The sequence below is a fragment of the Mytilus trossulus genome, chromosome 5 (assembly GCF_036588685.1).
Source record: "Mytilus trossulus isolate FHL-02 chromosome 5, PNRI_Mtr1.1.1.hap1, whole genome shotgun sequence".
NCBI classification, from domain to species: Eukaryota; Metazoa; Mollusca; class Bivalvia; order Mytilida; family Mytilidae; genus Mytilus; species Mytilus trossulus.
Window position 1 is genome coordinate 12,675,117 of NC_086377.1, and position 144,179 is coordinate 12,819,295.

Below are 144,179 nucleotides of genomic sequence, written 5' to 3' on the forward strand. Positions count from 1 at the left end.
TTCAAGTTGATTGGACTTCAACTTCATCAAAAACTACCTTGACCAAAAACTTTAACGTGAAGCGGGACAGACGGACGAACGGATGCACAGCCCAGAAAACATAATGCCCCTCTACTGCCGTAGGTGGGGCATAAAAAAGAAATTGGATAAATGGTATCCAGATGGTTTCGTCTGTTTCCTTACTTGATTGAGATAACACTTTGACAGATAGAACAAATATGGAACGAGGAAACTAAATGATTTTGAGTTCAAAGGTCAGGGTCATTGTTATTAAAATTGGTTTTCTAAATGATGTGCCAATTTATTAATTTTAGACCGTACAACTGATACAATTCATGAATAAGTTCATGCTTAATTACGACAAATACAATAATTTCAACATTGCAATTGTGAACTTTCGATTTGTGAAATGGTATTTTTCAACCTATGAACTGTTACTGTCACGTTAGTATCTTCTGGCATTTTTTCTATCAGATATGCTCAGGCATTGTCCTATCAGAGCCTTTTATAGCTGACTATGCTGTATGGGCTTTGCTCATTGTTGAAGGCCGTACGGTGACCTATAGTTGTTAATTTTTGTCATTTTGGTCTTTTGTGGATAGTTGTCTCATTGGCAATCATACCACATCTTCTTGTTTATATCAATACAAACAACATCATGATATCAAAAATGTAGATTGAATGAGAGCGAGTGCGTAAAAACATTCGATTTTACACGGTACAACCATTACACCAACATCCTAAATCATCATAGAGCATCCTAGAGCATCCTAGAGCATCATAGAGCATCATAGAGCATCATAGAGCATCCTAGAGCATCCTAGAGCATCATAGAGCATCCTAGAGCATCCTAGAGCATCCTAGAGCATCATAGAGCATCCTAGAGCATCCTAGAGCATCATAGAGCATCCTAGAGCATCATAGAGCATCCGTATCCTTAGTTTTACTGAAATAACTTAATGATTAGGTTATTTTACTCAAAAAGTTTCTTGCTATAGCCACTGTCTTATATATATATCTTACCTCCATGTACATCCACTTTAATTTCTTTTATGATTTTATTACTCGTAGAACTGCAAGTATAAAAACATTTTGATTTTATATTTAAAAAACAATTAATACTAAAATGTCTACGTCAAATAATACCAAGAGCAACAGACAATATTCGGATCGTCCATGAATATATCCAACCAATCATATTCATATACAAAATTAATTATTAAGGATGTTCGCTGCTCAGTTTCAAAATAAATAACTTTTAATAAAACTAGTATGTATTGATAGGGAACAAATTGAGGAATCAAAAAAGAAAAAAAAATGTAAAGGAGTCATGTATAAAAAAGAAGATGTGGTATGATTGTCAATGAGACAACTATCCATGTGCTTGTTTTCAAGATATCAGCCATTGGAATTTTGGCGGGAAAATGTTCTCTCTGATTTTTCATAGCTTTATCATTGGCCAGTTAAAGTTCCCATATACTATTAAAAATGACTATTAATTATACATGTGAAGATTTATAAAAAGAAAAATAGGGGTATTTCTTGTGCGAGGTTAGCAGCCGGTTCGCTACTGACACATGCAAATATGTATTTCTTGTGTGAGGTTAGCAGCCGGTTCGCTACTGATACATGTAACCAGGTATTAATTGTGTAAGGTTAGCAGCCTTCTCGTTACTGAAACATGTAACCATGTATTGCTAGTGAGAAGTCAGCAACCGGTGTGTATTTGAAACATGTAACCATGTATTAATTGTGTGATGTTAGCAGCCTTCTCGTTACTGAAACATGTAACCATGTATTGCTAGTGAGAAGTCAGCAACCGGTGTGTATTTGAAACATGTAACCATGTATTAATTGTGTGATGTTAGCAGCCGGTTCATTACTGACACTTGTAACAATGTATTGATTGTATGAGATAAGCAGCCAGTTTGTTACTGAAACATGTAACTATGTATTGCTTGTGTGATGTTAGCAGCCGGTTTGTTACTGACACTTATAACCATGAATTGCTTGTGTGAGGTTAGCAGTCGGTTCGTTACTGACACTTGTAACCATGCATTACTTGTGTGAGGTAAGCAGTCGCTTTATTACTGAAACATGTAACCATGTATTGATTGTGTGAGGTTAGCAGCCGGATTGTTACTGAAACATTTAACCATGTATTGCTTGTGTGAGGTTAGCAGCCGGTTTGTTTCTAAAACATGTACCATGTATTGCTTGTGTGAGGTTAGTAGCCGGTTTCTTTCTAAAACATGTAACCATGTATTGCTTGTGTGAGGTTAGCAGCCGGATTGTTACTGACACATGTAACTAGGTATTGCTTGTGTGGTTAGCAGCCGGTTCATTACTGAAATATGTAACCATGCATTGCTTGCGTGAGGTTAGCAGCCAGTTCGTTACTGACACATGTAACCAGGCATTGCTTGTGTGAGGTTAACAGCCGGATTGTTACTGAAACATGTAACTATGTATTGCTTGTGTGAGGTAAGCAGCCGGTTTTTTACTGAAACATGTAACCATTAATGGCTTGTTTTAGGTAAGCAGCCGGTTTGTTACTGACACATGTAACTAGGTATTGCTTGTGTGGTTAGCAGCCGATTGGCTACTGAATCATGTAACCATGTATTGCTTGTTAGAGATTAGCAGCCGGTTCGTTACTGAAACATGTAACCATGTTTTAATTGTGTGAGGTTAGCAGACGGTTTGTTACTGAAACATGGAACCATGTATTGCTTGTGTGAGGTCAGCAGCCGGTTCGTTTCTGACACATGTAACCAGGTATTGCTTGTGTGAGGTCAGCAGCTGGTTTATTACTTACATATGTAACCATGTATTGCTTGTGTGGGGTTAGCAGCCGGTTCGTTACTGACACTTGTAACCAGGTATTGCTTTTATGAGGTTAGCAGCCGGATCGTTACTGACAATTGTTACCACGTATTGCTTGTATGAGGTTAGCAGCCGGGTTGTTACTGAAACATGTAACCCTGTATTGCTGGTGTGAGGTTAGCAGCTGGTTCTTTACTGAAACATGTAAGCATAAATGGCTTGTTTTAGGTTAGCAGCCGGTTTGTTACTGAAACATGTTACCATGTATTGCTTGTGTGAGGTTAGCAACCGGTTAGTTACTGACACATGTTAATTTGTATTTCTTGTTTGAGGTTAGCAGCCGGTTCGCTTCTGAATCATGTAACCATGTATTATTGCTTGTTAGAGATTAGCAGCCGGTTCGTTACTGAAACAGGTAACCATGTATTGCTTGTGTGAGGTAAGAGGCCTGTTCTTTATTCGTTATTCAATATCTTACTGGCTTAAAGCAGTCGGTTCGATATTCACATTTTCGTAGCTGATTATAATATAAAATAAAATAAAATTTGTAAGGGTTCCGCGGAACCCAGTGTCTCGCCTTTTTTTGCTGTAAATCGCAGGCTCAACAACAATGAGGAAAAAAATCAATAAAAATATTCCTCTTGTTACTATTTTATGATTGTAAGAAAATCTAAGTCCATTTATAAGTAAATTACAGAAAAAACAGAGTAATCTTTTTTCAAACTTTACTTCTGGATACAATCTTATGATCATAAATAAGCTTCTGTCCAAGTTTGGTACAAACCTAGGATAGTTTAAGAAAGTTATTAAAATTTTAAAAACTTTAACCACAGAGTGAATGTAATGGTTCCCCGCAGAAAATCTAAGTCCATTTAAAAGTAAAATATTGAAAAAAATGGATTTATTTATTTACAAAATTTACTTCTGGATACTATCTTATGATCATAAACAAGCTTCTGTCCAAGTTTGGTACAAACCTAGGATAGTTTAAGAAAGTTATTAAAATTCTGAAAACTTTAACCACAGAGTGAATGTTTTGTTTCTCCGCAGAAAAAACTAAGTCCATTTATAAGTAAAATATGAGAAAAATGGAATTTTATTTTTACAAATATTACTTCTGGATATTATCTTATGATCATAAACAAGCTTCTGTCCAAGTTTGGTACAAACCCAGGATAGTTTGAGAAAGTTATTAAAATTCTAAAAACTTTAACCACAGAGTGAATGTTTTGTTTCCCCGCAGAAAAAACTAAGTCCATTTATAGTAAAATACGGAAAAAATGGAATTTTATTTTTACAAAATTTACTTCTGGATATTATCTTATGATCATAAACAAGCTTCTGTCAAAGTTTGGTAGAAATCCAGTGTAGTTTAAGAAAGTTATTAAAATTTCAAAAACTTTAACCACAGAGTGAATATTTGTTGACGCCGCCGACGACGGAATGTAGGATCGCTTAGTCTCGCTTTTTCGACTAAAGTCGAAGGCTCGACAAAAATCGATAACATTAGAAGCCTGATTGTTGTAGTTATTTATCGAATTCCGAATAACGAACCGAATGCTAACTTTACATTTGTTATTGACACAAGCAATACAAAAAATAATAATGGTATATGAGATATATTTAGAAACAAGTACTTAATTATTTTTATTATGATTGGGTTGCTGTCTGCTTGACTAATATCCATATCTCTATTAGTGCATAGAAATTTTTAGACGCACTTAAATTAACACTAGTCATGACTTGACTTGTAAGTTCATGTCATTTGAACTGAAATTAAAATGAAAAATAAAACGTGTTTTCCACAACAACCAGCCTTAATAATCATATTATTAGTAATACAATATATCTGCGTAATTAAAAGAAGATAAATCATGTATCGAACATGTTCTTAAGGTGGTACCTAACACTACAGGGAGATAACTCTGACAAATCGGCTAAATGTTTTAATTACGTTGCGTTGTTAGGGGAATATTAAGATTCGCAAAGATCAAAAAAAGTATTTGTCAAACTGCTATCTATCCAACCAATGTTTCCCGAGATAGTAATTGGTTCAGGTTTGCGGAAATTTTTATATTTTTTTAAAAGGGTCAAATTAAATATTTTGTCAAAATTTTATGATAATTAAACGAGCCAAATTAAGTTTAGTCAAGCTGTTGGGTACCACCTTAATATATAAAAATAAAATGTAATTACCTTATGAAGTGCTTTTGTGTCTTTGTAAATGTCGGTACGGTCATATCTCCAACGTGGGCATACCAGTCTGAACAATTGAACCCGGGTTCATCTGGTAATGAACAGAAAAACCGCATTCCATAATTTAAAGATGTAAAGTCACAGATGTCATGGTTTGTCCGTGTGTGAATTCCACAGATACCTTTAGCAGTTTCTCCCCGAGCATTCTTAAAAATTCCTTTTAAAGTCCGCAACATTCCATTCTTGTATATGTAGTTAACAAAAAGTCCAATTGATTCTTTCGGAAATGACAATGACATTTTGATGTTCGGAGATCCGCTCCATAATGCCTTTATCACTCCAATGTACGTCCCATTACTATGATCCACAACATATCCCGCTGAACCTGCGCCTCTCCGTTTCTCGGACATCCAAATCTTTATAAATTCACCACCATCAGTTACTACGTCACCGTGTTTATTATGGAGGATTATTCTAAGTGTTATAATATCACCAGTAGTGAACGTAGCTGATTTATTGTTTATAATTTCTACAGTAGATTTTGGCAAATAAACAAGAGATTTATTGAAATCTGAGTTTGTATACTTCATATATCGTTTATAACACTTGAAGTCAGTGGCCATGAATGTTCCAACTTCTTTTTTGTATACAGATCTTGCAATCTGTTTGTGTACACTACTTGCATTCTTTTTGTTTACAGAACTTGCAGACGGACAGCTGAAATTATCACCATAATATATTATATAGCATACATGTTAAATTAAATGAGAACGTTATGACAGGGAGCAAAGTTATAGAAAGATAAATGCAGAATTATGTTTGCACGCAGAAAGTTAAAAAGAAAGATTTCTCATTTAGATTGCAAAAGGACATACACATACAAAAATGAATGCTTATATGTACATACTAACTATTAAAATCTCTATTTGTTATAATAACTGCACAACTGTAGATTTCAAACCAGACATCACGCGTGGTAAGGACCATCGCACTTCAACGTGAATATCGCACTCCAGAGTGGCCATCGCACTTAAACGTTACTATATCACATAAGCGTGACCATCGCACTTCAGCGTCCTCATCGCAACTCCGAGTTCTACAGAAATATAATGTATCAATTTTTCTTTTTAGGTTTTTAAAGTTATGGCTGTTATATTTCCTTTATTCTAACATTGTCTGTGCCTTACATAAAGATTTTCACTGCGTTCGAATTCCGCATTGAAAATACAATTGCAGTTAATGGATGTTTGATATTCTATTGGTTGCTTTTTTACTAACAATTTCTGTAATTCTACGAGATCTCAATAGGAATTTTACTATCGTCACTTTAGGTGGTACCTAACACTACAGGGAGATAACTCTGTGAAATTAGCTTACGTTTTAATTAAATTGCGTTGTTACATTAATATTAAGCTTCTCAATGATCAAAATTAGTGTTTGTCAAACTTCTATATAACCAGTGTGATTTTTTTTTGATAAATTGGTTGGTTCAAATATTTTGAAATTTTTATATTTTTGTCAAAAGGTCAAAGAAAATACTTTGTAAAAATTTTATTAAAATTAAACGAGCCAAATTAGTGAAGGTGTTGGGTACCACCTTAATAACTTTATTAATCACCGGAAACTGTCCCCAATTACTTTTTCTTTTTACTCTCTGGTGTACAGTTGTCTTATTTACAATCATACCAAATGTTCACATCAAAAGGTGCGCTTGAATTGCATAAGAATTAGTAAATTTTAGAATTCACCAGTTACGGTATTATACGAACCAGAACAACGTTGTCGTTGCAAGATGTAGTACATGTATTATGGCTGTACATATCAAAAACCACAAAACAACCTTCTTAGCTAATTTGATTGTATTGCAAAATCTGAAATATATATTGCATCAACTTGACCTAAGGTGATACGTTTTGGAAAAAAACAGTTTTGATTAAAATAAAAGTTAATTGTACATATATATTAATAAGGCCATTAGTTTTCTCGTTTGAATTGTTGTACATTGTCTTATCGGGGCCTTTTATAGCTTACTATGCGGTATGGGATTTGGGCATTGTTGAAGGCCGTACGGTGACCTATAGTTGTTAATGTCTGTGTCATTTTGGTCATTTGTGGATAGTTGTCTCATTGGCAATAATATCACATCTTCTTGTTTTATGTTATAACATTATTTTTTTTAAACCTGAGATACATATTAACATTCACATATACACGACTGGATGGTTCGTCAGTGCTGAGAAAACGCGGCAGATCCCAAACTTTATGTACAGAGGGAGGGGCTCCAGTCCAGCTTCAGTGATTCGCTATAAAATTAACCAAATTTGTTCAATAAAAAAGGGGAGACTGGACCCGCCTATGGAAATGCTGTTTTTCTTTGTTTGGTCAGGACAACGATACGCACCATTGAGATATATTCTTTATTGTATTGTTGAAGTCCTTTTTATATCAAGTTAACTAAATCTAATTTTGATATGATGTCCTCAGTTCGCTTTATAAACAGATGTTTGTTCTAATTAGCACAACATCTGTTTGACACATGCGTACAAACATACTGTGTACATTCTTGTTATTTTCCTTCTTTTCCTAGTTATATAAGTAATATAAATTTTAACTGCTTACATTAAAGAATATTAAAAATTGTTATTAAAACATTATATATATTTCCCTGTTATTTGTTTTTAAACGTATCAGATATGAAATGTACATAGTTCATGAGGCGAAAACGGGAACAGACAAAAGTTTGTACGTTTGTCTTTTTTGTATGCTTCAATCTATATAGCATGTGTAAACATATTTTATTAATTAGACTCACGTAAAAATAGGCATTTACATAATAATACAAATGAATAATTTATATGATCCAGAAACAAGCTGTTAGCTTAAATTAATCTTTAATTTCTTGAATAAAGTATATAAACTAGTAAGGAAATATTTAACTTACATCGCGTTGTTGTTTTGGATCTGCATTTTAAACTGAAAAATATAAAAATGCAAAAAATAAAAATAAATGATATACATAATATGGCACGTCAAACGTTTCAATGTTCAAATATTTTTTTATTAAAAGAAACAACATTCAAATTAATATGTTCAAAACTTGTTCAAATATATGCAGGACTCGGAGGTGCGTTGGGGACGATGAAGTGCGATGTTCTGCGCCAAGGTACGATGGTCAGATTCGCTGGAGTGTAAACAAAGTCCACAGTATATACTATGAATACTGATTTGAGTGTCTGGTTACAACTAAAGTGTTAAAACTAAATAACCATGTGGCATAAAAAATGTTTATAAATCATCAATCTTCTCACAAAAGAAATCAAAGTTACTCAACAAAGTTGTATGCACACAAAGTGGGTTTAGAAAAAGCAGAAGCACATACTAACAGTGTATTAGATTAGAGATTGACATCCAACAGAGCTTTTTGAAAAAGTTAGTCACTATAGGTATATTTATTGATCTCCAGAAAGCATTTGAGGTGGTCTGGAAACATGGTTTGTTATAAAAAAAAAATTAAACTAGGAATTAAACTGAGGAAACATGCATGCTTGCTTATGTAAGTGATTATCTTACTAATCGAACCATACGATTCAAAATTAATGACACATTTTCAGAAATATATATACTTCAAATGGAACGCCCCAAGGTAGCGGCATAAGTCCTACTCTTTTTAATATTATGATAAACGACCTTACAGACTGTATTAAAAATTGTGAAATGTCACAGTTTGCGGATGACGGAAATGTCACATTTTGCAGATGACTTATCCAAAGAACCAGATAGTGGAAAAAGTAGCTGTGCTTGTGTAATACTGGAATTCAAAATAAAAAAGGGTATAGACTTCAAAACATTTTGTCAGTATCTACATGTGAACTTATAGCAATATTCCATGCACTCAACTTACTGGATACACGATGTCATACCATTAAACGTTGTAATATTCGTTGATTGACTATCAGCTTTACAGGCAATACAGGGACCTCTATCAAAAGTCAAAAACCTAATTATTTATGGTATATACTACTGTATAACCACGCTACTAATACATAGATATAGGAAGATGTCATGTGGGGTGAGTGCCAATGAGACAACTCTCCTTCCAAATAACAATTTAAAAATTAAACCATTATAGGTTAAAGTACGGCCTTCAAAACGGAGCCTTGGCCCACACCGAACAACAAGCTATAAAGGGCCCCAAAATTACTAGTGTAAAACCATTCAAACGGGAAAACCAACGGTCTAATCTATATAAACAAAACGAGAAACGAGATATTCATTTAAAGGATCATAACCGTATTAAATTTACAAATTGGAATAAGGAATAAGAACAAAAAATAGATTAGAAAGTGCACAAAACTTACCCTAACTTCTTTAATAACATTAATAGCACACCACAAACACACCACAAACACGTGTTACAACAATAGTACATCCACACTCAGGTACAAAAACGTGATTTACGAACCAATCACCCAATCAAACACACGTGATTTACGAACCAATCACCCAATCAAACACACCAACATTTTCCTTGTTTGATTACATATGTAAACAACAACACTACAAGGTCAATTAAATAGTTCAACTGAGAGAAAAAAAAAAACACAGAAAGGGTAGATGATGCATGCAGATACTGTTGTTGTTTTTTCTTTACACATACTGTATATACCTGCCTTCCATCTTAAGGTTCATCATAACAAATGGACAAATATGGCCGTATTTTTACCTCAAAAACTACTCTGTGTACAGACTTACCTGTGCTGTTTGAAAAGCTTTAATGTCTAGCATCCACTAGATATATAAAAGTTAAATGCATTTTGTGTTTAAGAAAGATACAATCTTTCTTGGTTTTTGCTGGGCATTTTTTTTCCTTTCTTCTGAAGGTGCAAAAATAAACAAACACCTGCATTACTTTGATACTGTCCACTCACTGACTCAGATAAACTCTTTATCTCACCTATAGTTGTGAAGATACCTGCTGTCTATGGTCAATTAAGGACAATGAAAACAATACAAACCGGTTTTTTACCTGAGGGAGCATCTCATAGTTGTTCCACAATTAGTAAATTTTCATACCTTTTGGATGAAGGAAAAAAATGCCCATCAAAATGCAAAAGAGATTTTATCTTTCTGAAACACAAAATGGATTTAACTTTTTCATATCTAGTGGATGCTAGGCATTAAAACTTTCCCAACTTTACAGGTAAGTCTGTACTCAGAGTAATTTTTGGCATGTAAATACAGCCATACTTGTTCGTTTGTTATGATGAACCTTAAGAAATTACTACAACAAAAATTAATCAAGCACAAATAACATATTCCAAAGCTAGAAGTACTGATAGTCAGGGTGAAAATCTCAACAGATACCATCCAGCATATAGTTAGAAAAATAAGTGCCTTTACGACCTTATAAAATAGCAAACTTTTAAGCATATCGGTATTACTAGAATAGTCCCTTTAGCATTTAAGTTTAAAAATCCAACAAACGAAGTTTCTATACACAGTTTTCAATTTAGAGGCTAAAGCTACAACTTCCATTTAAAAAAAACAAAAAAAAACTTCTAAAACTTAACTTACATACAAATTCATTAAAAGTCGTATGCATTACTTGTAGACATGTAGACTATCGGTGTAAACCAGTGGCCGCCCCCAGTCGGACATGTTAGTCGTGACATACAGGGCATGAACTTATGTAGAAGTTTAACCCAGCTTGAAATATACGAAGCTTGAAGAACAGTGGAGTCAGCGAAAAGTCTACATCGATTGTACTCAAATGACAAAAAAGCCCGTACATTTCAATCTTTAACCCTTGTAATTAATTAAAAAGTAGAATGTCCCGTTTTTTTATAAAAAGGTTTTTTTTTGTATTCTATCTATACAATTTGGATTTTTAGGGGTATTATATCATGAAACAGTTATTGCATTTCGGGAGTTAGACATGGACTTGTTTGCCTTCCTGGTCCTCAGTCAGAGCACACGACGATGCCTTGGTCCAGGTGGCAATTAACCTACACTATCATGGTTTGTATCTTCCGCGGGATAGTGCGTATACACGACTCTCACAGGGCCACTGGCTGGGGGCGACAACTGATCAAACATAGTCTACTTATAGTATTCAAGAAAAACAATACGGGCTACGATCGGGCCAAGGAAGATGAACCGAATTCCATTGGAACAATTGATCGGCCTCTTCGATGCTAATTTCCAACTTTGGCGAGCCCTGCATTACATTAGATACGGAAAACTGTGTGTCTGTTCGTAAGCAAAGGTCTTCGAAATGGTCTTATCCCACTATGACCAGAAGCGATGAGTCGATCTCAAACAGTTTTTGTTAAAAGGCTGATCTATGCCAACCACTTTCTTTTTAGGATTGTATAGTATGCAATGGGTTTCCTTCTGACCAACCTTCATTATGCTTGATTTTCCCTAGCAAATGGTATAGGGGGGTCTTCTTTGTCTCGGAAGGTCTTTCACATCGTTTATTGCCTGATTTTATTTTTTTTTTATCTCAAAACGACTGTTAGTGAAATGGTGATGACAAACAATACGTGCAGTTGTTACAACGACATCTGTGCTTCTCTCAGGCTGATCTGCCATCTTGTTTAGAGGACCTATTACAAGGTGTCAATCACATAACTTTAAAAACATCTGTTTTTCTGTTTACGGGTACAGTAGCTGCAAGTGCAGATAAGAACTTATCGAGTCAATATTTATTGATTAAACTCAGGTGATACTTAAATAATGTTTAACTAGTTCTATTCAACCAAATTATATCACAAAAAAAATAAAGAGTGTTTTTTTTAATTTCAAGTTCAATTTGGTGCTGCAATACTTTTTTCCATGTGTATATAATGGACCTATTTCCAAATTTAGTTACCAGGGCGCAATTACCAGTTGGTAAGCCGTCCGCCAAAATCATATAACTGTCACCGTAACCAACGGTCGTCAATGGAGTGGGAAATCTTGAGAGCAATCGATTAGTCTGATACAGCTGATTGTCAAGAAAGCTATACACATGCGCTTAATTACATAAACAAACCCTAGACTTATGATGTGTAGCAATCACGTGTATTAAATGTTTGTCACCAGTCCTAGATGGATCTCCGTTTCTTTATGGAAGTGCAGTAATAAATATAAGTTTCATAACGGTGACATATAAGAATGACTCCACTTCAGTTCTTATTTGACAGAAATTGCTTGATCAGAATTTGGATAACACGCATTGTATTGTCCAGTGGCAGTCCAAGATCATTGTATATATTGTAAAATTGTTCTTGTCCTGAACATGCATGTAATATTTTGTACTGGACTTTAAACAAATATATAATATTATCCGTACTATTGAATATGTTATTATTATGTTCAGGACTCTCAGGAAGATTAATTTAAAATAATTGGAAAATATTTTTCAATTATTCCGTTTCGGACTATTTGGGTGTCAGACTAATGGGGTGTCAGACTATTGAGAGTCAGACCAATGGGGTGTCAGACTAATGGGGTGTCAGACTATTGAGAGTCAGACTAATGGGGTGTCAGACTATTGAGAGTCAGACCAATGGGGTGTCAGACTATTGAGAGTCAGACCAATGGGGTGTCAGACTATTGAGAGTCAGACTAATGGGTTGTCAGACTATTGAGAGTCAGACCAAGAGGGTGTCAGACTATTGAGAGTCAGACCAATGGGGTGTCAGACTATTGAGAGTCAGACAAATGGGGTGTCAGACTATTGAGAGTCAGACCAATGGGGTGTCAGACTATTGAGAGTCAGACCAATGGGGTGACAGACTATTGAGAGTCAGACCAATGGGGTGTCAGACTATTGGGGTGTCGGACTAATGGGGTGTCAGACTATTGAGAGTCAGACCAATGGTGTGTCAGACTATTGAGAGTCAGACCAATGGGGTGTCAGACTATTGAGAGTCAGACCAATGGGGTGTCATACCAATGGGGTGTCAGACTATTGAGAGTCAGACCAATGGGGTGTCAGACTATTGAGAGTCAGACCAATGGGGTGTCAGACTATTGAGAGTCAGACCAATGGGGTGTCAGATTATTGAGAGTCAGACCAATGGGGTGTCAGACTATTGAGAGTCAGACCAATGGGGTGTCGGACTAATAGGATGTCAGACTATTGAGAGTCATACCAATGGGGTGTCAGACTATTGAGAGTCAGACCAATGGGGTGTCGGACTAATGGGGTGTCAGACTATTGAGAGTCATACCAATGGGGTGTCAGACTATTGAGAGTCAGACTATTGGGGTGTCGGACTAATGGGGTGTCAGACTATTGAGAGTCATACCAATGGGGTGTCAGACTATTGGGGTGTCATACTATTGAGAGTCTTACTATTGGGGTGTCGGACTAATGGGGTGTCAGACTATTGAGAGTCATACCAATGGGGTGAAAGACTATTGGGGTGTCGGACTAATGGGGTGTCAGACTATTGAGAGTCATACCAATGGGGTGTCAGACTTTTGGGGTGTCGGACTAATGGGGTGTCAGACTATTGAGAGTCAGACCAATGGGGTGTCAGACTATTGAGAGTCAGACCAATGGGGTGTCAGACTATTGAGAGTCATACCAATGGGGTGTCAGACCAATCGGGTGTCATACCAATGGAGTGTCAGACAATTGAGAGTCAGACCAATGGGGTGTCAGACTATTGAGAGTCAGGCCAATGGGGTGTCAGACTATTGAGAGTCAGACCAATGGGTGTCAGACTAATGGGGTGTCGGACTAATGGGGTGTCAGACTATTGAGAGTCATACCAATGGGGTGTCAGACTATTGAGAGTCATACCAATGGGGTGTCAGACTATTGAGAGTCAGACCAATGGGGTGTCAGACTATTGAGAGTCAGACCAATGGGGTGTCAGACTATTGAGAGTCAGACCAATGGGGTGTCAGACTATTGAGAGTCATACCAATGGGGTGTCATACCAATGGGGTGTCATACCAATGGGGTGTCAGACTATTGGGGTGTCGGACTAATGGGGTGTCAGACTATTGAGAGTCATACCAATGGGGTGTCAGACTATTGAGAGTCAGACCAATGGGGTGTCAGACTAGTGAGAGTCAGACCAATGGGGTGTCAGACTATTGAGAGTCAGACCAATGGGGTGTCAGATTATTGAGAGTCAGACCAATGGGGTGTCAGACTATTGAGAGTCAAACCAATGGGGTGTCGGACTAATGGGGTGTCAGACTATTGAGAGTCATACCAATGGGGTGTCAGACTATTGAGAGTCAGACCAATGGGGTGTCGGACTAATGGGGTGTCAGACTATTGAGAGTCATACCAATGGGGTGTCAGACTATTGAGAGTCAGACTATTGGGGTGTCGGACTAATGGGGTGTCAGACTATTGAGAGTCAAACCAATGGGATGTCAGACTATTGGGGTATCATACTATTGAGAGTCAGACTATTGGGGTGTCGGACTAATGGGGTGTCAGACTATTGAGAGTCATACCAATGGGGTGTCAGACTATTGGGGTGTCGGACTAATGGGGTGTCAGACTATTGAGAGTCAGACCAATGGGGTGTCAGACTATTGGGGTGTCGGACTAATGGGGTGTCAGACTATTGAGAGTCATACCAATGGGGTGAAAGACTATTGGGGTGTCGGACTAATGGGGTGTCCGACTATTGAGTGTCATACCAATGGGGTGTCAGACTATTGGGGTGTCGGACTAATGGGGTGTCAGACTATTGAGAGTCAGACAAATGGGGTGTCAGACTATTGAGAGTCAGACCAATGGGGTGTCAGACTATTGAGAGTCAGACCAATGGGGTGTCAGACTATTGAGAGTCAGACCAATGGGGTGTCAGACTATTGAGAGTCATACCAATGGGGTGTCAGACCAATGGGGTGTCATACCAATGGAGTGTCAGACTATTGAGAGTCAGACCAATGGGGTGTCAGACTATTGAGAGTCAGGCCAATGGGGTGTCAGACTATTGAGAGTCAGACCAATGGGGTGTGAGACTAATGGGGTGTCGGACTAATGGGGTGTCAGACTATTGAGAGTCATACCAATGGGGTGTCAGACTATTGAGAGTCAGACCAATGGGGTGTCGGACTTATGGGGTGTCAGACTATTGCGAGTCATACCAATGGGGTGTCAGACTATTGAGAGTCAGACCAATAGGGTGTCGGACTAATGGGGTGTCAGACTATTGAGAGTCATACCAATGGGGTGTCAGACTATTGAGAGTCAGACTATTGGGGTGTCGGACTAATGGGGTGTCAGACTATTGAGAGTCAAACCAATGGGATGTCAGACTATTGGGGTATCATACTATTGAGAGTCAGACTATTGGGGTGTCGGACTAATGGGGTGTCAGACTATTGAGAGTCAGACCAATGGGGTGTCAGACTATTGAGAGTCAGACCAATGGGGTGTCAGACTATAGAGAGTCATACCAATGGGGTGTCAGATTATTGAGAGTCAGACCAATGGGGTGTCAGACTATTGAGAGTCAGACCAATGGGGTGTCGGACTAATGGGGTGTAAGACTATTGAGAGTCATACCAATGGGGTGTCATACCAATGGAGTGTCAGACTATTGAAAGTCAGACCAATGGGGTGTCAGACTATTGAGAGTCAGGCCAATGGGGTGTCAGACTATTGAGAGTCAGACCAATGGGGTGTCAGACTAATGGGGTGTCAGACTATTGAGAGTCATACCAATGGGGTGTCAGACTATTGAGAGTCATACCAATGGGGTGTCAGACTATTGGGGTGTCGGACTAATGGGGTGTCAGACTATTGAGAGTCATACCAATGGGGTGTCAGACTATTGAGAGTCAGACCAATGGGGTGTCAGACTATTGAGAGTCAGACCAATGGGGTGTCAGACTATTGAGAGTCAGACCAATGGGGTGTCAGACTATTGAGAGTTATACCAATGGGGTGTCAGACTATTGAGAGTCATACCAATGGGGTGTCAGACTATTGAGAGTCAGACCAATGGGGTGTCAGACTATTGAGAGTCAGACCAATGGGGTGTCCGACTATTTAGAGTCAGACCAATGGGGTGTCAGACTATTGAGAGTCATACCAATGGGGTGTCATACCAACGGGGTGTCATACCAATGGGGTGTCAGACTATTGGGGTGTCGGACTAATGGGGTGTCAGACTATTGAGAGTCATACCAATGTGGTGTCAGACTATTGAGAGTCAGACCAATGGGGTGTCAGACTATTGGGGTGTTGGACCAATGGGGTGTCATACCAATGGGGTGTCAGACTATTGAGAGTCAGACCAATGGGGTGTCGGACTAATGGGGTGTCAGACTATTGAGAGTCATACCAATGGGGTGTCAGACTATTGAGAGTCAGACTATTGGGGTGTCGGACTAATGGGGTGTCAGACTATTGAGAGTCATACCAATGGGGTGTCAGACTATTGGGTGTCAGACTATTGAGAGTCAGACCAATGGGGTGTCAGACTATTGAGAGTCAGACCAATGGGGAGTCGGACTAATGGGGTGTCAGACTATTGAGAGTCATACCAATGGGGTGTCAGACTATTGGGGGTGTCAGACTAATGGGGTGTCAGACTATTGAGAGTCATACCAATGGGGTGAAAGACTATTGGGGTGTCAGACTATTGAGAGTCAGACTATTGGGGTGTCGGACTAATGGGGTGTCAGACTATTGAGAGTCATACCAATGGGGTGTCAGACTATTGGGGTGTCATACTATTGAGAGTCAGACTGTTGTGGTGTCGGACTAATGGGGTGTCAGACTATTGAGAGTCATACCAATGGATGTCAGACTATTGGGGTGTCGGACTAATGGAGTGTCAGACTATTGAGAGTCAGACCAATGAGGTGTCAGACTATTGGGGTGTCGGACTAATGGGGTGTCAGACTATTGAGAGTCATACCAATGGGGTGTCAGACTATTGGGGTGTCATACCAATGGAGTGTCAGACTATTGAGAGTCAGACCAATGGGGTGTCAGACTATTGAGAGTTAGGCCAATGGGGTGTCAGACTATTGAGAGTCAGACCAATGGGGTGTCAGACTATTGGGGTGTCGGACTAATGGGGTGTCAGACTATTGAGAGTCATACCAATGGGGTGTCAGACTATTGAGAGTCATACCAATGGGGTGTCAGACTATTGAGAGTCATACCAATGGGGTGTCAGACTATTGAGAGTCAGACCAATGGGGTGTCAGACTATTGAGAGTCAGACCAATGGGGTGTCAGACTATTTAGAGTCAGACCAATGGGGTGTCAGACTATTGAGAGTCATACCAATGGGGTGTCATACCAACGGGGTGTCATACCAATGGGGTGTCAGACTATTGGGGTGTCGGACTAATGGGGTGTCAGACTATTGAGAGTCATACCAATGTGGTGTCAGTCTATTGAGAGTCAGACCAATGGGGTGTCAGACTATTGGGGTGTCGGACCAATGGGGTGTCAGACTATTGAGAGTCAGACCAATGGGGTGTCATACCAATGGGGTGTCAGACTATTGAGAGTCAGACCAATGGGGTGTCAGACTATTGAGAGTCAGACCAATGGGGTGTCGGACTAATGGGGTGTCAGACTATTGAGAGTCATACCAATGGGGTGTCAGACTATTGAGAGTCAGACCAATGGGGTGTCGGACTAATGGGGTGTCAGACTATTGAGAGTCATACCAATGGGTTGTCAGACTATTGAGAGTCAGACTATTGGGGTGTCGGACTAATGGGGTGTCAGACTATTGAGAGTCATACCAATGGGGTGTCAGACTATTGGGGTGTCATACTATTGAGAGTCAGACTATTGGGGTGTCGGACTAATGGGGTGTCAGACTATTGAGAGTCATACCAATGGGGTGTCAGACTATTGGGGTGTCGGACTAATGGGGTGTCAGACTATTGAGAGTCATACCAATGGGGTGTCAGACTATTGGGGTGTCGGACTAATGGGGTGTCAGACTATTGAGAGTCATACCAATGGGGTGAAAGACTATTGGGGTGTCGGACTAATGGGGTGTCAGACTATTGAGAGTCATACCAATGGGGTGTCAGACTATTGGGGTGTCGGACTAATGAGGTGTCAGACTATTGCGAGTCAGACCAATGGGGTGTCAGACTATAAGGGTGTCGGACTAATGGGGTGTCAGACTATTGAGAGTCATACCAATGGGGTGAAAGACTATTGGGGTGTCGGACTAATGGGGTGTCAGACTATTGAGAGTCATACCAATGGGGTGTCAGACTATTGGGGTGTCGGACTAATGGGGTGTCAGACTATTGAGAGTCAGACCAATGGGGTGTCAGACTATTGAGAGTCAGACCAATGGGGTGTCAGACTATTGAGAGTCATACCAATGGGGTGTCAGATTATTGAGAGTCAGACCAATGGGGTGTCAGACTATTGAGAGTCAGACCAATGGGGTGTCGGACTAATGGGGTGTCAGACTATTGAGAGTCATACCAATGGGGTGTCATACCAATGGAGTGTCAGACTATTGAAAGTCAGACCAATGGGGTGTCAGACTATTGAGAGTCAGGCCAATGGGGTGTCAGACTATTGAGAGTCAGACCAATGGGGTGTCAGACTAATGGGGTGTCAGACTATTGAGAGTCATACCAATGGGGTGTCAGACTATTGAGAGTCATACCAATGGGGTGTCAGACTATTGAGAGTCATACCAATGGGGTGTCAGACTATTGAGAGTCAGACCAATGGGGTGTCAGACTAATGGGGTGTCAGACTATTGAGAGTCATACCAATGGGTTGTCAGACTATTGAGAGTCAGACTATTAGGGTGTCGGACTAATGGGGTGTCAGACTATTGAGAGTCATACCAATGGGGTGTCAGACTATTGGGGTGTCATACTATTGAGAGTCAGACTATTGGGGTGTCGGACTAATGGGGTGTCAGACTATTGAGAGTCATACCAATGGGGTGTCAGACTATTGGGGTGTCGGACTAATGGGGTGTCAGACTATTGAGAGTCATACCAATGGGGTGTCAGACTATTGGGGTGTCATACTATTGAGAGTCAGACTATTGGGGTGTCGGACTAATGGGGTGTCAGACTATTGAGAGTCATACCAATGGGGTGTCAGACTATTGGGGTGTCGGACTAATGGGGTGTCAGACTATTGAGAGTCATACCAATGGGGTGAAAGACTATTGGGGTGTCGGACTAATGGGGTGTCAGACTATTGAGAGTCATACCAATGGGGTGTCAGACTATTGGGGTGTCGGACTAATGAGGTGTCAGACTATTGCGAGTCAGACCAATGGGGTGTCAGACTATAAGGGTGTCGGACTAATGGGGTGTCAGACTATTGAGAGTCATACCAATGGGGTGAAAGACTATTGGGGTGTCAGACTATTGAGAGTCATACCAATGGGGTGTCAGACTATTGGGGTGTCGGACTAATGGGGTGTCAGACTATTGAGAGTCAGACCAATGGGGTGTCAGACTATTGAGAGTCAGACCAATGGGGTGTCAGACTATTGAGAGTCATACCAATGGGGTGTCAGATTATTGAGAGTCAGACCAATGGGGTGTCAGACTATTGAGAGTCAGACCAATGGGGTGTCGGACTAATGGGGTGTCAGACTATTGAGAGTCATACCAATGGGGTGTCATACCAATGGAGTGTCAGACTATTGAAAGTCAGACCAATGGGGTGTCAGACTATTGAGAGTCAGGCCAATGGGGTGTCAGACTATTGAGAGTCAGACCAATGGGGTGTCAGACTAATGGGGTGTCAGACTATTGAGAGTCATACCAATGGGGTGTCAGACTATTGAGAGTCATACCAATGGGGTGTCAGACTATTGAGAGTCATACCAATGGGGTGTCAGACTATTGAGAGTCAGACCAATGGGGTGTCAGACTATTGAGAGTCAGACCAATGGGGTGTCAGACTATTGAGAGTCAGACCAATGGGGTGTCAGACTATTGAGAGTTATACCAATGGGGTGTCATACCAATGGGGTGTCAGACTATTGGGGTGTCGGACTAATGGGGTGTCAGACTATTGAGAGTCATACCAATGGGGTGTCAGACTATTGAGAGTCAGACCAATGGGGTGTCAGACTATTGAGAGTCAGACCAATGGGGTGTCAGACTATTGAGAGTCAGACCAATGGGGTGTCAGATTATTGAGAGTCAGACCAATGGGGTGTCAGACTATTGAGAGTCAGACCAATGGGGTGTCGGACTAATGGGGTGTCAGACTATTGAGAGTCAGACCAATGGGGTGTCAGACTATTGAGAGTCAGACCAATGGGGAGTCGGACTAATGGGGTGTCAGACTATTGAGAGTCATACCAATGGGGTGTCAGACTATTGGGGGTGTCAGACTAATGGGGTGTCAGACTATTGAGAGTCATACCAATGGGGTGAAAGACTATTGGGGTGTCAGACTATTGAGAGTCAGACTATTGGGGTGTCGGACTAATGGGGTGTCAGACTATTGAGAGTCATACCAATGGGGTGTCAGACTATTGGGGTGTCATACTATTGAGAGTCAGACTGTTGGGGTGTCGGACTAATGGGGTGTCAGACTATTGAGAGTCATACCAATGGGGTGTCAGACTATTGAGAGTCATACCAATGGATGTCAGACTATTGGGGTGTCGGACTAATGGGGTGTCAGACTATTGAGAGTCAGACCAATGAGGTGTCAGACTATTGGGGTGTCGGACTAATGGGGTGTCAGACTATTGAGAGTCATACCAATCGGGTGTCAGACTATTGGGGTGTCATACCAATGGAGTGTCAGACTATTGAGAGTCAGACCAATGGGGTGTCAGACTATTGAGAGTCAGGCCAATGGGGTGTCAGACTATTGAGAGTCAGACCAATGGGGTGTCAGACTATTGGGGTGTCGGACTAATGGGGTGTCAGACTATTGAGAGTCATACCAATGGGGTGTCAGACTATTGAGAGTTATACCAATGGGGTGTCAGACTATTGAGAGTCATACCAATGGGCTGTCAGACTATTGAGAGTCAGACCAATGGGGTGTCAGACTATTGAGAGTCAGACCAATGGGGTGTCAGACTATTTAGAGTCAGACCAATGGGGTGTCAGACTATTGAGAGTCATACCAATGGGGTGTCATACCAACGGGGTGTCATACCAATGGGGTGTCAGACTATTGGGGTGTCGGACTAATGGGGTGTCAGACTATTGAGAGTCATATCAATGTGGTGTCAGACTATTGAGAGTCAGACCAATGGGTGTCAGACTATTGGGGTGTCGGACCAATGGGGTGTCAGACTATTGAGAGTCAGACCAATGGGGTGTCATACCAATGGGGTGTCAGACTATTGAGAGTCAGACCAATGGGGTGTCAGACTATTGAGAGTCAGACCAATGGGGTGTCGGACTAATGGGGTGTCAGACTATTGAGAGTCATACCAATGGGGTGTCAGACTATTGAGAGTCAGACCAATGGGGTGTCGGACTAATGGGGTGTCAGACTATTGAGAGTCATACCAATGGGGTGTCAGACTATTGAGAGTCAGACTATTGGGGTGTCGGACTAATGGGGTGTCAGACTATTGAGAGTCATACCAATGGGGTGTCAGACTATTGGGTGTCAGACTATTGAGAGTCAGACCAATGGGGTGTCAGACTATTGAGAGTCAGACCAATGGGGAGTCGGACTAATGGGGTGTCAGACTATTGAGAGTCATACCAATGGGGTGTCAGACTATTGGGGGTGTCAGACTAATGGGGTGTTAGACTATTGAGAGTCATACCAATGGGGTGAAAGACTATTGGGGTGTCAGACTATTGAGAGTCAGACTATTGGGGTGTCGGACTAATGGGGTGTCAGACTATTGAGAGTCATACCAATGGGGTGTCAGACTATTGGGGTGTCATACTATTGAGAGTCAGACTGTTGGGGTGTCGGACGAATGGGGTGTCAGACTATTGAGAGTCATACCAATGGATGTCAGACTATTGGGGTGTCGGACTAATGGGGTGTCAGACTATTGAGAGTCAGACCAATGAGGTGTCAGACTATTGGGGTGTCGGACTAATGGGGTGTCAGACTATTGAGAGTCATACCTATGGGGTGTCAGACTATTGGGGTGTCATACCAATGGAGTGTCAGACTATTGAGAGTCAGACCAATGGGGTGTCAGACTATTGAGAGTCAGGCCAATGGGGTGTCAGACTATTGAGAGTCAGACCAATGGGGTGTCAGACTATTGGGGTGTCGGACTAATGGGGTGTCAGACTATTGAGAGTCATACCAATGGGGTGTCAGACTATTGAGAGTCATACCAATGGGGTGTCAGACTATTGAGAGTCATACCAATGGGGTGTCAGACTATTGAGAGTCAGACCAATGGGGTGTCAGACTATTGAGAGTCAGACCAATGGGGTGTCAGACTATTTAGAGTCAGACCAATGGGGTGTCAGCCTATTGAGAGTCATACCAATGGGGTGTCATACCAACGGGGTGTCATACCAATGGGGTGTCAGACTATTGGGGTGTCGGACTAATGGGGTGTCAGACTATTGAGAGTCATACCAATGTGGTGTCAGACTATTGAGAGTCAGACCAATGGGGTGTCAGACTATTGGGGTGTCGGACCAATGGGGTGTCAGACTATTGAGAGTCAGACCAATGGGGTGTCATACCAATGGGGTGTCACACTATTGAGAGTCAGACCAATGGGGTGTCAGACTATTGAGAGTCAGACCAATGGGGTGTCGGACTAATGGGGTGTCAGACTATTGAGAGTCATACCAATGGGGTGTCAGACTATTGAGAGTCAGACCAATGGGGTGTCGGACTAATGGGGTGTCAGACTATTGAGAGTCATACCAATGGGGTGTCAGACTATTGAGAGTCAGACTATTGGGGTGTCGGACTAATGGGGTGTCAGACTATTGAGAGTCATACCAATGGGGTGTCAGACTATTGGGTGTCATACTATTGAGAGTCAGACTATTGGGGTGTCGGACAAATGGGGTGTCAGACTATTGAGAGTCATACCAATGGGGTGTCAGACTATTGGGGTGTCGGACTAATGGGGTGTCAGACTATTGAGAGTCAGACCAATGGGGTGTCAGACTATTGGGGTGTCGGACTAATGGGGTGTCAGACTATTGAGAGTCATACCAATGGGGTGAAAGACTATTGGGGTGTCGGACTAATGGGGTGTCAGACTATTGAGAGTCATACCAATGGGGTGTCAGACTATTGGGGTGTCGGACTAATGGGGTGTTAGACTATTGAGAGTCAGACCAATGGGGTGTCAGGCTATTGAGAGTCAGACCAATGGGGTGTCAGACAATTGAGAGTCATACCAATGGGGTGTCAGACCAATGGGGTGTCATACCAATGGAGTGTCAGACTATTGAGAGTCAGACCAATGGGGTGTCAGACTATTGAGAGTCAGGCCAATGGGGTGTCAGACTATTGAGAGGCAGACCAATGGGGTGTCAGACTATTGGGGTGTCGGACTAATGGGGTGTCAGACTATTGAGATTCATACCAATGGGGTGTCAGACTATTGAGAGTCATACCAATGGGGTGTCAGACTATTGAAAGTCAGACCAATGGGGTTTCAGACTATTGAGAGTCAGACCAATGGGGTGCCAGACTATTGAGAGTTAGACCAATGGGGTGTCAGACTATTGAGAGTCATACCAATGGGGTGTCATACCAATGGGGTGTCATACCAATGGGGTGTCAGACTATTGGGGTGTCGGACTAATGGGGTGTCAGACTATTGAGAGTCATACCAATGGAGTGTCAGACTATTGGGGTGTCATACTATTGAGAGTCAGACTATTGGGGTGTCGGACTAATGGGGTGTCAGACTATTGAGAGTCATACCAATGGGGTGTCAGACTATTGGGGTGTCGGACTAATGGGGTGTCAGACTATTGAGAGTCAGACCAATGGGGTGTCAGACTATTGGGGTGTCGGACTAATGGGGTGTCAGACTATTGAGAGTCAGACCAATGGGGTGTCAAACTATTGGGGTGTCGGACTAATGGGGTGTCAGACTATTGAGAGTCATACCAATGGGGTGAAAGACTATTGGGGTGTCGGACTATTGGGGTGTCAGACTATTGGGGTGTCATACCAATGGGGTGTCAGACTATTGGGGTGTCGGACTAATGGGGTGTCAGACTATTGAGAGTCAGACCAATCGGGTGTCAGACTATTGAGAGTCAGACCAATGGGGTGTCAGACTATTGAGAGTCATACCAATGGGGTGTCAGACCAATGGGGTGTCATACCAATGGAGTGTCAGACTATTGAGAGTCAGACCAATGGGGTGTCAAACTATTGAGAGTCAGGCCAATGGGGTGTCAGACTATTGAGAGTCAGACCAATGGGGTGTCAGACTATTGGGGTGTCGGACTAATGGGGTGTCAGACTATTGAGAGTCATACCAATGGGGTGTCAGACTATTGAGAGTCATACCAATGGGGTGTCAGACTATTGAGAGTCATACCAATGGGGTGTCAGACTATTGAGAGTCAGACCAATGGAGTGTCAGACTATTTAGAGTCAGACCAATGGGGTGTCAGACTATTGAGAGTCATACCAATGGGGTGTCATACCAACGGGGTGTCATACCAATGGGGTGTCAGACTATTGGGGTGTCGGACTAATGGGGTGTCAGACTATTGAGAGTCATACCAATGTGGTGTCAGACTATTGAGAGTCATACCAATGGGGTGTTAGACTATTGGGGTGTCGGACTAATGGGGTGTCAGACTATTGAGAGTCAGACCAATCGGGTGTCAGACTATTGAGAGTCAGACCAATGGGGTGTCAGACTATTGAGAGTCATACCAATGGGGTGTCAGACCAATGGGGTGTCATACCAATGGAGTGTCAGACTATTGAGAGTCAGACCAATGGGGTGTCAGACTATTGAGAGTCAGGCCAATGGGGTGTCAGACTATTGAGAGTCAGACCAATGGGGTGTCAGACTATTGGGGTGTCGGACTAATGGGGTGTCAGACTATTGAGAGTCATACCAATGGGGTGTCAGACTATTGAGAGTCATACCAATGGGGTGTCAGACTATTGAGAGTCATACCAATGGGGTGTCAGACTATTGAGAGTCAGACCAATGGGGTGTCAGACTATTGAGAGTCAGACCAATGGGGTGTCAGACTATTTAGGGTCAGACCAATGGGGTGTCAGACTATTGAGAGTCATACCAATGGGGTGTCATACCAACGGGGTGTCATACCAATGGGGTGTCAGACTATTGGGGTGTCGGACTAATTGGGTGTCAGACTATTGAGAGTCAGACCAATGGGGTGTCAGACTATTGAGAGTCATACCAATGGGGTGTCAGACCAATGGGGTGTCATACCAATGGAGTGTCAGACTATTGAGAGTCAGACCAATGGGGTGTCAGACTATTGAGAGTCAGGCCAATGGGGTGTCAGACTATTGAGAGTCAGACCAATGGGGTGTCAGACTATTGGGGTGTCGGACTAATGGGGTGTCAGACTATTGAGAGTCATACCAATGGGGTGTCAGACTATTGAGAGTCATACCAATGGGGTGTCAGACTATTGAGAGTCATACCAATGGGGTGTCAGACTATTGAGAGTCAGACCAATGGGGTGTCAGACTATTGAGAGTCAGACCAATGGGGTGTCAGACTATTTAGAGTCAGACCAATGGGGTGTCAGACTATTGAGAGTCATACCAATGGGGTGTCATACCAACGGGGTGTCATACCAATGGGGTGTCAGACTATTGGGGTGTCGGACTAATGGGGTGTCAGACTATTGAGAGTCATACCAATGTGGTGTCAGACTATTGAGAGTCATACCAATGGGGTGTTAGACTATTGGGGTGTCGGACTAATGGGGTGTCAGACTATTGAGAGTCAGACCAATCGGGTGTCAGACTATTGAGAGTCAGACCAATGGGGTGTCAGACTATTGAGAGTCATACCAATGGGGTGTCAGACCAATGGGGTGTCATACCAATGGAGTGTCAGACTATTGAGAGTCAGACCAATGGGGTGTCAGACTATTGAGAGTCAGGCCAATGGGGTGTCAGACTATTGAGAGTCAGACCAATGGGGTGTCAGACTATTGGGGTGTCGGACTAATGGGGTGTCAGACTATTGAGAGTCATACCAATGGGGTGTCAGACTATTGATAGTCATACCAATGGGGTGTCAGACTATTGAGAGTCATACCAATGGGGTGTCAGACTATTGAGAGTCAGACCAATGGGGTGTCAGACTATTGAGAGTCAGACCAATGGGGTGTCAGACTATTTAGGGTCAGACCAATGGGGTGTCAGACTATTGAGAGTCATACCAATGGGGTGTCATACCAACGGGGTGTCATACCAATGGGGTGTCAGACTATTGGGGTGTCGGACTAATTGGGTGTCAGACTATTGAGAGTCATACCAATGTGGTGTCAGACTATTGAGAGTCAGACCAATGGGGTGTCAGACTATTGGGGTGTCGGACCAATGGGGTGTCAGACTATTGAGAGTCAGACCAATGGGGTGTCATACCAATGGGGTGTCAGACTATTGAGAGTCAGACCAATGGGGTGTCAGACTATTGAGAGTCAGACCAATGGGGTGTCATACCAATGGGGTTTCAGACTATTGAGAGTCAGACCAATGGGGTGTCAGAATAACAGGGCTATCTCAATAAATTTATCACATAGAATGTTAACAGTGACAGCTTTCAATCAGATATTGACAATTTAGAAGATATCTTTTAACAGCATATGTATTACGGTGGTACCTAACACTACAGGGAGATAACTCTGTAAAGTCAGCTTAACGTTTTAATAACGTTGTGTCGTAATGAGAATATTAAGCTTTTCGCAAATAATACGAAGATCGTTTGAAGCAAATGCAAAACGAAGGAGAACCTGTTTCTTATAACCAGATCAAAAAGAACAACTTCCTATTATGTCGATAAAATAAAACTGTAAACGTTTTCGTCAAAAAAACAAAGCTAGATAACCTTACAAGTGATTGCGATATCTTTTCTAGACTTTTATTTCTTGTCGCAGTGGACAAATTGATTAGGAATATTACTTAATCCATAAAGACAAACTGCTCCTCTGTTTTTGTCTTAGGATGTCATTGTAAACAGTGGTATTAAATTGGTGCAAATGGATAAACTTGAAACATTTTGCAATTTGCAGATCCAAATTCTGACGCATTTACCGTTGATGGGGCAGCAATGGTTAACTCCAGGCTACCTTGTTGGGCAACAATATTGGATGATTTTGCAAAGGTGTCATACCGCCTTAAATATGGGACAACATCCCTAATGCGCCTTGAAATGAGGAACTCAAAAGTCACGTGTAAAGAAAAAAATCTCTGTGTAGTGATATTGGACATATTTCTATTTTTAGCAAATGACTGAACTTAATTATTTGTGGTGATTAGGAAAGTAGAGGAACATAGAATAAATGTGTAAAAACTATGGAGCTATTGAATGTGTTCAAAGTATTAAATTTTCAAAGAACTTATTGTGTTAAAAAGGGGATATTTTACCACGAGGAGCCGCATCACAACAGGATGTTCGGGGTTTGCTAATTTACGGAAAAAGTAATCTCACTTCGTACCCCGAAAATTTAACCACATATGTGAAAATGTCACAGCTTCGAAACAAGCTATCATACATATCCAAGTTAACGATATGGACTGAGCTACAGGAAAAAACGTTACCATTACGGCCTATGTAAAAACAATTAAAGATTTTGACCCAGTTGAATATTCGTCAATTTATCCCTTTCTACACGCATTGTATAAAAATATTTAATCAAAGCGTGGTTCGTTTGATCTCAGATCTTCATTGGTTCCGATTATGACGTCGAATATCTTTTGTTTTCCTCTGAGTTTGTTATTGTGACGGCATGAACAAATGCTACCATGTCTGATGACGTCACATAGAAAGATCACATCTGTTTGCAGATCAGTCGCAGAAAAGAAATACGTGTGTCTGCGTATTGTTTGAAAATCATTAGAGAAACAGATTCCATTACCAAATCTCGTGTAATACGATATTTATCCACTCCCGCGTTTTAAATTTGAAAATTTAACTGCGGATAAATATCGTATTACACTCGATTCAGTGGTAGAATCTATATATAATTAACCAACGGGTTTCTTACATTTTAAAATATATCACCGTATAAATTATAGTATTGTTTAGAGGGTTACTCAATCATTATAACAACTAAAGCGACAAATCATCAGTTTTATAAAAAAAATAAACCATGTTAATTAGCAAAGAAAACAATAAGATATGAATTACATTGGATGTATATTGACAATGACAAGTAATACATCACTAGTTTACAAGCAATACAACATAATGTGTACAAGTTCAAAGTGATTGAAACGCCAATGTTAAATCAGATTAAAAACCATCGTATAATGAAGACAGATCAGTTACATTTATAATACTTCAGATAGTTTAATGTGAATAAGGATTTATTTCTTAATAAGTATTGTTACTATTAATGTTAGATTGTGGAATCTAACACCATTTGACATATTATGATTGATTAGTTAATAGCTAATTCGCATCAATCGAAGCTTCAGGGATAAATTTAAACCGTATTTATATATCGTTAAGTTTGACTGGTGTATCAAAAAGCTTTTTTTTTTTTTTTTTTTTTTTAAATATTTGATTAACTGTTAGTTGTTGTCAGCAATAATAAACTATAACAGCGGTATATCAAATAATGTAAAGTACCAAGTTCGTTTAGATTAATATTCTGTATTAACTTAATAAATAATACAATAGAAAAAAAAAGATGTGGTATGGTTGCCAATGAGATAACTATCCACAAAAGACCAAAATGACACAAACATTAACAATTAGAGGTCAGCGTACGGCCTTCAACAATATGCAAAGCCCATACCGCATGTACATGTAGTCAGCTATAAAAGGCCCCCATAAGATAATGTAAAACAATGCAAACGAGAAAACTAACGGCCTTATTTATGTAAAAAAATGAACGAAAAACAAATATGTAACACATAAACAAACGACAACCACTGAATTACAGGCTCCTGACTTGGGACAGGCACATACATAAATAATGTGGCGGGGTTAAACATGTTAGCGGGATCCCAACCCTCCCCTAACCTGGGACAGTGGTATAACAGTACAACATAAGAACGAACTATAAAAATCAGTTGAAAAAAGGCTTCACTCATCAGGTGGACAAAAATAAAAGTGGACGTGGCCGGGTACTTATACATCCCGACACAAAAAGACACAATGAACAGATCTGAGAGTACTCGCAGTTATCTGACAGCTAGTTCAAAGCCATTATTAACTAATACAAACAATCATGCCTCTAAGACTAAGCAATCAATCCGTACATATCCAACATACAATGGATTTAGTGTAAAGACGTCATAAACAGCCAGAAAAAAAACATGACCTTGTGCAATGCCAAGTTACAGGTATCGACAGATTGTAGATCCATGAAAATGTATTTGTATATAAAATACTAGTAATATTTAGTTAGCTTTTAATCTACTGATAACAAAGTCAATATTTATACCAATAAAAACAATATTCAATGATCTTATTACAGTGTTGAATAGGTAACCTTTAAGAATAAGTTTATTTAAAGGAGCAACAAGTTTACATGGAACATTTATAAATTTCCGGGCACGGTTAACAACATTTCCGTAAAAATGAGGATGTGCTATCCCGTTTGAAATAAGTTTTCTACAGGTACAACCAAACTTCAAAACCAAATTTTTATATCTATGGAAAAAATTAGTAAAGGTTTTAAGTAATTTATGGTAACGATATCCCTGGTTTAATAATTTACCAGTAATACATAGGTTGCGTTTGTTAAAATCAAAAACGTCACAACAGACACGGGCATTAGCGAACAAGTTGTGAAAAATAAACACCGTAAGATAATGCCAAAGGAACATCACCATCTAACAATGGAAAATTAACAATAGGGAACGAAAAATCGTCTATTTTGTCGTAAATTTTAGTATGTAGTTTCCCGTTTAAAACCGAAATATCTAAATCTAGGAAAGGACGGTTATTACCGAATACATTTGATTTATTTAAAGTAAGTTCAAGATTGTTTTAAAGTATATATACTGAGTACTGACGTTGTAGATATCTCAGTAAAGTGTTAAAGTATCATTGTATTTGTTTTATTAATATTACTTTTACTGTTAAGTCTGAATTTGTTTTTTTTATATCCATTGGACGTGACTCTGTACTTATGCATCACGTCATACATTGCACGAAACAATTATTTAATGTCTTCGCACGATTGTATGTCAATGTTAAAGTTATTCTAACCATGTGTCTGTCAGGGTAAGAATTCGGTCCCAGTACTTTTTTTTCAACTTTAAGAGGTCTGCTTTACATATATAGATAAAATCGTATAATAAAAAAGAAACATGAGGTTGTTTAACTTAATGTATGCCTTATTGTGCTTCTATGTTACATTTGTTTATTTTGAAGTTATAACGATGTTAACACCATGCTGTATCCCTATTCTTGACATGTTTACTTATCGCGACTGTTTGTTTTGGTCACGCATCGCGGTCATTATAATATAATGTTGATGCGCCGTCATACAATTGAGAGGTTTAGCTAGCTGTAAAACCAGATTCAATCCACCATTTTCTACATGCATCTACCACGTCAGGAATATGACAGTTGTTATATATTCGTTTGATGTGTTTAAACTTTCGACTTTTTGATTATGGACTTTTCTCTTTTAGTTTTACTCAGTGTTCAATATTTTTTTGATTTGTTTTCATAGTATAATGTGAATCTGCTGTGTTTTGTTGCTTTGCATATCGGTGTTAATTCTACATTCGAAGACTTTTGCTCTGACGTGTCGGATTTTTTTCATTGAATCGAACTCTTAGGAAAAAGGGGAAACACTCCATTTCGACAGGTAAAAGTTATAAGTCGAATCCAGTTATATTTTTGTCAATCTAATGAATTACGCCTTTTTTTTTTACTGATTTTGATAGTTCTTTCTGATGCTGTACTGTTATACAACTGTCCCAGGTTAGAGGATGGTTGGAATCCCCCAAAAATGTTTAACCCCGCCACATTATGTATTTATGTGCCTGTCTTTAGTCAGGAGCCTGTAATTCAGTGGCTGTCGATTGTTTATGTGTTACATATTTGTTTTTGTTCATTTTGTTTGTACATATGTAGGGCCGTTAGTTTTTTCGTTTGAATTGATTTACATTGACATTTTGGGACCTTTAATAGCTAACTATGTGGTATGGGCTTTGTTAATTGTTGAAGCCGATCGATGACATATGGTTATTACTTTCTGTGTCATTTTGGTCTTTTATGGAGAGGTGTCTCAATTGCAATCATACCACATTCTCTTTGTTTTATATTAGCCAATACAGGCGTTTGAAATTACACATTCTAATAATACTGACGTTTCAATTTAAATGATTAATTTATTATTTGTAGATGTTCAAACTTATTTTAGCACTGAGCTTAGTAAACTGCTTATTAATATGTGATTTTTATACTCGTATAAAATCTACCATTCTCTCAGGTTCAATCTACCATTTTCTACATTAGAAAATGCCTGTACCACGTCAGGAATATGACAGTTGTTATCCATTCGTTTGATGTGTTTGGACTTTTGATTTTGCCTTTTGATTTTGGATTTTCCTTTTTGAATTTTCCTCGGAGTTCGGTATTTTTGTGTTTTTACTTTTTATATTTAGAAATATCAAATTCTGCATGGAGACCTTTTTAAAAAATGTTTATGTAGTCTTATTGTGTTATTATTTATTTAGTTATTGGTTTGTATGAACCACATAAAACTACTTTAAAGTCAATTCTGGATCTGTGGTGGTTTTGCTTGCTTGTGTTAGAGTCACATTCGGTGACTTTGACTATATAGTGTCAGGGTTGTTTCGTTGATTCGGAATATAACAACAACAGGTGAAAAACAACCATTTACACAGATAAAATCGCTCATCTAAGTTTTGAGTAAAACATACTTAGCCAGTAAAGGGGTTTAAAATTACTATGTTGACACAAACATGGCCATGTTTACAGACTACGTGTTCATATTCCAGTAAACCTACTATTACATAAATCCTGGATTTTTAGAATAAAAAAGATTGGTTATGGTAGACAATGAGAAAACTTTATGCTTAAATATACCTCTCCGACATTTCGTTAAGTATTTATGATGACGGAAGACGTTATATTGACATCGTTAATGACACCCACATTTGACTTAACGTAAAATTGAATCAGTATCAATCCATTATGTATCGTGCAGGTTTTTATCATTCTGTTTTATTGTTTATAAAGTGTTTCTTTCATATTAATGGATTTCTAACGATGACATATTAGTTGAATGAGTTTTAATTGTACTATTCGTTTTCATTATGTGTAGTAAGAAAATAGTCTAACAGTTTGTCATGTTTGATTTAATTTAGTTAATCACAGTAAGGGAAGTAAACACAAATTATGGTGAACGTTATCAAAGTTATAACACGGGACTTAGCCGTACTTTTCAAAAAGACTGGGAAGAAAACATAAAAATATTGAACGAAACGTACATAGATGATAATGAAATAGAAAAGAAAATAAATGATATTGAAGACGATCTAGACAAAATAAAAGGAATAAAAGATGACAGGAACTCAAGTGAGATCTAGATAAAATGGATAGAGTTTGATGAAATAATAATTCTTATTTCCTTTGGTTAGAAAAAGGGAAACAAGAGACAAATTCGATATGTTAACTAAAAAGATACTAGGTAAATAATTTCAGAGCAAAATACATTATTTAACAAAAATAAAATGAGTATGATAGAAAAGGTTTGAAGAAAGATTTAAACGAAATGATATATCAGTGAAACACAATTAGAATAATATACAATTGATGAAAATGATAAACTAATATGTGATAGGAAGATAACAGTTGAGGAATGCAGACATGTTATCTATAAATTAGAATTAAATAAATTTCAAGGTCTTGAAGGAAATACAGTAAAATTGAATAAAAATATACTTACATTACTTTTGATAAATGTATTAAGTACAGGATACGATATAAACAGTCTTTCGTTTTCACAACGAACTAGTATATTAACTTTAATATTACAAACATGTGATTTTTTACTTTGGAAAATTTATCGTCCAATATATCTTATAAATATAGGCTTTAAAACGTTTTCATATGTTTTCCTCAACGGTTAACCAAGGCTATTCAGAAATTATAAACGATGACCGAACTAGTTATACTAACATACATTTGTTTTGGTTTTAATTTGAGACAATTCCAAAATGTCATAGACTACGCAGAACATACAAAATGAGGAGGCAAATTTTTCTATAGATTTTACGAAAACATTTGACTAATTTGACTGGTATTTGTATGCTTGGAACTTTAATTTGAAGCATTTTGCTATTAATGAAACAATTATTGAGTGGAGTAAAACTATATATACAGTATTCAAACATGTGTCATGACTAATTGTTGGGTTTCATTAAGTTAACAAAAGCAAATGGGATCTGGCAAGGCTGTTCTTTCTCAGCTATGTTGTTTGTTTTGGTGCTTGGAATTTCAGTTTTAGATTGATAAAGAGAGAAGACCATGTAATACAGAAAGTAAACGCATGTTTACGCCGCGTGCAAATTATTCTTTCGACAATTTTTAATTTTCGCGTTGACTAGTAAACACGCATTGACTATATTCATGTAAACGCGGACAAAATGGAAATGTCTTATGTCTATCCAAGTAAACGCGCGTTTAACCTGTCTCATCGACATATAATTCATATCTCCTTTTACTCATGTGCATGATGTGTGCAAAAAACTGTAACTTAGATTTCCAAATGTCAACCTAAAATTCATGTCGATGGGACAGCATTTTAAGTTTTATGTTTGTAGAATTGCAACATTTCTTTTTACAACCTTTAAATGACGATTGAAATAGAGTAGTATGCTAGTATTTGTGTAGTGGTATAATGCGAAGGGTCGGTTTTTTTCATCTATTCACTCTGCCAACATCTTTAACACATGCATTCACAGTTAATAAGATGGTTTAGCTCCGCCAATTCCAACTTTGAATACACTTCCACTGGATCCACTGCCTAATCCAGCACCATTTCGTGATCCACCTCCTGATCCACTGCTAGCTCTACCACCAGTTCCACCAACGGATCCACCGCCAAATCCACTAAAACCACTGTTTGATCCACTACTACCAGATCCACCATTAAAAATTGGACTTCTGAACGATCCACCACCAACACTAGATCCACCACTTAATCCGACATAATTACGATTGGTTACCCACCAGGGGAACCATTGACAGCAGGTTCTCCAATACCATGGGATCACAGGTAGTTTGCAATTTTTATCCACAGTAAGTTCCCATTTACGGCATATCTTGGACCGACAGGTGCACCACCATCGACCAGCTGTAAAAGAGGGACGGAATATACCAGAGGGTATATACATAATACGCAATTGATTGATTGATTATCAAGAATGATATGTTAAACAGTCTTCAATTTTATCAAAACGGTTCACCTTTTCTGTGAAAATATACAGAACAATAACATAAGGATATCAAGACTGCAACTACTTAACTGACACTCTTTTAGTAAAAAAAGTGTTTGTTCCCCATTAATTTTAATTATTTTGAAGAAACTTACGATACTTATTAGTGTACCGATCGAAAGGAATTTTGGCACAATACATAGGATTCCATAACAAAATATAGACGTTGACATCTCGTTTTTCAAGTCTAACATATCCTATTTTCTTCTTACCAACACATACGAATACAAAGTAATCCAACACAATGTCAATATGTGAATGTCAAAACGAGAAGCAGTATCATTTGTTTTAGTTGCATCGAAAACAGTTTTTAATAAACGTTGTACTAAATGTATATAACTAACACAATTTGAATGAAACAATCAACATTGATATTAAGGTAGAGTACAAAATATATTTTTTGAGACAGATTTTTTTTATAATTTGCCAAAATGAAGATTTTGCTATGCTTTTTTCAAAAATTTAATAAAAAGTATGGGTAACTGTGCTATTTTTCAAGCTATGAGCCGTTGAAAATTGCCAAAATTTGGTTAGTTTGTTTATGAAAAAACATATTAGTGTGAATACAAATATTTCTATGAGATAGAATTTTAAAATAAATTGTGAGAAGAAAGGTTTCATAATATGTTTTAAGAAAATAAAAATAAAACATTATGTCATCGACCTTTTTTTCTTGCTACAAGTAAAAATAAAAAAAATCCCTATTAGCCCAGCATAAATTTTGTACTGAATGAGTTATCTCCCCTTAAATTGCTCATTTGAAATAAATGATTTTAAAACCAAAAAAAAATGTATTTGTTAAAGCATTTTGAATAATACGATTAATTAACAAGTTTTCTTTAAATAGAAAAAACAGTCTAACCATTGAATTGCAAATCTGTCTCCAAATTTGCAGATTTAGACAAATAACTAGACCGATTTTGCACTGTGATTGAACAATCCAAGATGGCGGTATACCATGAATCTACCTTAAGGGTATATGACTTTAAAGAAATCAAGATCGATTGTGGCATTGCTCTTTCAAACACAAATTTGGAGAACATACCAACGGGAAATTTTAAACTCAGAATTTGGAAGAAAATATGTCCCCAAACCCCGCGGTGACACAAATTAAAACTAAGTAAAGCAAAAGTTAGCACAACTCAACTTAAAACACCTAATGTTAGGCAACATTCTGATCGTCGATACAACTTTCAATAACTATAGATATGCTTGAGAGGAAATATTATCATCTTTTAAAGAAGACTACAACACATTTTGTAAATGGTACAACTTTAGTACATTTAGTATGGTAGTTTTGGTTTTATGTCAACGGATCTATATTAAAGTGTGCAAAATAATCACTTTTAATGTCATAACATAGAATTTAGAGATTATGAAATTGCAAAAGAGATGATAACAGAGATAAATCCTTTTTATTATGATTTACATTTATATTTTTACAAGCAGACGAGGCAAACATTTTTGTAGCAAAACATGTGACATAGCCCATGTCCTGATTCTCGAAATTAAAGTCATTTATAAAGTAATTACTGTGGATATTTATCGCCTCTCTTTTTAATTTGTGAATCTCCTATATCATTCCATTCCATAAAATATTTACTCTATGAATATAAGACAATTATCAGTAAACAAAAAAATATCAATATTAAAACGTAGGGTTACTTGGTCAAGAACATGACAGATATAACTCAGAAAAAGTGAAGTAAATAAATCGTTAGGAACATGATGTGTCATTATCAATTGGTGAACTACTTAAGGCGGTAGACCATGGTTCAGGGAGATAACACTTTAAATCAGTTAAGCGTTTTTAAAAGTCAAGTTCATCAATACATTTTAAGCATTGACCGGAAACAGATTGAAAATAATCTAGTAACCTAGAAGCTTAGATTATATTTATGAAAATGGTTGGCAGAAACGTACTGACGATTTAAAGAGTTATTTCCCTTAATCTAGGTCTACCTCCTTAAACTATACATATTAGAGAGCGCAATAATACATACCTCTTCCCATCATACTAAGCCCTCCATTCCCTCCGCTCATACCTATACCAGAACTTCTTCTATCTGCAAATGAACCAACTCCTAATCCAGAACCAACCATAGCTATACGTCTACCAAATCCGATGTCTCCACCAGATGAACCTCCACCAAGTCTTCCAGCTAAACTTCCACTAGAACCTCCACCAGATATTCCACCAAAACCTCCCCCTGCACCTCTCCCAGAGCCCTTTAGTCTATCATAGGCCCCAAAACCTCCACCAAAAATGCTTAGCTGTCCGTTCAAGTTTCCAACAATGGATAACAATAGTACAGTCACAACTAACATGGTCTTTTTGAATCGATACGAACTGCAGTAAAGACAAGGATGTGATGAGTGCTATTTATTTCATTAGAACATTTGCAAAAAGGTCCATTACATTGATAGATGATGAATTAATTGATTCATGTTAGCTTTTATGGTAATTTAAAATCGATAATTGATGCAAAATGATGACAAATTGAACATTTAAAACTTGTAACAATGTGTTTCTACTTTTTTTTGTTGATTGAAATTATATACACATGTTTTTAAACGAAAAGTACATGTCATGTATTAACAGTACAGTTAGACAGTTAAAGATAACATATACAGTTAGGCATTCAAAGATAAAATACAGTACAGGCAGGCAGTTACAAATAAAACACAATACAGTTAGACATTCAAAGATAAAATACAGTACAGGCAGGCAGTCAAAGATAAAGTAGACCAGTAGTCAGCACTTTTTGTGCTGACATGAATTGTCATTGATATGGTTATATTTATAAATTTACAGTTAACAACATTTTGTATTTTTTGAAATACTTAGGCTTTTCTACCTCAGGCATAGCTCACCTTAGCTGTATTTGGCAAAACTTTTCGGAATTTTGGTCATCAATGCTTTTAAACTTCGCACTTTTATGTGGCCTTTTTAAAAAAACATTTATTCGAGCGTCACTGATGAGTCTTTTGTAGACAAAACGCGCGTCTGGGGGTATATACTAAATTTAGTCCTGGTATCTATGATGAGTTTATTTATATACAGTACAGTCAAGCAGTCAAAGATAAAATACAGTACCGTCAGGCAGTCAAAGATAGAATACAGTACAGTCAGGCAGTACAAGATAAAATACAGTACAGTAAGGCAGTCAAAGATAAAATACAGCACAGTCAGGCAGTCAAAGATAGAATACAGCACGATCAGGTAGTCAAAGATAACATACAGTACAATCAGGCAGTCAAAGAAAGAATACAGTACAGTAGGCAGTCAAAGATAGAATACAGCACGGTCAGGCAGTCAAAGATAAAATACAGTACAGTTAAGCAGTCAATGATAGAATACAGTACAGTAGGCAGTCAAAGATAGAATACAGCACGGTCAGGCATTCAAAGATAGAATACAGTACGGTCAGGCAGTCAAAGATAGAATACAGCACAATCAGGTAGTCAAAGATAGAATACAGTACAGCTATGCAGTCAAAGATAGAATACAGCACGGTCAGACAGTCAAAGATAGAATACAGTACAGTAGGCAGTCAAAGATAGAATACAGCACAGTCAGGCAGTCAAAGATAGAATACAGTACAGTAGGCAGTCAAAGATCAAATACAGCACGGTCAGGCAGTCAAAGATAGAATACAGCACGATCAGGCAGTCAAAGATAGAATACAGCACGGCCAGGCAGTCAAAGATAGAATACTGTACAGTCAAGCAGTCAAAGATAGAATACAGCACGGTCAGGCAGTCAAAGATAACATACAGTACAGTCATGCAGTCAAAGATAGAATACAGTACGGTCAGGCAGTTCAAGATATAAAACAGTACGGTCAGGCAGTCAAAGATAGAATACAGCACGGTCAGGCAGTCAAAGATAAAATACAGTACAGTCAGACAGTCAAAGATAGAATACATCACGGTCAGGCAGTCAAAGATAGAATACAGTACAGTCATGCAGTCAAAGATAGAATACAGCACGGTCAGGCAGTCAAAGATAGAATACAGCACGGTCAGGCAGTCAAAGATAGAATACAGCACGGTCAGGCAGTCAAAGATAGAATACAGCACGGTCAGGCAGTCAAAGATAGAATACAGTACGGTCAGGCAGTCAAAGATATAAAACAGTACAGTCAGACAGTCAAAGATAGAATACAGCACGGTCAGGCAGTCAAATATAAAATACAGTACAGTCAGACAGTCAAAGATAGAATACAGTACAGTCAGATAGTCAAAGATAGAATACAGCACGGTCAGGCAGTCAAAGATAGAATACAGTACGGTCAGGCAGTCAAAGATATAATACAGCACGGTCAGGCAGTCAAAGATATAAAACAGTACGGTCAGGCAGTCAAAGATAGAATACAGCACGGCCAGGCAGTCAAAGATAGAATACAGTACAGTCATGCAGTCAAAGATAACATACAGTACAGTCAGGCAGCCAAAGATAGAATACAGTACAGTAAGGCAGTCAAAGATATAAAACAGTACGGTCAGGCAGTCAAAGATAGAATACAGCACGGTCAGGCAGTCAAAGATAGAATACAGCACGGTCAGGCAGTCAAAGATAGAATACAGTACAGTCATGCAGTCAAAGATAGAATACAGTACGGTCAGGCAGTCAAAGATAGAATACAGCACGGTCAGGCAGTCAAAGATAGAATACAGCACGGTCAGGCAGTCAACGATAACATACAGTACAGTCATGCAGTCAAAGATAGAATATAGCACAATCAGGCAGTCAAAGATAGAATACAGTACAGTAGGCAGTCAAAGATAGAATACAGCACGGTCAGGCAGTCAAAGATAGAATACAGTACGGCCAGGCAGTCAAAGATATAAAACAGTACGGTCAGGCAGTCAAAGATAGAATACAGCACGGTCATGCAGTCAAAGATAGAATACAGCACGGTCAGGCAGTCAAAGATAGAATACAGTACAGTCATGCAGTCAAAGATAGAATACAGCACGGTCAGGCAGTCAAAGATAGAATACAGCACGGTCAGGCAGTCAAAGATAGAATACAGCACGGTCAGGCAGTCAAAGATAGAATACAGCACGGTCAGGCAGTCAAAGATAGAATACAGCACGGTCAGGCAGTCAAAGATAGAATACTGTACAGTCAGGCAAACAAAGATAAAATACAGTACAGTCTCGCAGTTAAAGATAAAATTCAGTACAGTGAGACAGTCAAAGATAAAATACAGTACAGTCAGGCAGTCAAAGATATATACAGTGCAGTTAGACAGTCAAAGATAGAATACAGTATGGCCAGGCAGTCAAAGATATAAAACAGTACGGTCAGGCAGTCAAAGATAGAATACAGCACGGTCAGGCAGTCAAAGATAGAATACAGTACGGTCAGACAGTCAAAGATATAAAACAGTACGGTCAGGCAGTCAAAGATATAAAACAGTACAGTCAGACAGTCAAAGATAGAATACAGCACGGTCAGGCAGTCAAAGATAGAATACAGTACAGTCAGAGAGTCAAAGATAGAATACAGCACGGTCAGGCAGTCAAAGATAGAATACAGTACGGTCAGGCAGTCAAAGATATAATACAGCACGGTCAGGCAGTCAAAGATATAAAACAGTACGGTCAGGCAGTCAAAGATAGAATACAGCACGGTCAGGCAGTCAAAGATAGAATACAGTACAGTCATGCAGTCAAAGATAACATACAGTACAGTCAGGCAGTCAAAGATAGAATACAGTACGGTAAGGCAGTCAAAGATATAAAACAGTACGGTCAGGCAGTCAAAGATAGAATACAGCACGGTCAGGCAGTCAAAGATAGAATACAGCACGGTCAGGCAGTCAAAGATAGAATACAGTACGGTCAGGCAGTCAAAGATATAATACAGCACGGTCAGGCAGTCAAAGATATAAAACAGTACGGTCAGGCAGTCAAATATAGAATACAGCACGGTCAGGCAGTCAAAGATAGAATACAGTACAGTCATGCAGTCAAAGATAACATTCAGTACAGTCAGGCAGTCAAAGATAGAATACAGTACGGTAAGGCAGTCAAAGATATAAAACAGTACGGTCAGGCAGTCAAAGATAGAATACAGTACAGTCATGCAGTCAAAGATAGAATACAGTACGGTCAGGCAGTCAAAGATAGAATACAGCACGGTCAGGCAGTCAAAGATAGAATACAGCACGGTCAGGCAGTCAACGATAACATACAGTACAGTCATGCAGTCAAAGATAGAATACAGCACGGTCAGGCAGTCAAAGATAGAATACAGTACAGTAGGCAGTCAAAGATAGAATACAGCACGGTCAGGCAGTCAAAGATAGAATACAGTACGGCCAGGCAGTCAAAGATATAAAACAGTACGGTCAGGCAGTCAAAGATAGAATACAGCACGGTCATGCAGTCAAAGATAGAATACAGCACGGTCAGGCAGTCAAAGATAGAATACAGCACGGTCAGGCAGTCAAAGATAGAATACAGCACGGTCAGGCAGTCAAAGATAGAATACAGCACGGTCAGGCAGTCAAAGATAGAATACAGCACGGTCAGGCAGTCAAAGATAGAATACAGCACGGTCAGGCAGTCAAAGATAGAATACTGTACAGTCAGGCAAGCAAAGATAAAATACAGTACAGTCTCGCAGTTAAAGATAAAATACAGTACAGTCAGACAGTCAAAGATAAAATACAGTACAGTCAGGCAGTCACAGATATATACAGTGCAGTTAGGCAGTCAAAGATAGAATACAGTACAGCCAGGCAGTCAAAGATATAAAACATTACGGTCAGGCAGTTAAAGATAGAATACAGCACGGTCAGGCAGTCAAAGATAGAATACAGCACGGTCAGGCAGTCAAAGATAGAATACAGTACAGTCATGCAGTCAAAGATAGAATACAGCACGGTCAGGCAGTCAAAGATAGAATACAGCACGGTCAGGCAGTCAAAGATAGAATACAGCACGGTCAGGCAGTCAAAGATAGAATACAGCACGGTCAGGCAGTCAAAGATAGAATACTGTACAGTCAGGCAAACAAAGATAAAATACAGTACAGTCTCGCAGTTAAAGATAAAATACAGTACAGTCAGACAGTCAAAGATAAAATACAGTACAGTCAGGCAGTCAAAGATATATACAGTGCAGTTAGGCAGTCAAAGATAGAATACAGCACGGTCAGGCAGTCAAAGATAAAATACAGTACAGTCAGACAGTCAAAGATAAAATACAGTACTGTCAGGCAGTCAAAGATATATACAGTGCAGTTGGGCAGTCAAAGATAACATACAGTACAATCAGACAGTCAATGATAAATAATTGCACTCTTGCCTTCCCATGGCTTTAGTCATGAGCACAATACAGATATAGGATACATTGAAATTACATTTTAAATGATTTGTAAATATCAAAGTCAAATTTGAAATGCAAACCTAAAGTATTTATACAATAGTTATGCAGGTATTGGGAAATGTATTTTTATGGATATTGATTTGAACATTCAGGTTTTTTAAATGTACATGTGCAAGGTGACCGTATTTGGCACATTTTTTTTTAAATTTGGTCCTAAATATACTCTTCAACTTTGTATTTGTTTGGCTTTTCAACTGTTTTGATATGAGCGTCACTGATGAGTCTCATGTAGATGAAAAACGCGTCTGGCGTATTAAAATATAATTGTGGTATCTTTGATAACTATTGTACCTGCAATTTAATTTTCAAACTTATATCATTGTATTGTTTTTTGTACATACATTGCTTTCAATTATTTATAATGTGTATTCCTGTTGAAGGAACAAACTCAACCAATTTTTCCAGATGCATGACTATGTATATATGTAGGACTCGGAGGTGCGATGGGGACGCTGAAGTGCGATGGTCATGCTGAAGTGCGATGGGCTACGCCGAAGTACGATGGTCCATTCGCTGAAGTGCGATGGTTTAGCATGCCGTTTGCATATTGTGACGTTTTAATATACAACATGTATAACGTTACATCAAATGCAACATAGATTTGCAGGCAGGATAATAAGTGTTTGTTGATAACATTTTCATGCAAACAAAAGAAATGAATAAATTAACGAAGAATTTAAGTCAGGAACAGGTTTGAGCAGTGCTGGCGGATATTACAAAAATATTTAAAGCTATGTCAAAGCAACGAAAAGATTATCATGGTTTGTGAATGAGCTAGTTTGGTACCCTCCGTAAGACATACAGTATGTCTTCGGAATATACAAATATTGTCAAGAATGTCAATAACGGCCGGGAAACAGACTATAGATGAGCTAACCAGTGTTCGCAAGAATGCGGCAAACATTTTGTACGACAAATAAAATGTATTGATCTTAATATTAATTTGGCTTCTCTTCAACATGTTCAAGAATAATTTACACGATTTAGTGTGTACAATATAATGATGAAATTGCTTACTAGCATTAACAATGTTTTTGCTATATGAAGTTGATTTGTAAGAACACTTATTTTATTGTGGTTACAGCATTTAATCCAACTTCTACAACATGTTAGGCCGACATTAAACTGACTGGTTCCCATACGTGTACTTCCTTATATATATATTGTTTCTCCCCAGCGGCGAATCAGCTAATTTCAGTTTTTGTAACATAAGTATTATTCTCTAGACCTTCACGCCGTGATTATCATATTTTCTGGCACCATACTACTACGTTTCTAATAATTGGCAAATTTAAAAAAAAAAATAAAACAAAATGAAGTTTTTAAAGTCTGGTTTGAATTAACAGAAATTTCAAAATCTTTCAAATGCGAGGCTAGTAGCTAATTGGTCAAATCTGAATAAAGATATACCATTTAATTATTTCATGTAAATTTTGCTTTTAACTCTATATCACAGACAGCTAGATCATCGCACATCAGCGTAACCACCATCGCTCCTCCGTGTAGTTATCAACAAGTTAGCGGCATAATGTCACTATCTCACTTCAACGCGTAAACCAACGCACTTCAGCGTGACCATCGCGGTTAGGAGTATAACATTATAACATTTAATACCTTGAGTGTCTTTATAGAAGTATGAACCGTTTGGTTATTTGTATATTTTGATTGTAGTCTGACTTAATTAGTACATTGTAAAAGAAAAGAGCAAACATCGACCAACATAGTAAGCCTGGGCTGTATTGAAAAGTGTTATCAAGGCAAGACCGTACTTTGACCTTTATAGATATAGGACGATGTGGTGTGAGTGCCAATGAGACAACTCTCCATCCAAAAAATTTAAAAAAAAGTAAACCATTATAGGTCTATGTACGGCCTTCAACACGGAGCCTTGGCTCACACAGAACAATAAGCAATACACGACTCCAAAATTACTAGTGTAAAACCATTCAAACGGGAAAACCAACGGTTTAATCTATATAAAAAAGAGAAACGAGAAACACGTATATATTACATAAACACACGACAACTACTGTACATTAGATTTACTATACTCTTTCACCTTAACAAACTGTGACTAGGAAGATGAGTTGTCTCATTTTCACTTTAACCATATCTTCTTATATCTTTATATAAAATGTGTCTGTTTTCTTTTGTTATTTACACATTAGTTTAAAAGCATTCTATTTCAGAATTAAATTAATTTAACACGTATCGGAAGTGCGAATATGAATGATCCCAGTATTCATTATATGAGGATTTTAAATTATACTTCCGGAGTATTAACTTATAACTGTTGATACATTTAAAAGCAAAAGAATCTGCTAAGCTTATTTCGCAGAGAAGATTAAACTAGAAAATAATTCATTGTTAATTTAATCTGAAAAATACTTAAAGATTATGCTGCCATGATCATGAACTGTATTTTCACGTCTGGAATATTATATTACAACAACATAAGTGTCTACTCATGTTTCAGGTTTAGTCATTGAACCTAGTAAAACGTTCGTCTACTTTATTACATGAGTGATAGTCTTTGATGCTTCGGAGAACAAGTGCACTTTTTTAAATACACAATTATAAAAAGGTTATGTTCATTATTGATGTTCTGTATGTATGTGCCAGTCCCATGTCAGAAACATGTTTTTCAGTGGTTGACGTTTGTTGCTGTGTTACTCATTTGTTTTCCGTTTAGTTCATTTGTACATTTTCTAGTTCGTAATCAAATCATTTGAATTGTTTTACATTTATGGTGTTGGGGACTTTTAGAGCTTACTTTGTGTGATTGACTTTGCTGATTGTTTGAGGTCGTACAGTGACCTATAGCTGTTAATTTCTAGGACGTGTTGGTCTCTTGTTCAGTTTTGTCTCATTGGCAATCATACCACATCTTCTTTTTATGAAAATTAATTGTAAGTTTGACAAATTGACTTTCTGTTAAGGTATTTTTTACAGTCCTTGGATAATAATGTAAGTCCAAAGTAACCTAGTATCATGAACATGTGAATGTGTGTTGTTCGGATAATATTTATCAACATGATTAATGCCATTCTATTCCTCTGTCACACCGGATATTTTAACATTAGTTTTTTTTTGTATGAACAACAGCTTCACAATGTATTAAATAGTTTTCATTAATATGGAAACTCTTTCCAACATTTATATTAATAAGATGTATCTTGGCTAGTACATGTTTTGGAACGTTTGGCCTAACTGCTGTCAAAAATGAGCAAAAAAAAACCCAATTTTAATTTGCATTAGTTGCTACAAAATAATAACACAAAAAGATGCATATCGTGCTTTCCATTGACAATTCGAACATGTCTGTTTTTCTTTCCGGAAATGATTGACATAAGTCCTATGGAGAATTTGTAGTCACCATGTTTACAATCGAAAGAGTTAACAAACCTACATAATATGAACATGTTTAATATAAGGTTAGGCACAACAGAAAGGAAAATATGGAACTTTTAAAAATGTAATCATATAATGAATAATAACCAAGTCGGTATAAAGTAGACATTTTATACCATTACAAAATTGCAGGTGAATACCTGCTCTGTCGGTATAAAGGTGACATATCATACCACTACCAAATTGCAGGTGAATACCTGCTCTGAGAGTATAAAGTACACATATCATGCCATTACAAAATATCAGGTGAATACCTCCTCTGAAGATATAAAGTAGACATACATGTATCATGCCATTACAATATTCGGTGAATACCTGCCCTAAACGTATGCAGTACACATAGCTTACCATTACCAAAATATCAGGTGATGACCTCTTCTGAGGGTATGAAGTACATATGTCATATCATTACCAAATCACAGGTGAATACCTGCCCTGAATGTCTAGACGGTATGATAATGAAATTAATTGACCATTAACTTCTTAACACACGATACTCAGTAGATATAATATATAATGGTTTTAGCTATATCAATATGATGAATTGTGCGATGAAATGCCAAATGCATAACACAATCATGATTAAGTCATAATCTGCACCAGATAGCACAATATTAATGTAAACTCATTAATCATTCAGTGTTGTTTAATTAAGGTTGAAACAATTAGTAATAACAGATATAGGAAGATGTGGTGTGAGTGCCAATGAGACAACTCTCCATCCAAATAACAATTTAAAAAGTAAACCATTATAGGTTAAAGTACGGCCTTAAACACGGAGCCTTGGCTCACACCGAACAACAAGCTATAAAGGGGCCCAAAATTACTAGTGTAAAACCATTCAAACGGGAAAACCAACGGTCTAATCTATATAAACAAAACGAGAAACGAGAAACACGTATATATTACATAAATAAACGACAACTACTGTACATCAGATTCCTGACTTAGGACAGGTGCACACATTTGCAGCGGGATTAAACGTTTTAATGGATCCAAACCTTCTCCCTTTTTCTGAAACAATAGCATAACATCACAACATAGAAAAACATACACTAAAATATCAATTGGCAGACTTAACTCAATCAAAAAACGTATGATTACACAATAAACGAATAAATTTGATCTGCGATATCTGAATACAAATGCACAGTTAATTAAATATTAGAGACAAACATTCATGACCAAAAAGCTAACAATCAAATTCAAACACAGGACATCACTGAGAAATATTTAACCAATCAATGTTCACTTTAAAAGAAAACACGTTTTTTTATAATCTTGAAGTTTATCATGTTTATACTGGTATGCATTTAGATTGAATTAATGAAAATATCTAAATTCATTTATATAAAATATTTTTGTATTCAAATATTTTCAAAATAAGTGGTGCTTTCATTGTTTTTTTCCATATTCGAGTATTAAATTGTATATAAACCAGTATTCATCAATTAACACTTTATTTTCAAAAATTTAAAAAAAAATTGTGTAATTATGTAAACAATGTCAAAAAAAAAATGTAAAAAGACCGATCACGAAAATCAGTAACCCGAACAGTTAAATCAGGAAATTACTAAAAATTTCATACAAATGTAATAAGTGAACGATGGTTAATTATATTTAGACTACTCTGTGTCGTATCTTATTGTATACGAATGTGAAAAGTATATAAATCAAGGACAAGAATGATTATCTAAATGACGCATTATTTTCATACATATTTTATATTTAACTATTTCTATGTTGTCTTATCTATGACGCTGTATACGGGGCTTCGGTGGTCAAGTGGTCTAAGATGACACTACTTTCATCCCTAGCAAGTCAATACTGAGGTTGTGAGTTCGAACCCCGCTCGTACAGTTGCACTTTACTCCAATCTTAATTGACTAGAACTGTTTTCTTGTCGAATGGTGGTTTTCTCCAGGCACTCCGACTTCCTCTACCAATAAAAACTGGCTGCCACGAAATATAACAAAAGAGGGGCGACAAATACCACGTCCAGAGGAACAGTAACATTTATAAATCGAAAATAAACTGACAACATCATGGCTTAAAATGTTGAGTCAAACAGAACAAAAATAATAGCGGTCCTTGAAAGTAGCGTATAAACACACAAACATATCAAATTAAATCCATGAATGTGTAGCATTTTATATCAAGTTTCAAAACAAACTAAAAAAGTGCCTATAATGCACACTGTCATCGGTAAGTCGATATATGACCAATTTGTAGCTTAAACGAATTGCCCAATCAAAATGCAAATATAATCATACCGAGCTAATATAAGGGTATTGAAATTGAGAATGAAAATGGGGCATGTGTCAGAGAGACAGCACCCCGACCATAGAAAAGACAACAGCAGAAGGTCACCATCAGGTTGAACGCAGCGAGATTCCCGCACCCGGAGGCGTCCATCAGCTGACCAACATGAAGTTTTAACGAATTGTCCAATTATTAGTTGTTTTTGTTTTTAATTCAGCGTTAAATTCTCTCAGCATATACACTTCACCTTTAGTGTTTTGGTTTTACGTGAGCTGGTTTAAAGACATGTTAGATTGTCAGCCTAACTATACGTGTCTATCCATCGGTATTTTTCACCTTAATTTCTATAAAGTAGAATTAACATGCATGTCAAAATATATGAGATATAATATTGCAAACGACCTGTCGACGAGGTAAATATCCGAGTCCGTGGAATATAATTAGTAAATACCAGTGGGGCAATAACGGAGAGACACATATGTTACTTTTATTTAAAAAAAGATATAGCAAACATCATAATATAAATCATAGTAATCAGATTTAAACTGTTTCCTGTCTTTAAAAAATTCAACTGGAACCTTATCAATTTAGAAAAAAGAAGCATATGGCATTTGGCATCAATAAAGGTACGATTTTTTTGTGAACACATATCCATCCTAGTTACAAAAATATATCAGTATAAACTGTAGCTGAACTGTACACAATTTAAGATTAATACACTCTTACGGATATTAGGAATATAAAATTATGTAATTTGTCCTTTTGCGAATTTTCTGATAGAAGACATGCAACAGCATCAAACCAGTGTATTTGACATTAATCATGTTAATTGTCTGTAGTTATTCTGTCTTACCTTAACACGTTACAGTTTTGTTAATTTGGATTTGGACAATCTGCCTGCGGGAGGATCTATAACATATACAAACCGAATGAGAAAAATAAAACACAACTATATTCATACTTTTCTGACCATCATGAAAATTGTTTTAAGCGACTGTCGATTGTTTGAAAAAGTGTACCAATTACAGGATGCGGGTATATCTACAGCAGAACTATAATAATGCCCGTTTAGATCTGATGCTCCACACTTGTTGAACCAGAATCCGCCTCGGTGATAAGTAGGATTACAAGGAAGAGGCCATGCGTCATTATCACGATCACGCGTACTGAACTGCTGACCTCCTTGTGGCGTGGTAAAGGACATCATGTGCATCAGACTATCACCTGAAATAATTATAACAAGTTCATGTCTATTGACATATATCTCAAAAAATAACAAACAATACTGACATAAAAGTGACGCGTAAAATTAGATTTGTTCATTCTTGGGGATATTACTTGAATTATGTCAGATACTTTGCTGGAACTTGTGTATGAAAATACTATTTACTACAAATGTGATACTAAATAAGGTCAATATTAATCATTCAGTACTCTGTTGATTTATCATAGTCATATCAACAAAACGTCCAGATTATGGATAGAGGCAGCCCGAAGTTAAAGAACTTTGAAGGGTTGACAATTTTGGATATTCATCGGTTCTGAGGAGCCACAATTGTTTTATCATACTGAACTAACAGTGAAAGGCTTTTTTAAAGACTTATCATATCTTTTACATTACAAATACAAGCTGACGTTTGAAAATACATTTTGTGTTCTTAAATTTGTCGAAGTCGATATTGATGGTCCTGAAAAGGACTGTTTATAAGAGATTTCATCGGCTGATAGCACTCTATTCTATAATTCATGTCCAAAGCCTTATTTTATCATCTTCTAGTGTAACATTAACGCTGTCATTTTATTTTACTTCTGTGATGTCATTTTCATGAGAGATAACTCGATTGCAAATCTAGAAACTCAAAAGGTGATTCACCGGTGATAAAGTTTGTTCACCGCTGCTGTAAATTTTAAGGGTTATTCGTCCTTTCTTGCAATTTAATGAACATTATCTGAATTATTCCATGTCACGTGATACGGTGTTACCCAAAAATAAGTGTGTAATATATAAAAGGTATAATCAAAATAACGGTTGTAAATATACCTGCTGTTCCACTGAAACCTGAAACTGTTAAACGGTATTTATCAAACTCAGAATTGATATAGAACTGAGAATAACTGGCATATTTCCACACTCCATCCCACGCCTCCATTAAAATCAACAGCTCAGTTTTACGAGAAGAAGTGAGACTGTATAAATTTTCATTTCCTACACAAAATAATTTAGATATATAGCATATTTAACTACAATAATAACAAATCGAAGTGTAGAATAAAAAAAAAGTGGAGTCACCTGTGTTAGTAGTGGCAAACATCAATTTGTATATGTATGTGTTTTTCTTTTTATAAACTAATATGATTCATATATAATGGTTTAACGAAAACCTGTAGTTGTGTGTGTGTTCTTGTCAGTCGGTAAATAGTGGATAGTTGTCGTCTGGTTTTTATTCATACACAACATACATGCTAGAGTTTGTAAACAGAACTCAATAAAATATTTGTACCGGAAACATTAACCAGATAAAACGAAAGTTTTACGAGCGATGCTATAAGTCGACATGTATTTCACTATTTCAAGTTTTGTATTTATCTTTTTGAAATTAAATGTTTCTGATCCATTTATTAATAAACAGCAATCTTTTGTATCGTTTTAACCATCCAACTTGTCGATTTTGTTGATAACAAGTAGTCACTGTACATTTTTAATTATCTTTCAAAATACGAAACACTGAACTCTGTAATAGATGTTTTGCAATGCAAGGAAATATATAAGGAAAACAATATTTGTTTGCAATGGTCCTACGCGTAGAACCTGATGTTCAGTTGTGAAGTATTAAAAACCGTAGTTTGAACTATATAGGTTTACTGCTACAAATTTGGACATATAGTTGTTTCAGTGGCACTCATACAGTAACTTGTTATACATATCTATATATAGATATATAAACAAGTTTGAATTGAAAACTACGTTCAAACCTGTGATTACGTTGGATACAAACCGCCTTTTTTTACGTGTGCATGTAAAGCAATTTGCGTTGTAGAATGGTCTAAATACAACAAAAACAACATTTGCCAAAAGACCAAAAAAGTGAAAAAGTATATTTCAACAAAACACATTTGACTAACACATGTAACAGATTGAACAACTGATGTTTTTTTTTTAACCCTGCCGACTGCAATTTGCGATTGCCAAATAAAATTGTTCACGTGTTGTGACAAAATGGATCTTACTATAAATTTGATACTTAATAGAAAACAATAAACTTGTGGCCCAGATTTTATGACACAAACATAGATATACAGTCATGACATTTTTTGAAAAAAATATAACTTGGATTGTAACTAGTATTTAGTGTCAGATATATGATTAAGTCATAATAAAAATACCAGAAATTAACATACCTATCCAACTTTCAGTATACGCATCGCCAAAACCATTTTTATAACGGAACCAATTCATATCAAAATTTACGGAACCGTCTTTTCTGTGCTGGAATATCTTCAAACAAAAAATAAAAAAAAAAGTGCAATGGAAACTAAAAGCATATACAGTACTATTTGTACATGTTTGTTGTCAGGGTGCAACTTGTTGAGTAATCTATAAACTTTGATGATAAATAAAATAGTTACTTATGGTACCAGGATTAAAAATTTAGTACTCCAGACGCGCGTTTCGTCTACATAAGACTCATTAGTGACGCTCATTTCAAAATATTTGTAAATCCAAAAGTAAAGTAAGTAAAGTCCAAAGTTGAAGAGCATTGAGGATCAAAAATTGCAAAAAGTTGTGCCAAAAACTGCTAAGGTTATCTATGCCTGGATAAGAAAATCCTTAGTTTTTTTTTGAAAAATTCAAAGTTTTGTAAACAGGAAATTTATGATGATGACCACATTATAGATACTCATGTGAACCCCGATGAGTTGACTACTGGGCTGGTGATACCCTCGGGGACGAAATGTTTACCAGCAGTTTATATGTTTAAATGATGAGCGTCTCATATAAGTGAAAGAAAATCAATCCTGATTTAGTAAAAGACTGCATAAAATATGTATTCACATGTATATGTAGCTCGTTAAAAAAACATGCTTAGTGATTGTTGATCATTACGGGGAGAACATGTTTGAAAACAGTTTGACCAGTTGATTGGTAGCCAAGTAGTGGACATGGTTAAAACAGTATGATCAGTGGATTGGTAGCCACGCGGAGGACATGTTTAACACAGTATGATCAGTGGATTGGTATTAGTGTGGAGGACATGTTTAAAACAGTATGATCAGTTGATTTATAGCCGCGTGCGGGACATGTGTAAAACAGTATGATCAGTTGATTGGTATAAACGTGGGGGACATGTTTAAAACAGTATTATCAGCGAATTGGTAGCCTCGTGGAAGACATGTTAAAACAGTATGACCAGTGGATTTGTTGCCATGTGGAGGACATGTATAAAACAGTATGATCAGTAGATTGGTTCTAGTTGAAAGACCACCGAAAGTGAACATTGCGTCATAGATAATTCCAAAATGATCTTTAATGAATCAGAAAGATTCGTTTATGTGTTTGAAGTTAACATTTTGTCATTTGATAAACATGATAAAGGTTTGGTTTTAATTTTATATTACATCCTGCTTAACAATGTACTCTTCGTTCTACACTCACAGTTATGAAAAAATAACTAACAATGTAATGCTAAAAAATACATATAACTGCGTTCATGTTTAGACTCTATATATATCAACTAAGCGCAAATATGATGTAAACTAATGTTTGATTGTTACAACGACTAACTTACAGTCCAACGACCACCGGCTGTTTGGAGATCACACAAAACATTAACTGATCGTCCTGGCACAGGTGTGATGGTATACACACCACTACATGTATAGCCTTGGGACTGTACGTCATCACAATCTCTTGCAGTAGGAGGTCTATCTTTGCATGCAGCCCCTGAAAAGGTATCATAGCTTTTTTTCAAATGTATTTAAGGTTTCGATTAGCATTAGTTAAAAGGGACACATTGTAATGACAGGATGTGAAAGGATGAGTAAATCCATCTGTTGGTTACAATCGTGTCTTGGATGATTATAGAAAAATAACAATTTATCAAAAGCTATCGAAGGTAAAATAAAACGACCTACATAAGTTGGTGGTAATATCTACATAAGATAAAAGATAAATTGCCAAAATGATAACAATATCGAATGACTAAATCACTTGGCCTTGATATTTGACATCTCTTGAATATGTATCGAAAAAGTACTAAGTTAACGACGTGTGGACAGTTGTATCATTGGCAGTCATACCAAATCTTCTTTTTTTTATATTTCATAATTGAATATGGTACACATCATTTAGACAAACCATGATTAAGAATAAATGTGACACGCACTTTGATATTATATCTATAGCTCGTTTTAGGCATCCTTTATTTTGACATATTTAGATAATAGTCGTGGAACTTTGGAAAATTATCCTACTTGCAACGACACTTATTAGATTGGATTTTCTTGAGATATATTTAGGATTTCGGGACGCACGATAGGTTAAAATTTGATAACACCAGGTCGGAGGAGATAACACTACAAAATATCCTTAATATAGGGAAGTCAGACGAAAAAAATGCCTCTAAAAGACTAAAACCTGGCCATCCCACACTCTTCAATATTACAATGTTACACTGTTTAACCTAAAATAATGTCAAAGCAAATGCATTGTCTTCTTCGAGTTCCCTTACGAAAAAATAAAAACAAAATGAAAGCAAAACTACTTCCTTCATTCAAAATTTGCAACTCTCGAAATGATAAAATGAAAATGAGGAAAAAAAGATGATCTTCATACTTCTACTTAGTACGCCATATGCTGGTACTCGTTTGATAACTTTTGTATATTCGCCTCTCCCCTGGCAATATTTATTGCCCCCTCCCTTAATGTATATATATGACACACCGGATCAATGGAACGGTTATTTTAGCGTATAATTGCAGTTTGCCTATAGTTCTGAAGATTCATGAAATTATTATAAAACACTGAACGATAAGTGACAACTTCGCGTCTATCTGGGGCAATATGCGCGATTGTTATTCCATAGGCCGTAATGGTAACGTTTTCTTCTGTTGCTCAGCCCATATCGTAAACTTGTATATGTATAATGGCTTGTTTCGAAGCTGAGACATTTTTACATATGTGGTGAAATTTTCGGGGTACGAAGTGTGATTCATTTTTCCGTAATTTAGCAAACCCCGATTATCCTTTTGCGATGTCGCTCCTCATGGTAAAAAATCCCAATTTTAACACAATAAGTTCTTTGAAATTTTAATACTTTGAACACATTTCATAGCTCCATGGTTTTTACACATTTATTCCGTGTTCCCTTATTTTCTGAATTATCACTAATGGTTCAGCTCAGTTTTTTGTTTATCATAGAAATGTGTCAAATATCACTACACAGAGATTTTTTGTTTACACGTGACTTTTGTGTTCCTCATTTCAAGGCGCATTAGGGGTATTGTCCCATCTCCCTAACATGTGTACTGTTAAATCGTCATTATAAAATTCACAAAATATATGGTGCAAAATTGAAGATTTATTTTCTTTATTTACAAAATCTGTTTTTTTAGCTAGATTTATTCAACATTTCTTTTTAAAACACATTGTAGCATCATTGTATAGCAAATCTCGTTATTCCTTGTTGACAATTAGCTGTAAGTGTACTATAAAAAGATACAAATAAATGTGAATCTTGTCGTTAAATTAAGACTACCATACTTTAAACAATGCCATTGAAATTTCAATCGTGAAACTCGTGCTTAAAAAATTCCCGCGGAAATGAATGAACACGGGGTTTACGTAAGTAACGAATCGGACGTAAGTGTATTCATCACTATTTTTCTCTGTTTTATTACATAAAAACCGTGTATTATTTGCGATATTATTATTTTTGAAAAAATAAACTTGATTTAGAAAAAAATACTGTTTTAGTGGATAAAACAAAGACTCCTTTGACTGTTATTATGGAAATGTAATACGTGCCCCCTTTACGTTCGTTCGTACCTTTCGTCAATTTGTAAGAAAGCTCTAATAAGAACATGTTGTTACAAATGTGACAAAGCAGATATTAATGTCATTTTACCATCATTGCAAGAAAAGCTAAAAGACGTGTATAAAGTACATTATGTGTTGACAATCATAACTGTACAAGAGGGACGAACGATACCAAAGGGACAGTCAAACTCATAATTTGAAGATAAAAAATAACAACGCCATGGCTAAAATTATAAAGAACAAACAGACAACATACACACTACTGTAAATTCAGAAACTATAGCGTGCATTTATAATTGTGATTTGATTTTTTATTATTATACGACTTTAAATGTTCCGATATTTTGATAAACCCTGTATTATTCATATAAACATTTCTAAATTCGATTTTTATTTATTGCGATTACAACCCATTATCATTGTTCTCAATAATTTCCATATTTACAATAATCAGAAACACACACACTTAGGATGACAATTTGGAGGAATCATCAAGAAAGAACATGTTAATTGCGATAGTTCTTTGGGTTCCACTTCAATGTCATATTATAATAACTACTGTAAATATTTCAGACTTCCATTTAAAGACAATACAATACAATGAACATGATTTATATTGTTAAAATAATTCGTTACCATTTTAACCTACCTTTTGAAACGTCAAAATGTCTCCATCCGACTTGATGAATTCCTACGAATGGTTGATTCGTAAAATCCCTATTAAACTCATGGCATCTTCCATCATTAAAATTATACGCAACAGATCTACAATCTATGTCTTCTGAACACAAAGCTAAACAACTAAATGCATTGGTATTTGTAAACTGCCTTAATGCGTTGCCTGTCTTATAAATGTTGTCGAACAATTTATTCCTTTTTCCTGCTTTAACTCGTTTGTTTGGATTTGTGACAACAAAATCGGCAAGTAACATGCAAACGAATATCAATCTAGGAACCTTTACCATTGTTTGAATTATGAAGTCCAATAGACAGATTACAGTTATGTTTTAACTAATATTTTACAATTATAATACCTTCAGAAACGAATGATCAAATACGAGAAGATTCCTTCATTTTCTTACTTGATCATTTCTTAAATAAAATTTTCGATCGCTGCATTTGTATGACTCTAAAAACCAATACAACATGGCTTAAAAAACAACCAATGAAATCTATGTGTATGTACGATTATACTTATTGAAAAATCAAACGAAAGGTAAACTTTTTAATACGGATTTTTCAGACTGTCAGGTTATATAATCATAGTGTGGGAACATAACTACACGGTTTTCTTTTTTCAAACGAGACTCCGATTGAATCAAAAATTAGTCCATTGAGATACACAGTTTTACGCACACAAATTTTCTTAATTGAAGCTTGTGTGCTTCAACTGTGTTTTAAACCAATTTGATATATTTAAATCAAATCATTGAAATAATACAAACGATATAAACATCAAAATGTTTTCTTAAAAAATCGGTATTGAATTGATCAATATTTTCACACAGCAACGTTAAAACAAAAAAAGGTTAAAATCATAAAAACAAATCAAAACGTTTTTTTTTTCTTTTTTTTCTTTTTTAATATATATTCTCTGAGTTTTAAAGTCTTTTTTTTGTTATTTTATAGAAATCACACATATTCTGTTTACATATCACTATTGAAGAAAGGTAAAAACCGAAATTCTGCAAGTGAAACTAAATTTAGTTGAATAGGTTTGAAAACCAAACAAAACAAAATGTTTAGCACACAATAAGAAGAGGTAGTTTGATTCCCAAAGACACAAATGCTCATAAGAGACCAAATAACACAGAAACAAATCCTGCTCTACATGTTTATAACAAGAACAACACGATGGGTGTCACTTATTAGGCCGGATCTGCTTACCTTTCCTGAGCCTTTGATGTCACCCCTAGGTTTTGGTGTGGTTTGTGTTGCTAAGTCTTTAGTTTTCTATGTTGTGTTTTGTGAACTACTAGTATTATTTGTCAGTTTTTATTTTTCCTTATTAATTCATGACGTTGTCAGTTTATATTTGATCAATAAGTCTGTGTGTCCCTCTGGTATTTTTGCCCCTCATTTGCACTCGTCGTGTTGCTCATGTACACAATGATGTAGATAACATTCCGGTATTAAGTTTGATTACTGTAGATATAATGCAATTCAAAGAGACCAAAGATAATTGGAACATATCCATGATATCGCTTTTCAACTTTGAAAAAGAAAAAAAAAATCTACGATAGAGAACTAAAAATCGTCCCTTTAGTATTTAATTTTAGGAAGTTGTTTCCCATACACCAATGAAGTATCTGAATAAAGGAAAGGTGATTGTTACTCATGTTACAGTTTAAAGTTGATTTAATATACGTTTTATCCTTTGGGTAAATGTTATATATATATATTTTTACTTTTATACGAGTGGAATTTTCGGATTTATCAAATCGAGATAGTTAAATTAACGATTTTAAAGTCAGCGCCTCGGCGAGGACTTTAAGAATTGATAATTTAACTATCGAGATTAGATAAATCCGATAATTCACGAGTAACTATGCAATGATCTGTTTCTCTAATGATTAAAATAAAATCTTTTTTGTTAACCGGAAATCCCCTTCGAGTGCCGTTCACATTGCACGAAGTTGTCAATTTCATTAACACCTCTAAGCATATTTTTATTCATCCAGTTACATGAGTTAGTTAAAATGTCATGACCCTTAAAATCAGCCAATGATCTTCTGAGATCACCGGCAACCACACGTTGATTAAATTTTTTTTTACAATGGGTTCGGAAAGGGATACATTTCCGTAGAATTAGAGAAAAATGTATATGAATTTTGATAATCTAACAAAAAATATAATCACGATAAAGATGATAAATACATGGTTAATTTTATATAAACAACAAAAAAATTCCAGATATACGGTATGTCAGTTGAAGACAATAAACCATTAACATGTCTGTGGATATCACACTAAAACCATTAGATTTGTTTAAATCTGCTATACAATGTGTTTTATTGTTTTTATATTTGTTGTTATACGTATGCCACCATCAGAGATATCAAGTTTTTTTGAAGAACCTACATGTATATGATTAAAAAATAAAGTGAAAAAAGTCTTTGATAAATTTTAGTTAATTGTCAAGTTGAAAGTAATTTATTCTGACAACTTTTACTGATTTTATTAAAACAAAATTATCGCCTCATTTTTCCAATCAACATAAATTCTTCACATAAACAAGACAATGGATGTCCTTTCTCAACCTAAACATCTTTAGGCTACATTAATATGAACACGAGTTAGGCAGGACAACTTTGCAGCTATTGATGTTTTAATACCTGATTAGGTGTATACGGAAGGATTTAAAGTTATGCACACTGTTAGTTCGACGCCTCGATGAATATATTTATCTTATAATACATAGTTGAATGGTGCGTAACTTTAAGAGTGTTAATCGATACATGCAAGTGAATGCTGTCTATTGATACTTAATATTAAATATGCGAAAATTCACGATGCAATATGCACCATAAGTATATAGGCTTTTCAAAAATGTTAATTTCAAGGAAGTAAAATTAATTACACGGTCGTCTCCCACAGGAAGTTGTATAAAAACAAATTTATGATCTTCCAGCTATCGATTGTCAAATGTCAGGAAAGGTACTAAATATTTTAACTCTTAAACTTTATACTTGTTCGGCTTTATTTAGTAATCAAAGGTACCAGGTCTTGAAGGCATAAAACTTTGCTCAGTACTCTGAGCACAAAAATCATGCTCGAAACATGAAATCCACCAACTTGATTGGTTTATTTTCGAGTCCGAGTACAAAAATCATGCTCGAAAGTTTTATGACCGTAAGGCCAGGACTATAATTTTGTAAGCCAGACGCGCGTTTCGTCTACATAAGACTCATCAGTGACGTTAATATCAAAACATTTATAAAGCCAATTTTATATTTTTTTATCTGAGCGTCTAATGTGGACGGAACTCTCGTCTGCCGTATTAAATACATCTTGTTACTATTTAACAGTTGAAGTTCTGCTGCAGATATCTAGTAATCGGAAATAAAGTTTTAAAAATATCGTCATGTCAGTAAAGATAAAAGTAAAACAATAAGAAACAGGAGGGTAAAATAAATGCAGATATACATTGTTTATAGATTGCATTTGTTCTATGTTGTGAGTTTGTTGTGAGTGTGTTGATAGAAACAAATACGGATCTGATGCATAAGACAGGAAAGATAAATTCCAGACTTGTAAGTCAGAATGAAATAAATAAAAATGTAAAGTAAATACGAAATCCCCACTAAACTCGGGATGACCTCATTTGCATCGGAAGGGTGAAAATAAAATTAACGGTACTAATTTTCATGCACCAGATGCGCATTTCGACAATACATGTCTCTTCAGTGATGCTCGTGGCCAAAATATTTGAAATCCAAAGCTTATATAAAAGATGAAGAGCTATAATCCAAAAGGTTCAAAAAGTATAGCCAAATCCGTGAAAGAAATCAGAGCTTTGCACGAGGGAGATACATTCCTTAATTTATAATAATTTCTATCATTTTGTAACAGCAAATTTTAATAACACAAAAGATCCGTATTTTCATGCCAGTACCGAAGTACTGGCTACTGGGCTGGTGATACCCTCGGGGACTAATAGTCCACCAGCAGAGGCATCGACCCAGTGGTAGTAAATAAAATTAACGGTACTAATTTTCATGCACCAGATGCGCATTTCGACAATACATGTCTCTTCAGTGATGTGTTGATAGAAACAAATACGGATCTGATGCATAAGACAGGAAAGATAAATTCCAGACTTGTAAGTCAGAATGAAATAAATAAAAATGTAAAGTGGTGGAAGTATGACATGCATGATATTTGAAATATCATTTCGGGGCTTCTTATACTTGACTATGTTGTATCAAGGCCGTACAGTTACTTATAGCTGTTAATTTATGTGTCAATTGGTCTCTTGTGGAGAGCTGTTTCATTGGCAATAACACCACCTCTTCTTTTTAATAATATAAGTTTCGAATGTTCCTGTAGTGAAATTGGAATGCAAAGAAGAAGGACGCATACGTTTTTATTTTCCCCTTAGTGACCCTCTCGACTTTGAACAGAACGTATAATGACAACGAATTCTACGAATGCAATCACTGGATACGTAAAAATTCCTTAATATAACTTACGAAGAACAAATGTATAAAGTATAGCGTTTGATTTGCCAGTTTATCTTGAAGTTCCTGTTTTTAATAAACCGTGCATTTCAGTATTGTAGTTATTGATATCTGTATACTTGAGTAGGTTTATAAGGAAGGGTTTTAAGTTATGCACACTGTTGGTTCGACGACTCCACGAATATATGTTTAATTTTGTTTTGATACATATAGGTTAATGGGGCTTTAATTTTTTAGTGTTAATCGTTAATTTGCAAGTGCATGATCTCTATTGATACTTTATATTAAATATGCGAAAATTCATAATGTCTTAAGCACTTTAAATAGAATAGCATTTCAAAAATGTAAATTTCAAGGAGGTACAATCTATTACATCTATATTAATTTTTCTGAAGGTATGTTGTTTGTTTCATATACTCATCATGTACTGATATATGTAAACAACTAGTTTTGAATTATACAATGTACCATTACAAATTTTAGAAAGTTTGAATCAAGGAAAACATGGAAACAAACTTGTAACACTCTCCGCTATGTCGTTTTGGACGGATTTCAATTGTATTGGTCAATTGTATTTATCTAAACCTATCAAACATACATTTAATATATCTGGTTGATAGCTACTGTTTGTTTTGTCGCAACTTAGCAAATAAGACATCCTTTCAAGTTTTTCCATTTTTGTAGGATTTTTACGAGAACAAAATAGAAACAACAGTAAATTATTAAGTTACGTTACCTATGCATATAACATATATGTGTGTGTGTTCTTCGTATCTCTATGTAAGCTCATGTTAATCAACACGTATATAAGGCTATATTATCAATTGTCGTTCAATAGCGAGAGTAACACGATGCAATAAATATAAATACACAACAAAAATAGTTTTAATTACTCTTTAACATGTACTCTCATAGTTGAAAATTGTTATGTATCCTTATTTGCTGCTTGGTTTTGTGATATTTTTATTTTGCACAGCTAGTATGGTCATTGTTTTATAATAATTCAAAAGCTAAACATATGACTTTTCAATTTCATATTGTACACCTGTTGTGAATCGTACGTTGTGTGTTTATATCTTAAAATAATATATATAATCAACTGCAAGGCTTATACCAACATTGATGATAACAGAGATGGTTTTCATTTCCTATTGTTCATTATCTTTTTGCAGATTGCGTTTAAGGCCCATTGAAGGCGAGACAACAATAACTCGCATAGTTCTACCAGTTATTTTGATGTGTTTCCTGTAGAAGCGGAATGAAGCAAATGTTAACGTAAAATTGTTAGTGTTATGAAATAAGCAGGTCTTACAAACTTGAGCACAGAGGATATTGGACTTATTGTGTTTTTCGGTTTTATTTGATTTGTTACTATATGCTATAAAATGTGATTTTGGTTTTTATATTTGTCGTCAAACTTCTAAAACAATCATGACCATATGAAAATTAGTTGACATATCTAGATGTATATGATACAAAAGTAAATCGGACGGAGCCTTTTGTTTATTTTTTTTTTCAACGTAATTTATTCTAACGATTTTGACTGATTCGGTCTTTCGTTCTTAAATTCTCGACTCTTTGTCTTCAAATTCAAAATGAATACTTTTACATTAACAGAACAATGGATGTCCTTTCTCTACCTGAAAATCTTTGGCCTAAATTGTATCAAATACGAGCTAAGCAGGACAAGTGTTCAATAATCGATGTTTTAATACTTGATTAGGTGAATAAGGAATGGTTTATAGTTATGCACACTGTTAGTTAGACGCCTCGACGAATATATTTATCTTATAACATATAGTTTAATGTTGCTTAACTTTTAGAGTTTTAATCGGTATATGCAAGTGAATGATTTCTATTATACTTAATATTAAATATGCAACAATTCACAATGCAATATGCACTAAAAGTATATAAACATTTCAAAAATGTTAATTTCAAGGAAGTACAAATAATTACACGATGGTCTCCCACATGACGTTGTTTTAAAACAAAAGTTATGATCGTAAAGCAATCGATTTCAAAATCGTAAAATAACAAAGTACTGAATATTTTATCTCTTCAACTTTGTACTTGTTTTGATTTGTATTTTTTTTTATCTGAGCGTTTGAACTGTTTTGTTTTTAACTATTATGATTTAAGCGTTTGTACTTGTTTGTCTTTTTAACTATTTTGATCTGAGCGTCTTATGTAGACGAAACGAACAAATTGTTGTGCATTGACAAGATACCATCTTGGCAGAAACGAACACAATTAAAATACATGCATCAGTGTTCGGTTTGAAGGCAAGAAAATACAATAACAAAGCTTTTAGGAGGCACCGATTGCTTTATTATTGTTTTCGTAAAATAGCGATCAACATTTATATATTCCTAGGGTGGAACTAAAAACAATTGTTGTCATGAAAAACTCTTAAGGTGGTACCCAACACTTTAACTAAAATTAATTTGGCTTGTTTAATTTTCATAAACTTTGACAAGATATTTACTTTGGCCCTTTGACAAAAACATAAACTTTCAAAAAATTTGAACCAACCGTTTTATCAAAAAAAGTACACTGGTTAGATAGCAGTTTGACAAACACTTATTTTGATCATTGAGAAACTCAATATTCCCTTAACAACACAATGTAATTAAAACGTTTTACAGAGTTATCTACCTGTATTGTTAGGTACCACCTTTACTAAACTCTGTTGATATCATATGAACTTGTTATTTGACAAAAATATTGTATTTACATATGAATGTGTCTGCTTATAAAATAAACTGTTATTACAGAGATATTTTTGGTAATTTGTATAATGTAATTGTTGAAATTAAAATAGCAACACTATAACATGTTAGTTTTGCAAATATTCAAAGTCAATGAACTATGACTCGGGGTACATGGCTAAACAATCTCCATGGAAATGAGATGTTCCAATGCTAATACAACAACATACCGAATACCATTGACTTATCAGAAGTAGTTCTTAGGCCGTAAATTGATTTACAATGGTTTACTTTTATAAATTGTTATTTGGATAGAGAGTTGTCTCATTGGCACTCACATCGCAACTTCCTATATCTACTAAACACAAATTAATATAAGTAACCTATAAAAAGCTGCAAGTCAACAAATCATAACAGAGGGGAAGGGTCAAATAACCTACATGGTAGTGAGGTGTTTCAATGCTAACACACTCAACATCATAACATATATCGTTGACCTACCACTAGCGGTTCCCCATCAACCAAACCTAATCACAAACTCACACATGAACACTATGCAAAATATGTTTTCCTCTTAACTGACCTAATCACAAAAAACTCATGAAAAATAAGCAAACAATTTAAGGTCAATAGACCATAACTGAGGGAGCAGAGTCAAATAATATCCACGGTAATGCGATGTGCCAATACTACATGATATACTTCATGAATTAGATTTCTCGTTTGAATAGTTTTACATTTTTCATTTCGGGGCTTTAAATTTTTGACTCTGCAGTATGGGCTTTGCTCATTGTAGAGGCCGTATGGTGACCTCGTGACCTATAGTTGTAAATTGTTGTGTCATTTTGTCTCTTGTGTAGAGTTTTCTCATTGAAAATTATACCACATCTCCATATATTAGGATCCAAGCTACAGTTCTTCTTTTTTCAAATATTAAAGTGTTCAGTGTTAAATATTTAACAATCAGTAGTTACTTCGACGTTTTAAACAAGTTTTACTAAAGCTGATTGTTTTATCTCTTTTTTCGAAACACTGACTTTAATAAATACTGACCTCCGGGGATTCAAACCAGAAAGTCTCTAATCAAATTGTAAAATCAACAGCTCAAACACATCAACGATTTGGATAGCAAATTATATTTTCCCTATTTGTACAGGCATCTCTTTATGCAAAACCTGCAAAATTGAACCTGTCGTTAAGGCTAAATAAGCCCCCTAATTGTTAGACAGTCGCATCAAAAATACATTATATTGACAACGATGCGTGAACAAAACAAACCCAAAACAGTCATACTAGTAACTGTTAAAAATGTAAAAGAAATTGGAGTACAGCAGTCAACATTGTGTAATAATCATAATCACTATGAAAACAAACAAATATGTAATAATAAAGCACAGAAAGAATATATAAAATTTAACAAACTCTTCCATATCTTTTTTATAATATGATTTATAAAAGCTTAATCCCCCCACGAAGAATTGAAATATGTTAAGTACTGGGACCAAATCATTACCCTGGCGGGCACCTGGTTATATTAACACATTGTTTGAACCAAACATTCAGATTCACACAACTTATTACTAGATGGAGACAAAAAAAACACTTTATAGTATACACTTCCCTTTATAAACCTTCACCGGGAACGCTTAAATATAAAATATTGGAAGCAAGTGCATATTTAGCCTCTTCGTATATGACAATTAAAATGAACAAAAGGGGAAATGACAAAGAAGAAATACCTTGTCGTGGTGTATATAACATACTACTGATAAAGTAAAATGAAAATATAAATGAGTTTCTCGAAGGACGAAAATCATAATAATATTATGTACCTAAATCAATTCACAGACAAGCCGATCTATATATATATTAAGAAAAAGCTATTAATAAGAACTAAACTCGTGTTTGTGTTTTACTCAATACTGTGGATCGGATATTTCACTTTGGATACCAATTGCAGCAATTTGGCACAGGTTAATCGCAAATCTAATTTTCAACAAATTACAAATGTTCTATTAGTTTTGTATATGTTGCATACAGAGATCGTCTAAATCACGAAATTAACTATAACTATATGAACAACTAAGTTTTTCTCTATCCACAAAACTGGATGAATCCACAAATATAAGAACAAATTGCATTTCATAATGCCTTAAAAAATACACAAAAGAAATATGAAAAAATCCATTTTAACTTTAGACAAAAACATAAAAATATCAATTACACACATTTTTACATATTCAGATAACATACAATTAAAGTCACCGGCGTAGCATTTAAAATCGATTTCTATAAAGTTTTGCATTCGTCTTTTTTATACGACGTTGCTAGAGTATGTTTGTCAACCATTCAAACTTGTCTGTATTTTGTCCTTGCATCTTTTATTGGAAGTCGCACTGACAAAAGAAAATCGTAGAAAAAGATACAGATACGTTATAGAAAATTAATATACCATTACAAAATCGTGAGAGCAAAACATGGCAAATATAGGTACAATGTATACTATATATTGCAATATGTCTTTTGCTGTTGTTTTTATAAGATCAAGTTATGAAAGCACTGATGTAAACGGAATGCTATTTAATACTCATCAAGCTATCTGGAGATTATTGGTGTTAATGTGCAATATATCCGATTGCTTTGTTCAATTACACCTCCCACTCGAAAAGTTCTAAACAAACTATAGAATTGGCAACTATTAATATTTGTTTTTTTTATTATTTTCCTCTTGACGTCAATGACAAAAAATAATAGAACAGTGTGCTGCCAAACAGTGCACTATATCTCAGAAGGTACTGTCGAATTATATATCAGTAGGTACGGCGGTACAGTATAACATGTGTATACAGAGTAATATAAAAAAGAAGATGTGGTATAATTGTCAATGAGACAACTATCCACGAAAGACCAAAATGACACAAACATTAACAAGTATAGGTCACCGTACGGCCTTCAACAATGAGCAAAGCCCATACCGCATGTAGTCAGCTACACAAGGCCCCGATAAGACAATGTTAAACAATTCAAGCGAGAAAACTAATGGCCTTATATATGTAAAAAAAAATAACGAAAAACAAATATGTGACACATAAACAAACGACAACCATTATTATTGCCGAACTTGGTCACGTTTGGTCACACAGTTCTTTAAAGGTTTTTAAGCAATCGACGATTTCAACTTTTATGTTTTAAGTATTCCTTAATCAGGTTTATTGGGGAAAGTACTTCAGGCACATGAAATGCATAACGCGGTTTTTTTTCTTCGTTTTTACAGCATTTAGCTGTCACCAAGTTTATCATTGGCTCAATTGTTAGTACTTCAGTAATGATTTAATATTTCAGTGTAATTTGAACTTCCACTTGTTCAATAATTTTGGAAAATACTGTATATGCATGATATAGGGTCGAAGAAGAGACAGTCGATTCATGCAGTTAGAAAATGGTAGAGAAAAACACAATATCCCCTAAAAAGAATATAGTGAGTCAATCTAGTGGGAAAGGTCGTGTACAAATTAAACTTTTTAAGGGACTTAACGACCATTTTTGAAAACGGATAGCAAAACGTGTTTCCATAAATCGTATGCTATAACTAAGCTCCAAACTATTACCTTTTCTTGTTCTTAATTTCAGCAGTACACTCCGCATCATGCTCATATCATGCTTATGTGGGATTAAGTGTATATGCTCTGGTCATACGTACATACAATAATAAAATAATATCTTGAATTATTTATTTGCATGATTTTCTTTATTAGCATGAGAATAAAACTTTACTTATAAAAAATTGAAATATCAGAGATTCATCAATTGAATGTAATTATTTACTTATATAAAATGCAAAGAATAAGTCAATTTATAAGGTTTAAAATATGTGTATGTTGCTTTAATATAATTTATGAAAAAAATATTTGAAGGAAGAAAGACTATACATATTATCTGAAAAATAAAATGTGTAAGATTTTTTTCCGAAATCATTTTCATGCTGAGATAAAAATACTATAATAAAACAATTTATCAAAAGAGGTAAAAAAAATACTATGTTATGAATTAAAAATATAGTATTGTTTATTCAAGATATTGATGTATTTATGTCCTGCCTTGAAAAAAATAAAATATAAGTATGTCTTTATCATAAAATCGTTGTTTGATAAAAATGAAAGTTTTGATTTAAAATTTCTTTAACAACAATTTGTCATGTGACAATACATACAACATTTATTCATTTCGATTACATTTTTAATTATAAACATTAAAGCTGTTATTCAAACACAATAAGCAGGTACCGTTAGTTTCTCTTTTGATCCATATTTATATATATATATTTACTAAATAGATATACTATTCTTTACATGCATGCTTATACATATAATGTTGTATTACATTGCTATAAATGATAAATGGAGAAGACTTCATAAATCTGTTTGACTTGTGTCTTATCCAATGTGTACTTTAACAAATAAAATATTTTTAAACTAAACTACCGCTAGTATGCATATAGATGTAAAGATTATTGATTGCTGATTAGACTGAAAATATAATATAGACTTCAGAGTACGTGTTAAATGATATTAACATATATATAATACGAAAACAATCGACCAAGGAACATATCTTGTACTGACAACATGCATAATTAACCCATGAAACAGTGCAAGTATGACTATAAACAAATATTGTGTATCGTCATAACATGGATATGGACATTTTATTTGATGTTATATGGAATAATATTTTTAAAGTCATACTAATGCATAACATAAATATGATTGATGTATAATAGCAAATTCAAACAAATGTTTTATTTCAATGTTACATTACTTGTCTTTTAAATGAATTTCAGATGAAAAAAGTCCATATACACTAACAAATTCTAAAACACTTATTTCCGATATTTAATCATCATTTATAATACATTAAAATAACAATCACATACCTGGACAAAAGTTAACATGTCTGTCGTCACACAAACACTGAGCTGTACCATTGACTTGGTCTATATAGCAGTTACCAAATCCACAGTCATGTGAGATACACTGACTTTCTATTGAAATAAAATGAGTTAGTAATAAAATCTTCATCTTATAGAATATATTCCGTACAAGCCAATTACCAACTATAGATTATATAGATGCAATAGAAAAAAGTATAATGCTAATTCTGTAATTCTAGCGGACTGGCACTGATAGGAAGATAGATGTCCCCATAAAATAGCATGATTACAAAACGTTATACATAAGAAATACGTTATTAGAAATGACAATCTTACTGTCATACAGGTATTTTTGTTCAAAAGCAATGTTTTGTTTTGAAATTAATATACACCTTGACAAAATGCACCGGTCCATTGTCCAATGCAGTCGCATGCAAGTTCATTGCCGTTTGTCACACATTTCCCACCATTGAAGCAGTTGCAGATATCAGCTACAATAAAACAAAAGTGTAACCATTAAGTTTTATAGATAAAGACGATAGTAGTATACCGCATTTTAATAGTCATAAACCAATTTATCTGAAACAAATTTGGGTCATAAACGAAAACATCGGTTAACACATCGACAATAAAAATCAAATGAAAGAAGAGATACATCGAACTGCTAAAAACACCATATTATATACACACGGACTATGAGATAACAACTGTCATTTTCCTGACTTGGTATAGAACATTTTAAGATAACTGTGGGTTAAACCTGGTTTTGTTTTTAGCCAAGCTTCCTGTGTATATGGCAATGTTAGAAATACCGCTTAAATAACAACATTATGTGACAGGAATACAATACAAATACACGCAAAAACAGACAGAGAAGTACATAAATATAAAAGTACGTTTCAGCATGTAAGCCATAGAATAACAACGACCATTTCATACCAATCTACGTCTGAACACAAATACAGCACAATAATATTCTAAAATGTCCATCACAAGAATGTATCAACGCCGCAAAACATGACGTCACATGTACATTTACACGAATTTTAATATATAATTGTCTTAGTTATGGTGTAATATTTTGTTCTTGTTAACAGGTTCAGTGTTTCTTCCACTTCAAACTATACAAAAATAAATCCTGCCTATAAAGTTGCTTTTAACTAAAAAGAATCATATTATAGGTGATTATTTATCTTTACTGCTACATACATATAGAAAATAGTAACAGAATTAAACCACAAATGATAAGATATAGAACAATATGCAACCACAGTGTAGATACTATTCTGTACGCTCTCCGGAAGTCGCGATTTTCGAAGCGATGACTACCAACTGGCTAACAGGACGGTTTTGCCTACGGTGACTTTTCTCATCATTTGTTTACACCTATATCTATAAAGTGCTTTGAACATCTTCAAGGTATGTAAATCATCATAAATATGTGTAACTTTAACAAAAACATGCAGTAGAATATAAAATATACGTGTGCATCATACCAACTTCATAGAAAAAAGTGAAATCGATGGACAATTTTGATCTCGTAGTACAAAACAAATAACCTTTTATTGCAAATATTTGCATCAGTTTAAAGTTCAATATATACTGTTTCAATATTCGTTTCGTATTTAAGTAGAACATTCGTATTTCCCATAAAAAAATATGTTTTCCTTGAGGATACCAAAATCAATTACTGTACGATCAGTCCATAACTGACTGTATTCTAGTAGCGATTTCAATTTTTTTTACTGTATGACCAGTCGTGATTTTGAAGAAAAAACAAAGGCAATTTGAAGGTATCTACGTATTTATATGATATTATGAACTGTCCAGGGAACTTTATCGTGTAATATCGTTCATCAGACAATATAAATATAGAGATATGATGATTTTTGTAGACTGCAAAATAATTGTATTTTTGTTCCGTCAGTCTTGTTTAAAATCAAACGCCTAAAAAGCAATACTTGATTTGCTTGTGGACTTTGTAATAGTGTATAGTTGCAGTTATCTTTTTAGCTATAACATTTTGAAAGACTATTTACACCGTCCGCCGAAACATTCAGGTTAAAAGTTGATATTAGTCGACCCTGAGAAAAACTTTGGGATGGGGTGAAAAGGAGGCACATTGTTAATATCTACTGACTTTGTTATTTGAAAATTGTTAATGAAATGAACATGTTAAATTCAAATCAATATAGAATCATATTCAAAACAGTGTGGTCCTGGCCATTGATTGACGACCTAAATTATCCCATTGACTGGGACAGATCAAGTGAACGTTTGTCGGTAACGACCATTGCTCACTTCTTACTTATTATATAATTTAAACTATGGGGTCACCATAGGTTCTTAACGCCTTTAATAATAAAATAATTCGAAAAATTATTCAGGAATAACCTTTATGTTTTGATTTATATTATTGATATTAATCAACACATCGTATTATTCCGGATTAGTTTTTTTTCGAATTACTTTATTTAGGTGTTGAGAACCTTATGTGACCCCACAGATTCAGTGTCTTTAACAAGTACAAAGTGAGCAGTGATTGTTACCAACAAACGTTCAACTAATCTGTCCCAGTCAAGGGGATTAGTTAGGTCGTCAACCAATGGTCTTAAAAAAAAAGGCAGGATGAGTAACTTGGCAAAAAAAAGGCAGGATGACATATGTTGTAAAAAAGTCAGGATAAGCTAAGAAAAAAAGGCAGGACCGAATAGACTGAAAAATAAAAAGGCAGGATAGAGATTACAAATTAAAAAAAAAGCAGGACACAATTTTTCATCCTAGCCCCCCCACCCCCCACCCATAAAAATCAAATGGAAGCTTCCTAAGTTATATCACTGCTTCACTGTGTTGTCGTTTTGAATATTTGTGATTTTGTCCTCATTTTTGTTCGATGTTGTTTGCTTTAAGTTTGGCATTTTATCGGTCTGGCGAGTACAGCTTATTTAAAAGGGATTTAAACGTTGTTTTTTTCATATTTCAATTGTGCAGGGTTAAAAGGGTTGTTGGTGTGTATCGGTGTTTGTGTTGGTGTGTGTGTGTGTGGGTTAGATCTAACAAATACGTATTACCCCGCTGTATATAATTTATGGTCGTCGGTTTGTCTCATGTGAATTATTTTATTCAGGGAACATTTGAGACGCGGAGGGAAAGTTGTATAATTAAATTGGCAATCAATTGGCAATCATATTTCATCTTCTTTTTGAAGTAATATATGTAAATTTAAGTATTTACAACTCAATACAACATGCAGTGATTTGTTTAAAAACTTAAGGTATTGAGAAAAGAATTAACGAAAGTATTCTCCCGCCGCTTCTGAAGTCCATGTTTTGGAAAAAATACCCCCCCCCCCCCCCCCAAAAAAAAAAAACCCCAACTAAGATATAGGTGCAGAGTGGCATCATTTGATAAAGAATCTGAGAAAGTTTTATTAATATACGGTAAGTTTAGGAAAGTTGCGTATAGTGAATGGGTACCACCCAATAAGGTAGTGGAAAAGCCCTTATCACGAAAGGAGAAAACAGTGAGTTTTCTGAAAAAATGAAAATAAGAGGTGCACAATTGAATTGAATGATAAAGAATCTAAAAAAGATTCACAAAGTTAAGTGTCTGAAGGAATTCGTGGATATAAAATAGATACGCCCAATATAAAACTATGGCAAAGTCCGTATTTGAGATATAAAAACATGAAAAATATTTTCACCAAAAAATAGAAATAGAAGGTGCATATTTGCATTAATTGATTAAAAATGGAGCAATTTCAGAACTTTAATAATTGGTTTAGGAGGTGGTGTTGGAAACACCTGATAGGTGCCCCATATAATGCATAGTCCGTATCTTATACAAAGAACCCCCATAAAAGATGTTTACTTTAATTCGAAATAGACGGTGCACAATACAGTCATTATAATTTATGATAAGGAATCCGGGAAAGATTAATTAAGTCATATCAGTGACGGATAAAAAAAAAGGCGATCCGGTGGATTGAAACCCATTTTAACTATCAATGCATTTGTATGGGAACATATATTTGGAATCCCCTTTTCTCCTGGATTGGACCCTCTCTCCATTTAAAAATGGCTGGAAACCCCATTGTATATTAAGTGGTAAATGAGGAGATGTACTTACAAAACCGGCCAAACATAGTATAACTGTCCAACGAACGAACGGAAAGACGGACTTCATTATCATTATAAACCCCCGCAGTGTTGAACAATTGGGTGTCACAGAAATAGCTCTACTCCCAAAACAAAGTGAAGTAACTGTGATCAATTATAGGCTACAGTACGGCCTCGAATGTGTGTAAATACATGCATTTTTGTATTACAATTAAATCTGTGCGTTTGTACAATTTTAAAGTATAACGGAGGACAATTCTGAAACTTATACATACAACAAACCTTCCTCTTGTTTTAACAACATTTAAATATCCTTATACTGAATGTAGTAAGTCGAGTACACCCTATTAAGCTAAACATGTTTCATATAAGTTTTATTTCAGGATGTTAATTTATTGAAATATATTTGTGTTATTTCGAAAAATGACACCTTCTAAATGTATCGTAAATAACTTTGAAATCACTACTAAAATACAGTGAAATATAAAGATTTTAACAACATTTAACATCCTTATACTGAATGTAGTAAGTCGAGTACACCCTATTAAGCTAAACATGTTTCATATAAGTTTTCAGGATGTGAATTTATTGAAATATATTTGTGTTATTTAGAAAAATGACACCTTCTAAATGTATCGTAAATAACTTTGAAATCACTACTAGAATACAGTGAAATAACGACTGATCATACAGTTTTAGAATATACAAGCGAGACTGATTGTACAGTGAGAAATTCAAACAAGTGTTATTTTCTTATTTCTTGCTTCAAAGATCTGGTTGAAACTTTTACCACCACTTGAAATATATTTCATTTAGTTAATTAAGTCTGGTATTAACGTTAATTTGTACACTAAGAGGGTAAAAAGATTGTTTTTAGGTTCACATACTGATTGTCCTTGTGATGCACTTGAAAATCTATTGATTAAGACAGAGATACGAATAATGAATATGCTAAATTTAATTCTAAACCATTTGAGAATATCGATGTCAGCTGAATTAATCATTCAGCAATGTACAGATGATCCACTTACCGTTTTATTCAGTATATCCATCAAATTTCACATACTATCCAAAAAGTTCTCGCTTCGAAAATCGCGACTTCCGGATAGCGTACAGAATAGCATCTGCACTGTGGCAACGATAATTACAAATAAACAATCATAACTTAACATATAAATTGTACATGTACATATACCGCGACAAATATAATACCAATACAAATTTACACTTTACGTTTTTGGCAAAACATGTAGGAGTTTTTAGTAATCAATGCTCTTCAACTTTGAACTCTATTTGACTTTTTAAACATTTTTTATTTAAGCGTCACCAATGAGTGTTTTGTAGACAAAACACGCGACTGGCGTAGATATAAAATGCGTATCCGGTAGCCCTTTTCACAAAAAATCTTACGTGTAAAATTCATCGTAAGTCTGAAATATTCCTTAACTTTTCAACTTAATATTTGTATCGTAAGATTAATTTTATACTTAAGATTTTTTTGTGAAAAGGGCTACTGGTATCTATGATAAATTTATTTAAAAGCATAATATTGTTTTTGGGGAATAAGTAATTATCGGTACTAATAGAAACAGACAATGTTGATGCCACCACACAATATAAGACGTAAGTAAAAATGTTGTTTTTTTTGTAATTATTTTATTTTTGATGATGAAACATGTGAAATAACATACTACAGTATTCGATACACATTTTAAAAATAAAGTAATACTTGATAAATCAATTAAGTCATATGGATATAATAAGATATAGATATGAATATTACAAAAAAATTTTGTTAATTAATCAAATTATTAAATAAAAGCTGCTTCAAACAAACGCCATTTCTGATCCATTTTTACTTGTTGTACAGGGGTTAAGAAACATACAGAGTATTTTTCTATATTAATTCAATATTTTAAATATTCTATCCCGCCACATTTTGTGGGGAATATGTTCTGACATCTACATTTGTATATATAATATTTGAAATACAACAACCTATTGTTAACTATTTTACTGTTGACAAAATCCTCAGACACACCTAAAGTGACTTCTTTTGCACTGAAAGGCAGGAGAATGCCATAATTTTTAATCCAATCTATAACGGATAGCCAGAAGTTTCGTGATACATTACATTCCCAAAAAATGTGAAAAATATTTTTTTTAATTTCTGAACAAAAAGTACAAAGTTCATTTTCTTTTAATTTACATTTCAATAACAATTAATTACATGGTAGAATCCTATGAACAATCTTAAATTGGAAGTTTTGCAAAAAAGAGTTTCTGGTTATGATGAAGGGCATGGAATAAATAGCATTCCAATTCTCAACCTGCATATCTAAATCTCTATCCCATTTTTCACGGGAAGATAAAGATAACACTTTATTATCCTCCAAAAATAATGTATAGAAAAATTTACAAGATTTTGGTTCCTTTTTAACTTTATCTTTTAATTTATTTTCAATAATTTCCAGTTTTAAACTACCTTCTATTATACTTTTCCATCTCTTTGGAATCGCACTTAAAATACTATAAAATTCTACAATGTTAGTATCGATATCATACTTCTTTTTAAATTCATCATATGAGAATAATGTATTATTATCTGACATAAGATCATTAATGAAGAATATACTATTTTCAACATATTTGAACCTCAAAATCATCTTGCCATCTATTTTGATGTTTGGATTCAGCCATATGGACTGGGTCAAAATTTCAGTATTGTTTTCAGCTTTAAGCTTATTTTTTAACTTGGAGAAATTTACCAGGATATCATGCCAAAATGGATTAACTTTTTCTGCTAAATAAAGTAAACCTTCCTGACTTAAGTGTGAAATCTTGTCCCCCCCAAATTTTTGTATATAACTCAGTAGCAAGACTTTCCAAGGAGAGTAGTTGTGGGGATCTAATGATTTATACAGCCAATACATTTTTACACTATAGCAAAAATAATAAATATTGGGCATCTTAAGACCACCATCACAGTGTTCGGACATTATCACTGCCCTTTTCACTTTATCAGGTTTTCCTTTCCATAAAAAGTTAAAAAATATATTCTGAATCTCCCTCAAAAGCCCTTCTGGGGGGTTAGGAAGGACAGTCAGAATTTGGACCAAAATGGGAAGTGCTGAAGTCTTAATAACTACAACCCTCCCAATATATGTCAGTTCTCTATAAGCCCAAGTATTGAGTAATGACTTGATACTGTTTATTTTGGCTGTAAAACTACATAGAGTTTTATCCATTTTTGCAAGTTCAAACCATATACCTAGTAGTTTAAACCTCCCAGAATGGTTCCAAACAAGACTTTTTTCTGGCAAAAGTTTTTCCATACTACCCTTTTTGAACCAATCCATACGGCTTCGGTTTTGTCAACATTACACCTAAGTCCAGCACATTCTAAAAATTTATCAAACAAGTATAAACACTGATTTAGGGATTTTTGGTTACCATCCAGGGCTACGGAAGAATCATCAGCGTATTGACTCAACAGAAATTCAGAGTCATTAATTGTTACACCTGCAACCTCAGTGTCATTTTTAATAGCTGCACTTAGTAATTCTAGCACTAAAATAAATAGGTTAGGAGATAGAGGATCTCCTTGACGGACCCCCCTTTTTAATGAAAAAAAAATCTGAAATATAACCATTATTCAACACAGCACTAGAAGCATCACAGTAGCAAGCCTTAATTCAATTTATAAATGTATGGTCAAATCCATAAAACTGCAAAGCCTCATATATGAAAGACCATTCGACTGTGTCGAAAGCTTTTTCAAAATCGACTAAAAGTAAAAGTCCAGGAATGTCGTCTTCTTCCATCTTTTCCATTAGATCATAAATAAATCTAGTACATTCGCCAATATACATACCTTTAAGAAAACCTTTTTGTGTTTGACTAATTATATTTACCAATACCTTTTTAAATCTATTTGCTCGACTGGCTGTAGCTATCTTATAGTCTACACACAGCAGTAAAAATGTTGTTAGTTAGATTAGACACGTACTCATCAATTCCTGTTGGTGTATTATGTTTCAATATCATAGTTAGGGAACAACACTTACCCAACCAAATGAAGTGGTTGAAAGAGAAGCCCTTTAAAAACTTCATTTATTTTGTATTTTCCACCCGTCCTTTTAAATTGGTCTCACAATATGTCAACGCCGGTGTAAAGATATTTTGCTTTTCTTTGCGACTATTCAAACATATATATTATGAGCTATGCAACATGAATTCAAGAACAATCAACCAACTCGTGATTGCATTTTGAATTTGAATGGACAATGTCAACTTTACCAGAATCAATGCTATATATATATAAGTAACACATCTTTATTCATAATATTATCATATTTAAAAATGCGAGTCCTGGAATGATATTTCATATCGGAGACTTAAAATCTATATTCAGGGGGCACTGCACGGTTGTTCGATAGGAATATTTCAGTCAGACCAATATGCAAGATGTCAGTAATATATAAAGTAGAGTAGGAGTTCATTATAAGATTAGTTTATCATATGTTCGAGTGTATGGACCACTAGACAGAGCAAGCAATACAATTGTAGCTGTAAACACACTTGATATTAATCTAAGTATTTGAATTAAAACTTATTTTCCAGCGTTCTGTGCCTTGATTGTAAATAATATATACATAAATAAAAAACAAATTTTATTAAAACGGACTATATTTGTCTAAAATACCACAGAGGTGCTTTGCGACATTCGAAGATTAACTGTACTATTCAAAAGTATTTAACTTTTCATATGTATGGATCACTCGATATCGATTAGTTCTACTTACGATTGCATTTGTCAAGTGCAGGTGATTGAAGTGATGAAATTAATGTTCCGTTGCTACATTTAGCATTTGTTGCTATGGATGGTCGTTCAATTAACCATGACCAGAGTGGGAAAATGCTGCAGTCACAATTAAGTGGATTTCCTGAGAGCACCCTAAGAATAAAAATTAATCATGGTTATTGATCGAAATATATATTTAACAAATCATCAATCTGCATATCAACTCCAAAATAAATCAAGTATTGTTAATTGCTGTAACGTAATCGGCATACAAAAGAATTAATCGTCACACCTGAAAACAATTGAAAATTTATGGTATGTGTTTAATTATTTTATTACATCGGTTGCCATTAATTACATTGATTTCTCAGTGAAAGAAAAAAAATAATAATTCATAATTCGCAACCATTTGAAATAGTGTCAAAGACATATGACCTTTAAAACCTTTGTATAATATTATTTTGGACAAATTACAAAGTCGGAAGTAACTTCTGCCAACATGAGTCATATTCATATAACAGCTGATAGAACTACCACAGAACTACGACGTAATTAAAAAAGTATTAACTTGTCATGTAATTAGCATAGGGCACTTTAACATATAGACGAAATAAACACAAGCTTAAACTGTATACTTGGGCATACAATATTCATTTTGCAAAATATAAGTATTTTCGAACTGCGCGTAGCCAAAATCTGAACGACCTGACATAATAGTAATTATTGTGTATCAGATAATTGAGTTTAATGCGGCTACTGGCGTTTGATAGCAGCTTTCCAATTGTGAACTTTCCAGTTCTAAGTAGCAACATTTCAGCAGGACCTGCATACGAGGTATATATCTTCCAATTGATACGATATTCATGTGCTTGCATTTTCTATCATGATTTTCTAATTAGAGGGTTGCTGATTATAAGGAATGTATTAAACCAAGAGCTTCAAATGGTGAAGTTGACATCGTGCCTTTGTAAATTTTACGTACGCCACCAGTTGGTCGACCGTTATGAAATAACCGTTTCACAAATAATATCGGATATGTTCCTTACGTCGTAACTGTAAATACCTTCCCTTTCATAAATGTTTACTACCATGGTAAGCATGATCTGCCTACACTTCCGGAGCACCTGGGATGATTCGTTGTTATGGTTGGGTTGCTGTTGCTTATTCTTTAGTTAATTATGTTGTGTCATGTGTTTGATTGTGTGTCTGTTTATCTTTTTTCACGTTTAGCCGGGCGTTGTCAGTATATTTTCGAATTATGAGTTTGACTGTCCCTCTGGTATCTTTCATCCCTCTTTTATAACACCGATGTTTATTGCCTTTGGACGGGCGGAACCAGCCAATGTGCTTTCAAGACTATTTGCAATGATATCGATCTTGACATTCTTTTAGCGTATGAAAAAATGATCTCTTCTAAGACTCGTCTTACATTCTTTGGTGTAGACATTGATACTTCCGACATGACTCTCCGCTTACCTTCAGATAGGCTTGGTGAATTACTTCAAGACATTGCCTTTGTTTTAAAATGCAAGAAGGTCGCACTAGGTGAAATGTGATCTCTTTTGCATGTCGTTTCGCAGAGAGCTTTTTCAGAAGATTGATTGATTTAACGATTTGTTTGAATAAACCATATTACAGAATAAGAATAACTTTGAACATAAAAGCTGATCTTTTGATATGGAAATCATTTTTAAAATGTGTAAACGGTCTAACTCTTATTCCAAATACATTATGGACCATTAACGAGGCGAATACTGAATAAAGTATGGCCAGTTCCCATCGTTTTTTTTTTTTATCCTTGAAGCCTTTTTCTCCAAGTACAATTCGATTATATATAAGTGGCATTTCCTTTTCTCAAATGACACGTATTTCGAGGATACTAATACGAATTTTGTTGTATCGAAAATGCTAAACGGTTTACACAGAAATCACCCACATAGAGATAATAGGGCCCCGGTAACAATAACATTATTACGACAGATAACATATGCTCTGCATAGTATTTGTTCATCTAATTTTGAATCGTTATTATTTAAATCTTCATTTCTTTTGGCATTTTTCGCTATGTTACGTGTAGGAATATTTACAATATCAAACACATCTCATTTTTGTACTGAATCACTGCAATTGTTGGATTTGGTCTTGTCAGATCGTCAATTGAAAATTAACATCAAGAAAAAGTAAAACGGATCTGAGAGGTCATTCTACATTCATTTTGTTAAAAAAATATACAGAGTTAACACGAACATTTGCCCTGTTTTAACCTTGAAGAAATATTTAGCTGCACGTTCTACGTTTGCAGGTCGTTATCAGTTATTTATTTATTTATTCATTTTGACGGGTCACCGCTAAACCGTTAACAATCGTCAGCTATGTTAAGAATGTCAGTTAATTTTTGTAACATTTCAAATCCTAACCTTTTGAAAACTTATTCATTAAAAACGTAGCCGCCAAACGCAAGTAATCGATGCATTAATGACAAAGCTATTAAACATTGGGTAAGGTAGCCTTCAGGTGTAATTTAGCGTTACGTCTGGATACCTTGGTGAAAATATTTACAAATTTTCAATTTCGTTAAATGTTCATATTAAACAGAAGTTAACAACATAATAACAATTCCTTTCGCAGTTTTCGGTATGGAGCTGCAGTTAACTGTGTGAATTATGCGATCTTATATTGGGCTGACATAACAGCTGCTAGCCGGTAGAGAACACTATACCTGTATAGGCTAGGAGTACAAATTAAATGGATAACAAAATCAGGAATGATATGGAAAGATCTAGATTCATCTTTTTAATTTGAAATTTAAAAGTGGCCAGCCCCAAAATATGTATTCATACATCTAGGGGCATATCATTTAGTATTTATAAAATGCAGAGGTAAAAGAAAACATCAAATGTTCAATTTGAAGAATAAAAGTTTTCACACCGGACATTAGACTGATTTGGTTAGATATTTTACCAAGGCCCTATTGCAGCATGGAACATTAAGGCCAAATTTTGTAGAAATAGCTAGAAAAAATAGTAATTTGTGCTGTAAGATCGTTTATGAAGATCACAGGTCGATATATTTTTGAATTATCCAGTTATCAAAGCCCCCGAATCAAATATATATAGCCATGACCAACCTGTTACAAGTCGGTATTTGCATTTTCTTAAATAAAAATCAGACTGCCAATGAATCTTTCGAACTCGGTGTTGCTAAGGTTTTTACGCAAGATAAATGGGCACAGAGAATGTTTTGCGGTGAATTGGGATTTATAAGACCTCCATTCGTTTGGCATTTCCGAGAGACAATAAACGGACTTTGAACTGTCCCCCTCTTGCACATATCTCTACCCTACCGGCTCGTTAGTGTAGGTATTTAAATAATTTCGTAGTGTTCACTCTGGTTTCAAGAGGAATCCCCTCCACTTCTGGTACCAGAAGGGAGGTCTCATCTCCGCAGTACACGTAATTCAGGTTTTTTACATTTAAAAAATTCGGAAGGATCACTGTTTTCAGAAGTCTGTATAAACAGAGGGGGTTTTCCGTCTAGTCCATTTTCAATCATTTGGCTATCGGGCTGTTAGTCTTCCTAGAAATGATTGAACATTTATTTTATCTGCGGCCTATCAAATATTAACCCATACACATTTTGTACCTATACTTGTTTTATTATTAGTAATACATATTTTATATTCTTTCTACATTTTCTTTTGTCGGTTTTTCAGCGCCAGTAGTCTGTTTATTGATTATTCGACTCAATTAAGAACATAGAAAAACAGAATAAACAACTCAGATCTGATGACTACATGTAATAATACCGAAATATTAAAGTCTTCGCGACAATAAAAACAAATTGGTACAGTATATTTGATTTTTCATTTTTCTGTAGTCATTACCTGCTGAAGTCAAGCCTTAATTGTTTTATAGGCATTTTATCAGTTAGATGTTTTATCAGTTTACCGGCCTTGATATTTTAATCCGTTCCGTTCTTATTTCTTGATTTTTTTTTCAAAAACGCAATTAATTTTAACTAGTAGATACCTTTCACTTCTAGTATGTGTATATTTAATTTGCCATTTGTGCTTTTGGGATTCTGAATATAACTTTATTCAAGATTTACAAGATTTACAAAAGATACAAGACAACAGTGACCAGAACACAAGCAACCGAACTATGTGCTTCTGAAATCATAAGACAAAACATCTCCAATATGCATACTTCATACATGTATGTTCGAATTTAGTTTAAACACAAACAAATTACCGACACAGAACTGTTGTGTATTGAACGATACCTAGTATTTTCATTTTGTTTTAGTTGACAATTAAACGAATAATCATGAATAAAAACATACAAACAAAGAAACATGCAATCTTTAAAAGGTTTGTAATAGCTGTTATTGTAATATTCGAGTTTTCTTAATTTTGTTACTGATACAACAAATTGAGATAAAAAAAAAACAAGCAAAAAAAAGCACAGTTGACTTGTTTTTATTTTAATGTATATTGAACATTACAGAAATAATGCATTTTTTTAAAAAGCTTTGAAAATAGGCATACAATTCCTGGACATTTCACGAATGATTTGGCGAATTTACGTCATTGCCAACACGACGTCATACGAATACAAAAAATTAAACGAAAGATTATTTCGTTACTTGTATCCTTCAAATTCGGATAATATCTAATTGAAAAGAAGTTTTTGAGGTACTTCATTTCAAATTGTGTTGCATTTATCAGACATTTATGGTTTTTAGAAAGTCCATATGGCGGCGTACTTCTTAGTTACGACATAAGATAATACATGATTCGAAGCCATCAAACAAAATTGTTTCTTTAACACCACAAATTGTAAGGATTTTCGGACTTTTTTAAGTTTGTGAATTAATCGCCACGGTTTACACATCAATAACCTCTATAAAATGTGTTTAATTCTATAATAACTTACGTCATGAAACAAAAAATAATAATCAAACTATGTGGGTCTGAAATCAAAAAGACAAGATATCTAAATTTGCTTCAAATTTCGTAATGACCTTTTTTATGCTAGTGAAGTCTTCTATGAACCAAAAATATGCGCATACATGTAATTCTTTTATTGTTTCGTTGGTTTATAATAAGGGCTTCGAACATTTGTCACAACTTATAAAAACAATAATCACTACATCCTCAATTTAAAAATACAGTTACAAAGTATACATTTTGTTTACATTTGTGAATACAAAATATAAACTTACATTTCAGACAGTGAAGGTAAGTACCCAAAAGCCTGCTCCCTGATAAGACTAATATTGTTTCGAGTGAATTGTCTGTAATGTAAAAAGTGTATACTTAACTTAGCGTATACATTCACATATCATTTTTGAAAGTTAAATTATATGCACGAATACAGTTTCAACACGAACACATTAAGTATGCAAAATATGCTGTGGGTTTAAACATACCTAGTATTTGTTATATTTTTAAACATAAACGTGAACAGATCAACATACATGGAAATTCGAAAAGACAGTAATCAAAATTATGCAGAAAAATGTAACAAAACATTTGTATACGTGTGCATAAAACCGTTATTATTAACGTAGAGGTGGTCTTAATACAGATATGTAATTGTTAAGGAACCCTTGTTTATTACTCTGATTCATTTAAGGTCGATAACTTTATGTAAAAGATTATTGTCAATTTGAATGAATTCACAAATTAATAGCAGCTTAACGAAAGTAATTACCATATTGTATCCGACATATGTGTAGTTGGCGTTAGGGTGTAGTTAAACGTTTTGTGTTTCGTTTGCTGTTTTATCTTACATTATGCTGCTTGAGTTCTTGCTTTTTGTTTTCAGATGAAGTCAGTATCATTTATAGCTGTCTTTTTTGTATATGTTTCACTCAATGGTGAAGGCCTTACGTTAATTTATATTTTATTACATCCATACGCTGTGGGTTTTTTCGTCGATTGCAATTTAAATAAATCATAAACAAATACTCACAAATCTCGAAGACTTGGCAGATTCATAAAAGTAAACGGTTCTATTGTAGATAGTTCATTGTCATACAAATGTCTAAAAGAAAAGAAATTGGAATGTGTTCATTCTCTTTATAACTGCACACATTTGTTAACAGGCAAATAAACTAATAGATTTAAAAGATCAATAAAATGATATTTGAAATAGATGTAAATCAAAAGTCTTAACACAATCAAAGTAATCTATCATATAGCTTTCTTCCTAATAGCAAGATTCGAATGCTACCTGTAAGTATAATTGTAATCCTAATCGTAGGTGTATGACAATTTCTGCAAATATATAATAGCACACAGTTTTCCCTATATTATGTCAGACTCTACAGTCTACAACCGTGGCAAATAAATTGTACAGAAACGAGAAAACATCTGTTAACAGTTTTCTTTAATATTACATATCCAAATTACTGTCGTTGCTAATCACTGCAAAATTTTAAACAAAGATGCCTACGACGATCACAGGTCATTTTGAAATATTTCACCATAAAACTAAAGAAATTGCAAATCCAGTCAGTATTAACTTATTGCATTCTGAACTTTGCACAACGTAGATGTTATTGTTGAGGTTTTATTTAAGGAATACTGTAATATTTTTTCTGTCTATGAAAAAAATACATAAAAAATATGGTGCACACTCAATAACGCGCGTAGCGGGTTATTTAACAATGTGCACCACATTTGTTTGTTATTTCGAATATACAAAAACAATATTCAAGTCATTTCTTATTATTTAATTCAAAATTCAATTTTAAACCGTAAAAAAACCTGAAAAATGTTGATGACGTCACGGTCACTAAATTATGTATATGGGCTCATAACAAAATAACGTCAGCCATTCAGAAGACGCGTCACATCCAAAATCAAATTATTTGTAAAATGTTAATCTATCTTGACATATTTAGAGTACAACCATTCTGTCAGCCTTATTTGGTGATATATACAGTTTAAAGTATTTGCCTAACTGACACAACACTATTTCCTCTTTTTTAAATAATAGAGATGTATGTAAGTGGATGATTTAAACAAACATTGACAAGTTTTAATTTGCGTTTACATGAATATACATCTGAAAATTTATAAAAGAACACAAATCAAGAGGATCGATTTTGCCTCGTTCGAAATCAAAGGTGCATGGGATTACTTGATATATATTTCAACTAAGCTTCGAAATTTCAACTGTTCTTATTATGGAACGAAAATTTTGAACTGTTAATTACTTAAAAATTTAAATGGCCAACATAAAAAAATGGTACTGTTTTATTATCAGATTCTTAAAGTAATTATCAAAGGTACCAGGATAATAATTTAGTACGCCAGACGCGCTTTTTGTCTGCATAAGACTCAACAGTGACGCCCAGAACAAAATAGTTATAAAGTCAAACATGTATTTCAGCTAAGGTAATCTATTCCTGGAATAAGAAAATCCTTAGTTTTTCGAGAAAAAAACAAAGTTTTGTTACAGGATAGTTATAAAAATTACCATATAATTGATATTCATGTCAACAACGGAGTGCTGACTACAAGGCTGGTTAAGGTCATGCAGACATGCGATCAAACTCATGTGAATAAATCGTTTCCCAAGAAGATATACATGTACATCTGTTTGATTGTTTTCCTGCTAGGCTGACGTAAACCTAATGTTTTCTATACTCATTTGTATTTTTTTTAAAAACATAGTCTACATCTGTATTTATCATTTAGCTCGCGAGATATACGAACTAGCTATCTAGGAAGTAGTTTTAACATTGGTTCCGGTAAAATGTAATTGCAAGTGGTAAACGTTATGTTTTGTAATATGCATGTACGTGTTGACTGTTTACTATCTTCGAAGCTTGTTTATTGACCTCAAGGTCTGTTAATATTACTGTTGAATTATTGCAGCACTATCTATGACACTTACCTAGCCATCCTTTTAATGAAAGAAAAATTAATACATTGTATCATATCCAACAAACAAGGGTAAGTGGTTGACACCGAAATATAGAACTCAGATCGAAATCATTTCGACTCATTTGTCAATTTGTTCGAGGTATTTACACATGTTTTTGCTATTTCGAGATTATCTTTATCTATAACAGTGTCCATACAGACAAACAAATAAGTCGTTAGGTTTAATATGCTGGCGATATACAGCAATATATGTTGTTAACACGTTTAAAAATGATATCGGATATGTTCCTGACGTCGTAACTACAATCCCCTTCCCTTTCATGAATTTGACCTACCGAATTAGACTATTTACCGGATTTGTAATCACATAAGCAACACGACGGGTGCCGCATGTGGAGCAGGATCTGCTTACCCTTCCGGAGCACCTGAGATCACCCCTAGTTTTTGGTGGGGTTCGTGTTGTTTATTCTTTAGTTTTCTATGTTGTGTCATGTGTACTATTGTTTTTCTGTTTGTCTTTTTCATTTTTAGCCATGGCGTTGTCAGTTTGTTTTAGATTTATGAGTTTGACTGTCCCTTTGGTATCTTTCGTCCCTCTTTTATTACCACTGGGTCGATGTCTCTGCTAGTGGACATTTTGTCCCCGAGGACATCATCCGCCCGGTAGCAAAACTACAATTGCATGAACTTACGAAGAACTAACAGGAAACTGGCTCGGACGTCGCCCAGTATAAAAAGGTCCGAAACAGACGTCACCATGGACACGGTGTCGTCTGATACGGCAGGTGTCCTCTCATCACCAGACATGTCAAATATCTCAAACACGACTCATTCAGATCATCGTCCTAGTGACAACAGCAACATTACACATATATAGCCATGTTCAGTTCTCCTTAAAGATATTTTGGTTTTTGATGACACAGTACAACACTGTTGCATTTCAAAATGTGAGACCAAAGGCTGCAAAACTTGTGCTTTTTTAATTACAGATGCTGAATTCACTAGCAATTTGACCAAGAAGTCATATTTTACCAGAAGTTACGATGATCTGAATTGTAAATCGATAAATGTCGTCTACGGATTAGAGTGCAATCTTTGCGGATTGGTATACGTCGGTGAAACGAAAGGAAGGCTAAACAAACGGATGTGCGGTCATAGATCAGACATTAACCTCAATGCTAACGACATTCTATACCAGCATTTCAATCAGCCCGATCATTCCATCGTTTCTATGACAGTTCGCATTATCGAAAAGATATACCATAGCTCTAACAATCCTAATCTTTCAACGACTCTCCGTAGACAAAAAGAAGACTACTGGATTAGACAATTGGGAACTGCAACACCGTATGGCTGCAATGACAAAATTGATGGTATAGGTATTCTATCTAGTCCTTCGTGTACCTCGGTGAATGTGATGAATATTTTCAACTCGACTCCTCGACGTAGACGCAGTCATGGTCATCGGCATTATACATCACCCTCTCTGCATGATGTCTCTATTAATGACTTGCTGCCATTCATACAAAAACCGTTAGGTATTCATCACATTCGTACGAAACTTTATTCATTACCCCTTTCAAAACTTCATTCTCTGTTCAATTTATGTTTGGAATCCACTGTTACAAACCCTCATTCAAACCATTACAAACTTCAAGCTATAATTTCGGATATTGCAAGTCACAGACTTTTCAAGCCAGTTCGCATTGGAAAAGATGAAAAAGAGAAAAGATCTTTTCTAAATCTTTCCTTTGCCAACAAAGGTCTCGATGGCGTCAAACTTGGCAATATCCTTCATCATAAATTAGTTCAATCGAAAATACCTCCTTATTTTAAAGACCAGTCTGTACCGATAATTTCTTATTCCTATACCAAACCTATTGCAACTAAAATTTTCAATTACAAACGCGTTTTGCAGGATCTCGATATTGACGACTTCAAGTCTAAACCTCCTGATTGCACTTCTGCTAGTTTTCAATTCACATATAATCCTGCTGGTCACGTTATTACCGGTGACCTTAAAATTGTTAATAACACTTCTCTACGAAACGTGTTATCGAAAGGTCCGAAATATCGTGAGCCAAAATCCATCAATTGGAAATACAACTTGAAAATTTTGATGGATTCAGTCGAGGATTATGCCAGGAAATGGGCTAAGTGCGAGAAGGAAGACGTAGACACTCTATCCGAATGGATAAAGGCAGTGAGGTCCTTAATACAAATCAGAATTAGGAACCTGAATGGGTCCATCAATGCCCATGCTACGTCAATCTTTAAAGACCCAAATGTTGCTAAACACCTATCCGACCTCCATGATAAATATGTTGTTGTCCCCGCAGACAAAGCCCCAAATAACATCGTTTTTGTCTGTAAAAGTCATTACATTAAGTGCTTGATAAACGAATTAGGTATAGACAATTCACTTGGAAACTCAACATATACCCTCACGACACTTACCAAAGAGGAAATCCTGGATAATCATAGGTCTGTTCTTTGTTCCTTTGGTATTTCAACCAAAGATGAAGAACTGGATCTTCCATCACTGTATTGGATATCTAAACTACATAAGTGTCCTTACAAACAGCGGTATATTGCTGGGTCTTCCAAGTGCTCCACAAAACCTCTTTCTAAATTATTAACATCCATTTTATCAGCAATCAAAGACGGGCTTCAAAGTTATTGTGAGACTGCCTATTCTAGAGGTGGCGTGAATCAGATGTGGATACTTAAAAATTCCAAAGATCTTTTAGAGTACATACAATCTAACTCTCTTTCATCTTGTAACAGTATAAAAACATTTGACTTCTCTACTCTTTACACAAGTATTCCACATTCCAAACTTAAAGACAAATTAAAAGAGTTGGTATTACTTTGCTTTATAAAAAAGAATGGCCAACGTAGATACAAGTATCTTGTCTTAGGGAGGGATAAATCCTACTTTGTAAAGAATCACTCTGATTCAAACAAAAAATTATCTGAAACCGATATTATCAAGATGCTTGATTTCTTGATTGACAACATATTTGTTACGTTCGGAGGACATGTTTTTCAACAGACTGTCGGCATCCCAATGGGAACAAACTGTGCCCCTCTACTTGCTGACTTGTTTCTTTATTATTATGAGGCTGACGTCATGCAGGAACTTCTTAGGAAGAAAGATAAGAAGTTAGCAATATCCTTTAACTCTACTTTCCGCTATATAGATGACGTTCTTTCACTAAACAATTCAAAATTTGGTGACTATGTGGAACGCATCTATCCCATCGAATTGGAGATAAAGGATACTACAGATACAGTTAAGTCAGCTTCATATCTTGACTTACATCTAGAAATTGACAATGAGGGTCGGTTAAAGACAAAACTTTACGACAAAAGAGAGATGATTTCAGCTTTCCAATTGTGAACTTTCCATTTCTAAGTAGCAACATTCCAGCAGCACCTGCATACGGGGTATATATCTCTCAATTGATACGATATTCCCGTGCTTGCATTTCCTATCATGATTTTCTTGATAGAGGGTTACTGGTCACAAGGAAGCTATTAAATCAAGAGTTCCAGATGGTGAAGTTGAAATCATTCCTTCGTAAATTTTACGGACGCCATCACGAGTTGGTTGACCGTTATGGAATAACCATTTCACAAATGATATCGGATATGTTCCTGACGTCGTAACTACAATCCCCTTCCCTTTCATGAATTTGACCTACCGAATTAGACTATTTACCGGATTTGTAATCACATAAGCAACACGACGGGTGCCGCATGTGGAGCAGGATCTGCTTACCCTTCCGGAGCACTTGAGATCACCCCTTGTTTTTGGTGGGGTTCGTGTTGTTTATTCTTTAGTTTTCTATGTTGTGTCTTTAGTTTTCTATGTTGTGTCATGTGTACTATTGTTTTTCTGTTTTTCTGTTTGTCTTTTTTTCATTTTTAGCCATGGCGTTGTCAGTTTGTTTTCGATTTATGAGTTTGACTGTCCCTTTGGTATCTTTCGTCCCTCTCTTAAAAAGGACTTTTGCCTCTATCATTCAAATTAACAAGGTGTTGTTGTAAATTGATAGTATTCAGATGACTGAATTTATAAACAGATAAAAAGAAAGATCAGTGTCCTTCTTTTTGAGATATGATCAATTGAAATGTGGGGGGAAGTGATATTTTCTTGACTTTGTAGATATTTAACATTTGCTCCTTTTATTTTACTTGTTGTGCTTTATTGCTTTGCTGTATTCGCTCCTCAAATATGCTTTTATGTCTTCTACCACCACGAAAGGGTCATTAACTATATAATGCATATTTGGTGATGTACAATTGGTACTGGTAACAGTATTAAATGTTAGTTTTACTGATGTAAAATATGATATAAAAAAACTCACAATACTTGTAGGGATGTCAAATTCCTAAATGTTGTCGGTTGTATATATTCAATAAGGTTCACGCTGAGATCTCTGAAATAAATGATACGTTATATAGTTTTTTTTTTCTTTTGAATCAAACATACAAATATATCGTACTGCATAAAAAAACATAAAACCTTTTGAATGATATTGAAAATCGGGGAATGCCTTATTATGACACCACCCGAATTCAGAGCAGAAACAGCATTATACAACCAATGGGCTAGATACATTTAATCCCTCACAAGGCGCTGAGCTTCATCTGGTTCCTAATCAATAATTTATACTAGTTCAATGAAATAGGCAACGCAATTAGATGATTTGTTTTGCTATAGTTCAACAAGTTACCCAGTAGAGTTCAAACCACTAGAAAGATCAATTTTTCCGAAAGGTTTCAACAGTCAAATTATCAGTGTAAGTATGATATATATGTGAGTTTGACACGGACTTGAATGACCGGTGACTGATCGATAACTTCTGACATATCTCTACAATAGTAATGCAAAAGGCTGCAAGTATTGTAGGTAGGTCATATGTGTACTTTTAAACATATAAGACCATGGTAAACAATGCGTCTAGAAAGAAAAGTATTTGTTGATATTTATCAGATAAGTTGCATAAGCAGTATTAGTTTTATGTTTGTAGATTTGAATTGGTTTATCTTTATTATACTACTTATCAAACACAGTAATACATCAGAGAGACAAGCCAGCATAGTTTACACTTGGAGGTGAGGTCCCCTTGCTCACACGCTTTCCAAATGCTGAAGATGGTATTAAAATAATGACAATGTTTATTTTGATATGAGTTTGTTGCCTTAACATCTCTTTTGAAAGTCTGTATGTGGTCAAGTTCATGAGAAGTTATTGAATTATGAAACTTTATATAAAGAACTGTGAACATGTATCTTGAAATGCTTAGTATTGTTGTAAATTAATTAAGGAATAATATTTAATAAAATTGTTGAAGATATGTTTTGTTTTGAGTATTGGGAATACTGTTCCTTAAGGGAAAACCTTGCTAGTGGTGTTATTTGAGATTGCAGATATGCTATATGGACTATAAAGTTATATGCCAATAACTTAAAATTGGATATAAAGATAATATCAATCACTGAGAATATGTGTATAACCTCATTGGTTGATATCTTTGGCGGAAGTACATGTGATATATCCTCATTCTTTCAATATCCAAGTGGTGGTTGTTTAAGGGGTATGTTTGGTCGGGCAATTCATATTGTCTGTTTGGGTTGATGATGTTCCTACCCACTACCACCCATAAGTATCAAAATGTGGATATGTTTTATATTAATATTTTAATATTGGTATTACTTGTATGCATTTTGGATTGATGAGCACGAGACAATATTAGCAAAACATTAGGATTACCATGGGATCATGTTGAATAAACAAACTTTCGCTATATCAAGGGAAAGGTCAATTAGGGCAAGTGTATTTGTCTATTTGTGCTTGCTATTTCATTACAATGAAAAAAATAAGATTATATATCTCAGAAGACAATAATGTTGCTTCATTTTATGACTTCCAGAGTAGTTATATAATAAACAAAAAGTAAAATCACCAAAATACTGAACTCAGAGTAGAACCAAATCAGAAAGTCAATAATCACATGGCAAAATCAAATGACAAAAGACATCAAAAAGGAATTCACAAGAACTGTCATATTCCTGACTTGGTACATGCATTTTCACCAGTAGAAAATGGTGGATTAAACCTGGTTTTAAAGCGCTAAAACTCTCAGTCTCATTATATCCAGTGAGCTCTTGTGCATTGCATGGTGCATAGAAGTCCACAATTTAGTTTCTGAAACGTATATGTACTATCTTCTATTCGGTTCTTTCCTCTAGGGTTGTTAATGCTCATAACTTAGCATTAACTGGATGCAAGATAATATCAATCACTGAGGATATATGTAAATCCTACAATCGATTTTTATTGTTGACGACAAATTATAAATTGTTTACTGTGTATCTATTAAATCGCATCTGATACGAGAAATGACACCACATACACTCTATATCAATAATGTTTTACGCAATTATTCTGATTGCCAACCTAAATTATCATTTTTTTTTTATATCATTCAGGCACAAAGTCATGTCCAGCTTTGAAAAAGTTACTCACGACATACCCCATCCCCGGTATATTAAACAACAGTGAATATAATATCATAACCTTAATAATCATGATAATGAAAACAAATAATTGCAAATTGACAATTCAAGTTTTTAAAGCCTCGGTCACACCTTAGCGGAAAGCTTGAACGGACGCCATACGGATAACTTTTTTTCAATCCGTTCATGTACGTCGGACATCTGTTCTTATACGTTAGTCGTTCGTCCATATCTGTTGCATGTACGTTAGACGTCTGTTCTTATCCTTTAGACGTCCGTTCATATCCGTTGCATGTCTGTTAAGCATACGTTTTATACGTTGATGTCTGTTCTATCCGGTGGGACATTTTCAAAACTTTGAACTGACGTCCAACGGACTTCTACCGGACGTTTAGCGGATGATTAACGGATCTGAAACGGATAAATGCCAATTGAAAGTTTTGCGTCAGAAATGCCAATTGAAAATTTCGCGTCAGAAATGCCAATTATTGGTTTTTCATATTTCTTAAGGTTCATGAATTCTTATTATTCATAATCGATCTTAGAGTAAGGGCACGTCGTTACAATCAAGCAGCTCTTTTCCAGACCATACACTGCCATTTTGCGGCATTCTGAAGAACAAACCAAAACCTGTAACGCAGAAACATTTTGAATAATTATGCGATTTACATGTATTATTATTGTCTCCTTTAATTTGTTCGTAGATCTTGTTCATCCGTTTTGTCCGGTGCGCTTCCGTAAGGTGTCCGTTTTATTCGGTACTCGTCCGTTGGATGTACGTTCGATATCCGTTCTGTCCGGTACGTTTCCGTTGCTCGTACGTTGCATATCCGATTAGTGTCCGTTATGCATTTGTTACACGTCCGTTTTATTCGGTCAGTACTACAACGGACTCCCAACGTATAGCAATTTTTTCAACGGACATCTTTTATTTTCATCCGTTAGGCGTCCGTTCGTGCTATCCGATAAGGTGTGACCGAAGCTTTAGATATTTCAATACGTTATCGACTGTTAATGTGAACGATAAAAGCAGCATGACATTAGATAAGGTATGATGCATTTAATACCCTCGAAACTTTGTTTGGATAAGGTCATCATAAATGAACATAAAAACAAATGTACTTACATGGTTTTCAGCTGTTTACAATCTTCAAATGTTTTTTCCTCGATTATCGTAATCTGATTGACGTGGAGGTGGCTTACATTAAAAGAAAATATTCAATGATAACGCCGATCAATTACAGATTTCATTAGACATTCAAAAGTGTGATGGAATAGGGGCATTACGGCCTGGTTTTGACCCAAGAAAATAAAGTGTTTGATAACTATTTCAAATTGGCATACAATGTTTTGAAATGAAAAGGGTCAAGACATATATATAATTGAAAAACATCAAGATGTTTATCTGATGACGTCACAATCACGTCATATGATGCACTGTTTTCACAAAATCAATGAAAACTACAGCATATGATTATGCAGTTTTCTCTTTTTATTTCTATCGTGAAAACATCAAAATAATGTACGTAATAGAAGCTTTGTTATAACTAATGACATGCTCACACCAAATATAATGGTGTTTCTGAGGTGTGCACATGTTTTCAATTTAACATAAACTTGAAATCTGATGAACAACGAGGAAATTCACAGAATTTAAGAAAATCTACAAATACAGTCATAATTTTTTGACTTGGTAACTTGTTCAATGAGAAATTTGTTTAGTTTTTTTTTAACACCTTGTACCTTAGTCATGTTTTCAGTAATTTAAGAATCTGTATAATAACTTTTAAATTTGCAGTATTTTTTTGACAAAATGAGGGCGATATCGCCCCTACTCCATCAACAGTTCTGAAATGTTGGTTTCTCAGATGACAACGGTTATGTTCAATCACAATGTATAATACTACATACCAAACACTCAAAGTCTATAATTTAAAACACTTGCTCAAAATAAGTAATATAAGTATACCATTCCGGTATTCTTTCGATGTGCCAGTCAAATGAGCACCTAGTCATAATAAGTTTTATGAAAGTAGGGCATTATACGATATGCTGCAATTGCCCACAGAGCTATACATTTTAAACCGTGAGTATTTGTATGTACAGATGGTCAGATCATTTAAGACGCGCAATAATGGAAATGGGTATTAGTTGAGTAATAATAAACGGACTGTTGTTAACACCAAGACAAATGAAGTAAGTTGTACAAAGTTGTGTGTTCTAAAGTCTCATATGTGGCAATATTTAAACATATTAAACGCGTATTAAAGTTTGAGCATACTATTGGTACCAAACTGATGAAGATTTTCAAAAGTATTTATGTAAATAAATAAACTTATCATAGATACAAAAATAAGATTTTTTTATTTACGCCAGACGCGCATTGCGTATACAAAAGACTGATCAGTGATGCTTGATTAAGAAAAAAAATAAAAAAGCCAAATGACAAAGTTAACTCTCATTCCTATTATGAACTCAAATTCTAATACTTAGAGTTACTGAAAGTGTGCCCTCAGGTAAAGGTTAATTTGACGTGTATATATGTAGAACTAGTGTACTACAAAGTTTACTATTATATTAAATGTAAAGCAAAATACAATAATTAACTTACAGTCCTTCCAACAACGGCGCTGCTTTACAAATCTGAACAGCAATGTATGTTATTTGGTTGAGAGCGAGGTGTCTTTTAAAAAATAAATAAACTAGTTCCGTAAAGCAATATAAAAATATGTATATTCGCGTTCTGTACAACTAATCCAAGTCAATTTACTTCTGGAGGTATTCTAAGATATTGCAGAAATTTATTATAAAGTTATTGTGTTTATGTTGTTGTTGACAATTTAACGTATATTCGTAACATATTTCGTATAACCCACTATTTTTACAGTTTGTGTTTGACATGAATAACACTTATAAGACAAGCGAACTATATAATTTGATAGGAATGACTAAATATGTACATGTATATTCACATTATATATAAAACATGTATTTAATTTAAATTTTTATGGCACGTCCGTTGCTTGAAATTTTAAAGCAATATGATGAATAGATCAAATAAATGTATCGCTAAAACAGATAACAACAGACTGTTATTGTTGATATTACTTTTTCGCTGATTTGACACTATCTATGTTATTTATTAGATTTGTTAATATGTAAATTAAATACACATTTGTGTTAACAATCATATGCAGATCTTATCTAGAACATCCAAAAAAATATATAAGGTAGAGATCACGAAATAGTAAATGCCGTCTGTTTAAGCTAATTCGAGATTATCACTACCTATCATATATTTATAAAGACACACATTTCCTCTAATGGCAATCATTTCTATAAAGAATCAATTTAAGATTTCGTTATTTTTTTTTTAAATTGTAGATCTCGTCTTATTGTTTAAAGATTTCTCTTTTTCTTCGCAAAACTAATATGTTAGTTAAATCGTTTTTGAAGATGAGTGACAAATTTAATTATTTATATAAATGATTTATTTGCAGACAATATATGCTTTTAAATTCTCCGTAGACGAGGCATCCGATTTAACGACCTCATTTTGAACGAGCTCCGACGGGCAGACTGTTTCACAACTTGAGCAATGATTTACTTGTGTTCCTGAAATTTCTGATATGACAAGCAACATGTGATATAAGTTGGTTTTACATTTTTTTTTCACATCAAATATAGGCAAACTAAAATTTGTAAAATGTCAATCTGTCCATATTTGTCTCTTTCAAATCACAAATTGAAAAAAAAGGATTAATAAAACCAGTGTTTGAAAAAAGAAAAGATAATAAAACTAGTATTGAAAATAAAACCCCTTCTATATGCGGCATAAATTTTAAAAAGTAATAACATAATAAATATATCCCAACTTACAGTAGACGCAAGTTTGTCATGTTGATAAACGTGTAACTCTCTATTGACTGTATCTTGTTGACAAACAAATTTCTAAAAAAGATAAAACAAACTTGCAAACATGTAACAAAATGCATGCTATGAATATTATGATAAAAAAAAATCAACAGTAGTTTATCTATATTGGAATCTTCTAGCAAATAGACAAGTAAAAAATAATATACGCACTGAAAAAATTGATTAAGCTACACAAGTACATATACTACGTGCTTCATATATGTCGTATGATTGCCAATGAGACAACTATCCACAAGATAAAAGGTTGTCAACTTTACAGATTATCAAAAGAATATTTAAAGTAAATTCATGGCCTATAACATCGACATGTATAGGCGACACTAACATGCTCCGGTACAAATGGTATATATTTCAATGCTGTACTCTGTTCAAACAAAACCATAAACTATTGAACGATTGAATGCATTACCATTGGGAAATGTCTTTTCAAAAGATGTCAAAACTCAAAACGTTAAGTTTTTTAATAGTATAGATATGTGTCATAATTTAAAAACTAATCAAAGTTTTATAATAATCAACTTCAAACGTGCTGATTCCGTGCAATACCTTTATTGAAATCATTGTTACCTTTTTTACTTTGATTGTTTTTTTTTAAAGGAGCAGTAAAACAACTTTTTGGCTTCAAAATATAGCAGATTTACAAAATTGTTTAGATGTAAACTTTTAGTTAGAAGAATGCTTCTTGTACATAAATACGGGCTATTTTTGACAAAACAATGCACATTTATCTGAAAGTAGCACCATTAGATCATGTTAAATTACTGAAATCTTTACAATTCTTGCATTTAAGTAAAATTTTAGACGGTTTCCGTAAAAACCGAAAGTGTCCACATTTGTGTTCATCCTTAATATTGAAAGGTAAGCTGTATTTGATGGATAATACATAACATATATAAAGGTTGTGAATGAACACTGATGCGGCCACTTTCATTTTTGACAAAAACATCTGAAAAGTTACATGTTTTGGCATATTTGGTAGATTTTTCATATTTCAGCTTTTTACATGTTTTAATGACTAAATCAGTTTAAATATTTCACATAAGTTAATTGAATTAAATAAAATAGACACTAAAGTGTTTAAAAAGTTGTCAAAATCTTTTGTCAGATGAACCTGAAAATTGAGGCCAAAATCGGTCCTCACCGTACCCACTCCTTCTGTATTTAAAAGATTGATCACGATTCATCATGCATCAACATATTGCTGACTGAATTTTGATATATTCTAAGAAATATCGTATATCAACATTGCGTGTTATTTTTCAGGAATAAAAAGTGGCCATCATAATATTGAGAATGGTAAGGGAATGATTTTCAAATGTATAATTCTTCAAATACTTCTTTGGTATAAATCAAAAAAGAAAATAAACAGGTTCTGACAATTATCGACGGTGTTGAAAATTTACAAAAACGAATGGTTCTGTGTTGATATTTTAAATGATGGTGTTTTATCTGATTGTTATATTGTCTTCGCTGGCCTGTATTTATTTCATCACAGTATTGTCACATTTGACATTTTCTATTGATTTCTGGTGTTGAAGTCTTAAATATTGCATCAATTTAAATCGGAATAAATAAAACATAACTCACAAATATGCAAGACGTGGAAGATTCATAAAAGAGAAAGCTTTGATTGTTGATACATTATTGTAATGAAGATTTCTGAAAAGAAAATTTAAATAAGTCAATGTTATCAGTCATTGGAACAAAAAGAACAACACATAGCAATAACATATTTTTATGAATAGATGTTACTAACAGGTCAATCTTGAACTTGTTGAAAACTAATAATTAAATACAAAAGTTAACCTACTTTACATAGACATATACACGGACATATATTGATGAAAGTTCTTGAAATATAAAAGGACAGAGGACAGGAGAAAAGGATACGTGTCTCCTGCCATATTAACTCACTCACAAGATAATACTCTATTACAAATCAACGTATACTGCATTTTAACTATTAACATGATTAAGGTAATTAAGAGGTATACACAAAACATGTCAGAATTTTCTAATGCTTTGCCAAAATGACGATTTTACTATACTCTTTTAAAAAAGTATGGATCCTGCGCTTTTTGTCAAGGTCATTCAAATTCGTCAACATTTGCTTATATTGTTCATGAAAAAAATATATTTTCGTTTGTAGATAAAAAGACACAATTTTGAAATAAGGTATACAAAGATAGGTTTATAACACATTTTAGGAAAATAAAAGGAAAAAAAAGCGTCTTCGAACTTGTTTTCTTGCTACATGTACATAAAGGGCTACGCTTTAGCGCATGATACGCCCGTTGCTCTTTTAACTGTTAAATTAATATATTCACCAAAGTTTCACCTAAGTTGCATAAAATCCCCCTTTTTAAGTATAACAATTCTTTACTTAAGAAAACGTAAAATCTAAAATTTATAAAAATGGAAAGGGAGCTTATGTCAATAGATATAAACAATTTATCAAAGTTGCACACAATTTTGTGAAAGTGTTAGTTATTGTCCCAAAATTGGAAAATCCCCCCTTCTTTAAGCAAAAAAAATCATAACACGGAAATGTAAAATCTAAAATTCATAAAAATTGAAAGGGAGCTAACATCAATAGATATAAACAATTCACCAAAGTTTCATGGACATTGGTGAAAACCTTTTTGAGTTATTGTCCGAAGTGTTAAAAATTTCCCTTTTTTTAATGAATAAAGCCCCATAAATCCAAAACTTAAAATCTGAAATTTATAAAAATTGAAAGGGAGCTTACATCAATAGATATAAACAATTCACCAAAGTTTCATGGACATTGGTGAAAGCCTTTTTGAGTTATTGTCCGAAGTGTTGAAAATCCCCACTTTTTATGAATAAAGCCCTATAAATCTAAACTTAAAATCTGAAATTAAAAAAAAACGAAAGGGAGCTAACGTCAATAGATATAAACAATTCACTAACGTTTCATGGAAATTGGTGAAAGTGTTTTTGAGTTATTGTCCGAAGTTTGGCCGACGGACGGACAGACGGACAAACAGACGGACGGACAGACGGACGGACAACGGTATATCATAATATGTCCCGTCTTAAAGACAACGGGCGTATAAAAATGAAAATGTTCCAATATGTCAAGTATTCATTTTATACTGAAAGAGTATTATCCCCTTGAATGGTTTATTTAAAAAAATAATTAAAAAAACACAAATGCTTGGTATTTGTTAAAATATTTTCGATTATGCAATGAATTACCGAGTTTTCTTTAACTTACTTATCTTTTTCAAAATTTGCAGAATTGGGCAAATATATAGACCATATTTATACTGTGATTGTACAATTCAATTCAAGATGGCGGTATACATATGAACTACCTTAAATAAGTTTTCATCGGATATGGTTTAATATTGTCACAACTCAAAATTTTGAGGAAAATCACAATATTTAAACAATAGTTTATTGAAATTTGCCTGTAGTAACTTATTTTACATAATAATAATAAAAAAGAACAAAAAAACTGATGTGTTTTCCTTTAGACTTCTGCCTGAATATCTATGTACATGTGTTCTGCGTGATTTGAAGGCTATGATAAAAGGCGGCAATTAACATGACTGCAAAAAGAGAACTAGGAACTTCATGACGTTTTACTTACATCAGATAGTATATTACAGATAATGTATTAACTTCCGTTATCTATTACACCAGATGTTCCTCAATATTACAGTTGGTTTTAATATTTTAGTCTTATGTGCTAGACTACAGTATGCGGTATGGGCTTTGCTCATTGTTGAAGGCCGTACGGTGACATATAGTTGTTAATGTTTGTGTCATTTTGGTCTTTTGTGGATAGTTGTCTCTTGAGCAATCATACCACATCTTCTTTTGTATATGCTTATACAACACGACATGTTCGAAACCTCAAAATGAAACAAAACATATAAAGTGCATTGCATATTACTTACGGAGCACTAGAGATTACCCCTAGTTTTTGATTGGGTTCGCGTTGCTTATTCTTAAGTGTTCTATGTTATGTTATGTGTACTATTGTTTGTCTGCTTTTTAAGGCATTAGGTTGTCAGTTTATTTTCGATTTGAATTATCAGTTTGACTGTCCCTCTGGTATTTTTCCTCCCACTTTTATCATCTGAGAAACTGTTTTATTAACTATGTCATCCTACTCTTTTTAGTTTCAATAAATGGAATTACATATTGAAAATCAGTGTACTTATGTCTAACAATCAGTAAAGTAAAAAACGAATTATACAAAAAAAAAACAGTGAAAAGTTAAAAAGTTAAAAAATATTTTAAAAAATTCTAGAAAATACCAAACAGAGACGAAAGATTCTACATACGAAATCTGCATTATATTTTCAATTGCTGATTCGGGAATCGGTGGATTATTATGTCAAAACCTTACAGTACTACATATTGCAACCGAATGTAAACAAATGATTTTAAAAGATATACGAAGAAATCAACATACTACCACGAAAAAGTTAATTGTTAAATACTAAGACTTTGTGTATAAATATTTTTCATTACATTCTCAACACATTCATACTGGTCTTGAAGTATAACATATGTTCAGACGTTATATATGATGTTAGTAACATGTCATTATATTGTTCCATTTTTCTTCGTATTTTATCTTTATTATTATCTGTTTGGCGTGAGTCTATATTTATACATCCCACAATAATTCTGTCAGTGTGCTATGGACAGTTATTGTATTCTTGTCACTCATGTTTGCGAATGTGCCATTTCGTTTTTCGTTGTTGACCAAGTTGTTTTTGTATATAGTGATTAAGGCCGTGTTCACACCAAACGCCGTGTACAGTAAACATGTTTACAATTAGTTTAATGTAATGGACACTGGTTTTACATTAAGTTTGTTCACATCTATACACCTTGTTTAATTACCTGTACACAAGATTTGTTCACACTTGTAAACTATATGTCATTTAAATGATCATAACGTAGAACTGAATTCAAAGTTTTCGGACAATTTTTCTAGCAGTAAGGGAACGACCATTTGACTGCAAAAGGGGGGGGGGGTTGAAATATTCCGATCTCCAATTTGATAAAAAAAAATCTGGTCATACAGATGATAAAAAAATATTCTGAATCAAGAGTTTCCCCATACATTATAGTGTTAAATATTGGAAAAAAAGTATTTGATCACCAGCATCGAAAAATAAACGGAATAAAAACGTACCGCGAAAAAATTTCTGACTCAGATAAAAAAATAACCCTCCCCTTTTTTTAAGTTAAATAGTTGCGACGTAGAAAGCCATGTTTATAAGTTGCCGTAGTTTGAATATACTACAGATGTCTCGATTACGCATTATAAAACGTTAGCTGCTGCAGTGTGCTTACAGCCGACAAAAAGGATTGAGATATTAGTGTTCACTTCATTTGTATCTTTTCTGTTTGTTTCAAATGGTAATTCTTTTCCAAGGAAAATTTGGTAAAGGAATAGGGCAAGGTTTTTCAATAATTTTAAGCGTTATTTAACGGTTCTAAGATACTAAAAACATATCATTTACCTCACACTTTTGTTTAGTCATAAATTTATCCGTGAATCGTTTTTTGAGTAAAGATCAGTGGCGAATATTTCTGTGTCCGTAAAGTCGATTCGGGAAGACCTTATCAAATGAATTAGGCAGCAACTATTTATTTTATTTTTTGGGGGGGGGAAAGGGAAAATGGGGGGGGGGGGGGGGGCGGGCTTTAGATTTTTTTCAGGACATATTTTGGTGACACATCGATATCAATTTTAGCATTATATATAGTGGCAGCCGAGGGGGAAACAAACAAACTGGAAACATTTTTTTTTCCAAAACAAAATCCATAGCCTACCACCCCTACCCCCTGCCTTTATGTTTTATACTCAACTAAAGTAGTCTCCCCCCCCCCCGAAAACCAATTGTTTGCTGCCTTATGGGTTCGGCAGTGATGCTGCTGTAAGTCTTGATCAGGGGTTGATAAAGTACGTTAAAACAAAAATAACAAAAAAAACCTATAAAATTCAGTCAACAATTTTTTTTAAGAACTATACTGATAATTATCAATTTTACTCACAAATAGTTTCCTCCTTAAATATATACACGGTAAAACTAATGTCCTAAATGCCTATTTTTTTGTACACTTAACCTACACAAGGCCTACATTGACTATCGACTGTGTGTAGATAAAACATGATTAAAACTAGATGTAAACATTGAATTTTATCAATGGGAACGCAATTGTGTTTAGTTTACGTGTGAGTTACACTTACACAACACCGAATTTAGATCAATGTGAACACGGCCTAAGATTATAACACAACATTGACTGTTGTACCCAAAACTTTTAAAATATTTATCTATGATATATATTGTTATGTTGTTCAATATACTGAGACACGAGAGGATAAGCTAGCTATACAGCCAGGTTAAATTCACAATGTTCACATACTAAGGAAATACATGCAGCAAGTCAGCTTTCCGTTCGTTAAATGTGTTCGCACTGATTAATCTACCATTTGATACGGTACTGTTCGATTTGAATTTCCCTTCGTCTTTAAATAAGTTTACTCCAATTACGCTACCTCTTTTGGAACGTGCTTAATAATTTCGAAACAAAATAATTGCAGATTTTAACTCGATCATCCTACGCGATATCTTTTTGAATCCATTCTGGAATACGAAATTAAGCAGACACAATTATTTAATATACGCTTGGTTTTTTTTTTGTCTTTATATTTAAATGATAAGGTCTATTCCATTCTGTAGTGCACGAAGTTCTCGCATATCATTTTGAAAGGATATCCAGTTTATGTTTCAATGTTTGATTACTGACTACTTATATATGCTTACAAGTACTGAGCTTACATAAACATTACTTAACAAGGCTTTCTAAAGTCAAGCTTGATGTAAACATGCAATTATAATGTTATACTGTTTACTGTCAAAGTTTCGGTTTCCGAATACTTAAAGCTGCATGTGTTATTGGGCAATGCAGCACACTTTTAAGTTTTGTTTTTCCTTCATTTGTAAGTAAAAACCAGTTAGTTAAGTTTCTGGTTTTATCCTTTTTAGAGTTTTTTTTTCGATTTCTTTCAAAACAGGTTAAACAGGTTAAAGCATATCCGGGTAATGTTTTCGAAGTTTTAGTTGCTAATCTTTGACGTTTTTACAATAACATATCATCTTATTAACGTTTAAACACCATCAAGTGTTATGGTTTTTTTTTATTTCAGATAAAATTGAGAAAAGAGAATTGGTAATGTGCCAAAATGACAACAACCCGACCATAGAGCAGACAACAGCCGAAGGCCACCAATGGGTATGTAATGTATCGAGAAACACCCGCACCCGTAGGCGTCCTTCAGCTGGCTCATTAACTAACAAAGGCGCAACATTGCGAATGGGTTAAACATGTTTATGAGATATCAACCTTTCCCCTATAACACTACTACAACAGTTAACTTGCATGCCAGCTCCAGACCTCAATTTAACTGATTGAAAGATGTCTTCATCATATGAATATCAGGTACAATCCCTCTTGTAATGGGTTTAGTATCAAACTATCATAAAATATATGAGAAAAACATAACCAGTGTCATGCAAACAACTGTTTTTTTCTTTCTTAGATAAATGTGTTTAGTTCCGATGAAAAGACCCTATAAGTGAATCAATGTAAAAGCTTAAAATTCAATCAATAATGACCTGACAACAGTATCGTAACAACATCTCTTCTTAATAAATCTGTTTAAAGGTTTTGTAAGTGTTTGAGCTGAATACTGATTTTTTTTTGCTTTGTAAAGACTATTACCATAAAAGGTTGGATGTGAAATACCTGAACGTATAAGATGTCTGCATATTGAGTTATATTTTTGAATTATTTCCTTCTACGGATGATAAAATTAAGTTAAAGTTTTGACTAGCTTGTGATATCGAAAACCCTGGTGAATTTTTTTTCTGTATTACATACATTTCTCTCGCTAAAATCTAATATGTTGTTACATACACGAGCGAATTGTACAAGTTGATATATAAAAACACTATAAGATGGTGACGAAGGAGCATCACCGTCTAAAAATGGATAATTAACGATAGGAAATGAAAATCATCTAGATCTTTTATATCATAATTTTTTGTATTAAGTTTCTCGTTAATTATATAGATATCAAGATCGAGGAAAGGACAGTGGTCGTTGTTAGTATTAGTTTTATTCAAAGTATATTCGACAGGATATATTTCTTTAGTATACATACTGAAATCGTCATTATTGAGAGCCAATATATCATCAAAATATCTAAAAGTATTATTAAATTTTTATATCAAATGTAGTTTAGATGGTTCTTCGCTAATTTAAGTCATAAATGGTATCGGAAAACAGTACAAAAACAGGTCCGCAATAAGTGGTGCGCAGTTAGTCAACATTAAAATTCCAATAACTTATACGACGATATACGAAATCTTCAAAGCGAACACAAATGTTATCAAGTAAAAATTTAAGCGCATATATAGTATCAAAGCATGTCCAATTGACATAGTTCTTTTGCTTATTGCTACTTGATAATTACCTAAAGGAGTTTGAACATATGTACTATCATTCTGAATTTTTAAAAGCCCAGTTTATTAGGGGTGTGATTTTTTTTAATAAGAAGAGGAGGGAAAGTGGTTTATAGGGTAGACAAATCAAACTTTGAACAGAATCAAAATCACCAATGTATGCATGCAGTGTTTGCTTTTTTAATCAGTCTGATGTTTGAGATTAAAAAAAATAATATATCAGGTACTCACAAAATAAGAAGATTAGGAAGATCCATAAAAGTAAACGGTTCTATTACAGATATTTCATTGTATTCCAGATGTCTGAAAATAGAAGATTGCATATTAAATATGTGAAATATGAAATAACAATATAACACTATAAACTGCTGCAATAATATATTTCTAAATAATCTAAGCATTTTCTAAATATAAAAATATACAAAGTAACTTGAATAACATAAATATCAAGTTGACGTAAATGGCACCATACATCTAACCTACACATTCTAGACGACAGCACATCATATGCAAACAAAACACGTGAGCATCATGCTATTGTATACAATAAAGGACGCAAATACTTGATTTTTCAATAAGCATTGAATCAGTCAGACTGAAATGAACCTGTTTGATCTTTCCGTATTGTTTGATTTATAGTTTATAAACATTGATAAATTAGAAAAATGTTTAATTTTAGTGATGTCAATAATTAGGAATCGAGATGAAAAAAAGTAAACAAATGGAAATTGAATATATCACTTTTTTGTTATTATATTGAATACATACATCTCACCTATGTGATCTACTGAATAAAACATATTTCCGGGCATAGAAAAAGTTTACCACACAATTCAATTATACATAAAAGCAGGACGAAAGATGCAAGAGGGACATTTATACTCAAAGATCGAAATTAAACAGATAACACTATGTCAATAAAAGTAAAAGACAAACAGACAAATAATAAGACTACACACAACACAACATAGAACAAAAATTACTGTGTAACAGGGTAAAACTGGGCGTTATCTCAGCTGCCCCGGGGGAAACGCAGTTTCTGCTCTATATGATAGTACACATCCGATAATATTCTTATTCAATAGGTCACATCGCATATTCACGCCCTTAATTGCAAGCAATAGCATAGTGCTCGCGTTTATTTTTTGTCACTTTTAATGATTTCATATTCTTACGAATTTTGTTTAAATCTTAAATTGACTACATTCACTGGTTAGTAAAAGAGGGTTTCCAACATGTCCAAAAACATCGTTGTGAGATATATTCGACCAGTGGAGTTAATCAGATTTGGACTTTGCAATTTCCAAGCAACAACACTTTGATTGTTCTACTCTGTGGACAGTTCAAATGACAGATCGACTGCTTTTTCTCATTAAACAAAGCTCGTTTAGAAATTAAATCGTACAAATAACATGCATGTATGAGTTTCTTGTTTTGAGAAACGATGATTCAGTGTTGGGCAAAGCCACAACGATTCTATTAGAAAATGCACTGAAGGTGATATAATCAAAATGCTTGACATTTTAATTCACAATGTATGTGTTGAATTTGAGTATTGATATGTCTACAGACAGTCAGTGTTGTAAATTATGCAACTATTCTGTTCGACTTGTTTGTATACTCGTCCGAAGAAGAATTTATTCAGAACATTTTAAAAGACACTCAGAAAAAGCACCTTACAAAAATCTGTAATTCTTCTTGTATCTCATTCATTCAAGTGACGTTATAATTAAGAATACTACGAATATTAAAAAAGATAAACTCAAGGATCGAAAATAAACTGACAACGCCATGGCTAAAATGAAAAAAGACAAACAGACAAACAATAAAATTGAGAATGGAAATGGGGAATGTGTCAAAGAAACAACAACCCGACCAAATAAAAAAACAACAGCATAAGGTCACCAACAGGTCTTCAATGTAACGAGAAATTCCCGCACCCGGAGGGTACACATGTCACAACATAGAAAACTAAAGAAAAAACAACAAAACCAAACCAAAAACCAGGAATGATCTCAGGTGCTCCGGATGGGTGAACAGATTCTGTTCATCTTGTGGCACCCGTCGTATTGCTAATTTGATTATCGAATAATGCTAAAATGGCAATGAAAATAGATAGATGAGTTAATTTTAGAGTAAGAAAATTAGTTAAACAAAGCGAAACATAAAAATAAACGTCGTGACTCACAGATAAAACAAGTTTGTCATATTTACAAACGTATTGCTTTCTATGGACCTTATCTTGTTGTTTGAAAGATCTCTGAAATATAAAACATGTCTGTGTCACTAATACATGGCAGGGTCACAGGTCAAAATATATTTTTGACATACAATAGTTCTACTAACATTTGATATTTGCTTTGCGTCTGCAAAACATCAATGACCTTCACTTAACTTCAAAATCAATATTAGAAGATGTGTAGTAGATTATGACTATCACTGGCAATGGAATAAACCGTTTTGTAAGGATTTTATGACAATAAAACATAATTTGTTGTTGATTGATATCATATGTACATACATAATGTTGCGTACCTAAATATATTAGTATGAAATATCTGAACAAAATGTTTTGTCAGTTTGTGAACAATATCAAAGATTTTCTAAGATATTTTCGATGAAATTTTAATTATTTGATTTATAAATTCGTAAAATGAAATGTTGTTTTATTCCTTTTGAAATACTATAACGGAGTTATGTACAGTAAACGAAATCAAATTTGCTGAAATATATCATGTTATGAATAGATATGCGTTTGTTTACTATAACAGCTCAGTTATTTGATTCCATCAAGAAATTAAAAGTCATCCGTTTTTTGTCGTATCTGATTCAAGTATTAACTACTATATAATCAGGTAAAACAGTGTATCATACTCTGGGCGTAATGAGTCGCATACACATTAAAAAAAAAAGTATCGTCATCAAAAGAAAACGATTAATTGCAATAAATATATCATTCATTAACTCTTCTGACGCTTTACCGCATAGTGGAAAGGGATTAATATAAGTTGTAAAACATGTTTCCCAATCCAATATAAATAAATATGTTTAAACCAGCAATATATTTTTTTTCAATATTTTGTTAAACACTTTAACATGTTTAAATTAAATTTGCTTGGTCCGTTTCGGTGTTGTGTCGTTGTTCTCCTCTTATATTTAATGCGTTTCCCTCGGTTTTAGTTTGTTACCCCGATTTTGTTTTTTGTCCATGGATTTATGAGTTTTGAACAGCGGTATACTAATGTTGCCTTTATTTAATTAGAAAAACTATACTTTTTTCATTTTCTTCTGTTATTGTTGTCCGCTTGATGATAAACTGTGACTATCGATACCTCGCTAAAATTGTCTGTTGATTGAATCGGTATATTGTTCAGTTCTTCGATATTTACTTAGTATGTCGAATATTGGTTATTACTGAAACGTTTTCATTGTGTCCAGTTTGAAGTCGTTTTAGTCAATCGATTAGTGTTAGAAGCGTGTTTCTTTAATTTTTATGCTATTTTTACATTTCCTGACCGGTGTCAGAAAAATATTTGTAATCTCTAGTGAAAATTTTGTTCTCAGCAAATGATTGGTCGAAGTTTTATTGTGACGTTAAATTTCGTTGTTTCTTCTGATTCTGAATGTTCCTATTGTGACGTCATGAAAAAAAGGCGACCATGCCTGATGACGTCACATAAACAGTACACAACTTCCTTCAAATCTTTGAAAAAGTAGGATACAAATCATTACAGAAACAGATTCCACCACTATAACTCGTGTATTATGATATTTCTCCACTCTCGACAGTTAAATTTTAACTATCTAAAAAGCTCGGCAAAACCTCGCGCTTTAAATAATAAAAATTAACTGTCTCGAGTGAAGAAATATCGTAACACACTTGTTGCTGTTGTGGAATCTATATTTCTTAGACATGTGTAGATGTGTTATATATGAAATTCAAACCAAGCAACATGACTTGCCTAAATATATTTCAGTTGAGCTTTGATTGATAATTGTCTCCTTTAACAATAATGCCATATCTTCTTTTCAGAAGGTTTTATATGATCGTAGTGTTATGGGAGAAATTGTATTGTGTCGTTGAAAATTGTTCCATACTTGTATTGTTTCACTACACTCCTTCGAATATTTCAATTGCAATTTCAAACTGATTATTTGACATGTATACTTACATTCTATACAGCTGTTCACAGTCTACAAATGTGTTCACCGGAACTTTAGTAATCAAATTGTTGTTGATGTAGCTTATATAAATGGAATATAATTCATTTTAAAAAATCGACAATCGAAAAATTTTGTAGACAAGAAAGTAATTTATGATTCCTCTGTCTATTTATAAAAATAATACTTAGGATTTAAGACATTCCAAAATAGTCTTTCCAGAAGTAACAGAGTCATTATAACAGATTTCATATTATCATATTTATTAAAACATAAGTTATTCAAATGTGAAGAACCTTTATTTTAAAGATGGGCATGTCAGTACTGGATATAAACAAGAAGATGTGGTAGGATTGCCAATGAGACAACTGTCCACAAGAGACCAAAATGACACATACGTTATCAACTATAGGTCACGGTACGGCCTTCAACAATGAGCAAAGCTACAAGTATATGTATACGTTAAACAGCATGACCACAAAGTAATACAACCGTAATGTTATGTTTTGGAACGTAGGTATACGCTTTGTCAATTTGATGCAATCAGTATACCCTCCACCGATGGTAAAACACTTATATACTAGAAATTTTTTCTTCGGACATTCATTGCCTATTTTGTGGGGAACTATTGATTCGAAAATATATAAACATTTGAAAATATAAAATCTGGTAATCTTAAATATACAGCCCAAACACAATGTTACTTGATTATTTTGAATTAAGTTTCTTATAAAAGACAAGTTATAAGTAAACGATATGTAAATGTAATATCAACAGAACATAGATCAAACAATAAGTAATGCAAATAGTTCATTTCCTGAAATAGAGCTTTAAACAGATGTGTCAAAATTGGAATCTTACTCAGAATTAAAAAAAAATAACTCAATGTTACAGGTATTAACATATATAAATACATCGATTTATAGATGTGTTCAAACTGTAATTTAAAAGTTTTTAATGAATATGTGTGTTGTTGTTTACATGTACAGATTTGAAAACTGAATATCTAAATATCATACAAGTAATATACATTACACACGTACTTAATATATGTGGTAACAAACTAGTTTTATGTACATACATAGTGTGTAACTGTGGCATCTCTTTACAAAACTGAATATCAATTTCTGATATGTTGTTAAACCCGAGTTCCCTAGAAAAAAAAATCATCAAGTTGCAATATTATTCAAGCATATTTCTGTTGGTGCGTCTTTTGCAAAAACAAGTAACAGCTTAATAAGATTTACCAATATAAGATTACCTATCATTTAAAAAAAACACGTCTAATTTCTTTGGAAGTGACAATAAGTTTCTACTAAATGTTGGAAAAAGGAATTCATGGCTGCTACTGCATGTGAATATTGATATTGAATATTATTATTTGTTGCATTCTCAGCCTTATTGTTTTACTTTTTCTTGCACAGTTTCATTTAGGTTATGGAGCTGTCATTCTAGTAACTGCTAGTAGTCCTTTAATTATTTATGTATCATAGTCAGTTTCCTTAGTTTCTTTTGATATCTTTTCTAACATCGGACTCGAACTTCTTTTAAAATGAGTATCTCAATGAATAATACAGTTTGTGTCTCAATTATGCATTGTTTAGATGTATACAGGGGCGGTTGAGATCTAACAAAACGTGTCGAAGCCACTTCATTTTTGCGCTTGTTCCAAGTCAGGAGCCTCTGGCGTTTTTTAGTATTCAATGTTTTATAATTTTAGTTTATTGATATATTTCAGAGTTAAATATGACGTCCATTTCACTGAAATAGTACACATTTTAGTTAAGCACCAGCTGAGGCCCACTTCCGGGTATAGTATTTACTCGCTGCATTATCTTCGGGCGGGTTGTTGTCTCTTTGACTTATTCCCCCTTTCCATTCTCAATTATATGTTTATGGTAACAATATTTTTTTCTATCTTTGACTTTTTTTTTTTTATTTGTTTTACTCCGTCGATTTGAAATGCGTTCCAAAATCTTTAGAGTCAACGTTAGATTGTATTATTATTGTGCACGATATATGAGCAACAAATCTTATGTACGTATTCAAATAATTCAAACAATCATATATATATGTATATATACTTACAAAAAATACGTATTGTTAGTAAGTGGGGGAATGCGTTCCAAATATTTAGAGCTACAGTTAATTTTAGAGCCTGACGAATCATCAACACAAGAGCAAGTCGACGGACATGTTCCTTTTACTACTCCAATACTGACCACAGCAAACAAGAAGAGAATAAAAATGCCTATGCTCATTATATCCATTTTACAGCGCTAAAACTAGAAAATTCGCAACATAAACACATTTACACAATAATATGCATGTTTTACATTTATTCGAAAACACATTTTTTTCGCAAACGTAGACCAGGTTCTAAACATATCATTGCATAGGTTTCAGTTCTTATAATGTTGAAATGTCCGTCTGGCAACTATCATGTATATCGCCTCTCTTTTAAATAAATATAGACTATAACTGTTAAGTTGATACATCAAGAAAGAAAAAAGAAAACAAATGGCAATTGTAAGCGTATAGGTCTTTAGTCTATTGTATTTGTTCTGATTACTAAGTCTTTTCCGTGGAAAGACCTTTTGCTTTAGTTGTGATTAATCCTTTCTCAACACAACATGAGTTTTTATTTGACAATGAAAATTGCATTTTAAACTATAACTTCAAACTCAAAATAATTATTTGATCAAACATCTAAGAATCATTTTGAAGTGACCAGGACTGAAAGTCTATAATAGCGTATATCCACTTCATTTCAACTTAGGTTGATAGGTTTCTCATTGACAATCATACCACATAAGTAGTTGTAAGGAACTTACAAGTAGATGTTCTAAAGAGACCCCAATACACAATGCATATGTCTTAATGTTGGGATTTAGCTTTTGTGAATAGATTGCATGGACATACCCACTACGGTTCATTGCTGGCTTAACTGCATGTTCGACTAAACATTAATTAAATTGCCAGAGATTTCGCCTGCAGTAAAAGAGGGTTTTAGAAGTTCTGTGAAACTGTTCACTCACTGGTATTTAATATGACTATATTGATTATGAAAAACACCTTGATAAAATTTATCGATATTACTCTAAAAATTAGTTGATAAAACATTAGGTATAACACCCTTCCCTATGACCAATTGAAATAATCCACAATGCTTTACAATTTAAAATAGTACCCTATCTTATAAGTTTATCCCTTTACGATACCAAATGTTTAAAATTTTATCAAGTGAAGGATAATAAAATTATAAAATAAGGAACACATTATCAACCTTTTACTTTTTTGTACCTTTTCGATCAAACCAATATGTTCAACACTCTTAGTAAATTATTGTTTTTGTATCATACATTCTGTTATTCTGGTTGCATTTGTTGGCTGTGTTAGCTATTCTTTTTAAAATGTATATTGGTACAAACTATTTTATGAACGATGTCAGACACAGTTATAAAATAACATACAGAAACAATTACATAGTGTAGACAAAACCCTTATCTGTCTTTTGTTTTAATTTCATTTTTGTAACTGTGTGTTCATGTTTGAACCAAATATTTTAAAATCAAAATGTATGATATACAGTACCACATATAATTAACACTTTATAAGTTTGGAGCGTCCGTAGCTATTTTTTTTTATTATCCGACATTGTTCTAGCTCTTAAAAATAATACTGTTAACACAATGCACGTAAGGGAACTCTTTATCATTAGAAAGCAATCTGATGTTGTTTTTCATTCAAAACAAAAGAAAATATGTTTTTATACTAAGACACCTGTTTTGTTTCATACTTTTGAAATGTATAAAAGAGGGACGAAAGATATCAAAGGGACAGTCAATCTCAAAAATCTGAAATTAACTGACAACGCCATGGCTAAAAATGAATAATATATATGACACAAAAAAGAAAACTAAAGAATAAACAACACGAACCCCACCAAAAACTAGGGGTGATCTCAGGTATAATACATGAAATAATAGTCTTTGATATTATAAAAATATTTGTAAAATTAAAGTACTGTCGTGTTCAAACTATATAATTAGGTCTTTTCACTTTTCTGTGGAAAGACCTATTGTTTTTCTTCTGATTATTATTTTTTTTCCCGCCTAATTTTGTTCTTGCGATAAACATTTGTTTTGCAATATGTCGCTTAGATATTTAGTATATGATATCGAACACTTTATGCGCTTTTGACATTTACCCTGTGTAAACGAATACTTTTCTTTGTAGGAGTTATCTCCCCAAACACTGTTTTTCTTGTGAGTGCAACTCCTTCGCAACCGTAAAATATTATGACAAATTTATTTTACAAAATTGCTCGTTATATCCTTCGCATGATTTGTCCTATTTTGACCGAAGCGATATGAACGTTCCATATGAGAGTTATTTCCCCTTATGCATTTGATATAAGTGATATGCATTTCTATCTTGTAAACCATAAGTGCTAGAGACCTAGGACCTTTTGATTTGAAGTCCTTGGTCCAAAAAAATGAAAATTTGGTCAAGGTAAAAGGTCAAGGTAATATTCTAATTTTTGAATTTGGCCTATTATCTCTTATTTCCAGAAACTGTATAAGATAACGACAAATTATTTTACCTCAATTGTTTGTTGCGACATGTCATTACACGTAAATTTTGATTGCAAGGGTACGTTGAACGTTAAAGGGAGTTTTCTCCCCTCTTGTATTAAAAAATACGCGTATGGTGATAAAACTCATTAACCAACTATAAATAAGACCTATAGTTTTTTTATTTGAGTTCCTTGGTTTGTGACCTTGAAATTGAGGTCAAGGTCATAGGTTAATAGGACGTTCTAGATTTTGACCTTTGCTTTAAATTCCTACAAATACATCATAAAGCCATAGGAACTAACATTATTAACTGATTTTTCCTATATCAATATCAAAATAGATCTTTACTAGTGGAAAGACCTAAAGATTATGTTACTAAGATTCATTCAAAGATACCATACTACTTTATAAATTGTCCAATTCGTGTTATGTTTGTAATTTCATCTTTATCATATAAATAATAATGGCTTGATGTGAAATTACGTTTAACAATTGAATTATGGATAATGTAGTTTTAGAATTAATGATATAGTATCGTCTGAGAAAACGGAAATACAGTAATCATTTTTGTCAGCGATATATGCAGGTATGACAATAAAGAATTGATCATTGAACCAATACAGTTTAAACATAAAAAAAAATAACCATGTATTAATAGAGTGATTCATCTACATCAAATGTCGTTTACATTTTAACCGTTCAATAAACTTATTAAAATATAAATCACTTCAAAACTAGAAACATTTTTTTGTCAGAATGACAGATATTTTTTTTCATTTTGTAGATGTTTACATCTATTGAAGGAACTACCTTACTATAGTTGTTTTGCCTTAAAAATAGCTTCACGATTGTTGTGCAACCTGAAGAACCCATGAAGCAGTTTATTGAAACAGGTGTGCCACATTTTTAATGTTATTTGGTTCAGACAGAACACATATTATAAATGTTAAGTTTATTCTTATAATTTAACTATAATTTTACATTTCGGTTAAGAGGATAAATCAGTATAATATCAGACTTTGTCAGGACTTAGGGTTAGGGTTAGGGTTAACCCTAATCTTATGAGTTAAGTAAAATAATTCGTTCTTATGATGTACAGTTATACCACTGTTCAACGTTAGGGGTATGGATTGGATCCCGCCAGCAAGTATGATCCTGCCAAATTATATACGTGCCTGTCATAAGCTAGGAGCCTGTAATTCAGTAGTTGTGGTTTGTTTATGTGTTACATATTTGTTTTTCGTTCATTTTTTGTACATAAATAAGGTAGTTAATTTTTTCGTTTGAATTGTTTTACATTGTCATTTTGTGGCCTTTCAAAGCTGACTATGCGTTATGGGCTGTGTTCACTATAACAGACCTTAAGGTGGTGACCTATAATTGTTTATTTCTATGACATGTTTGTCTCATGCTGGGAGTTGTTTTTTAATTGGCAATCATACCATATCTACATTTGCAGTACGAGAAGTTGCATGATAGGAAGCATTTAGAAAATTCAAATCTAATGTAAAATAAAAAGACAAAGCGGAATCAACAACTGCATGTAAACAAAACAAAATTCATATTTAAAGGTGATCCAATATAAATTGATATTTACTTTAAAAACAAATCTAAAAAGTTAAAAAAAGATATTCAATTGTACAATCTGAAATAAATGTAAACTCCTTCAAACACTTTATTTTTAATGACCTTCGTGTCATAGGTACATATAATCTCTTGAGAAATGCCAAATTATATTAATATTTTGTAATCCCTACTTGTAATGTATTCTTTCCTAACAAAGTCAAAACTTCTTTTAAAACAAAGTTTATCGGGTCGTGAAGTGTATTTTCAAGATACGTTGTTTGTTAGAAGATATGTCAAGTGAAATGGTCTGATACATTTTAATTTCAACAAAATCAACAGTTCTTAGGGTTTCAGTTCATCATTTCAACACGTCTGAAACCACAAATAAACAGACAGTGCAGTTGATTGTATCGACGTCAATTTTGTGTAGATAATTATCAAATTGATCAAATGGCTATGTGATGCCATTTAACTAAAATGGCCTTCGACGTCCTTACACAAATTAAGAAATGATTCAATAATATAAGTTGTATTATGCAGGAGATTTGAACGTGTAGAAAGAGTTCAGATTTATCTGCGCGATGCACTCATTATCTTTCATTATGTGAGTATACTTAGACATTGAGTGTATCAGCAGCAGTAGATTTTTTCGGCACATGCCTGTCTCGGAGATTTGCAACGACATACATACAAAACATTGACTCGTAGTTTAGAGGAGAAATTAATATGTTTTCCGTAATGATAAGCCCATGCTAGATAATGCTAAATACACTTGTTTAATTTGCTAAATATACTTGTTTTGATTCTGTCTTTAAAGATCATTGCTATCGCAACTTGCTTTGTTATCATGCTATCTTCATTCATACCGAATAACTCTCAAATTTTTCAAAGCTGATAATACGAGTTGTAACTGTCATTCCTCTTTCAAAGATTCTTTTTACATTATTTTAAAAAGTATTTTACATAATTCACACAAAGCAGAACATAAGAGAGATATTCTTACCTTTTTTATGTTATTGTGTCTAGTGTCGACGATTAAAATTTATATTCCTTTCCTTAAAGTTGTTTTTTCTCGTCACATAATGACAAATCTAGATGTGTATATCACAAGAAAAACGTGATAACTGAATAGCTTGATAAATTGTGTCACACATCATGCACATGACCTCATATGATAGTTTTAAACTATCATTTTATCGTTTAGGCGTCATATAACAATGACGAACACAAACTTTATTTAAGGTATATAATTACAAGTCTTTACAATGAAATGAAAGTTTTAGAATCGCATTTAAAATTTATACACATTTCATATATCCAAATACTTACCTTCATTTCACTTCTTGCTATATAAACGAATGTTTATTTTTATGTTTTCAATGTATATGTGTTTGCAGCATCAGCAAGTGGATTCATCTTATGATTGTTTAAAAACTATTAAAATTATTTTACAGAGATATGGGCAGTTATGGTCTTTTGATATTGTGTTTCGTTTGGTAAGGAGTAGGTCTTGTAAGGGTCCATTTTGGCCTCAAATTTCCGGTCCGTCTAAAGAAAGATTTTGTACACTTTTTATCATTGTCTACTTCAGTCGATTTAATTAGTTTGTGTGAAATATTTGAACTGATTTCGTCGTTTCAGATGCTACTTTTCAAGCTTAAATATGAAAAATATATCAATTAGGCCATAATATGTCACTTTTCAGATAGTTTTTGTCAAAAATGAAAGTGGCCGCATCCGTGTATAGACTCAATCTTTATAAATGTGTAAGCCTAAAATCTATGTCCGGCCTCAAATCGATGTCCGTTCCGCTAATCTATGTCCTTTTTATTATTGCGTCATAGACATTCTAAATATTCGTCCTTTACTGTCTCACATCTATGTCCTTTATTTACTCAAATCTATGACCTTTTTTTCTGCTCAAATCTATGTCCTTTCATCGACGTAAAACATAACAAAACGTCATCAAGTAAACAATGAAAAGTTAACAATCACAGGTTTAAGCACGGCCTTCAACACGGAGCATTAATACACCCAACAAACATTGTACAAGTGGTTTATATGACAAAAGCAAGGTTAACATTTTATCTATTAATACACATGGTTTACAATTGCTTTATGTTTTGCTTTTTTAACTTAAGGAAAATCTATAATGAATAGTGGACTGATGGAATATTTTAAATAACGTCAACTAGAGATTTATCTTCTTGAAATGTTTTCGGACAATTATCAGGATGTCTTTACCTTCTTCTACTATTGGGGAATATTTACAATTACAAACCAAATCCATCCATGAACAAAGGGCTACTGTAAGGCCGAACTTATTAGACAGGCATAAATTTGTGCATGGCGACGCAAATTGAAAAAAATACCCAGATTTGAGACCTTATCTTTTTAACGAACACAGATTTGCGAATGACGTCACGATTAAAAATCGGACACAGATTTGATGCCAACTCATTTTTACGGACACAGATTAGCGATTGGCGTCACAAAGGGGCATAGATTTGAGAAACGGACACATATTTGAGGTCGTAAACAGATCTGAGGTTTACATATGTAATGTATAATCATCAAATACAACTTACCTTTAAATATAAAGAATGAACACAAATGCGGCCACTTCCATTGAAGACGAATACTGTGAAGTTTTCAGTAATTTACCATGACTTAATGATGCTACATGTAGTAATCGATATATGAGTAATCGGTATATGTGTATAGCTGAAGGACACCTATGGGTGCGGGAATTCTCGCTACATTGAAGACCCATTGGTTGCCTTCGGTTGTTGTTTGCTCTATGGTCGGGTGGTTGTCGCTTTGGCATATTCACTATTTCCTTTCTCAATTTTATTATATATTGTCAAAAAACTGCCCAAATTTATGCAGCAGAAGTATTCTACTGTCACTTAAATAGCTTAAACTTTAATTTATAACAATTTTGTAAAACTGATATATTTTGAAGGCAAAAATTGGTCTTACTGAACCTACTCCTTTCTGTTGATAATTTGGCTATAATATATGTAAAAACAGAGACAGAAATTGAAAAAAATAAGGCAATCCACTACATTTTATGATTTTCGTATTCAAGCTTTTTTTAATTGGATGATCATTTGACAAAAAATTAGAGAGAATGAAGCAATTGAAAAATAAGTTTCTCGGAACTGACCAGAATCGAATTTCCTATATGACAGATAGATTTCTTAACATACACATTTTAGTGGAAGCCGGAACTTTCTCTCTTTCTCAACAAACAAACAAACAAACAAACACACAAACAAACAAACAACAAAAATACAAAAAACAAACAGCCATTCAAATTAAATTGAATACTAATAAAAATAACGTTACAATATGAAAACACTAATAACAATAACTTCAGAATATGGAAGGATAATAAAAAGATAAAATGTTTCTCGTTAAAGAATTCTGAAATATACTTATGTGGGTACATTTGTACGTGTAAACTAATATTATTTCTTTAATTCATTTATCTTCGTGTTCTTCTATTTTTGAGATTTTTGCCTTTTCTTCATTTTTTTCGAATTGACTTCTTCATCTATTGAAAAAAAAACGCACCGGTCTCAATATTATGACATCGCATTAATGATTTTTTCAAGTCAAAGTAAATTAGGCGCCTCTTAAATGTTATGTTTTTGTCATTTGGTTACGTGTCATTTAGGATTTTTTTGTCAAAATGCTCTTAACTGCGTGCATTGTTTTATTTAAACTTGTTTTTGATTCGAGCGTCACTAGTATTGACCCTGCAGAAACCAGGAATATTCGGACGCAATTAAATCAACGATTCATATGAAAGTTTTATTGAATTAGGATAAGGATTGTAAAGTGATACTACAATTCAAGTCGATACCATAAAATTAAGTACACTTATAGCATTTATTGTTTAAAGTTCTGTTCCAACTATATTTATTCAAAGAAGTAAGGTTATATTCAAGATACTGGCCAACATCTGTTTTAAGATGGAAATGTTTAGAAGCTGATGCATTTTTTTTTAATTGGAAGATATAAGAAATCGTATGAATACATTATCTCCAGTTTATCTTCTCCCTTTTAAAGGGGCACTAGCTGTCAAATTCATGGTCACCGATTTGACTGAAATTTTCATATTTTATTTATAACAATGTATAACATTTATCCAAACTATCAAAAGTGTGAAAAATACAGTTTACAGAGGATAGACTAATAATATGTAGTTTCGTTTCGTGAATATTTTAGTCTAGACTCCATCTGATTAAATATCGAGTTGACCTCAAATGACCATATAAGCGTTGTAAACATAAATATACAAATGATTAGACATAAATAGATTAAGCCAACGCGTGCTTTTGAATTTTTATAGGTCTGTTTAATTTTATTTTATAGATTAAAAATATATGCTTCTCGTCGTTTTTACATGTAGAAGAAAGATATTTAGTTGATCGAATCAGTCATCAAATGATTAACCTTTGTTTCACTTTCAATGTTGACATTCCTTTCCTCTAAATAAACAGTACACGTACAAAACATCCGTTGTCAATCTCTAGTTAAGGGCTTAAATTGAAATTCACATGAACCGGATTTAATGAGGTCGGCTTATTAACTTGCAAGTGAATACTTCATTATCAATATTATTTAGCTTAATTTGACAAAATTGAACCATTTTTGCTGCTAAAAGCGAACTATTATTTCACTATTTCACTTTTATTATTGATAGAACAAAAACAAGTGATACTTTAAATTTGTATATACACATCTCGTAGCTAGTGCCCCTTTAAACAATAACATTGATTATTGGAAGAGATGTGAAATCGTATGAGTACATTATTTCCAGTTTTGCTTCCACTAACCTAGGGTTATAAATACCAAACGCTAGACAGAGATTGTCAGCATATTCTACCTTTTTTAAGGTGTACAATATTTTCATAGTGTCCTTGTCTATAACTGAAAACTCTCTCCGGTTCATATTAATAAAAAATCCCAATCTTCCTGTGGCAGCTGTCCCAGCTGTATTCCCCAAACTCATTACTTTAAGTTGTTCCCTTGTATTCGACATCATACTCTTGGCTGTAAGGCATATGTAAGAAAAGCAATTTTGAATAAGAAACGACCATCCAGTATGTCCGGTATGAACATGATTGTCTATTTCTTTACGACTGATCACTCCTATTTCGACCACTAAGCTGCTTGAGTTATTCATAAAGGACGATAACATTTCGTACGAGAAATTAATTTCAAAGTATATTTTACTTGTATTAGAGAGACATTTATCTCCAATTGTGCCTTTGTACCTGTTTAACTGTTCCGGATGAATAACAGCATTCGGAGTCTCCTCACTGAACGAATTAGCCATTACTGTGTTATCATCAGACAGGAACAGTAATGGATTTGTTGATTTCCTGTCAAATCTCAACAAAGATGCGTAATTGGTCTTGTCATCTGAAATACACGTTTTATATTATACAAAAAGCAAAAATATAAAATATAGATATCATAAACACATTTTTTGTTATTGTATATAACATCAAAAGTTATTCAAAACAAGATGAGCGAAATGTCTTTCCAAAAACATACCATGTGAGTAATACGTTAATGAGTCATCGAAAATAAGGTATACTTACATCAAAATAAAGCATTTGAATTATAAATGTTTGTACACTGTACCATACTCTTAGGTGATATCCATTTGGCGTGGCTCTGTACTTTTACATCTTGTCGTTGTGTCATTGGTATGGTATTTTTTGAAGTAGTGTCTTTCATTTTTGCTAATGTTCTTTGTTCATATGCTTGTTTGTGTTTCTTTGTTACATCTGACGTTGTTCTGTACTTACGCATCCCGTCATTGTGTTATTGTTCTATTGAAGATTATTGTATTCTTGTCTTTTGTTTTCATTAATGTGCTTTGTCTATATTCTGTGTTTATTTGTTACATATCGTAAATTGGGAAATGTTGTCGTCGGGATATTATGGTGGTTTTCTCTCGAAAGGCATGTGCTTTATATTGGTGTGTGTTATTTTGGCGCTTTTTCCAATTATTATGTTTAATTTTAGATTATGATAAGATGTGTAAATTTCAAACAAATATCTGGCTTCCATGAATTATTTCTAAAATAACAGTATTGAGAAGACTCATTCTTATTTGCCTTTATTTATCCGTTATTGACAAAATATCATTGAATTTCTCAAACTAGAAACACAAACTAAAGGTAATTAAATGAAGGAACTTGATATGGATCCAACTGCAAATAATTCCGTATGTCGTGGTTCAAAGTTGGAAGAATATATGAAATAATGCCCTAATCATTTAGAGTAACTTTTTTTAATTTTACGCTTCGAATTTTTACTTTATACAAATATTTTTCGGGGAGGGGGGAGGGTTTACTATGGGATGATATAGATAATCACCTAATCATATCTGCACAATTACGTATATTGCTTCCTGCTCCTGTTTATAACCCATATTTGATGTTTTGGTAGTACATGTAATGCCTTTAGTATTTATAATAATTACTAATGTTAACGGCAATTTTGGATCCTCAATGCACTTCAATTTTATACTTGTTTGACTTCATAAATATTTTAATATGAGCGATGAGTCTTATGTAGACAAAACGCGGGTCGAAATTATAATCCTGGTACCTTTGATAAATATTTACTACACTGGGTTGATGCCACTGCTGGTGGACATTTCGTTTCCGAGGGTTTCACCAGCCCAGAAGTCAACACTTCGGTGTTGACAAGAATACCAAAAATGTGGTCATTTTAATAAATTTCCTGTTTACAAAACTTTGAAATTTTCGAAAAAACTAAATATTTTCTTATCCCAGGCATAGATTACCTTAAGGCACAACTTTTTTGGAATTTTGGATCCTCAATGCTCGTCAACTCTGTAATTGTTTGGCTTCATAAATATTGTGATTTGAGCGTCACTGATGAGTCTTATATAGACGAAACGCGCGTCTTGCGTACTAAATTATAATCCTGGTACATTTGATAACTATTTTAATAAACATAAAGGTGCTTGCACATACAACGTTATAAGTGTAAAAGAGGTGTAAAAGATGTCAGAGGGACAGTCAAACTCATAGATAAAATATAAACTGACAACGCCATGGCTAATAAAGAAAAAGACAAACAGACAAATAATACTACACAAGACACAACATACAAAACTAAAGACTAAGCAACAAGAACCCCACCAAAACTTTGGGTGATCTCGGGTGCTCCGGAAGGGTAAACAGACCCTGCTCCATATGTGTCACTCGTTGTGTTGTTTATGTTAATACAAAACCGATACATATTCTAATTCGGTCAGACTCATATCTATCTCCTCATGAATCCTAAAGGGGTCGATAACCGGATCATTAACAGTATAATCATTAACGCTAACACTATACATTTAGCTATAAGACATTTGATATAAATGAGAACGTTTGGTATGATTGTCAATGAGACAACTATCCTTGTGTGTATGTGTCCTGAAATAAAATGTATACAGGATAACAAATATAATTTACCCTTTTCGGAAGACGGAGATCTTGATACTATGAGTGGAACAACTATCACTAGTGTTAGGACTATACCACATATAAAAGCAAGTATTGGCCGCTTGTGCTGCTTTGTTCTAATACATACGTCTCTGGTAGACACAATCTCTTTTTCTGGAGCCATCTAAAATAATAAAGTAAGTAATACAAAAATAAAATAAATATGAAATATACATGATATATCACGTTTTGAATTATCCTGAAATTTCATCAGGATTTTTAAACAATTTTGTAATTAAATTGTATATTTTTAGTTGTATTTTTATTTGCTTTAAATATATGAATATATTTTACTTATATAACAACATAACACCACAACAATGTTAAATTTGCTTCTTCCCTCGCAGGGATGCGAACTGGGATATCGTGATAACACAGCCTGTATGACAACTCGGCTAGCTAGACTGATCTAAAAATTCAGCTTTTGGTTGCCTATATATAAAGTGCTACCTTTCCGTGTCTGGAAAATCGAAAGTTGTGACACTGTACAATATATATTAGACAAAATCAAAAAAATCTAATTTGAAAATATGTGAAGCATACAAAATCAAATGTTATTTATTTGTCTCAATATCTGCTAATACTCTTTAAGATTAATGTCAAAATAGTTTACTGGTTTTCAATTTTGTAATTATATTGAAAAGAAAAAAAATAAAGCATCAAACAAAAAAATGAGGTAATCAGAATAACTCAAACAAGAGCTAATCCCCTGCTATGCATACATCACCCGTCATTCAAAATGTCACCATGAATTAAAAAAAAACTTTAATCACAAAAAAAATAGTTAGCCTTTTTAGTTACCTCAAATTGCTCAGAAAATACTGCAATCTAAATCATCCAAACAGATTAATTCAAATTTTACAAAGATTAAAGCAAATAGCACTCAAATCAATTTAGATATCACCAAAAGTATACGGTCTCATATTTACGAATCAAAAGATAATGATTAGAAGCAGCAAACACATGGCATATACACACACACTTCTGCTAACCCCGAACGATTAAATTTACTGACTCATTAGTCATAAGTTAAATGGTGATATATAATTCAAACAATTATAGAATAATTAAGTTCGGAAATCTGACCACTGAGCACTACAGAGACATCTTAAACATTTACAGTATAAAGTTATCCCTCTTTTTATAGAGGTCTATGCTATAAAACTGCATAATTAATCTTCCCTGCGGTCTTAAATTATTTTAATCTGCAATTCAACCCAGTAGTCAGTACTTTGGTTATTTAAATGATTTATAACAAACCTTTCAACACTTGGTGAATAGCTTTTGAAATTATTAGAAACTAAGGTTTCAATCACTTCAAGTAAAGATGACCCCAATTGATTGTGGCTATTTATGTAGGTCCAGTTTTATAGCTCTTCGACTGTTTCTGTTTGTTTACATCATTTGTTTTCCACGATTCGGCTTTCAACGTTCATGATGAAAAAAAAACACAAGAAAAGCGCTTCGTACCGACGACATTTTAAATATATTATTTTCATTTTGTAATTAGTAAATAGCTTCTTTCTCTTGTTCATAAAAGCTTACATCTAAATGCCAGGGAAGAATGATAAAACAGTGATAAAAGATGCAATGGGTGGTTTATCCTGTACAATCTCATTTCATTAAAATTGCACGAAGAAATATATATGTTACTCTATTTATCTTGAATATAAGGCAACATCCCACTTAGCAAAACATTATAAATGTACACCATATTGTTTATGATAATCACATTTGGTCCCTATCTATAACTATTGTATATTGTCAGTGTAGTTTAGCATGTAGATAGCTGTATTCGTAAATTGAACTTTTGAAATTTCCCTAATCTTCAGATTGGTCAATCTATTTCAAATTCAATATTTCACTCGTTTTAAATTACACATTCAAAGACGAGCGCTTCGGACGAACAACATTTATAACGCGCTGATTTTTTTTTTTTTTTTTCCAACCTGAAGCAGGTAGTACGCCGTAAGAATATATAATAATTCGGGACAAGGTTTATACCCAAATACAACTGGGCCTTTTTAAAACTGCAAGGAGAATATGTCTAAAATTATTAAGAGTATCCATTCGAAATATTTTATTAATAAGCAAATACTATTTCTTTGCAGATTTCATAAATCTGATCTTTTGCGTAATCTAAATGAATTCGAATTTTATTTGTATATACCTTTGCTATTTCTCTATTGAATTTCGCTGGAAAAAAACTTATACGGGCTTTCTCATAAGTTCTGATATACAAAAAGAATTGAGATTGGTATATGGTACGGTAACGTTAACAAACGCTGATTTGCTAGACTAAACGATCCTATTCATTGATTCGAAACATATGAGTAGATAGAGATAGGAATATGGATACCGCTTTCGGTAAACCCTTAAAAATTCTGAACCAAAAATCACTTCCATAATGTTTCCACCACTGACCACAGTTGTTCCCATATGCCTTTGTCAATTGTTTAAGCTTTTGATCTGGTAACATCTCATGAGCCGTTATGTCCAGCATGCCTCTTTGAGGAGAAAAAAGTTCAAATTGAAAACGCTTGTAATAAATATATATTAGTGCACTGGCTTATCAAGTGAGAGCAACATTAACCTGTATTCTAAGTAATAAGTGTGCTTACATTATAATAAGGACGTATGGTGTAAGTCTCTTTGCATGACACAAATGTCGTTGTTCTACATGATACATCCTTTAATGATGTTGTCTTCAGAAAAATCATTATTTGCAATGTCTCACAACAGAGCTGGCAAAAGTACGTATAAAGAACTATACATAGCTGGAACATCAAGATGTTCGACTAAACACCTTTGTAAATAACTGACTACTATTCTTCCTACAGTAAAAGATGACCTTCCAAAACATTTTGATGAGATTTATTCTACCGGTAGTAATGATATAATGTTGGTTCTTAAATTTTCTAAAGATTTACTGCTAAATTGTAGATCACAATCGATGCAATTTTGCAGCAACATTAAGCATTTAGATTTTTCCAGCTTTACACTACTATACCCCATGCTCACATGTCAGGTCAACTTAACCGTCTACTCTACTGGCCATTATTTGTGAACTCGTATGAAGCATAATTCATACCTTCTTAAACATGTTAAAAACAAAACAAAAAACACCTTTCGAATTTCTTCAATTGTACTTTAAGATGTATTGAACGACTAAATTTTTTCCTAGTGACGTTTACACTTTCTGACTCCAAACACGCAAAATAATGAATGTGTTTTGTTATTTGATTTGTGCTTTTTAATAAATGTTCAATTTTTAGTTTGTATAAACGACTGTTAACGTCATAATCCAACTACGTTTCGTACTTCAGCGTCTCCATGGCACTTTAGAGTCCTACATATGTATGTATTTATATTTTTCAAAAGCAAGTAATCAATTCGGAATTTTACGATTTACCATGTCCATTTTGTACTTTCGGTTTTTGATATTCACGTATTGTCATTGGGATTTTGGTTTGTTTTCTTTTTAGTTTATTTCGTTTAAACAATATTTTCGCACTCAGTATGTTTATCTAGTTCAAACCACTTGATCAGTAACTACCAGAATTCTTCAATATAGCTAACATGGCTAATTAGTTTAACTATTTTCTTTTATTAGTTTTCTGTTATCAATTATACAGTTATAATAGAAAATAGTTCTCATGAAGTATTGTTGTTTTTTTTGCACATTTTTTTCTGTTGTTATTTTACTGACCGAAATTTTAAAGAAGTAAAATTGAGGAACTTATAGGAATTAATAGGAATAAATTAACCTAGCAAAATGTGCCAGTGCAAGTGAATATCCAGAGGTTAAGTCGATTGACGTCTCCTTCATATCTTCATTGTACTTTTTTATTTCTAATTTCTTTTATACATTTCGGAGTTTAGTATGACGTCCATTATCACTGAACTAGGACATATTTTTGTTTAGGGGACAATTGAAGCACGCCTCCGGGTGCAGAATTTTCACGCTTCATTGAAGACTACATTATATGTGACTGTTTATTTTATCTTTCAATTGCTTGGTAGTTAACAGTTGTTTACTATTGTTTTGCATTTATTCAAGATTTGTTGATATCATGGAGTGGTGTCATGTTATTGATTACCCGTACTGCTCTGTAAGTCTGGATATTTAAGCATAATTTTTTCTTAATGATCCTTTATGACCTCTTTAAATTTAAAATTTAAATTAAATAAACCCATGATTTTTAGCTCGCCTAGTCAATTTTTTGTATGTTTCTTTCATAGTCAATCAGTTCTTGTATTCAACCGTTGTGTTTATAGATATGCTTTCTAAAGAGGTACGTATACAGTTTTTAAAAACCATATGATATCGCCAGAAAACTTTGTGTTTCAAGGAAATGAAAAGATTCATCAAGCTGTGAAGCTCTCAAATGTTTTTATTTTCAAGGAGCGTTTCTAAGAATTCTTTGGATTCTATTTATATAAAATACTAAAAAAATATTTTAAATACAAACTTTTAATAATAATGAAATATTAGAGATGATAACCCATAAAGAAGCTCCATTTGCAATGTATAGTTTACGATCCTCGGCCTGGGTAATGACGAACTTTGACTGTCGGCATCCCAATGGGAACAAACTGTGCCCCTCTAGTTGCTGACTTGTGTCTTTATTATTATGAGGCTGACTTCATGCAGGAACTTCTTAGGAAGAAAGATAAGAAGTTAGCAATATCATTAACTCTACTTTCCGCTATATAGATGACGTTCTTTCAGTAAACAATTCAAAATTTGGTGACTATGTGGAACGCATCTATCCCATCGAATTGGAGATAAAGAATACTACAGATACAGTTAAGTCAGCTTCATATCTTGACTTACATATAGAAATTGACAATGAGGGTCGGTTGAAGACAAAACTTTACGACAAAAGAGATGATTTCAGCTTTCCAATTGTGAACTTTCCATTTCTAAGTAGCAACATTCCAGCAGCACCTGCATACGGGGTATATATCTCTCAATTGATACGATATTCCCGTGCTTGAATTTCCTATCATGATTTTCTTGATAGAGGGTTACTGCTCACAAGGTAGCTATTAAATCAAGAGTTCCAAATGGTGAAGTTGAAATCATCCCTTCGTAAATTTTACGGACGCCATCACGAGTTGGTTGACCGTAATGGAATAACCATTTCACAAATGATATCGGATATGTTCCTTACGTCGTAACTACAATCACCTTCCCTTTCATGAATTTGACCTACCGAATTAGACTATTTACCGGATTTGTAATCATATAAGCAACACGACGGGTGCCGCATGTGTAGCAGGATCTGCTTACCCTTCCGGAGCACCTGAGATCACCCCTAGTTTTTGGTGGGGTTCGTGTTGTTTATTCTTTAGTTTTCTATGTTGTGTCATGTGTACTATTGTTTTTCTGTTTGTCTTTTTCATTTTTAGCCATGTCGTTGTCAGTTTGTAATAGATTTATGAGTTTGACTGTCCCTTTGGTATCTGTCGTCCCTCTTTGACAACATCTCCCTTGTGCAGATATATTACGGCATTCATCGATCCTCCAATATCTCCACCGCTTGGTGCATGCCCTTTCGATATTTCGCTGCTGTTTTGTACGATTTGAAGATGTAAAGCCTTATTTCCACTTTGTAGAAATGTACAGGCAAAGACGTATATTCCATTTAAGGGTGCAGTGAAATGACCAGTATGCTTGTTATATGCTTTACCAATATTGGTTATAACGTGGTCACAAATAACAGTCTGTGTCGAACCAAGGGTTACATACGGCGTTGTCAATCTTGCGTGGAACTCTATTTTACTGGAAGGGATCAGGGAGCCTGCTGTTAAAAAAACAGTCTATAAACAATTGTATTTACCTCTATTGATAACTTACTTATTTGGATCAAGTTTGAATCAGGTAAGGTATATAATTTGTCATTAAATGAGCAACACGACGAGTGTTACATCTGCTTAAATCCTGTAGCAGCCCTTTTTTCTAGTTGGGTTCTGGCTGCTCAATATAAAGTTGTCTTTGTTGTGTTTTGTATATACTATTATTTGTTATATCCACATTTTTCTTTTTGTATACTATGTTTTCATATATTTCTATCTAATTGTTATCCTATATTTCCAATAACGTTAGCTAAATTAAACTATACATTCTGTTGAAAACAAATGAATAAAATTCCACAGAGAAATATTATTTGAAAAGCTGTAAGTCGTACAGTCTCTTATAGACACATCTTTATATTGGTTAATCACTATACACAGTGTGTAAATTTGTTTCTTTAAAAAATCTTCATGTTACAACTTACTGTCTCCAAGTAGTTTGTTGGTATTCTGCAGAATATCAATCGCTTCTAGTAATGCCGCCTTCGCTTTACCTAAAATATGGTTATTATGAGTCTTAAAATGTCGCATTTAAAATTAAGACACACTACACGATAATGACAATGTTTCAGAGCTAGGAAGGACAAGTGCTGAAGCAGTTATCAATGCAATTATACAAATCATCGCAGTTAAAAAGCACGATGTCCAAACAATAAGTAAAACAAAACAAAACAAAAACAACATTTAACGTGATGAAGTACTTACATAACCAGTAATATTATAAAAAAAGCTTTGTTTTTGTACAAGAACACGAACATTTGAAACACATAAAATATCGTGCGAATCGACATTACAAACACGCATAAGGTTATACTGTGTAGTGACGGGAACCATGTTAACTACTTACCGATTGTTTGGCAGCAGTTTTTTTTCACCGTGAACAAATGGAATAGTAATGAACAATATGCTGATTCATACATTTTTCATTTTCCAAGTATTTCTGTATAATCAAAGTAAAAGATTAAACAAAATATGCAATGTGATTATGTGGTTACCTTATAATATACACAATACCAGGAAGTCATTTGATATCGTAATGATCATATTGCGTGCTTAAAAAAGCACTAAATGAAATACAAAAGTGTACACCAGTTTGTTGGTTTATCGATCCATACAATTGTTGACCTTTCGCATGACATGCATTTCAGATTAAAGAAGAAACATTATTGATTCCAGCGGGACATTACATGTTATATATTTTTAATGAGAAACTATGAATAGTTCACTCCAAAGTTAGGTTATGCCTTTAATGCCCTATGATTTTTTTTTCAAATATGAAACTGTAAAATCACAAAAATACTGAACTCCAAGGAAAATGCGAAAAGGAAAGTCCCTAACAAATGATAAAATGAAAAGCTTAAACACATCATAAGAATGGATAACAAATAGCATTGCCATTAAAGTGCGCGGTTTGGCTCGTCACAAAAGCTGATTCAACACACAATTATTTTTCTTAAAATGTCCTGTACCAAGTCAGGAAAATGGTTGTTGTTATCTTAGAGTTCGTTTCTGTTTGTGTTGGTTACATTTCGTTTTTTTTCCGATTTTTTCGTTGTTTTCCTCTTATAATTGATGCGTTTCCCCCGGTTTTAGTCTGTAACTTAGATTTGTTTTCCCATAATCGATTTATGACTCTCGAACAGCGGTATACTACTGTTGCCTTTATTTGTAGACACAACATTTGAAAAATGTTTTAGTCTTGTCTGTTTGAATTGAGTACATAATCATTGTGAACTATGTTTCATATCGAAAAAAAAGTAAAATCACAAAAATTCTAAAATCAGACGAAAATCAAATCGGAAAGTCAATAATCACATGGCAAAATCAAATGACAGATCACATTAAAAAAGAATGGGCAAGAACTGTCATATTCCTGACTTGGTATAGGCATTTTCAAATGTAGAAAATGGAGGATTAAACCTGGTTTTATAGCGCTAAACCTCTCACTTTGTTGACAGTCTCATTCATTAAATCCCGTTATATTTTAAATGATCGACCCATCCTTTGAAATATTTGCTCAATACATTTACAAAATATGCCCTGTATTCGATTGTTATTAAACGACCATGTGGTCTGGTCTGCTTAGTACCGAACGTGCCCTATGTTAATGTGTATTGCTATACAACAACTAAACGGAAACAAATATTGTACAAAAAAGACTAAAGATTGAATGACACACATCAACAGCAGCACTGGAAGACTACAACATGTTTTGGCTTTTTACGCTTGACATATACAAAGTTGGTATAGATTTCGTAGGGATAAGTATAAATAACTATATTTTATAATTAACCATGTCACTCTATGTTGTCAATAAAACGCCAATTATAATACAAATTTGCTTTCAGTTATATGTGTGTTATTATTATTTAAGAAGGTATTAACATACTATAGTCAAGTCAAAGACCACACGAAAACGGCTAAAAAAAGTAAAATTCTAATGAAGTAACAGACTCCAAAATTCCTTGGAGTAAGTTCAGGTCCCCTCGTAAAAATGAATTTACCATAACATGGATTCAGTCATATGAATGACATGAACACATGCTAAGCACGATTTCTTTTATTAGTCGTAAGTGGCTATGAACTAGCTGCCAGTAACTGACAATACACTCAGATCTCTACTTGATTTGTTTTGTTTTGTTTGCGATATACTAGTACCCATATACGTCCACTCTTATATATCTAGGTGTATCCCTCTGATTAGTGGAGCCTTTCAACTGATTTTAACAGTTTGTTCTTATGTTTAACTGTAATACCACTGTCCAAGGTTAGGGGATTGGAACCCCGCTAAATAAAGGCAACAGTAGTATACCGCTGTTCAAAACTCGTAAATCTATAGAATAAAAACAAAACTGGGGTAACAAACAAAAACTGAGAGAAACGCATTAAATATAAGAGGAGAACAACGACACTACATTTAAATGTAACATACACAGAAACGGACTAAGCATTAGACAAAATCCGATGAGAATAACTAATATAACATCAAAACCAAATACTTGAATTTGGGATAGAAAAGTACCGTGACACGTCTTATATTGATGTGAATCACACTCAAATATAAGAGAAAACAAACGATACAACGGAAACACAACGTTAAAATGTTACACACACAGAAATGAACTATAAAATAACAATGGCCATTTTTCTGACTTGGTACAGGACATTTTTAAAGTTAAAATGGTGGGTTGATCCTGGTTTTGTGGCCATCCCCCCTTTGCCAATGGTGTAAAACACTGCCTCTTTACAGCCTCCCTGCCAACGCTTGATATGATATGACTTATATAACATCCCAAATCAAGTTTGGATACACCCGAAGGATTCAGCGGCCAAATAGAACATAAGGCAGTGTTGGTTATATATTTAAACAAAGACAGGTTATGAAAAAATAACCACAGTTTATCAAGTACGCATGTAATTATTTCAATTATACAATAATTGAACATAATGCTAAATGAATTAAGGCAAATACAAAATGTAAGTTCTGCATGAATACAAAAGATAAATGATGTGTAATAAAAACTGTGGTTCTCAAACATCAAGACTAAACTACACATGAAAATACAATGAATACAAGATTATATAATAAACAGTACGAAAAAAAAACCCAACATGACAATATACTAGCTTAAAAGACAGTTCATGAACTGATTTTCATAACATATATATATATGAATGAGGGTCGGGAGGGTGGTAACAAAAATCTTTAGCCTTAGTTTAAACAAGGTGTTTGCTGCTGCAAGTTACTATTTTGAATGCTGAAACTGCCGATGATGCCAGACAATGATAATTGACTTAAAATCTGATTGGTTAATTAATGAGGCGGGAAATATGAATACTAGCTCTTGATTGGTTGGTATGAAATACCAGACATATCAACTGTACCTATGCTGCATCCTGATTGGTCAATATGAATAAAGTTATGATATAGAGTATGCATGTAATTATTTCAATTATACAATGCTAAATGAATTAAGGCAAATATAAAATGTAAGTAATGCATGAATACAAATTTAAAAGATAAATGATGTGTAATAAAAACTGTGGTTCTCCAAAAAAGGAACCCCAGACCTGTATTTAGAGGTAGGGAAACAGTATGTAAATATTTGTACACAGAAAAAAAACAATTTAAGAGTACAATTATATTCTAAAAAAATAATTCTATTATTAAAAACCATTTCATACCATTTTGGGAAGTGCTTTTGCAAAGACATTCATGACAGTCTGTCAGTGAGTGAAAGAAGGATCTAAATAATTATTGTATGCATCACTCTTCCAATCCCGCTGTGACTGAATAATTGTTTTAATCTGGCTAAAAACCCATATATGTAAGGGGCATTAACTTTGACTTGGAGGAAAACATAAAAGCTGACACCAAATTTTGAGAGGAAGGGCATATATCAAACGATAGTTTCAAACCTTGTCAGGGACAGAAGGGGGAGCCTGAAATTATAGGTAAACGTACTTCTAGAGCTCTTTTCCTATTTTGTATGGTCTTTGTTTTCCTGAGTGTTAAAGTCGCCCCCTCCTTCGAAAACTTAACCGATGCCCTATTTAAATGTCGATAAGAATTAAATTCCTGTAAAGATGGTGTAAAAAGGTTTGATTTCCTAAAAAAGGAAAACAATGTTACTAAGCAAGCTGCCCAAAAAGTCATATCCAAACTTTCATTTAAGTCTATAGTGGTAAAAATGCCAGACAGTATTTTAGGAGTTATGGGTAATTTGGGGAGTTTTTCAGCCCCTAGGACTCTTTTAACCCCTTTTAAGATACCTTTGACAAAATGTGTATCAATAGGGTAAGGCAACTCAGCCTCTTCATGCAGGAGGCGAACACTATTTAAATAATTGACAACCGAGTTATAACAAAGCCTTTGCGTTAGAAAAAACAATATATCTGGCCAAATTGTCTTTGTTAATTGGGACCATAGGAATTATTAAAATTATAAGGATTCATAACTTCTTAAATACAACATTTATGTCTTTTTTGTTGAGTCTGCAAACATCCTGCTTTGAAAAATCAAAACTAGGCTATCCAACTTCTGCACCTGTCCTGCACTTGAAATGCCTACAAAAAAGATAGGATAGGGCTTGGTTAGACATATGGGATTCCAAATGCCTTACAAACAATGGTTTGGGGAGATAAAAATTCATAAATTGGTAAAACGCATTTTGCTCATATAACCTAGAAATGAAGTCTGCCATAATATTTTCTTTCCCTGGAACATGAACGGCTGTTTTATGAAAATTATATGTTGCAGAGAGCCAAAACAAGCCCCTAACTTAAAGGTAAGACATCAACATTTTGCTGCGTGAAGTGCACTTATTCAAGCATGCAACAGTGGTCTTAGTGTCTGAGAATACAACAACTCTTTTATTTTTTCCAGTCTTTCCCCCATCTTTGCGCTGCCAAGACTACTGCAAGAGCCTCAAGCTCATTGATATGGATATTTTTCACTACAGGGAAATCATTTTCCCAATTTGCATAAAACCAGTCACATCCAAAGAAACCTCCTCCCCCTCCTTACACGCATCTGTGTATACTGATGACAAGGGGATCTTTTCTAAAATGAGGGACTTTCCATTGAAAGTCTTTAAGAATATTTTCCACCATTCAATATCATGCCATATTTCGCCATGGAGGATTGCCTAATGCCAATCATGCTTTAAAAGGGTAATCGCGTCAATAATTCTGCGAAGGAATACTCTCCCGCCATGAACCACTGCTGATGCCTAATTAAGTTTGCCTGGTATAGCTTGCAATTGTTTTTTTGATGCTCTTTTTCGCTTACTAAATTCTGCCAATTCATGCTTAAGAAGGGAAAGCTTTTCCCCTGGAAGTAGAATCAATTTCTATGCCTAAGAAAGTCAATTTAGTGGTGGGGTCAACCACTTTTGACCAATTTATCATAAAACCCAACTTGCGAAGAAGGGCGAGTAAAATGTCCAATGCTTGAATGCAACGCTGCTTTGTTGTTTCACAAATAAGAAAATCATCTAAGTATGCGATGATAGTAAAACCTCTGCGTGACATCATACGACGGACAGCTTGGGATAGCCTATGAAAAATATAGGGTGCCAATTTTGATCCAAATGGGAGCTTTGTATCATAACAAGTATAGTCTGTTCCATCAGGGAAGGTCTATTTTAAACCAGTTACTTCTTGACTTTGTGAGCCAAGGTTCACAGATTTATAAGCCGTTTTCAAATCCACTTTAGCCATATAACAGTTATGAGTAACTAATTTTGATGCTTCATCTAAAGTTTGAAATCTTTGTATTTCTATTTCACCAACGAAGGAGTTAACTGTAGACCCCTCTGGTCTACTACAGTCATGAATAATACGGACTCCCCCATCTGGTTTAGGTATAACTGCTAATGGACTTATTATGCGGGGAGTTTTCTCAGCAAAAACATAGTTGCCACATTCTATTTCATTTAGAATTTGCAAATGAGCTTTTTCGTACAGGGGGTTGTTAGGTGAAGCGGATGGATGGTTTTTACCAACTATTCCTGATGGTACCTCATTAGCTGCTGAGGTCACAATGTCAAAACAAATTCTATACCATGAAGTAAGTATTCTTTGTCAAAGTCATACTTAAGTTCAGTAACCCAAGCATCAAGGTGAAGGTCACGCAGAGGTTTTACTGGGCCTATCCGTTTTTTGGAAAGCTAGACTGATGCCCCGAGCCAGAGTGTCTTTGTCCACAGCCTGGGACATTACACACATGTTCAAATTTACACCCACTAAGTGAACAACCTAGCCTGGAGTTGATTTTTTTACATATTTTCTTCCCACCAGCTGTGTGAGAAGAGAATGGTTTAAAACCCTTAAAGGTAGACACTGGAGGTTGGGAAAACTTGGTAGAATTACTACCCTTTGATTCTAAAAACACAGTTTGTATAGGTGGTACATCAGTTCCCCATCTGAACTTATGTAAATTTTGCAGCCTGCGATACTGTCTATCATAAAAGAAAACTGATGTAACATCATGTGAAAGAAATAATTGGTATGTACGAGTGGCATAAGATAAATAGTCCAGTATGTTATTCTGGACTAGATGACCCTCTTCTAATAACTTATATAAAATTGCCAAATTTGCCATTGACCATTGGCTTACATTCAACGATTCTAACTTAGGTTTGGTAGGTCCAGATTTTAAAATCAACTGACCTGAACCTGATTCGGATACAATCCGTTCATCGTTATCCCCACTGTTTACACCTGATAACATGTGAAAAAATCAACAATGTCTAAATAATTAGAGTTAGTTTTGTTATTTTCTAATGATTTACTAAATATGTGTGGGTCCTGCCATGACTGAATTTTATTAAAACATGCACTACCTTGATTAATGACAGCTGATGCTGATTGCTGCTGTTGTAATTGGTTTGAAACATTGCCAACACATGTGTCTGTCAAACTTGATGTTTGGTTGTTTTTGTTATTGTTGTCGCCATCTTGAATGCCTGTCACTTCCGGTGCGCACGTAATTTATATAGTCGGACATGCCGGAAGTCCACCATTACTGCTTTTTGGCGCGTTTTCACTTTCTGCTTTGAATGACTGCCTTATGCTCTTCAGGAGTAGCTTCTGTTGTCCAATCGGTATTTTGGTCTTCTGGAGATCTTCGCCTTCTAAAAGCGCCAAAGCTTTCATTGATTCAAATCCTAGGCTTATTACTGCATTTGCCTTGGCCTCGCTAAGCTTTTTTGCATCTGCCCAAGTTAAAACCCGTTCCACGTCTGACATGGTTTTGGAGCTTGAACCTTCGAAAGTCATCTTGCTAACTGATTTCACGATATCACAGCAAAGTCATTGGTTACTGCACCAAAACTTGATTTCCTGGTCAGCTTCCAAAGTTACGCTTATTATGGTATTATCCATTGCGATGTCTAGAACGTTCCAGCTTAATGCTCAACTTTAAAAGTTCTTGTTTGTACATGCGTTACGATTCTGCGAATATCTACCCTGTTTCATCGGTAACTATTATGCTGTACTACGCGAGTGTTGAAGTCCTCTGATTAATCACCGTATTCCTATCAAGAAGTTTTTTCACAGATGATATCACACTTTCGCCAGTATCGTAAATTCATTACATAGTACTGCAAATATAAACTTTCCATCGTACTGAATAGAACGTCCACTTTCGATTGTTAAACTTATTATTAATAAGTATGAGAATACAAATCTTCAGCCTTAGTTTAAACAAGGTGTTTGCTGATTCAAGTTATTATTTGAATGCTGAAACTGTCGATGAAGCCAGACAATGATAATTGACTTAAAATCTGATTGGTTAATTAATGAGGCGGTAAATATGAATACTAGCTCTTGATTGGTTGGTATGAAATACCAGACATATCAACTGTACCTATGCTGCATCCTGATTGGTCAATATGAATAAAGTTATGATATAGAGGTGGAGGAGATATAAACAATGTACATAGTTACCAGATGTGATTGCAATGCAATCACTGCCCTGCGATTTCAACCATGATTAATAATATATTTCAATAAAATATCCACATTATGATCAGGTGTTATAACATTATGGCATGTACAGGATAAATACTGCAAATTTTCCGTAACTTGAGCAATTATGAAAAGTCGCTTGATGTGTTTGAGCTTCTGATTATTCTCTCGATTTTCCGATTTGATTTATCCTTGGGAGTCCCATGTGTTTTTCTTATTTAACTTTTTTTCTGTACTCATGGTATTATTTCAATTGAAATCAATTGAGGTTATAGAAGTCTTTTTAAGTAATGAGTATCAATGAGTATGTTATTCTCGAAAATTTCATTTGTTTTTTATCTTATTTGAATCGTGAATGGTATATCCGGGTAACAATCTAAAACCAAAGGAAACTCGTCAACTATTGTAAAAAAACGGGACAACAGAAACACCGAATGATAACAAAATTAAACGCCAGCATATAATCGTACTGTGTGATAACAACTGTTATATTCCTGACCTGGTGCAAGACGTTTTAAGAACAAAAACAGCGGGTTTAACCTGTATTTATGGCTAGCCAAACTCCCCGCTTAAATGGTAATTTTAAGAGTACAGCTAAAATGACAACACTCGTGACAGTGATACAGTACATACACACGCAAAAACACTTAGCACAGAGAAATGCGTAAATAAAATATGTAATAGTAATAGTACATTAAAATGTAAACCGCAGACTAACAACGAACACCTACAATGAATTTATGACAGAATGCCATGACACCACGAAAGAAATATAAACTGCACGACACTTACATGGATTAATGTCTCGCATTAATCTTTTGTGACGTGTATATTATCACGGGTAAATTTAAAAAAAAAGGATAATTTATAGACACGTACAAAAATATGAACATGGAATTCTGTTCGTAATGGTGTTGTTTTTTGTTTTTCTAACCAAAATAAAAATCAAAACTGTTTATAAACCAAACAATCCTGTGCTTAAGGGTTAAGAGACTATGTAGACGAAACGCGCGTCTGGCGTACTTAATTAGAATCATAGTCACTTTGATAACTATTTACACCACTAGGTCAATACCACTGCTGGTGGACGTTTCGTCCCCGAGGTAGCAATGCATAGTTAGAAGTTTAGTTTCGCATTATGGCCCCTGTGAATTTTTTAAATATAAAAGTGTTTGTATAATTAAATTGATTTTTAGATAATTGAAGAATAATTTAGCCTTTTTAATGTTATATAAACAATAGATTGTTTTAAATATAAAAAAGAAGTTGTGGTATAATTGCCAATGAGACAACTATCCACAAAAGACCAAAATGACACAAACTATAGGTCACCGTACGGCCTTCAACAATGAGCAAAGTCCATATAGCATAGTCAGCTATAAAAGGCCCCGATAAGACAATATAATCCATTCAAACGCGAAAACTAACGGCCTTGTTTATGTAAAAAAAAATGAACGAAAAACAAATTTGTAACACATAAACAAACGACAACCACTGAATTACAGGCTCCTGACTTTGGACAGGCACATACATCAATAATGTAACCGGGTTAAACATGTTAACGGGTTAACAACCCTCCCTTTAAACTTGGACATGTTTTATAGGCCATTTATATGATCGACAGTCCGTAATTTCCTATCCATACCGTCCATAGGTCCATAAATAGTGTAGTGTTTATCAACAAAGCTCGATCTTTTCAATTCAATTTTATGGAAAAACGTACAGAAATGCATCTGATTTTTTTAACCACTTAATAGATATAAATCTTTGAATTCAGGAAAGGTATCACTGTTATTGATTAACATTTTCCTTTAGACCAAACTTTGGTGACTTTTGTAACATGTTCACCCCTTTTTTTTTGCTTTATTTTGTAATGCAGATTGTTGCCATGGTTACTCACAAAAGGGATTATATTTCACCCTTATGACCATTAGAAATCAAGTCTATGGAAGATTATTTTTCTATAAGTATATACATGCATAACACACATATAAAGCTTTCTTTGTAAGACAGGAGGGTAAAGAGGGTGTTTAAAAATTATGAGAGTCAATTTTATGTTTTTTTCCTAACTGTGTTTCACTACCCGAGGGTTTCACCAGCCCAGTAGTCAACATTTCAGTGTTGACATGAATATCAATAATGTGGTCTTTTTATAAATGTCCTGCTTACAAAACTTTGGCTCTTTTTCGAAAAAAAATAAGGATTTTTTTAACCCAGGAATCGATTACATTACCCGTATTTTGCACAACTTTGGAATTTTGGATCCTCAATGCTCTTCAACTGTGTACTTGTTTGCCTTTATACATATTTTGATATGAGCTATACTGATGAGTCTTATGTAGACGAAACGCGTTTCTGGTGTACTAAATAAAAGTTATGTTAATTAACATGAAACAGATTTAAAGAAGTCCATGTAATCGTTATGAAAATGTTTGACATACACTTACTGATGAGTTTAAGTTATTCCCTAAACCTATGTCTACCTCCTTAAGTTACTTCACCGACAATACAGCAATGAAAACATCATACACACAAAATTATGTACTTCTATGTGAAGGATAACTCGTTTTAAAGAAGACTAAACTAATATTCAATAATAAAAAATTTAAACAAAAATGCCATTCGTGATGCATGTACCTAACACAAACATTCATATAAAAACATCTTAAGTTTAGTTGAACACGTTAGAATTAAAGTACACACATCACTTTGTATACATAAAACACTATGTTGAAGTCAATGATTACATAATTAAAGACGATGTCCTTTGTTTTATTTCTGTATACGACGCTGCTAGAGTATGTTTCTCAACCATCCACTCTTGCATACAGTCTATCCTCGCATCTTTCCTGAAGACTGGCATCCAAAAATAAAATTATAAAAAAATATTAATATACGTTAAAGCTAAAAAAAAATACTTTTCCAAAATCATGAACTCAAAACAAGACGAACAATCGAAACTGCGAGCTCAACTCACTGATGATACCCCCGCCGCAAGTGGATAATATAAATAGTGTAAAAATATGCAAGTGTTCGGTAAACAGGAAGTTGTCGAGTGAGGAATCTGAAAACTCATCACACGGTATAGCTTACTTATATAAATCCTGAAACTAAATTTCAAAAATCCTTGTATTGTAGTTCCTGAGAAAAGTGTGACGAAAATTTTCAACTTAGCTATCATGTGTAAAATCATACAAGTGTTTGGTAAACAGGAAGTTGTCAAGTGATCAATCTGAAAACGCATCACACGGTATAGCTGACTTAGATAAACCCTGAAACCAAATTTCAATTACAGTCTCTTGGAATAGGCACATACATTCAGAATAATTCGGGGTTAAACATGTTAGCAGGATCCCAACACTCCCCATTACATTGGTTTCTGTTCATTTGTTCACCACTTAGGCGATTCATTTGCTGTCTGAGAACTGTAATCAGCAACTCAAGTCAGTAATTTAATACTGACATGGATTATAACAACCATCCAAAACTAAGGTAATAGTAAGCTACACGTGTAATATCTTGAATTTATCCCGAAAAAGTCCGATTTATTAACATTACCTTCTCCTTTGTTTGAATACTTATCAATATCAATATCAGTTGTCAACACGCATTAGCTATGACATGGAATATAAATCGACCTCCATATTATTTAAGTATTTTATGACCAATGTCATTATGTTTTGATACTCTTCATATAAACCCTTTGTACTATTCAGGTGTATCATGAACTGTTTCCGTGTTATTTGAACCTTTATTTGTGTAATGTTTTGGGCGAAACAATACATTGAGTCGATTACAAGTATCGGGTATCATGCAATGAGTACAGGATAAATATAAAATAATGTTTATCCCCTACAAAGGATATTGCACATAAATCGTGCAAAAATTGTGCAAATTATGTGAATTACAGCCAACAGTTTTAAAGGAATACACGACTCGCCTCCCCCCCAAAAAAAAACAACCCCAACAGCATATACATATTGCTTCTTTCATTAAAGCTCATGATATCATTAATTGTAAATGTATTACCTTGGCATGTTCTTAATTTTTAATCAATTATTATATATTAATAAATATCTCAGCATTACAAAATGTTCATAAAAAAAATCTTACGCATTAAACTGAGCTGTACCATTCACAGGTTGTATATAACAGATACCAGATCCACAGTCATGTGAGATACACTGACTTTCTGTTCAAGTATAAGTGTAAAATTAAATACAAAATCACTCATAAACACGAAAGATAGGATTTTCTCCTTTTGGCCAATAAATTGGAATGTATTTTACATTCACAAATGAAACGTTGTCAGATTGTCGAAAGTAACTAGTTTGGTAATTCATTTAATTTTTACCAACTCACGTTTGCCTTTACTTATTTATTTTGCCTCTTTTATTTAAAGGTTTGAACGTTTTGGATGTAGATTTCAATGGAAAATCGCCGATACGCATTGAATGTACACAAATGTATATAGCATGTCTTCTTTATCATTTAATTTTTTACATAGATAAAAACCATTTGATATTCCTATAACTGACTAGAATAACGTCAGTCTACTGGTTCAATGGAAATACATTCCAAGCTTGCTCTTCTAATTAATCTAGACATGACCAGTTATCTTAAAAAACTTCATCCAAAATGCCCATGTTCATAATAAACATATGTAGTTTTAGTTGTTTCATGACTATAATGATGCCTGAAAATGACTTAAAATGTACCTTGACAACATGTGCCGGTCCACTGTCCTATGCAGTCACATATAAAGGTATAACCCACTGCTACACATTTCCCACCATTCAAACATTGTGGACAGTTATCAGCTGAAATGAAACAATATGACCGTGAAATGCTACATAATTGTTTGGTTTTTTTTCATTTTCCGTTGTGTCCGGTATTAAATATTGTTTTACTTTTTGATATCCATAAAAACCCACCAAGATAAAGCAATTGACAGACCTATAAAATTTACATTTTTTTTCATAAATTGGAAAAATAATTCAACGCAATCTTATGTTTATGTATAAATTGTGTACCATATTTGTCTGTCCGTTTGTTTTTGTTCCGTTTTAATCCATGTCGTTGTCAGTTTATTTCCGATATGTGAGTTTGATTATCCCTGTGGTATCTTTCGACTAACTTTTGAACATTGATTGTTAATTAAATTCTATTTCAAAGAATAGGTGCAACCACATTCTAATGTCATGTTTAAAGAACGTATACAGAGAAATTATAACAATATTTTAATCTGTCATTTCAACATGTTGAAAGAGAGTTGAGAAATTCGAATGGATTTTCATATGCATAAGTCAAAGACAGACAGGCAATTGAGTGATTTCACTGTAAGTACATAAGACAAATATAACTTATCCAATAGTGTACATAATGCAACTGCCTAATACAGATTAATCTGTTTGCGGGTTTTTTGTAGGGTTCGGGTCGCTTTTTCTTTAGTTTTCTATGTTGTTAAATGTGTACTATTGTTTGTATATTTTCTACATAATGAAGACTTAGACTAGTTTTCACTCGTGGTTAAATGGCATCAATCTTAGAAAAAACCTTTTGATTCCAAAATGTAATGAACGAAAAGCTCGCTCGAGAATATCGTATTATTTGGAAAATTGATATATCTAATTTACATCATTCTACTGGTAGAATATTTCCAAATATTTCTGAAGCTCGGTTATGATTTCTGATATATTGTATGTTCAATTTTTAGAAAGCAGTTGTGTCGAGTACTTGGAAAACCCAGCAATATAGCGTTGATTGCAAGGACACCTATATTGCCTATGTTATCGTAGTGTTAACATAAGACGAATGGTATTAATATTTTAAAGCGTTCAATGCATTATATAAAAACCTGGTTTCATCCTTCATTTTATAAATAAGAAATGACAGAACCAACAAAGAAGTATGGCAGTTGTTATTCATTCTATTGACGTGTTTAAGTCGTTGATATTTTGCAATTAAACATATCAAATTAGAGGTTTTCCGTTCAGAACTTTTCTTTGAAGTTTAGCATTTTTCAAATGTACATTTTTTTTTTTATTTTAAAAAGAAGAAGAAATCATGCATGTTTATATTTTGTTACTTGATTCATCAACAGTATTAATACCAAACATATGTGTTGTATTTGTGTTTGTACAGAGTTTGCAAATGTACTGTATTGTTCTAGAGTAATTGTCCATTCAAATATGTTTTTGGTTGATTTACAGGAATTAACTCTGTAAACACAGACACACATGGGTTGTACCTTTTGTATTCAAATTTGTTTGTGTTTATTCACATTACTAAATTCTGCTGTTTAAAATAGAATTCATGAATTCATGAATTGCATGTTTCCCAAATGATATAAGATATGTTCCTTACGTCATATCTACAATCCCCTTCCCGTTAATTAACCTATCGACTAAGACTATTTACCGGATTTGTTATGACATGAGCAACACTTTCGGAGCACGTGTGATCAACCCTAGTTTTTGATGGGGTTCGGGTCGCTTTTTCTTTATTTTTCTATGTTTTTTAATGTGAACGGTTGTTAGTATATTTTCTTTTTCAATGTTAGCCATGGCGTTGTCATTTTTTTTCAATTTATGAGTTTGACTGTCCCTCTGGTATCTTTCGTCATTTTTGTAGCATTATATTTTGAAATGTCAATACTGATACTACTTACGATGACATGCATCTAGCGCAGCTGACTGAAGCGATGTAACTAATGTCCCGTTGCTACATTAAGCAGTTGTTCCTATGGATGATCGTTCAATAAACCATGACCAGAATGGAAAAATACTGCAATCACAGTTGAGTGGATTTCCTGAGAGCTCCCTTAAAATACAAATAAACTGTTAAGTCTATATGGTTTTAGTACTAAGAACCATATAGTCTTTGACCCAGGAATCCGTTTAATTTAAAAATCGTCAAATATTAAAATATCAGAATATAAACAGCTATGTGTAAAATCACATGTATTATACAAGAAACAACACCATTATGTGAACAAAAAATGAGAAAAACATGTGAGAAGATAGCTTTTATGACAGGCATAGACAATTTTCAAGAAACAATTGGTCCCCGAGTGTATTATCCTGAAGTAAAATATACAAAAAACATCCTGTAGACTTTTTCTAAATAGTATTATTTTTCATTCACGTATACAAAACACGTACAATGTAAGGTTGTATCAAAGAAAAAACTTTTCTTTCAAAATGGAAAAAAAGAATTAATAATTACAACTTTATGTGTTCACTTAAATGAAAAGTATTTTAGTAAGGTGCACCGTTGCTTTAAAATTTATTAACCTTATTAAAAATCTAGACCTATTGCGTTCTGTAAATTCACGAACCAAGATAGCGGAAGACACCGATACTATCTTACAAGTTGTATTCGTAAGTATGCTGGAATAGACACACACATACAATTTCAATCCTGGAATATTTGATGAGTTTATTTGTAGTGATTGACATATGCAGTCACCACACGTTAGTGCAAGGCAAAGGGTATGCCACTGCATATAAATGGTAAGTTGAAATCTTCATGTTTGTCATTAATTCATCCATCTGTGGCAATACTGCGAAAATGATAAAGATATGAAGCAAACCATCTAGTTTGGGGAGTGTCCTTGACAATCAACAACTAACAATGTTGTAAAAGACATCAACAAAAGATCGTTGCTTATATCAACATTTACAATTTAGAAAGTGCCAAAGGATCATTTTTTGGTAATTAAACACTCATTTCGTCGCTTTTTATCCAACTGAATAACACACTTTAAATTTGACATTGCCTTAAATTGTTAACGGTTTTGTCTAAAATGCAATGTTGACTTTCATCATTAAGCTTTGTAATAAACGAATTAAATCGTTTTGCACAATATTTTTAAGGGTCATATACAATCAGATATAATTTTGGTAACGACAGTCCGTAATTATCGTAAGTTTTCGAAGGGATGATTGCAGTTTCATCACTGATAATTTTTTAAACATGTATTATATGTATTGAGAAATAACAGAAATAAAACATATACATCGAACTTTTTTTTCCTAGTAGATTGTTTTTCCTTTTTTTAACTTACATTTAAAGGGTAATTCGATCTTACTCCTCATGTTATAAATCATGATTAAAGAGTTTGCCTCACATATGTCGTTTATTAACTGGTCTGCCCTTTTATGTAATTTGACTGTTATATCCTATAACTTATTTTAAAGTTTCTAAGACAGAACTGTTATAGAACTAATCAGTTACATAGTACATTAAGAGTTCCAAACGAATAACAGATCCCACTGGTAGCTTATTAATCGAAAACTAATTATCAATATAATGACAATCAAACATCTACGAATGAACATGATGATGGTTTGGGAAATAAAACAATTTAAAACCAACAGAATAAAACAAACTAACAAGATAACAAAAGTAACAATCCAGAATTGCAAAACATACTTGATTACCTGACAGTGATAATTTCGAAACTTTGTATCAAATCATTTACACACGACTGCAGATGTTTACTAGCTATATATATAGTTGCACTGTTTATATGTTTTCTATATTCGTAAAGTAATTATAAACTTACAACAAAGTCAAAGATGTTAAGATTCCAAATGCCTGTTCTTCGATATCGCTGATATTGTTTTCATTTAAATATCTGTAATGTTTATA

At 34.1% G+C, this 144,179-nt stretch overlaps 5 protein-coding genes across 5 annotated transcripts in view; 1 reads left to right on the top strand and 4 right to left on the bottom strand.

The window, feature by feature from the left end:
- The window catches only part of LOC134717607 (NXPE family member 2-like), an 11,797-nt gene extending 1,990 nt beyond the window's left edge, over nucleotides 1–9,807 (bottom strand). Inside the window, exons 1-4 of the mRNA XM_063580101.1 lie at nucleotides 9,775–9,807; nucleotides 7,964–7,995; nucleotides 5,023–5,739; nucleotides 1,024–1,073 (exon numbers count right to left, since the gene is read on the bottom strand). Coding sequence (XP_063436171.1) covers nucleotides 1,024–1,073; nucleotides 5,023–5,739; nucleotides 7,964–7,995; nucleotides 9,775–9,807 — 832 coding nt within the window. The remainder of the gene's footprint in view (nucleotides 1–1,023; nucleotides 1,074–5,022; nucleotides 5,740–7,963; nucleotides 7,996–9,774) is intronic.
- Nucleotides 9,808–33,744: 23,937 nt separating this feature from the next.
- LOC134719422 (keratin, type II cytoskeletal 2 epidermal-like) lies at nucleotides 33,745–36,960 on the bottom strand. The gene is made up of 2 exons (XM_063582422.1): nucleotides 36,604–36,960; nucleotides 33,745–34,458 (listed from the first exon to the last, which is right to left on the bottom strand). The coding sequence occupies exons 1-2, from the start codon at nucleotides 36,926–36,928 to the stop codon at nucleotides 34,067–34,069; spliced, it is 717 nt and encodes a 238-aa protein (XP_063438492.1). The 5' UTR covers nucleotides 36,929–36,960; the 3' UTR covers nucleotides 33,745–34,066.
- An 86-nt stretch (nucleotides 36,961–37,046) lies between these two features.
- LOC134717608 (uncharacterized) lies at nucleotides 37,047–39,340 on the top strand. Its single transcript, XM_063580103.1, has 3 exons — nucleotides 37,047–37,061; nucleotides 37,665–37,907; nucleotides 38,231–39,340. Exons 1-3 carry the CDS (start codon nucleotides 37,047–37,049, stop codon nucleotides 39,338–39,340), a joined length of 1,368 nt encoding a protein of 455 aa, XP_063436173.1.
- An 8,948-nt stretch (nucleotides 39,341–48,288) lies between these two features.
- On the bottom strand, nucleotides 48,289–53,094 carry LOC134717609 (angiopoietin-2-like). Its single transcript, XM_063580104.1, has 5 exons — nucleotides 53,034–53,094; nucleotides 52,465–52,619; nucleotides 51,077–51,173; nucleotides 49,719–49,883; nucleotides 48,289–48,901 (listed from the first exon to the last, which is right to left on the bottom strand). The coding sequence occupies exons 1-5, from the start codon at nucleotides 53,092–53,094 to the stop codon at nucleotides 48,633–48,635; spliced, it is 747 nt and encodes a 248-aa protein (XP_063436174.1). The 3' UTR covers nucleotides 48,289–48,632.
- A 14,333-nt stretch (nucleotides 53,095–67,427) lies between these two features.
- On the bottom strand, nucleotides 67,428–105,593 carry LOC134719423 (leucine-rich repeat-containing protein 15-like). Its single transcript, XM_063582423.1, has 12 exons — nucleotides 105,531–105,593; nucleotides 103,574–103,645; nucleotides 96,405–96,476; nucleotides 94,761–94,832; nucleotides 93,493–93,564; nucleotides 92,008–92,079; nucleotides 88,727–88,798; nucleotides 82,432–82,503; nucleotides 81,680–81,751; nucleotides 76,458–76,609; nucleotides 67,927–68,025; nucleotides 67,428–67,645 (listed from the first exon to the last, which is right to left on the bottom strand). The coding sequence occupies exons 1-12, from the start codon at nucleotides 105,548–105,550 to the stop codon at nucleotides 67,530–67,532; spliced, it is 963 nt and encodes a 320-aa protein (XP_063438493.1). The 5' UTR covers nucleotides 105,551–105,593; the 3' UTR covers nucleotides 67,428–67,529.
- Between the last annotated feature and the right edge of the window lie 38,586 nt (nucleotides 105,594–144,179).

Bases quoted from the DNA above. Each gene is read 5' to 3' on its own strand.
- LOC134719422 (XM_063582422.1), bottom strand. From the start codon at position 36,928: ATGTTAGTTGTGACTGTACTATTGTTATCCATTGTTGGAAACTTGAAC. The intron at 34,459-36,603 runs GTATGTATTATT...CCTCTTTTACAG, and splicing joins GCTTAGTATGATGGGAAGAG to CTGGTCGATGGTGGTGCACC.
- LOC134717608 (XM_063580103.1), top strand. The intron at 37,908-38,230 runs GTCAGGCAGTCA...GATCAAATACAG, and splicing joins CAAAGATAGAATACAGCACG to CACGGTCAGGCAGTCAAAGA.
- LOC134717609 (XM_063580104.1), bottom strand. From the start codon at position 53,094: ATGCCTAAAACGAGCTATAGATATAATATCAAAGTGCGTGTCACATTT. The intron at 51,174-52,464 runs GTAAGTTAGTCG...TTTTGTTTGAAG, and splicing joins CAGCCGGTGGTCGTTGGACT to ATATTCCAGCACAGAAAAGA. The intron at 49,884-51,076 runs GTATGTTAATTT...TATTTTGTGTAG, and splicing joins GTATACTGAAAGTTGGATAG to GAAATGAAAATTTATACAGT.
- LOC134719423 (XM_063582423.1), bottom strand. From the start codon at position 105,550: ATGACAAACTTGTTTTATCT. The intron at 88,799-92,007 runs GTAAGTACATTT...CATTTATTTCAG, and splicing joins TGTAAACAGCTGAAAACCAT to AGATCTCAGCGTGAACCTTA. The intron at 76,610-81,679 runs GTAAGTTTATAT...TTTTATTCTTAG, and splicing joins TTACCTTCACTGTCTGAAAT to GGTGCTCTCAGGAAATCCAC.